General features: G+C 36.8%; 2 protein-coding genes across 3 annotated transcripts in view; both read left to right on the forward strand.

Moving 5' to 3' along the window:
* Positions 1–11,997: 11,997 nt before the first annotated feature.
* Positions 11,998–90,898, forward strand: MRC1 (mannose receptor C-type 1). The gene is made up of 30 exons (XM_033100789.1): positions 11,998–12,277; positions 25,566–25,967; positions 29,495–29,668; positions 33,543–33,707; positions 38,230–38,343; positions 41,161–41,307; positions 45,199–45,381; positions 48,472–48,629; positions 50,220–50,330; positions 53,929–54,044; positions 56,176–56,324; positions 58,545–58,744; positions 61,166–61,293; positions 61,783–61,870; positions 63,030–63,174; positions 64,710–64,751; positions 66,028–66,191; positions 67,212–67,279; positions 68,609–68,709; positions 69,410–69,552; positions 69,957–70,071; positions 73,069–73,235; positions 75,700–75,802; positions 78,933–79,165; positions 82,110–82,275; positions 83,159–83,308; positions 87,120–87,233; positions 87,762–87,926; positions 89,036–89,077; positions 89,944–90,898. The coding sequence occupies exons 1-30, from the start codon at positions 12,214–12,216 to the stop codon at positions 90,192–90,194; spliced, it is 4,368 nt and encodes a 1,455-aa protein (XP_032956680.1). The 5' UTR covers positions 11,998–12,213; the 3' UTR covers positions 90,195–90,898.
* Positions 90,899–100,811: 9,913 nt separating this feature from the next.
* Positions 100,812–144,179, forward strand: part of SLC39A12 (solute carrier family 39 member 12) — a 69,638-nt gene continuing 26,270 nt past the window's right edge. Inside the window, exons 1-11 of one of the 2 annotated variants that reach the window (XM_033100687.1) lie at positions 100,812–100,997; positions 101,858–102,203; positions 110,327–110,608; positions 116,561–116,768; positions 122,202–122,374; positions 126,366–126,537; positions 131,870–132,042; positions 134,761–134,913; positions 137,252–137,359; positions 139,949–140,015; positions 143,808–143,966. In XM_033100687.1, coding sequence (XP_032956578.1) covers positions 101,943–102,203; positions 110,327–110,608; positions 116,561–116,768; positions 122,202–122,374; positions 126,366–126,537; positions 131,870–132,042; positions 134,761–134,913; positions 137,252–137,359; positions 139,949–140,015; positions 143,808–143,966 — 1,756 coding nt within the window. In that variant the 5' untranslated portion in view covers positions 100,812–100,997; positions 101,858–101,942. Of the gene's footprint in view, positions 100,998–101,857; positions 102,204–110,326; positions 110,609–116,560; positions 116,769–122,201; positions 122,375–126,365; positions 126,538–131,869; positions 132,043–134,760; positions 134,914–137,248; positions 137,360–139,948; positions 140,016–143,807; positions 143,967–144,179 lie in introns of both variants that reach the window. The other variant, XM_033100686.1, reaches the window with a different exon arrangement.

The following is a 144,179-nucleotide window of genomic DNA, read 5'->3' on the forward strand; positions in this document are numbered from 1 at the left end:
TTTCAGCATAAAAAGCCATTCAGTTTAACAGATATGTGTCCAGTTTAAGGCTTAGCTATGACTGAAGTAGTAACATAAAGATTGTCTAATATAATGAAGTCAAGGAACATCAGTAATCCCTAGATAAAATTTTATAATAGGGAGCCATAAATCGAAAATGTAGATTTCAAGTAAAAAGAATGTTTTGTGGAATTTGATACCATCATAAAAATAATCACATACAAACCTCTGTTTAAAATTAGAAGTTCAGCTTAGACATATAACAGCAAATGCATTAATGTCTTATGTGATCAGATGTAATGAATATCTTGATGTTAAATAATTAGATACATAATTACGTAATTTGCCTTTACTATGTTGGGACACTCTCGGATATTCATAGCAGGGCTTCTTCATTTTATATGAATTTCCGATGCTAGAAAGATTTGTGAGAGACTTATATGTGCAGAGTCATGTTTTACAGTGCCAGCCTCTTCACTGATCTGTGGGAACAAATAGCTTCAGAGTAGATACCTGAACTTGCCTGCCACCCTACTCTCCACCAACAACCACCCCCCCCGCCCCCGTCTTACTTGCTCCCTGGGCTTTTTGGTTTTTCCCTCACACTGTCGGAGAGGGTCTGTTATGAAAAGCTTAGCTTCTGGCTTTATGACTATGGGCAAGTTCTTTGACCAGTGTAAGCCGATTTCCACATCTAAAAGACAAGCATAATAATAGTACATTAATAGGCTTAAATAGTCCTTTAATAGGGTTGAGAGGATTAAATAAGGGAGGGAATATTCTTATCACATTGTCTGGCAAACAATAATGACTCGATAAATGCTAAGTTATTTCAATTGTACCTTATCAAAGAAACAAGTAGCTAAATGCATTGTTTTAATTTTCCCATTTTATTCTCTTCTGTGTCCCTGTTTACCCTCTAGAAATAAAATAATATCTAAAATCTTAACTTTACCTCAAACTATAATACTTCATCAAGTAGTATTATGTTCAGAAGTGAGAAATCTACTGAATATACAGATTAAAGTTGATGTGAATATTCTTTCGTCAGGCATTTGAGTGTCCCATTTATAAGTTCTCACAGAACCCTAATTATAGCACTTTATTAAGACTTTCATTATGTCTTTACTTTTCTGAGTTCCTCATTAATCTTTAAATTCTTTAAAGGAAGGACTGAGGGTATCTTGTTTAACAACGTATCTTTATCTTCATCCAAACAGTAATTTATAACACTTATAACTCTGAAAAATTTTAATGCACTTAATTTATTTTAAATTGTGACATGATAATCTTTTTATTAATATCCTAAAACCAAGTCATTTATTTGTAATATTCCTAAATGTGAAAATATATTACATAAATTTATATTTATCTTAATATTGAAATATATAGAGTGAACAGTACTCAGATAAACTGAAAAGTATTACTTATTGTGAGGTTAGAATGCATTTGTATCTAATATTTGAATATGGATGTGCCTGATATTTTGGGAAGTTGCAACACTTTATAGAAATAATGAAGGCATGTGCAATAGATTACATGTAGGAAAAAAATTATTCTGTACCTAATTTAATTTAATATTTTATTTTAAGAGCATATACATGTTTATAAAGTTCAAGTGTATGGTATATACTAGAAATTGAAGCTAATTATGCTAATGAAACATTGATAATTCTATACTGTGTGATGAAAAGTTATGTTACTAACATTATATTATAATTCTCATAGCTTTAATGGTTGTTGGTACTAAGGCCCATATAGCTTTTGTGTGCTTATAAAAAGTTTTCTGCTGTATGAAAGGATACATGCAACAGTAGCAGGCTATGTAGCAGGCTTATGGTATTTTATTCCAAGTGAAATTTGGAGCCCAGCTGATAATTATGTCTTATTTAATGTCAGGCTCAAATAAAGTTAATTGTAGGAAAGATGCATTTCCAAAAGTTCATTTATGATCAGACTATTATTGCAAAGTAATATTTTTTTTATCAAATTCTAATACGTTTAATAGACTAGTGCCTTTTTCTCCTAAAGGTTAATATTTGAAATTAAAATGTGTGAATGTTAACAGTCTTGTTTTTCTTATTACGGCCCCATTTCACTGAATGACAATTGTAAATAGTCATAAGGAAAGAAAGAAAAAGGAAAGTTTGTCAAATGCTATGTGCTAGGCAGTATGTGTTTCCCTAACGAATGATTATCTTGTACAGTGGAACTTTCAGCAGGACTTTACTTCATGAACGTATCGATAGTGTTTGCTCTTTATAAACATTAAAAATATATTGAATTAAATTGATTAAAAGAACAATACACTACTTAGACGCTATAGTACTTCCAACAGCTACTTGAACTCCACAGAGAAAGTTGTAATAAATAACAATGAAAAAAAATATTAAGTATCTATACGGCTGAAGCCATTTTATTTTACAAACTGGTTATTTTTACTTGTTAAAAAAATTCTGTGTTTAACTGTATCTTTTGTTGTGATGGCTTTATCATTACGGGAAGATGATGTGTTTACTCACTTTTCAGCTCCTGGCTGTAAGTCTCTCAACCACCGTCCTGGATCTTTAGTAATCTGGTTGAAACACACAAACTGCAGAATCAAGAGGTGAACAAACAGAGAAACACAAAGACACGCACACTTGCACACACAGAAATATCCAAAACCAAATCCACCTGCATTAGAAAGGTGTTTCAGTGCCTCACGAAGAGATCAATGCATGAGTTCTACATCATGCTGCTCCCTATATTTATCACGACTGCCATCTGTGATCGTGGTAGCCTAAGGGAAGGGCACCCCTTCAGGGTGAGCAGTGTGCGACCTGCACATCTTTATGCAGTGGCCCTGAGAAAACGAAACCAAAGTACCTGTGGTTAATAGTTTTACTAACACCTAAGATTTGTAAAGAATGGTTTACGAGAGCTTTTATATATACTCGCATATTTATTCTGAAGGTTTTTTTAAACATTGCATCCATTCATTCATTCAACAAATTTGAGAACCTATTATATGGTTTTTATGATTCAGTAACCCACACAAAAAAGGTTTGGTAAAACTCAAAATTACTTTAGTGACTAGTTTAGGCTACTTCTGGTGTTCAGTTTTGCATACAAGTAGCTTGGCAGTCGCCACTCTGTCCTAACAACAAATAAAAAGCGAAACAGACTGAAAAATCAACTTTTCTGGGATTCATAAGAAAGGCGAGGACACAGGGAAAGCTGCTGCCCCAAAGATTGGAGAGACAGGTGAATACAGAAAGTCACAGCTTCCAGGAGCAGAGACTCACCAGCTGGAACCAGCACACAGGTAGGAAAACCTCAACTGTAGCTAATGAATTGCCAGAGGCTCTGTTAAAAACTCCAGAGGGAGCCAGTCACAGGGATCCCCCACAATATTATGAGATCTACATAAAGAAAGGAAGAGTATCAGAAAATGAATAAGTGAAGGTAAAATAAACCCTTTTTCTTATTCTTAATTGATCTAACAGATAACAGTTTGTTCAAAATAATGGCAAAATATATTTGATTATGTGTGCTTATGTATATAGCTTATATATGTATATGTATACATATACATGTGTGTGTACACTTATTTACAAGTGAAATGAATGACACAAGAGATGGGAGGAAGAAATTAGCATAATTTCATTATTAGATACTCGTACTACCCATAAAGTGTTATAGTGTATTTTGAGTATACTTGGAATAGTTGTAACTGTGTGTTGCAAAGTCTAGGACAACCACTAAAAGAAAGTGAAAAAAAAAAAGTATAACAGATATGTTGAGGAAGAAGAGAAAATGGAATCCTATAAAATGCTTAATTAAAATCATAAAAGACAGAAAAAGAGTGAAAGACAAAAAATAACAACAAAGAACAAGGGAAAAGCAGAAAACTAATACATATGATAAATATTAATCCAACTTTATCAATAATCACTTTGAATGTCAATGGTCTAAATGCACCAATTTAAAGACAGAGATTGTCAGAGTGGATCATATAACCTAACTATACATTGTCTACAAGAAACCCACTTTAAATACAAAGACACATATAGATGTTTAATGGATGGATGTAAATGGATGGAGAAAAATATACTATGCTAACACTAATAATAAGAAAGCAAGAGTAGTTGTATTAATTTTAGAAAGAGCCGACTTCAAATTAAGAAAAATTATCAGGGATTAAGAAAGGCATTACATAATGATAAAGGAGTCAATGCTCTAAGATGAAATAACAATCCTTAACATGTATGTACCTAACAACAAAACATGCAACTAGATGAGGTGAAAACTGATAGAACTGAAAATAGAAATAGATGAATTCACTATTATAGTTGGAGACTTCAACACTCTTCTCTCAGAAGTGGACAGTGTTAGAGGGCAGAAAATCAGTAAGGACATAGTTGAACTCAACAACACCATCAGTCAGTTGGATATAATCGGCATCTATAGACATCTTCAACAACAGCAGACTACATATTCTTCTTAAGCTTATATGGAACATTCACTAAGATCAACCACATACTGGTTGTAAAACACACTTTAAAAGAACAGAAATTATACAATGTCTGACCTCATAATATGATGTAATTAAACTAGAAATCAATAACAGAAAGATAACAGAAAAATCCCAAAATACATGGAGATTAAACAACACACTTCTAAATAACACACGGGTTGGAGAAGAAATCTCAAGAGCCATATAAAAATATATTTTGTAGTGAATGAAAAAACAAGGTTTACCAAATTTGCGAGAAGCAGGAAAAGCAGTGTTTACAGGGAAATTTATAGCATTGATTGCATATATTAGGAAAGAATAAAGATCTAAAATCAGTAACCTAAGTTGCTACCTTAGGAAACTAGAAAAAGAAGAGCAAATCAAATACCAAGTAAGGAGAAGAAAAGAAATAATGAAAATTAGAGCAGAAATCTGTAAAGCAGGAAATCAATAGGGAAAATCAATGGAACCAAAGGTATTTATTTGAAAAAAATAAAATTGATATGCCTCTAACCAGGCTAACTAAGAAAAAAAGAGGGAAGACACAAATTAATAATATAAGAAATGAAAGCGGGAACATCACTACAGAGCCCATTTATATTAAAAAAGATAATGAAGAAATTCTATGAACATCTCCATAACCACAAATCTGATAACCTAGATGAAGTGGACCAATTCCTTGAAAGACACAGGGTGTCAAAACTCACACGAGAAGTAAATGTTCTGAATAGGTCTATATCTATTAAAGAAATTGAACCAATAATTAATAATTTTCCAAAACAGAAAGCACCAAGCCCGGATGTTTTCAGGAATGAATTCTACCAAGTTAAGGAAAAATTATTCCAATTCTCTGCAATTTCTTTAGGAGGCTAGAAGAAGAGGGAACTTATTCCATGAGACGAGCATTACCCTAATACTAAAACTAAACACATTACAAAAAGAAAAAAAAAAAGCCTAAAGACGAATATCTCTCATGAACACTAATACAAAATCCTCAACCAAATATTAGCAAATAAAATCCAAAAAAAGTATAGAAAGAATTATACACCATAATTAAGTGGAATTTATCTCAGTTATGCAAAGCGAGTTTCAACATACTAAAATCAGTTGGTGTAATCTATCACATTAACAGGCTAAACATGGAAAATCACATGATCATATCAATTGATACAGAAAAAGCATTTGAAAAAAATCCAACACTCATTCATTATAAAAAATAAAAAATAAAAAATCTCAGGAAACTATAGGGAAATTTTCTCAACTGGACGAAAACTATCTACAAAAACTATCTACAGCTAATATCATACTTAATGGTGATAAATTTAAAGCTGTCCCATTAAGATCGAGTACAAGGCAAGCATGTCCCCTATCACCACTACTTTTCAACATCATACGAGTATTGGAAGTCCTTGGTAATTCAATAAAAAGCAAGTAAAGAAAATAAAAGGTAAATAGATTAGGAAGGAAGACAAACAACTATCTTTGTTCACAGATGACACAATTGCCTTTGTAGAAAAGCCATAAGAATGGACAAAAACAAAACCAAAAAACCTCCTGAAACTAATAAGTGATTACAGCAAAGTTGTAAGATATAATATTAATATGTATATAACTGTCAATTGCTTTTATATGTATCAGGAATAAACAAGTGGAATTTGAAATTAAAACATGTCAACATTTATATTAGAACCCCCCCCCCCCCGAAATGAAATACTTAGGTATAAATTTAACAATATATAAAAGATCTATATGAGAATAATTACAAAACTCTGATTAAACATATCACAGAATAAGTCAATAAATGGAAAGATATTCCACGTTCATGAATAGGACGACTAAATATTGTCAAGATGTCAGGTCTTCACAACTTGATCTATAGATTCAGTGCAATCCCAATCAAAATCCCAACAAGTCATTTTGTGGATATTGACAAACTGATTCTAATGGAGAGGCAAAAGATCCAGAGAGTTAACACGGTACTGAAGGAGAAGGACAAAGTTGAAGAATTGACATTACCTAACTTCAAGACTTAAGATAAAGCCACAGTAATTAAAACAATATGGTATTGGCAAAAGAAGAGACAAAAAGATCAATGGGACAGAATACAGAAAGCAGACAAAACCCACATGAATATAGTCTACTTGTCTTTGACATAGGAGCAAAACTAATAAAATGGAGAAAAGATAGTCTTTCAACAAGTGGTGTTGGAACTACTGAACGTCCATATGCAAAACACGTGACTCTATAGATAGACCTTAAGTCCTTCACAAAAATTAAGTCAAGATAGATCTAAATGGAAAACACAAAACTATAAAACCTTAGGAGATAACATAGGAGAACACCTGAATGACCTTGGGTTTGTTGATGCCTTTTTAGATACAACACCAAAGACATGAAAGATCCATGATCCAAAGACAAAGAAACACCATGATCCATGAAAGAATAATGATAAGCTGGACATCATTAAAATTAAAAACTTTCTGCTTTGTGAAAGACCATATCAAAGGCATTAAAAGACAAATCAAAGACTGGGAGAAAATACTTGCAAAAAATATCTGATGCTGTTATCCAAAATATATAAAGAATTCTCAATACTCAATAATAAGAAAAATGAGCAACCCAATTAAACAATGGACAAAAGACCTGAATAGGTACTTCACAAAGAAAATACACATGGCAAACTAGCATGCAAAAAGATGTGCTACATCACACGTCATCAGGGACATGCAGATTGAAACAATGAGATAACCACTACACACCTATCAGAATGGCCAAAATCTAAATACTGACACCATCACATGCTGGGGAGGATGTGAAGCAACAGGAACTCTCATTGATTGCTGGTGAGAATGCAAATGGTACAGCCACTTTGAAGAAAGTTTGATGATTTTGTACCCAACTAAACATACTCTTACCATACCGTCCAGTAATCGTGCTCCTTAGTACTTACCCAACGTAGTTGTAAATGTATGTCCACACAAAAACTCGAACATGGGTGTTTTTAAAAAGCTCTGTTCATAATTGCCAAAACTTGGGAGCAACCTAGATGTCCTTCATAGGTGAAAGGATAAACTGCGATAATTCCAACAATGGAATATTAGTCAGTGCTAAAATGAAATGAGCTATCAAGCCATGAGTAGACATGGAGGGACCTTAACTACATATTACTAAATGAAAGAAGCCAATCTGAGAAGGCTGCATACTGTACGACACTCTGGAAAAGGCAAAACTATACAGACAGTAAAACAATCAGTGGTTGTGTGGAGGGAAGGGAAGAAAAATGAACAGGCAGAGTGCAGAGGATTCTGATAATGGGGGAGGCTACGCATGTTTGGGGACAGAGGAGTATATGGGAAATCTCTGTACCTTCCCCGCAGTTTTACTGTAAATGCAAACTGTTCTAAAAAGAAAGACTTTTTAAAAAGTAGTGTTGTCTTAAATATATCACAAAGTAATTTTTATATGTTTTGGGGGATAATATTTAGCAATATTTGCTGTGAAACTTTATATTTATACATACACAAATCTAACTTTCCAGGATGTGCCTATTTAAAAACTCACAATTTTTCTATCATTGAAATTGAAATATTAATAGATTTTTAAGAAATGCCTTTTTTCTCTACAATGTATTTCTTGTTTAAAAAAAATTTAGATACCTTAGAGAATAGGTTTTCAAGTATTTGAGTGAATAAATATAAAATTTACACTCTAAATTACTAAAACTTGTAAGTAACATTCCATATTTTGGGGTAGTTCTGAAGAAGAAGCCTGATTTGTGTGTGTGTGTGTGTGTGTATGTCCTGATTTCTATCTATGAAGTTTAGGTCATTTTCAGATCATAAAATATGTATTTTCATCTTATTCTGAAATTTTTTCAAATATTAAATGGGTCAAATACATTCTAATTAAATTATTTTGTAAAGTTAAATATGTATATTATAAAGATGTGTGCCGTGCTAACTAAAACATAGCATTGATTACAGAACTACAAAATCACAGGCTTTTCAAATAGTCTGCATACATATCATATATATACTGTAGACTACAATAAATCTAAATATATGATCTGAAGAGAATTATGATTAAAGCCAAATTTAGATAAATAATCCAATACAAAGATTTTTGATTGCTATAAGGTAATTATTTTCTATTAAACTGCAAATGAATCTTAGGTGTTTTGATATATTTTGGTAAGGGACTTGGAAAATGAGAGGAGTAAGAACATAAAAAGTATTCCATTATTTATGTTTTAAAGTTTTACTCACCTTTGTTATTGTATCTTCTTTCTTCTGAGTCAAAATTATCTTGATACTATTTGTGTAAATTTGCCCATTAAAAAAATAGGCTTGTTTAAATAAAACAAATTTCTGAATCCGTTACCAATTTGAACTCCAAGAAATGATAGGTTACCAAAGAAATTGTTGAGCAAATGTGCTTGGAACTATTTCAAAATAAAGTGTTCACGAAGTTCATCTTACATGGAATTGCGTGGGTGTGAGGTGCATGATGTTTGAGAAAGTCTAGGAGGAAATGAAATATGTTCAGCAATTGTCCTGCAAATTTAGAAAAATAAGAATTTTCTTTATCTTATAGAAATACCTCTTTAGCTTGAAGAAAATACTAGTCAAAAACAACCACCAACATCAACAGCAAAGCAAAAGCCAGAACTAAAACTTAGTAGAAGGGTATAAGAAGAGCATGGTAAGAGTTGGATTTTATTTTTATTGTGGTAAAATATACATAACATAAAATTTCCCAAGTTAACCGTTTTTATGTGTACAGTTAATGGCTTTAAGTATTTCACAATATTGTGTAACAGGCACCACTATCCCTTTTCGGAACTTTTTATCATTCAAAGCAAGAACTCTGTACCCATTAAGCAATAATGCTCATTCTTGCATTTTGTTTATCTATTCATCTGCTGATAGACACTTGGGTTGCCTCTCTCTCCTTTGGCTACTATGGATAATGCTGCTATGAACATGGTATCTGTTTGAGTTTCTGTTTCAATTCTTTTGAGTATACACAGTAGGAGGGGTATTGCTGAATCATGTGGCAATTTAGATTTAACTTTTTGTGGAACCACCAAGCTGTTTCTCACAGTGGCGGTACCATTTTACATTCCCACCAGCAATGCACAAAGATTGTTTTGTTGCAATGTATTGTTTTATTATTGTTGCCATTAAGTTGTACTTCTTTCTATATTTCTGGATAAGGAAGTTAGTCCCTTATCAGGTATATGATTTACAAATATTTTCTCCCATTCTGTGGGTTGTCTTTTCACTCCTTTGATAGTGGCTTTTGATGCACCAAGTTTTTACTTTTGAGGAAGCCCAATTTATCTATTTTGTTGTTGTTGTTGTTGTTGTCTGTGCTTTTGGTGTCATGTCAAAAACAAACAAATAAACAACCCCCCCAAAAAAACCTAACAACAAAAAGAAACATTGCCAAATGCAATGTCGTGAAGACCTTTCCTGATTTGTTTTCTAAACGTTTTATAGGTTTAGTTCTTCCAGAACACACAACTCTGATGTTTGGAGGATAAGGTCCTTATTGTCCACCCTGTCTCTGGAAAACTGCCCCAGAAACTCAATCTGTCACCCTTACTTTTGCCTGCCACAAAGATGGGGGTTGGAGGATGGTAGCCATTACCCCAGGGAAAAGGTGAAATTCACTGACATTTATCAGCCTCTCCATCAAGCTCTCCACTGGACGCTCCAAGTTTTATGCTAGAGCCCGAAGTCCACAGTAGTTACTTCACCCAGTGCCTGTCAGTTCAGTAGTTGTTTAGGTAGAATGAACTGGTCACCCTCTTCTAGCCTGATAAATCTTTGAGTAAGGTCAAGGTCATGGGGTAAATTCTTTGTGAGATGGTTGGCTTCCTTTTGTGGTAATCTGATTTTTGCCACTCATCCTGGTTGGCCATATGACACATCTGTGTAGAAAAAAAAAAAAAAACTCGCATGTGAGAGTAGGGAGAATTCAGTTAAATTTTATTTGCTTCTGAAATTGATATAAACCCAAGTTAGGCCACTCTTTTGAATTTAAATAATTTATTTACATTTAAATCATGAATAACTCATTTAAATTTTTTTCATGATAAATCAGTGAAGCAATGTTTTAGAAAGAAACATTTTTGTTTCATCTGTTCTATTTTGTAACCAACTTCTTTTTGTCAGGCAAGCATAGTCTCAGTGAAAAAGAAACATTTGTCCTGTGTCCTTTCATTTTCACCATCTTTTTCCTCCTGTCAGAATAATCTTAAATTTAGGATGTTAAAAACAAACAAACAAGAAAACAAAAACAAAACAAACAGTAAGAGAATGTTGTTTCTTATTGGGAAAGAAAGTTTATAAATTTATCATAAAGAGAGTGAATCTTGGAGCTTTCCACTAGAAGATAAACGATTCATTTAAAATTTTAAAAAATACGGTGTTTCCAGCAGCTTATTTCTGAATAGCTAACATTTCCCGTATTCCAATTGTGGGTCGGCTATCTAATTACTAATATCTGCTTCAAAATGTTCTTTTTTTTTTTAATTTATTGGGGTGACAATTGTTAGTAAAATTACATAGATTTCAGGTGTACAATTCTGTATCACATCATCTATAAATTACATTATGTGTTCACCACCCAGAGTCAGTTCTCCTTCCATCACCATATATTTGATCCCCCTTACCCTCATCTTCAAAATATTCTTAAGTCATGTTTTACTTCTGAAAAGTAATAAAATGGATATTCAGGGGTTAATATCTTGCTTCATGAAAGATCTTTTACTCTATTTTTCGAAAAGAAAAAATTCCACCTGTCGTGTAATGAATGTACATCTTTTCAACCAGAGTCAGGTGTTCTCCTAGCAAGAGGACCCATCCACACGTGAAGGTGATCAGTGTGGCTGAGGAGGGATAGCAAGGCTTGATTACAAAGTCTTTTTCTGACTATCTAGAGAAATTTCAACACAAAGACTTCCAGAACTTTTTCCCTCCTGGCTTGACCTGCTATTCCCTTAGGTTTGCCCTCTCTTTCACTATGCTTCTCGCTAAAGGATCAAAACTCTATGTGAACAGTTTTTTTTTTTTTTAAAGTTTCCTGAGAAAAAAGAGATACTCTAAGCCTTTCCTATGGAGAAGGAGAGGGATCAGAGTCAGCCCTCAAGAACATGTTGCCACCATAAAACTGTCCCTTTTAACGCCTGCCACTTCTGTCCCTTTGGAATGGGGGTTGTCTGCTGAGGGACCCTGGATTCCACTGCTTCCTCAGTTTTCCTGCGCAGGTAATGGCCTCCAGCTCGCTCTCCACACAGCCCCATTTGAGAAGGCTGTGAGGTCCAGAGCTGTTTCACTTCTCTCCTTCCAGCAGGCCAGGCCTTGCCCCTCCTTTCCAGCCCTGTCACCCCCCCCCCTTACCCTTCTCTCACATGTGTCCTTTTCTCCCCTTCCTCTGTGTCTGCTCTTCTCAGAAGTTAGCTTACGAAGCAAAGTTGTAACTTTGAATTCCTGTTTTTCCAACCACCCTCATGTGACAGGATATCTCCTTATTGGAGGTTTTCCCTAATTTCAGAAGCCCTTTAAAAGCAAGTGCTTCCCCCACCCTACTTTTTAGTAGGGCCACTCTGAGAATCGGGTAGGGGAAGGGGTGGCCCAGTGCCCTCACTGTTTTGGTTCTTTTTTACCCCCTCCTTTCCATCACTGGAAGAAAAGGATAAACTCTGAGCCATGAGGCTCGGTTTCCCGCTCCTGATTTTCCTGTCTCTCATTCCAGTTGCTGTGCAGCTGTTGGGTAAGTCGGCTGTGAGTGGAGGCTTTCTGACTGGGGCCTGGGGTCTATGGCCACACCTTCCCTGGTGGGTCTGTGTGAAGGGATTACTTTCCAAACCCGTGGTGAGGAGGAAAGCAACCACTCCCATGCACCAACCATTTCTGCAGGAAACCTGTTGCCTCTGCCTGGATGCCAGGCCTGGAAGCTGGGCAGGGAGGGGGTCGGTGGGGATGGGGACACTGCTTCTCAGGTGGGAGGTGTCCCTGTCCCTGAGCTCCACAGAAGCCCTGTCTTCCTTCTGACATCTCTCATCTCCCGTTGTTCCTGCTCTGCTTTATTCTTAGAGGGAGTACTTCTACGGTTTGTGCCTTCTAGTTTTTATTTCACAATATTTCGCACCCCTAAGGAATATCTTCGAGTGTTTGTGGGGCTGAAAGGAGGGCAGCTGTAGGTCTAACTACAGACAGGATCACAGATCCCTCCCCAAAAGTCATTCCATGTGTTTTCCACAATTTGTCTTTTTTTCCCCATGAACCATTTTAATCATTCATAGTTTTTATTGCTGGAAAGATCATCTTTATCTGTAGTTTAAGCTCTTCAGACTGATTTATTTCTGTTTTCATTTCCTTTTTTGTTTGTTTGTTTCTTTTTTTCTGGAGATTGGTACTCACGAGGAACAGATTCAGAGCTTTTCAAATTCTTAAAGACACCCTCGAGTCCTTCTGTGTCTCTAGACTTAACCTGCCTAAGCTTCAGAGTGAGGGTGCCTAAGAATTTTCATTCCCAGTTCTCTTTTGAGATGAGATAGAAGGGATTTCAACTTTGCATTTTTGGTTTCAGATCCCTCTGTATTTTTCTCAAATCAGCGAACACTGCCAGCGCACAGTCTGTGCCAGTGGCACTGTAAGCACAGCTGAGATGGTAGGGGCCGGACTGGGCGAGCATAGGTAAGGCAGAGAAGCTGCGGACCCCCAGGAAGTTTTTCATTCAGCATTAAGCGGTAGCGATTATAAAACCACAAGCGAAGGCAGCACGGTTTGCTCCCTTAATGTGCTACTTACTTTCTTTGTGGTTTGGTTTCCCTGTCTGCCACACGGGGAGCCTAATGTCACCTGCCCCATTCCTCAGTCATTCCTCGCTGCAATGATTCAAGGAGTTCCAATATATAAACAGTTTAGGACATAGTATGATCTGTGGTCATTGTTTCGTACGTGTTAGCTATTAAAAGGAGTGACTTTCTTTCCCATCGTGGTAATTATTTGTTTAATAAAAGCAGCATAGTAAGTGTTTCAAGGAAAGGTTTCCAAAGAAACAATGCTGAGGAAAAATTCCTGGAGCCTGAGGAGATATTTCACCTTCGTCTTGGCTGCAAAACGTACCTCTCACAGAGTACAGGGTTTGACAGGGGGAGCAGTTAACCGGGTGTGAGAAGACTACAGTGTGTGGTTAGACATCTCACCGTGTTCATCTTGACAGTTTATCTTGTGCAGGAGGATGAATATATTCCAAATCTGGGGTGTATTGTATACTTCCAGCACATCTCAATTCAGACTGGCCTCAATTCAAGGGTGCTGTAGACCCATCGGGCAGGACACACACAGCCCCCTAATTTTCTTTAAACAGACTCTTAATGTTTCAGGGCACAAGCGTTTCTCAATTTGTTTAGGAATTTTTCCCTCCTGGAGACAGCAGGATACCTTACTCTGATGATATAGAAGAAGCAGGGAGATGCTGCCGAGCTGTTTTCTTAGAGAATAAAAGAAAAATAAAAACACAGGTCAAGGAACCCCTTCCAGAATTGTTTTTTACACTTGAGAACCTGTAATTCTTATTTTTCCTTTTCTTTGCTGAAGTAGCATACGAACAGAGGTGTCTGGATAAAAGCAGACCGTGTAGAAAAGGATATATGAATTCTCTGTACCCTTCCCCTGACCACTTACCCACTAAGAAAACCCACAGAGAGGCCTGTCTTCTTCTGGAGGTTTATTTCTTTTCAGCCCAGAGCCCTTTCTCTTCCCTCCCCGAGAGCATCCCACGCCATCAGCACCATGAGCAACAGTGTTGTACCTTCAAGGACCCAGGAGGCCAAGCCTCACAGTGAAAGCCACTCTCCCGTTTCACTCTTTTTGTTGCCCTGCTACCTTTTCAGCAGGAAGAACTTTATTCAGTGTTTTCATTTAGACAACAGTGGGGAGATCATCACAGTAGAGAAGCAGCGAGAGTTGCTCAGACACAGAGGTTGGACCTCAGCCGAAAAGTGTAAATTGAAACAAAATGGTTTGGCTCACTAAATTTAACAATTGGTTCTCAGAAGAAGAAAGCACTGATTTGTGGCATTTACCAGTTTCTGTGGTGTAACACTCCCACCATAGTGGATTTCAAATGACCAGTGTGATGCCACTGAGGGCAGAGTTGGGAAGGGAGTGAAAAAAAAAGAATACAGTGAATTTGCTAACACAGGCCCCTGCTGCATCCAGTCTCCATGATTTATAGATAAGAAAATTAGGGTCCCGACAGGTTAAGTGATCTTTCCAGGGTCTCACAACTTGTTAGTGGCACAACTAACTAGTGTAGTGCTCAGAATTGACTACCAGGGGAGAGTTCTTTCTATTAAACAGAAGCAATGCATGTTTGCTGAATGAATGAATGACTGGTTTGATACCAATCCAGGATTTCTTCAAAGAGCAACTCCCCACTGCCATTTCCTTACTAGTTTTAATTTTCATAAAATTTTTCTCATAATATTTCTATGTTGCTTTAAAGTTTCTCATGTCTTCATATAGATATATATGTATGTAAATGTGTATATACATATATATATATGACATTTTTAGATACCAGACTGAAAATGTATGTACTTTCTGCAGTTATTGAGCAAAACCAAGTTCTTAACATCTTTCTTTTTCCTGATTGCTCTTATATTTGTGAATTTTTCTTGTTGTTGTTGCAAACTACATCTGATTTTTCTATAATTCAGAGATGGAGATCTGTGTATGTAGGATGTGGCTGATAGAGGTAAGAAGACAACTGCTTTTTTGCATGACAATTTCAGTATCTTCTGAGGGTGTTGGACCTAATTTCTAAGTAGGAAGAGTCATCGTTGGTTAAACATGAACTTTAAAGAATAAAAATGCTCAATTCAGTTAAAGACAAAGATCCTTATCTTTAAAAGGGAGCTGGAGGTCATAGGTATCCTTTGACACTCACAACCTGTCACCTGGCCTTTAACACTGAATCTTGAGGGGCTAAGGGAACACTAGGTGACAGAGGCCACAAGAGGAGTTGAACAAAGGAAAATAGCTTCAGAAGTAGTGTGTATGTGGTAGCAGGGAAGGAGTGAAACTGATGTCAAAATGAGAGCAGAAGTGGCATCTTGCCTCTTGGCCAGCATTATTAAATAGGAAAATCATCTTCTGGTTAGTTCTGTCCACAGAGGAAACTAGTGGAAATTAGGTGGAACAAAAGTGAGAGTGGAGGAGATAAGAAGTCAAAGGCTCTTTCAAAATGAATTGAAACTGACATCAAAAGAAGGAGGGATTCGAAGACAAAGTCTTCCAATTACAAACCAAGTTAAGGTCACAGAGGGCTTTCAAATCCTTAATCCCATTAAGTCATCATTTTCAGATCCTTAATCGGATCTGTACAACAGCACATGCATGTTACCAACCACATTTTATTTTTACTACATGAAAAAACTGAGGTGTTACCAACCACATTTTATTTTCACTACATGAGAAGTCAGCTAGCCAGTAACGACCAGAGCTAATTCTTGGCCGTGGCCTTCCAGCTCTGAGGCTAAGAAGTAGACATAATTTGCCAGCTGGGGTGTATTGATCAGGAAAAGACATAAACGTGCTTCAAAACAACAGTGTCTGGAAGAAGGACTTAGTCCCTCTATTTGTATCCTTTGTTTAGACATTTTACTTCTAGAGGGGAAGGGAGGCCATGAACATTTCAGTGTTTCCTGTATGTAAAATGACAGGCTGGGTGCTTTATATAAATGATCCCATTTAGAAGTTCACAGCAACTTGGTCAGAGATCATGATGCTCCCCATTTAACAGACGAGGAAATCGAGGCTAGAAGGATTAACTTACCTAAGGCAACACAGCTAGTGAGAGGTGAAACCAGACTTTGATTCCAAGTTTGGAGACCCCAAAGAACATGGTTCTCTCCACCAGATCACCTGTCACCTGAGGACGGAAGCTCTGTCCTTCTTTCTTTCTCTCTGGGCTGCTGCAACAGCTCTGTTTTCTCTCGTCTCATCCTGTTCTGAACCATTTCACACTGGTTTTTCAAGGCTGATTTTCCCCAAGTTACTGACAATAATGAACTAACATGTATCCAGCCATGTCTATGTGTCAGAACTGTGCCAAGCGCTTTACTTGGATGATGTCCTTTCATTCTCAAAAGGACCAGCAGGCCCTGTGACTTCCCCTTCGTTTTTCAGATGGGGAAAAGGAAGCACAGAGGAGTTGGGAAACCTGATCAAGTTCACACAGCCTGTGAGCAGGGAAGCTCTGATTGTATCATGATCAGGTTGCAAGGATACCCAGACTCATTAATTAGTTAGTATGGCTATGAGTGGAAGAAGAAAGAGAGCTGTGGTGGCAACTTCTTACCTACGGGCTTCGTTTGTTTGTCTTAAAATTGGGGGAGAGGCTGGCATTCTGAGGTTGAAGTTACAGGAGACAAAGGAAAAGATAAAGAGTAGAGAGGCGGGAGGGGGCGGAATCCAGGGCACAGGTAAAGGGATCAGCAGGGGAGGGAAATCTACTGAGATGGGAGTGAATGCACCCTAGGGAGGATGTAGATATTCATATCATTAGGGAGGGAGGCAGGAAGTTGGCAGAGTTTCTTACACTTGACCTCTATCTTTTTTCTTGAGGTCAAAACCCATATTGGATTCATGTTAGTACCTCCTTTGATGGCCAAGTGCAGTGTCTTACAGTGGTAGATTCTCTGAATAGGCGAGGAATGAATGGATTGAAGTGAAAAATCAAATAATCCTCAAGTTTTCCTTTATTCTTTTGTTTAGTATTGCAAAACCTAACCCTGTGAGCCCAGCCCTCCTCCTGCCCCCAGCACTTGGCGTAGTTTTTAATTTTTCTTTTTTTTTTTTTTGCGTATACTAAGTACATGATAAATATTTGTTTTTCACTTAATTTCAATTCTTGGGGGAAACACATGTAGGCTTTATGCTCATTGACTGAGGCTCATGGATGAGTTTCTTAGTTTGGGTTGCTGAAGACGCTGTCCTCTGACACGCATTTGAGTGAAGTAGTCTATTTTGGAGTCGTCCCCAGGAGACACTGGCAGAGGGCAGGGTGGGTAAGACCAGATGGGAAGGCACCGATAAAGGGTGTGTTCAGGAGCCAGTGACCACTGGGGACAACCGGAGCTCAGCCCTGCTGGGGGACAATGTAGAACTGTGTCTCAGAGTCATCCCAGTGGTGTGGTGCAGTGGGGCTGGCATGCACTGAAGAGCAAACAGCAAGAAGCAATGAGTGGAGTTCTGAAAGTATCAGCTACAAAATACCCACTTACTTTCTTCGCATCCAGTGTCTTTATCTTCCAGAAGGGCTTTTCTTTTTTATGTCTGCATTTTATGGGAAGTCTAGGAACGTGTACGGGAATCTAGCATAGATTAAGTATAGCTCTAAAGAGTTACCTTTAATAACCTGGTTTTCTCTGCTAGTAAGTTTGAAATTTTAATTACTTGCTCAATGTTATGGAACAATTGAAAACCCACTTAAAGGAAAATCCACGCACATGTTACTGGATATCAGTTATTTTTAACCTGAGAAATTGAGTTGAAACTTATTGCTTCTGTCCTCAATGTATTTTGGCCTTTGGTATTTCTGCCCTTGAATTAACCACAACAGAGTGTGAGCTCAGTGTGCTAGGAAACTCGTCTCTCGTTTGTGTTTGCACTGTCACTAGCATCAAGCCTGGTATATATTTATTGAAAAGTAAATGTGAGATTGGTAAGAGAGAGTTAAGATGGAAGGAGGGTCTCTTCAATTCTGTAAATAAAAATTTCTGATGTGTGTTAAACACACACACACACACACACACACACACACTCACACACGTTGGAGCCCTTAAATGAGATCGCAGAGAAATTAATATAGCTATCCAAGTGTCCTCATTTGTTCAGCCTCTTTGCAATATTTTTTGTATCACAACAATTTAATAAACAAAAAATTGGAATATGTATACATAGAAAACATTGGTGTGGATAATAGTGGCAAAAATGCCACTAGTTGCCTTTTGGTCAAGGCCTCGAATCACTTTACGAGGAAGGAGTGTGACATTTTAAATCAGAGACATTGCACAGAAACAATGATAAAAGCAAAATTACATGTTGACTGGTTGGGTAGAAGAATAATGTAGCAATGTAGGCCCATAAAACGATAGTCTTACATTTCCTCGTATTGTCTGGCAAAGGCAATATCAAACTTGCTCTGCTTCCTAATGTCAAAGATAAATAAAGGAAACAAGAATAGATAAGTTTGTATTGAAATAGAAGCTTTTCATTTCCAAGTACTCCTTTCATAAGTATAAACATTTAGAAATTGCTCTTTGGTAAAAATAAACTTTCAGGTGGAAGAGTAATATTAAAATAGACCCATCATCATTAATCAATTATTAAATAAAGTGATGTATCTGGGTTACTAGGGAACATGCCTCAGGGTTAATAAGTATTCTTTATTTTTCTCATTAAGTAAAGTTGAATAATATGCATTCATTCAACTATTGTTATTTGAGATTATTATTATGCTCCCAAAAGAGAGAACACAGTACTGAACCAGAAAGATAGTCTTTCTAATTATGGAATAACCATTCCAGTAGAGGGTCACAAACAAAACATAAGTAAACAAAATTTAAAAAAAAACAACATATTTTAAGATGGCTATGAAAATAAAAGTAAAATTAGGATAGTAAGCTTGCTAAGGAGTTGACACTTGAGCGGGGACCTTAACAAGCATCCCAAGAAGAGGGAACTTGAAACATGAAGCTTCTAAAGTGGAAATGACCTTGAGGTGTTTGAGGAACAAACAGGCCCGTGACTGGATGTGGTGAGGGAGAGTGACAGGGAGGACATGAGGGCAGAGGGGTAGCCCGGCTGGATCAAGCCCTCTCTAGTGAGCTGTGACGTGCAGGCTGGCTGGTTTTTTCCTGTGTGCGCTGGTAACATTTTTGAAGGGTTTACATTGTTGGGAGAATTATAGCTAAAAACAAAATCTCCTCCCTACCTAGAAAACCTCTCCACAAAGCTGGAAGAAAAAGAAAATAATTTTATTATTAAGTAAGCATTCACATCACAGGCAATCTGCTAAAGAGTTTGCATAAACAGAAAGAAATCTGACTCTTACATAGCTAACGGAAACTACCCATTACATTAGTGTGTTTTGCAATTTGGAGTCAGCTGAGTCCATCTCATCCAGGAAACGGAGAGATCAGTTGTTATGTTCTCTGGTGATTCCATTTCAAGGAGAAGAAGACCAGAGCCAGATCATGGTGGCTTGGTCTATGGTGGTAGAAGTGGAGACGGAGAGAAAAGAATGCATAAGGGTGTATGTAGTAGTCAGGGTTCTCCAGAGGAATAGAACCTATGGGAGTGCGTGTGTGTTTGTGTATCTTTATATCTATCTATCTATCTATCTATCTATCTATCTATCTATCTATCTATCATCTATCTAATCTTTCAAGAGAGATTTATTTTAAGGAACTGGCTCATGCAGTCGTGGAGGTGGCATGCTGGAATCTCAGGAAAGAGTTGATATTACAGTTTAAGCCCAAAGGCAGTCTGAGGTCCCTCTTCTTCAGGGACCTCAGTGTGTTTTCTCTGAAGGCCTTCGACTGATTGGATGAGATCCACCCACAGTATGGGGCATAATCTGCTTTTCTCAAAGTATACTGATTTAAATGTTAATCATATATATATATATATATATATATATATATGTGTGTGTGTGTGATTATGTATATATATATATATATATATACATATGTATGTGTATATATGTGTGTGTGTGTGTGTGTGTGTGTATATATATATCTCCTTTCATCTCAACATCTATGCTGGTGTTTGACCAAATATCTGGGTACTGTGACCTAGCCAAGTTGACACATAAAATTAACCAGCACAGTATATATTTGGGTAGAGTCAATAGAACCTACTTTTGTTCTAGAAAGTGAAGGAAAGCTGGGAGTCCAGGATGACTCCTAGACTTTTTGGCTTTTGGATCTGGGTGACTGATGGTACCATTTATGAGAAGAAAGAAAAGACTGTATGTTTGTACATTAAATACCATCATATTTAGAGTACAATTAAGATGGACCTACAGATTAAGTACATGAAATAAAAATCAAATAAGTTTTAAAACCTCTGAAAGAGGAATACTTTTTTGCATAAAGACTCATGCATCTTACTTTATTTTTTAAATAATTTCTTTTGTTTTCAATTACAGTTGACCTACAATATTATACTGGCTTCAGGTGTACAACATAGTGATTAGACATTTATATACCTTATGAAGTGATCATCCCGATAAATCCAGTACTATCGCACACCATACATAGTTATTACAATATTATTGACTATATTCCCTATGCTGTACTTTACATCCCCATGACTATTTTGTAACTACCAATTTGTACTTCTTAGTCCCTTCACCTTTTTTCCCCACCACCCTCAACCTCCCTCACATCTGGCAATCATCAAAATGTTCTCTGTATCTTTGGCTCTATTTCTGTTTTGTTTGTCAATTTATTTTGTTCTTTAAATTCCACATAAAAGTTAAATCATATGGCATTTGTCTTTCCATGTCTGACTTACTCTACTCAGCACAATACCTGCTAGATCCATCTATGTTGTTGCAGATGGCAAGAGTTTATTTTTTTAATGGCTGAGTAATATTCCTCTGTACCTTCTTGATCCATTCATCCATTGATGAACACCCAGATTGCCTCCTTATCTTGGCTATAGTAAATAATGCTGCAGTGAACATATGGATACACATATCTGTTCTAAGTAGTATTTTGTGTTTCTTCCGATAAATACCCAGAAGTGGGACTACTAGGTATTTGTCTCTTTGTCTCTTCTTTGCCTTTTTTTGAAAGTATATTTTGTCTGGTATAAATATAGCTACTTCAGCTTTTTTTTTTTTCATTTCTATTTTCATGAAATGTCTTTTTCCATCTCTTTACATTCAGTCAGCGTGTGTCGTTTTGATCTGAAGTGAGTTTCTCTCAGGCAGCATATGTAAGGGTTTTGTTTTCTTATTCGTTCAGCCACTCTCTGTCTTTTGATTGGAGCATTTAATCCATTTACATTGAAAGTAATTATTAATAGATATGTAATTATTGCCATTTTATTGTTCATATTTTTCATCTTTTTTTATTCTTTTTCTTAAAGAAGTCTCTTTAATATTTCCTGTAATACTGGTTTTGTGGTTATGAACTCCTTTACTTTTTCTTGTCTGGGAAGCTCTTCATCTCTCCTTCAATTTTAATAGTAGCTTTTCTGGATAGAGTAATCTTGGTTATAGATCCCTGCTTTTCATCACTTTGAGTATTTCTTGTCAATCCCTTCTGTCCTGCAAAGTTTCTGTTGAGAAATCAGTTGATGGTCTTAGGGGAGCTCCCTTGTAGGTAAAGACCTTTCTTTTGCTGGTTTTATGATTCTCTCTTTGTCTTTAACCTTTGGCATTTTAATTATGATGTCTTGGTGTGGGCCTCTTTGGGTTCTCCTTGTTTGGGACTCTGCCCTTTCTGGGCTTGTATGTCTATTTCCTTTGCCAGGAAGTTTTCCATCATGATTTCTTCAAACAGGTTTTCAATTTCCTGCTCTCCTTCTTCTCCTTCTGGTGCACTTCAGATGCAAATGTTGGTACGCTTGATGTTGTCTCAGAGGCCACTTAAACTATCTTAATTTTTTTGGATTCTTTTTTTCTTTTCTGATTGTGTGTTTTATGCTACCTGATCTTCCAAATTGCTGATTTGATCCTCTGCTTCATCTAATCTGTTGATTCCCTCTAATGTATTCTTCATGTGAGTTATTGTATTCTTCATTTCTGACTGGTTCTTTTTTTATGCTTTCTATCTCCATTTTTATGTTTCCTATCTCTTTGTTGAATTTCTCCCTGAGATCATTAAGCATCCTTATAACCAGAATTTTGAACTCTGCATCTGGTAGATTGCTTGTCTTCATTTTGTTTAGATTTTTGGGGGGATCTTTGTTCTGTTCTTTAATTTGGGACATGTTTCTTTGTCTCCCTATTTTGGCTGCCTCCCTGTGTTTGTTTCTATGTATTAGGTAGGGCTGCTATGTCTCCCAGTCTTAGCAAAGTGGCCTTATGTAGTAGGTATCCTGTGGGGCTGAGAGGTGCAGTCTCCCTCGTCACCTGAGCTGGGTGTTCCAGGAGTGTCCCTTGTGTGGTTGTGTTTGCCCTTCTGTTGTAGTTGAGCCTTGGTTGCTGTTTGCATGTCCATGGGAGAGATTGACCCTCATGCTGATTGGTTGTGAGGCCTGGTCATGACTATAGTGGAAGAGCTGTTTTGTAGAGGCTGACCCTACAGTTCAGGATTCACTTTGGTGGGGCTCTGGAGCCTGCCCTGTCTGCACTTTGGCTGTGTCGTCTGTGAAGATGGCCTAATGGCACTCTGGCTAGGTCCAAATCCAGCCACCTGGTGTGCCAGGGCCTCGTTGGAGGTGCCCCTCTGCAGGCCAAGATTGTTCTCCACCTGTGGCCTGCCCAGGACCACCTGGCAAGCACCACAGAGTGATCTGCAGATGGCTGCTACTCAGTGGGCTTGGAGGTGCCTGTGAGAAACTAAGCTGTGAACTAAGGCTGGCTGTTCCTAGTGCCGGGCTTGGGGCTGCTTTGTAGGTATGGGGCATGCCAAGGCCAGCTGTCAAGCACCTTAATTTAAATGGCTAGTTACCAGCTGGTTGGTTGACTAGATTTGGGCATTAATCAGTGTTGGCTGCTTGACAATACAATGAAATGACTGAAGTATGAAATGGAAGATATATTTATTATTGTTGCTGAGATGTTACTGAGCAAAACCTTCTGGAAGGGGGAGATAAGTCTAGGTAGGAAAACAATAGGTGGAATAGCAAAGACAAATTAAACAAAAAGGGCAGTATAGTTGAGTTACAGATATATATGATAAAATTTTCATAGTTCATTACCGTTTTAGATTAGAGGAGCTTAGATTTACATTTGAGTGTGGTAAATGATCATAGTAACTCTTTTTTTTTTAAAAAAAAAAACAAACACCAAACTTTATTTTCTGATTTCCTGTAAACCAAACAGCATATTAGTAAATTCTTAATTTTATTGCCAATACAGAAGGGTACTCATCTTACCACGCTAAGACAAGCTAGAAGGGAGGAGATTCAGTCCAGCATTGCATGTTGGGTTGACAGATGTCCGCTCCAAGGAAGTCAACAGAAGCCGGTGTTCTGAAATCAGTCTCTACTGAGTCCCGATTACAAGAAATCAAACCAGCAGAAATGAGGAACCCAACCCAGGAATCCAGGCAGAGATTTGAAGCAGAAACCCAGACAAGACAGGGACAGAAGACCTCTAACGAGTGTGGGATAAGAGCAGTTATAGGAGTGTGGCAGAAGAAAATAATTTTTTGAGGCAAAGATCCATTGTAAGGTCTGAGTTGATGGTCTAAGAACTGACCTCAGAGAGTTAAATGTTGCTAACCTCACAGGGGTGTTGAGGAAAATATTAATAAATAGAATTTGGCTTGTAAAAGGGCTTTGTAAAACAGTGAGGGACTTTGCTAGTAGTAAAATTATTATTTTGTTCTGTTTCACTGGCGTGTTTTGATTAAAAGTAATGAGCACATTTAGTCAGACCCTCAAACTTCTGCAATACTGCCAGCTCATTTTGAAAGAATCACTTACGTAGAAGGAATTCAGTAAAACTTCACAAGAAATGTGTAACTTATAGTTATGTCACAAAATTAAAATAATTCATTTGTCTATTCTTAAAAAAGTAAACAACAGCAACAGAAAAGACAAACCTTTACATGAATTCAATTTTGACTTAAGGAAAAAAAAATATGCTTACCATATCCTTTTTCTCTTTTTCTTTCTTTCTTTTTTTTTTTGCCAAGAGGAAGTTGATTTTTGCCAGCTAGCAGCTATGTACTCTAAACATAAGTCATCCACATATATTTATTTAAATCACCAACCCCAAATTACAAGTATAAAAAATAGTTATTTGTAAAGTTATTCTCATAAATATATCTTAAATGATATAAAACTTACATTTACTTAAGGTCTACCGCAAACTTCACAAATTATTACACTTTTAAATACATTTTTGTCTCTTTTTTGATACGAAGGCTAGACTGAGTATGCCAATGAATCCAAAGTTAAAATATATAACAAATACTAATTTATCTCTAGACAGTAGGTCTCTGAGTTACCTATTGTTGGACAAAACCAACCAAAAACTTCTCTAGTTGCCCAGATCTGGACTAGCCAGAGAACACTTAATTCAAAAATTTATTCTGGACCTAAAGGGAAGGTAAAATTTTCTAAAATAAAATTATTTTCTGGGGCGACTGGTTAGCTCAGTTGGTTAGAGCGCAGTGCTCTTAACAAGGTTGCCAGTTCAATTCCCACACGGGCCTCTGTGAGCTGCACCCTCCACAAGTAGCCTGAAACCATTACTTGACTTGAAGCTGATGGGTCCTGGAAAAACACACTTAAAATAAATAAAAGTTAAAAAAAATTTTTTTTTAATTATTTTCTAAGTTACAAAAAAACCTCTCTCATGTTATCCTTTGAATAATCATGTATACATTTCATGTATCTCAAAGAGGGTAGGGATGAGTCAGACATCAAAACTCTATCCCAAATGTATTTAATTTTATAGGGTATTATATTCATATCCGGATTTTATTTTCTCTGATGGGTATTATTTCTTTTCCTATTATCTGCTGTTTATATTTACTCCATAACAATTAGTGTACATGTAAGACAGGCCTTTCAGTAGTGCTCCTCATAATGAATGAGGATAGCTTGAAGATTTCCAGTGTATTTTCCATAGTCACATGCTTCCAAGAGAGGCCCCTCAACCCAGTCTGTCTCTCCAACCTCAGGGAGTCCCCCCTAGAGGGAGCTGAGCTGGCTCAGGCAGAGCCCACTTCACCCCTTTTCCTGTGATTCTAAGTCTTTAGGGAAATGGGAATCTTAACAATTTTTGACCAAAACTATTGTCTTTGTCACATATATCCCCTTAAACATCCTTTCTCCCTTCTTTTTCTCTTTGACAGACACGAGGCAGTTTTTAATATATAATGAAGATCACAAGCGCTGTGTGGAAGCATTAAGCCCCAGTGCCGTCCAAACAGCAGTTTGCAACCCGGACAATGAAGCACAGAAATTCCGATGGGTGTCTGATTCACAGATTATGAGTATTGCATTTAAATTATGCTTGGGGGTGCCATCAAAAACGGATTGGGTCGCTATCACTCTCTATGCCTGTGACTCGAAAAGCGAATTGCAGAAATGGGAGTGCAAAAATGACACACTTTTGGGGATCAAGGATGAAGAGTTATATTTTAACTACGGCAATAGACAAGAAAAGAATATTATGCTTTACAAGGGATCGGGCTTGTGGAGCAGATGGAAGATCTATGGAACTACAGATGATTTATGCTCTAGAGGTTATGAAGGTAAGAAGCAGGACATTTCTTTACCTTTCTGTCAACTTTTCCTCATCTTCTTAGTTGGAAACTAATTTAAGAAAATAAGCCTATTTGAGTCTGTACTAGAAATATTAATTGATTATCTTTGAGTTTTGAACTTTTCTGTCTTCTATGAGAACAAGACAGTGATTAATGTGGTGTTTAGTCTGTACTAGAAATAATTAATTGATTATCTTTGTGTTTTGAACTTTTCTGTGTTCTAGGAGAACAAGACAGTGAATAAATATGGTAGCAAGTCCTCAGTGATACTTTAGCTATTTGTAATTAATGGGAAGACATGTTTGGTTTGTTTGTATTTTTTAACTTTGGCTAGATTTTTTTTTAAAACTATGGGTTATAGTTTTAGAAATTTCACTGTAAAATTTTAGTATTTTCACTGTAGTCTTTGATTGAAACCCTCCTGTTTGACATTATACAGTTGTAGTGATAAATGAATCTAGCACTGTTTCTTTTCCTTTGGTTTAAGTTATCCCTGCAGAAATGATCCACAGAACAATATTCTTTGCCAAGTCAGATTGCCTAAAATGAAATCTTGGCATTCCTTGCCCGTTTGTGTTTCAAACTGTCTCTGATTTTTTAACTTATGCATATTTAAAGACTGTAATAAGCAGAAGATTTGAAAAGCGGTGGAATTAATTTGCAAATTAACATGCAGCATATATAGTCAGTTCTTTTAGAAAGTGGTAGCGCCAGTGGGGCAGGAAATAGTTTTCTATGTAGTGGGTTCCTTAAGCTCTTGAAGGTTAAATAGAATCAGAGTGTTTAGTCTTCTCTTCTCTTGGCCAAATGTCATTCTCTGGATGCTGCATGGGGACAAAACAGAAAACAAAAAGAAAAAAAGAACTTGAAGCCCTTTAAAAAGGCTTCTTTAGTCAGATGATGTTATCACCACATTCCAGGTTTGGACACTTGGTTATTGTGAACTGTTATCTAGAACAACCTCAAGGACAGAGAAAGAGCTTGTCTTTTGGGACAAGAGATTACCTGTTCCCAAAATTACTGTGTTATTTAGGCTGCAGAGTTGAACCCAGGTATCACAGCTAAGCAGAACAGAGGAGTTAAGATCTTTGCAAGGCAGTAATTTGTCAGCTTCCCATTTTCATTCTGTATAAAGAAGACAGAGAGTAGGAATTGAAGAATGAGAAGTTCAGGGCGGCCAGATGGCTCAGTTGGTTAGAGCGTGAGCTCTCAACAACAAGCAATTCCCGCATGGGATGGTGGGCTGCGCCCCCTGCAACTAAAGATTGAAAATGGTACCTGGACTTGGAGCTGAGCTGCGCCCTCCACAACTAGATCGAAAGGACAATGACTTGGATCTGATGGGTCAATATTGTTCCCCAATAAAAATTTAAAAAATAAATTTAAAAAAAGAGAAAGAACGAGAAGTTCAGAAATAAGTTATCTGGAGGCGTTTATTGAACACAACGTAGGTTTAGAAATTACATGAGAGACAACTTATGTAGTATGACCTTCAGGAGATAGAAAATTACAGGGTAGGATAAGGGTGAACCAGACTTGACTGAGTCAAATTCCACAAACAGAACAATAGTCTTCATTGAGGGATTCAGTGCAAGGAATATTGGTGCTAAGACATTGGACTTCTTATTCTATTTAAAATATATCACTGAAATTTTGTAGTCCCCCTCCCTTTTCTGTTCTTCTGTTTGCTTTGAGAAAAATATGCATAGGGTTCTTGAACTTTAATTTGCTTAAGAATCACTTGGGGAGCTGTTAAAAATGCAGATCACAAGGTCCCCCTGCCACCCAAATTCTAAATTAGCATATTGAGAGTAGAACCTAGGAATCTGTTGAATTATTCTTATGAACAACCTGGGTGGTTGGATGCAGGTGGTCCATTGACCACATTTTGTATATTCTCCAACTTTCTCCCAATACTTAAGACATTTTTATAGAAGACGTAGCCCTTCAGAATGATCTTGGACTCCATTCATTGGGACATACATGAGGACTGAAGACCTTGCAGAGAGAATATATGTTGAGTTTCTAAAAAAAAAACTGGCTGAGACCACGATTGTATTAGAATAATAGAATCAGAATTGTAGTCTTAGAAGGATCTAAGCGTTGTCTGGAAGTTTGGCCTACAAGAGGAGGAGTGAATTGACAGCAGTTACATGATTTGTCAGTGAAGTAGCTGGAGTGGAATGCCTGCTTGTTTTGGCCTCATCAGTGCTTTGTTCAGTAAATCGAGCTAGCCCTCAAAAGGCCATTTCTGACTGATGTCTATAAATCCAGCACTGAAAATTCCTCAGCTAATTTAATAAACAGTACAACTAGTCCTGAGGTGTTCTTAACAGGTTTTCTTTATATGAAGGACCAGAAAACTTAGGGCTTAAGAGTGGCATAATTATTTCTGAATCCAGCATTTTTCTTATACGATATATGATTAGGAACACTAGTCCTGTAACTTAGTGGGGGAAAAAAAGTAGAATTAAACTAGCTAATTGACAAAAAAAGTAATTTTGAGGTATTTGAAAATAAAGCTAGCTTTTAAGGAGGATTGAAAAAGTACAAGTAAAGGGAAAGGAAAGGAGGTAAAAAAGTTGCATGTATTGTGCTCTTAATATATGTTAGGTGCTATGCTACATGTTTTACAAACTTTATATTATCTAAATGACTTTTAAGATATCCTTTAAGAACTTTCTAAAGTCATAGAATCTACAAAACTTAATTAAGAAAAGAGTATTCCTACTTAGGACAAATTCAGAATATCAGCTGGTGGCAAGAGGCTGAATACTTCACTAGAGAGGGTCATTATCTTCATTATCTCCCAAAGGGAGCAACCCTACAAAGTCCTTTTGGCTTGAACCAAATCATAATCAACAATGATTCTATATATTTTTTCAATCATCCTTTCTAGGTGAACCCAGAGTTTCCTATTTTGATGTGTTAGAATTTAGTTTTTTAAAAGCACAATATTGATAGTAGATGGTATCTAACGGTTTTGAGTGATTTCCTTCCATCACGTGAATTAGAGTTATGCTCAAATTCCTACCTGGTTGAGGGACTCAAGTGGAGACTGGATTGACAGGAAGTGATTGGAGGGGATTTAAGCATTGATTGTGAATTCGGGTTATATAGCTATAAGGTTATTTTCAATCTAGAGATTCTGTAATTCTATGCTTCCAACCATGAGGAAGGATGGTCTGTCTCTTCTCTGTTTTGGAGGAAATTCAAAGGTCAAGGCTGGTATCGTTGGAGCTGACTACTTTTGCCTCACAAGAAGAAAGGAAAATCTGTGCTAAAAGATGGCAGAAATGAAGTGGTGGTAGACTTATTTCTCAGTACAGACAATTGTATGTATGCAGCAAGGAGTGGGGTAGAGAGGGAAGGGAAATATAAAGGAATCCCCTGCATGGGGACACCAAGTGTGATCAGAAGAGTAAGACCAATGCTTTCGGGATGCTTCTTATTGGGAAGTCAATGTTCAGAAGCATCACGTACATTCTAAGGGTGAGTCAATATGTTTCTTTTAGCCATGTACACACTGCTGGGCAACGCAAATGGAGCCACCTGTGCATTTCCATTCAAGTTTGAAAACAAGTGGTATGCGGATTGCACAAATGCTGGGCGATCGGATGGCTGGCTCTGGTGTGGAACTACTGCAGATTATGACACGGATAAGCTGTTTGGATATTGCCCACTGAAATGTAAGTGACTTTGTCATCTAGAAAAGTTTGGCATATTTAGTATGGCAACGTATTGATAACACCTTGCGTTTATCTAGAACATTTCCCCCCCGGCTATTTTACATTTATTATTGCATCACGTCCCACCGTAACCCATCATAGCTGTCATTGTCCCTGTGTTATAATGGAGAAAGTCTCCCATCTTGGCTGAAAACTAGCACACAGATCTTCTGACTGTCGGACGTGGGCTACATCAAATGATCCCTTCATTTTCACCAACTACTTTTTTCTTCAAGTTCCTCTTTTACTGTCAGTTATTTTCTAAATCTTTAAGGCAAGTTATACTGTTTATGATTCAAGGTATGCTTAATACTAGATGTAGGCTCGCCATTCCCCAACCTTCCAATGATATTACCTTATTAAGCTATAAATCAAAAACAGAATTTAAACAATGCTGCAAGCACATGGTTTGGTGGAGAGAGAGAGAGATGAGGAGCTCCTGAAATTTGTGTCAATGTAACGAAAAGGCTCCTCACTGTGAAAAAGATAGTAAGGATGTTCTTCTGAAATTTAATTATGAAGAACATCATTTAATTTAACGCAGCCCTGAATCAAGTGGAAGTGGGTTATTTCTATGCTTGAAGGGTTTTAAAAATGACAATGTAAGTAGTATTGCAGAAATGCAACATAAATAATATTGCATTATGTTGACGGGAAGGGGCCAGAACATAAGAATTCTTGGTGTTCTTTCCATGTTCAAGAATTTATAAACAATGGGTACAGCGGGTTTGGGGTGAAGAGGAGGTGGGCACTGCAGTAAGAGGCAGGGATGGGGCTGAAAAAGGAGGAAAAGCAAGAGTTTTTTGCTTCACTTTCACTATCACCCCACATCCTCCTCCTGATGCCAGCTACCCACTGCCAGTTCTTCCCCCTGAACTTCTTACCCCTGACCTCTTGCCACTTCAGTTTTTATGGATCAGAGCAGCTCCTGTTTTCTATTATTACTCAGAATTCTCTCTACTGCTGTTCTGAAAAGAGGTGGTTCCAGAGGGAGGTCATCAGGTGGAGTCTGGTATGGTTGTGAGACAACCCGGATTGCAATTGCGGCACTTACAACTTTACTTTCGGGACTATTCATCCACACACAACCACGTTATTCCAAGTATTATTGTAAAACAGTCCAATTTACAAAAATATGTTAGCTTGTCAAGGGAAAGCCAGAATTCCAAGAATCGTGCTTATTTATGTCATTTGATGTGTAATCCTTAAACGTCTCACTAAAAACAAATTGGATTTGTCATCCCCATATACCGCAGTTCTCTTCTGTATGCAGTCCCTCTGTTCTGGGTGAAGACCCACCCACACTCACGGGTTTCCTATTCAGAGTGGCGCTGCTCTCCTATTCTTTGGTGAAGTAAATGTATTCACCTCGCTTATTAGCAACTTTTCAACATTTGGGTACCAGGAAAGATTTATAGATGTCTGATCTTTGTATCAGAAATCTTTTTGTCTGAAGTCAAAAGTGAGCTATATTTTCCTTAAGATAAAGCAACTCTTATTTTTCAGTGATCAAAAAGTGTCATGCTCCTTTACTTAGTTAGTAGGAATGGTATTTTCCAAATTTGTCATCATAGATTTCATGGGTCCACCTATGGAGTCCTGCACTTAAGTGGTGTTGACAAAGGAGTCGTTAGATGCACGTAGGGCCTCATAAATCATTAAATGGAAGACAAATGGCCAGGTGCTACTCACAAAGGTAACTCATCATCTGGGATTGATGATAAGTGTTGAAGGCGTATACTATGTTCTAGAATAATCTCTTAGTCTTGTTACTTCTAATTTATGTCTTCCAGACCAAATTCTATATATTTTCCTGTTACACGTGAAAGTAAAAGAACTGTAGAAAATTTTATAAAAATGTTTCATTTCAATATGCATTAAAAATCTAAAGCACATTTTATACAGTTCATGCCTTTTGTAAAGGGCTTTGCGATTTCCCAATCTATTTCATTTTCCTTGCTTTGCGTTCCTTTCAAAACAACATTTTATTTTATATTAGCCTTAAATAAGAAGATTCAATACAGGAAGATGAGGTACCAGTTATTGACCTAGTGACACTTAATATCTTCATTGTCTTCTTGCATTGTTTATTGTAATGTTTTCCTTCTATTTAGACATTTATTTTCAAATATCATGAGAACAGGAAAAGGAAAAGACCCCTTTCAATTCTCCATAGCTTGCAACTTTAGCTTTCAACATCAGTTGTGCTGGTTTACTGTGGGAATTTGGACAATTTGGGGAGAAGTATAGTCAGCAAACCTAAACATTCATTGAGAAATAGGTCTTAATTCCTTGATTTAAAATGCAGAGTGTACTTTCTTTAAATGAAAAGAAGAGTCAAATTGCATATCCTTTCTTTTTTCTTTTTTCTTTTTTTTCTTCAGTCTTTTATATCTCTTTCCTCTATTCCTGGACAAGAAAATAGCCCTCTCTTTCTCTCTTTTTTTTTTTTTTGTATCTCACATTGTTTGTTTTTAGTATCTTTAAGCAAAATATTTCCATCTTCAAATAAACCTCCAACAGTCTCAATTGAATGATCTTACTTAGGTGGAGAAGAATCCATTTGGACATTAAACTGGTACAGGCTCAGATCATGATAATCTAAGTTTAACATCACTAATTCAAATGTATTTGTATATAAATATATATATTGATTTTATACTTAAAACATCTTAGGAATTTCTATGCTGTTGCATGGATGAAATGTTGATTTATTTTTCATCTTCTTTGGTGTGCCATAAGCCCACAGGTTTTATATCATTGTGTGTAATATTTTTATGAAAAACGTTGCCCCCTTGTCAGATGAAAAGAATCCTGGCAGCATAGGCTCTGTGCTTATGGAAAACTACCCAATTTCTTAGCAAGTTGAATACTTCTCATAGTCCTTTCTCTTTTCCTTGAAAGTAAATGAAAAGATTATTACTTCATACGACTTGTAAGTAGAATTTTACATTATTAAAAAGACAAGAGATAAATTTTCATAACATGAAGCACACAAACACATTTCGTTTTCTAACTTCCCAAGCATCTTATATGTACAAGGCTGCAAATAAAATGTTTCTCTCTCTCTTTTTCTCTCTCTCATTGGTCTTTCATGGAGCAAAGCCAAGTTTATAGAGTATATTGCGAATCATAAAATAATAAAAGGAAAATAAGCTACAATATTTATTTTTTACTCTGAGGGAAGACAACCTAACAGTCAGCATCTATACTATGGCCAGGAGCTACCTATATTGAATATATTCTAGAGATGAAAAAGTGAGACTCCCAACATTCATTTAACTAAGATCAAACCACTAGTGGATGACAGCACTGAATGCGAGTCCAGGTCAGTCTGTCTGTGGAGTCCATTACCTCCCCCACCAATACCTGAGTCTTTGGTCTAAAAAGACCAACTAGAATCTGCAGACAAAATATTCACTTGCTGAGAGAAGACGTATATTTATTTTCTTGTCTCCCTTTATTTTTTATTTTTTCTAGATTAAGGAAGTGGGGCTGGTATCTCTATTCTTAGTTTTTGTGCTTGCCTCACTTCTCAACTCATCTGGTCCTAAACATCCCAAATTAAAAATAGGGAGATGATGCCCCCTTTCTTTCATTAGGTACACGGAAGAGATTCAACGGGGTTGATCGTTTGAAAACTTCCCCTCTTCATTTCAGGTGTGAAGCAGATCTTATGGGCTTTAAAAATAAGGAAAAGGGGGGGGAAAGGAAAAGTAAGGATAGGAAGTCCAAGGCTTTAGGCAATGATTCTACTAGGATTGTTTAATCAATATTGTTCGCTGAAAGTCTTTTTCTAGGCATAACAGCCGATTCTACTTGACTTCTTTTACAGTTGAGGGCAGTGAAAGCCTGTGGAATAAAGATCCATTGACTGGCATTTCCTACCAGATAAACTCCAAATCTGCTTTAACGTGGCACCAGGCACGGAGGAGCTGCCAACAACAGAATGCCGAACTCCTGAGCATCACAGAAATACATGAGCAAACCTACCTGACAGGTAATGACATGAAAAGAAAAAGCTGTAAGTAAGACTGGGATTATTTTGTCTCTACACACTTTAACATCAATGCAAACATCACAAGTGATTCCAGCCATCGTGATAAAGTCAGTCCCCAAGCAGGTGGTACCCAGAGTGTGACAAATTGGCACCCTGAAAAAGACATCCGGGATGGCAGATAGGTGTAGTCTCATGCGACAGTTTTGTTCTGTGACAGTCCTAGGACCTGTGCTGAGAAGGATTGTGAGGACTAACCTGGGCTCATAATAGAAGATGGCACGATTCGTGACTGATGGTGTTTTGGACACAAGACAGGGTATCGTGGTGGTCAAGTATCCAGGTCTAACCCAAAGCCAGAGAGTTTCCATTAGCATCACAGAGTTCCAAGTGATAAAATGCAATGCTGCCACTACAAGCAGCGACAAGTCAAGAACTGCTCTGAAACTCTGAGTCCTTTCTGTCTCCTGTCCCTTGAAGTCTTAGACTTTCAGGTCTTACTGACACTCTTTCCACAACATGCTGTTTGTTTTTAAAGCTTCTGTTCTCAGAGCATTGTGAAGATTAAAAGAGCTAATGTTTGCCTGAAATGAGAATATTTGTTTTAGCTTCTAAAATCCACATTGGTGGAACAGAGAGATTCGGGCCAGAAATGAGTGTGGGAGAAAAAGCATCTCCAGCTCCCTGTTTCTGATTCCCCAGTTGACCCTGACACAGCTACTAGATGAATGCATCTCTGATCCTGAGACTACCCCATGTTTGAAGAACCCTTACTGGCTTTTTGTTTCCTATCAAACTATTCACAAAACACCTTAGCTTGACATTTGAAGGCTGTCATCTGTCACTGACTACTGTTCCCCTTCATGAGTTCCACCAGTTTTGACACAAGAGAAGTTTTGGGTTCCTCATCTATGGCTCATCTTTTCTCACTTCTACATCTTTCCCCATGCCATTTCTTGTACCTGAAGTTCCCCAAATTTTACACAGTTAAAATGGATTTCTTCTCCATTTTCATCTGCATTTCTCTTATTTGTTTACTGCTTTTATAATATGTCCTACTTCCCCTACAAGGCTATAAATACCTTCATTTGTTATTTTTCATTCATTCATTCATTCATTCATTCATTCATTCATTCAATAAGATGACTGGTATCTGTGTTCGAGACATTATGCCAACTCCCAGAGACACAGTGGCGACCAGAGCCATCCATGTCCTGTCCACATGTAGCTTACAGTTCAATGTGGAAAACAAATACAAATAAGAAAATAAACCAAGAAGTAAATACAAAGTATAAGTGCTGCGAAGAAAGGAAACTGAAGGCAGCGTGGAGAATGGATTAGAGGGACAAATGGCTAAAAATGAGGAATGTCGTGACTATTTTTGCCCCCCGTTCCGAAAGAGATTCGTACAGAACCTTCCGAGGATGACAGTCTCAGGGAATGTTCGCTGGCTGACAAATGATTGTGCAGCACAGTAAAAATAATGATTTAGCAATCAGACTCATGTTTGGACACGTGGTCCATGTATGGCAGGAGGGCAGTGAGTGTGGTAGTTCTTAAATGAGAAAATGCTTATTAATCACCAGGGAACTTTGTTAAAGTAAAGATTCTCAACCATTAGGTGTGACGTGGGGTCCAGGAATCCGCATACTGCCAACCTTCTGGGTGATTCTGGAGCAAGTGGTTTGGGGGACCACACTTGGCAATACACGATGTTAGTACCTGCTGTGTCAGCAATGCATACCAATTCCGTCTGACTATATGCTAGGCAGCAGAGTGCAAGAGTAAAGAGCATAAACTCTGGAGCCAGGGTGCCTGCGTCCCAACACTGTGAATCTGGGGAATCTTGGGGGGAATCACCTGTGACTTCTATGCCTCAGTGACTTCATCTATTAAAGCGGAGAGTGTGTGTCATCTAACAGAGCATGTCCCCAGGCTTGCCTCATTTTCTAGGACTTCACTCTCTCCAACTCTTTTCAGATGATACTTTGCATCAACTGGAATCCATTTCTCCCATCAGTTATTAGGTTTGGTGTTTGTTTGTTTTTAATTGAATTTGAAGATGTTTATTGCATTCTATTTTCGGTAGGAAAATGCCACATACATTTATGTACTACAACCTTGTGAAAGACACAAACTGTAACTGGGTAAGAAGTGCTTTTCTACTCCTAGTCCATTTCGGAGGAGTAAATCGTGACCTGCTCAACTGTAATGCAATATTTCTTACACGAGTTCAACAACACCAAGCTTAACATTTATTCATCTTCTCCTTTCAGGATAGGCAGCCACTCACCATTTTCTTTCAGTTATTATTGAGGAGATTGATGATAGTAAAGCAACCTGACTTCACTGTGAGCACTCAGAAGCTCAAAGATGAGAGTATACCTCCCTCTGCTCAGTTGTTCTGTTTTGGGTTGGTTTTTTGGGTCTTTCTAATAGTGGGACAAAGTATCAGTGATTAATATTTACAACCGTGTATAAAAATAAGAAAGAGAAGAAAGCACAGAAAGAGACAAAACTAAATTCATGTAGGTGATGAAGGAAAAGATGATATAAGCCCATCCGGGTGTTACCTGTGCACACTTACATGGCTGAGAGAAAAATCTATCAAGAGTTGAAATGGTTTCAATTGGATTTAAAAGATTTTTTTTTTAAGGACTCTGTTTTGGGGTTGTGTTTTCCTGACTCTTACAAGTTTTACTTGTTTTCTGGTTTCTCAAAGCCAAGGGACAGAACACAGGTTACTTTTTAATTCTCTTCCCCAGCTACATAGAGGAAGGGGATGACGTGGCAGGACAGCAGCTCTGCCTGGCTCTAGACTCCTTTCTTGGTTCCTGACTCTGCTATCAGGCTCCAGCTGCAGGAAATGCTTCCCCAATCAGCGGGTGCTATTGTTGTTTCCCTCAGGAGAGCAAACAAGCCCTAAGATTCAGAGGCTTTGTTCACCTCAGATTCTTATTTAAATCTTATCCAGGCCTCCAGAATTTTAGTCAGCACATTTTTAACTGAAACCTGGGTAAGAATGATTTCTCAAATGAGATTTATAATGTTTCCTGCTTTTCTTTAAGTCAAAAATATTATGCATTTAGGGATGGGGGAGGGGAAAGTCTGAGGAAGAACTTAGACACTGAAACAGAATTTTGCTTTGTTGGAGGGAAGATATTCATGACATTTGAGATTTATTGGGCTATATTGGGGAAGAATCTAGAAAATAATGGTGTTGATGAGGATGATGAGCTACTCCGTTTTGGAAACTATGTCACTAAAATGATAATAAAAAAAGCACCCACATATAGTTATATTTTTAAGATAAGATTTTTTATATGTGAAAATTTTAAGATGTAAATATCATTTTTTAAAAAATATGTGAGCCTGTTTTATGGCTCAGAGATCAAATTCCCTGTCATTTATTGAACACCTCCTATGTGCCAGACACTCGGCTTTATTTCTAAAGCTCACACCCACCTCCTAAATGAACACTGTTGTCGATGAGATAACAGACTGGGAGGTAAAAGTTAAAAACGTTTCGAAAGTCTCATGTTCGGAAAAACAGCCGAATTAGAATTCAGTGCTGTCATTCCATTTCAGTTTGCCTGAGTCTCACTCACAAAATAAACAAGGATCTGGTGGTCCTCAAAGCACTCTAGAGAAAGAACCCTTAATTAAAAAGCGAACAGCTCCTTTGCTCCAGTGACTTGATGCTAAACTGGCAATCTGATTTCACATTCTCTGCAGGGTTACTGCTTCTGCCCAGCAGCCCATACAGACATCACTGCCATCATTTCATCACCCTTACTTCTGTTTCTAACCACAAAAATTTTGGGACACCCTATTTAATCCTCAATTCCTGAATCAGATTTATAACTACATATGTGCAGGATTAGCATTACAGAACTGAAATAAAGAAGTGAAACTTGGCTCGTTACTCTGATTGTTTTTGCCGGTTTCCTTTGGTGCTGGCTGGAAAACAAATTGGACCTTAATATAGAAAAAAAAAACGACCAGCGTAATATTGGACATAAGTGCATTTTCTATTATAACCAAGTTAAAAAGTAGGTATATAACCAGTCCAGACAGCACATGCCGAAAAGTTAAGAATTAAAATGTTTAGCATGTGAAATTGATGCTTTCTATAGGAATACTAAAACAAAATTGGTCTCTCAAGCACATTAGAGAAAAAAATTGTGGCTGGTGCTCATTTGCTTTAAGTCATATATTTAACATTAAGTTTGAATTTTGTTTTGAAATCACACTTTTGCCAACCCTACTTCAACATATAATAATAATAATAATAATAATAATAATAATAATAATAATAATGTCAATAGCTTACATTTATTGGGCACGTACTATGTGTCAGACCATTTTAATAATTCATTTGATTCTTTGAAACAAGCCTAGAAGTGCCTAAAGCAGATGAGGAATGTTAAAGGATCCGTATTTCCCTTAAAGCACTTAATTCTGAATTCGATTTCAGTGTCTTTTCCAGATGTGACTGGTTTCTGTTTTCCCTTTGTTTGTACAGGATTAACCAATTCCTTAACTTCAGGACTATGGATTGGCCTTAACAGTCTGAGTCTCAACAGTGGATGGCAGTGGAGTGGTGGCAGTCCATTCCGATATTTGAACTGGTTACCAGGTAGGGTGAAGCTTGTCAGTGGTTGAATTCATCTAAGTTTAATTTATCTGGATACCATGGGGACCGTCACCATCTCACGTGTAGATCTCAAAGAGAAGAGTTTGGGAAACTTCATCAAACACAATTCATTTCCCACCTTGATTTGAAATCTTCCCATTAGATTTGAATATACTAAAACTGTAAGGTTATGCCGGCTTCCTGGGACAAGGACTTGTGGTAGGATTATCAAACAAATCAAAACAGGTCTCTGTTTCAGTATCAATTCTTAGAGGATCCTATATTTGCTAGGTATAAAATAGTTGGTGGGATGGGTGATCAAGCCTTCCACAGCTTTCAAATTTTTCTGGAGGACAGAAAATCGTCTGAACTAATTATTTCTACGTTGTCATAACATACAAGTAGCAGAACATAAAAGGAGACAAAATAATAATTTTGCTTCACATATACAGCAGTTATTCAAAGGAAACAAAATCAATGATAACAAAAAAAATCTCATCTTATTCACCAACACCAACCAGGCACTCAGTTGAGTATGATTCTGAACCTCCATGCCCACCCCACTCCTACCCCATCCCCACCCCCAAACCAATCTTAGTTTATTACCAAAGAGTACAACGAACAATTAGTGATGTCTGACATGTATGGGGGAAAGAAAAGGAATAGAATATGGGTCACATCTTCATTTCCAAGTTCTGCTATGGAACATACTGATGGGGTGGTTGGTTTTTTTTTTCCATACACTTAGACTTCTTTGTTAAAGGCTTTGAATGGATTTTGCATTTGTTTTCCAGAATTAAACTCTCAATTTTCTATATTATTGACTTACGCTATTAAAAAAAGGAAAACTTCAGTAAAATAATATTCAGAATAGATGCTGAAACATGAGAGGGAGTTTTTAGAGGATATATTTTGGTTTAAACTGCTTACATTTTTCTATGAAATATCACTCTCAATGCATGATGGTTACAGGGTTGTCACTAAAGTGTTACGATTAGTATCAGTTCTATTTTCCCCTGGACGTGGGAGGTAAAAACTGCTGCAAGGGAATGTAAGATCCCCTTTTTCATGGATGAGGATTTGAGTTGTCTGCCTACTCACTCAGTCAAATTAAACTGGAGGATACAATTGGGCTCAGTCAGATGACTAGACAATTAATAATCATTTATGAGGGGAGGAGAGTTTATTCTTCTTTGTTGCTTAATCATTGGGCAGGTCATTTTACTTATTACTCATTTGGGTGGTGATGATTGTAATATTTAACCACCTGCATTATAAGAGTTCAATGAGAAAATTTGGAGGTTGGTTTCAGTGCAGGTGAGAAATGAAATTGGAATAGTAATAAGAAAAAAAGAAATGACCTTCCTTACTAAACTAAGTTCCTGAGAAGTAGATGCAAAATTAAATCACCTTCTGAAATAGTATGAGGGTTTCTTCAACATAAAATTAGAAAGCTTGTGGGATATTCGAAATTGTTATTGTATAAATTGTTCAACAAGCATTCAATTGAGTGCTTATTACTAAGTAATATGTCTATTAAAATACATTCACACTTGAAATGAGGGTATTTTGTACAAATGATATAGAACTATGAATTTAAATATATAACTATGGTAACCATTTAAAGACAACTAATACATTAAAGTTGGTAATGGTATAGTGATAAATAAATGTCTAACATGATTTTCTAGTTTATATATTAATAACCAATAGCTATAAAATATATAATTGTTTCTTGAAAATTTCTTTCTTCTACTGACACTGACATCGTATCTGTTAGTTCAGTCATACTGTGAATTTGGTCACAATATCAACATCTTTATCCTTAAAAACATCTTTATCCTTATCACTAACAAGTTTTTCTTTGTGTGCTATTCAAGCGACTTTCAACATTTTTTGACAAAGGCTTAGGGAGCAGGTAATATGATTTTCGTATTACCTGGGGGGAGTGAGATTCAGGTCGAGGTCATACATAGGCCAAATCTCACAAAGCAGAGTCATTAAGAAAATGTGGCTTATTCACCTGTCTTCAGGTGTGAGAGGGAGCTAGTTTTTAGAACACTGGTTTTGAAATCAGAATGTAATGAAAAAGCATGAGAGATGTGGATACCCATGCATGTATTTGTTTACATGAGCAAAGTTGACTTTATCTGGTTCCTTAATCAGTCTCCAGTAAAACATGGGATGAGGGGTTAGTTGTTAAAAATATTCTTCGCAGGCTGCGTTGAAAATCTTGAGAAAGAATTTTAGTTCTCGGCATACTCGATCAGCATTTACTCGGGCATGTTGCTGCTTCCAGCAGCTGTTCCCTTGCCTTTCTCCTGTCTATTGTCTTCCTTTCCTGTCTCCTCTTTCTAATCGGAGAAAGTTTCTTCCCCATGTCCAGAAACTCTCTAATCTGGTGCTCACAGTTTGGTAGACTTAGTTTTGTTGGTAGGTATTGACAGTGTTTCATAGGGCTGGTTTGGAACACCAAGTATTCACTGGTTACCTACCTCTCTGTCACACGTCACATAACCCTGTGTGCAAATCACTCAGGCTTTGAGGTCTCGCTTTATCATTTGATATTGTGGGGAAAAGTTATTTCAAAGAAGCAAACTTGCATATTCAACACTTTAGGCATTGGAGAGATCCAACAACAAGAAAACAGACACTCAGCATAGCTTTTGCTCTACAGTCAGTAAATATTTATTTGTGAATCTATAACAAAAGACAGAACGGGAATCCATTCAATGCCAAGGATGAAGAAGTGAGACTGAAGAGGTTACCTACTTGTAATACCTATAAGAGTCCCACTTCAATTTTTTCTTTTCCCCACAGGAAGTCCATCAACAGAACCTGGAAAAAGCTGTGTGTCACTAAATCCCGGGAAAAATGCTAAATGGGAAAATCTGGCGTGTGTTCAGAGACTAGGCTATATTTGTAAAAAGGGCAACACAACTTTGAATCCTTTTGTTATTCCCTCAGGTAAGTGATTTATGTGATCTGAAGTGTATAAAATATTATAATTAAAAGATAAAATTACAACCTAGTCATAACTGTATGAAATGACATGTTTTGTGGATAATTTATGGAACAAGGTTAATGATATTCCTACAAAATTTCTTTTTATTGGTTCCTACTTACTGGTCACATTTCCTGAGTGTGGTGTGGTGCTTAGGTGTGTGCAAAGCATATGACAGAACATAAATAAAAATTTTATTTTCGCTGCAGCCTTTTGAGGGAGTTATTATTATTCACACATCCTAGATGAGAAAAAAAGATATTCAGAGGGTTTATAAAACTTGCACATGTGACAAAATTGGAATCCAACCTAGGAAATAAATATCCGAAAGAAAAATTTTTTAATGGCCTCACTGTTTAAGGGTCTATCTGGGCTCCGATCCTATTCAAATTAACATTGTACACTGAAGTCTTCATTGAAAGGGAATAAAAATCCCAAAAGTGGTAACTGAATTTTATATATAGTCTAGACCTGAGGGAAAAAATTCAATTATGCTCTCTACTATAATTTTGTAGAAGAATTAAACTACTAAGGCAAGACTGCATCCTTTCTACAAATCGGTAAAAAGCAAACAAAGTCCATTTTATTTCACAATTAAGCTATTTTTAAAGGGACACTTAGTACTTTAAAGAAATGTATGTATGTATGTATGTATGTATTCTGCTTGGGAAATCTGATGGTGTGGCATTGTAGACTTTTTTCTCCTTGACTTTTAAAAACAATTTATTTGATTTTAAAATATGATTGACGTGGCTGGAAAATCAGAAAGCACCAAATGATAAATAATAATATTTCCTTCCAATCTCTTACTTCTACCACCCAGTTCTCCTTTCTGGTGAATAAGTGTTTCTGGGTGTATATCCTTTCCTAGTTATTCTATGAAACAAGTATGTTTATAAGTATTTTTGTCGGTTTTATTCAGGGGCAGCATACTATACATATATTCTTTAGTTTTTCACCTAATAACTAATTTTGGACCTCATTCCATGTAGTACACAAATAGCTCCTGTGTTCATGTTTATGGTTGCACAATGGCCATTACAGACAGAAAGACTCTCTCTATTTTTTGACGAGTTCTCTATTCAAGAACCTTTAGTTTACTTCCAATTTTTTAATTATCATAAACAATTCTACCATGAATAATTTTACACACATGTCATTTCACATGTGTGTTAATTCCTAGAAGTGGAGTTGCCGGATCAAAGAGTAGGTGTGTTTGCACTTTTAATAGCTACAGATATGGCCGGATCTCCAATGGGAATAGGTGAGAGTCCTGGCTATTGGGTCTGGTCACACTTTTCAGTATCACCATTATGACTGTGAACGTGCCTCAGGCAGACCTCAACCATTCTTGTATTTCATCTCTTCTAGCCCTCCAGTAGGAGAAATAGTATAATTCTCCCTCCTTGGATGAGCTTATCCAATTCTCCTTCAGAAGACTTGGAATTGCCTCTTTGGGGAAGAGAAGAATGGTTATTTTATAGTTTTCTTGGTCCAGGAGGTGGAATTCTGTTGACTTGGCCTTGTTACTTAGCCCCCCTAGTTTTAGGTTCCTTCTCTGTGAAATGGAAATATTGACAATCGTTCTTCCTGTGAACATTTGTTCACATTGTCAAGCACTCAGTAAACTATTCTTATTTCTTTCCTATGCCTCACCTTGCTTCACTTGTTATTGGTTCTTACATTTCTCTATACTTCCTGGATTAACCATTCTCTCTCATGTATGAAGTCAAATAAACCAGAGCTTGACAAAGAATATCAAAGGTCAAATTATGCAGCACATGTGACTGGGGACCCCTTGGGTGAGAATTCCACCTTGGGCCTTCATGGCCCTTGTAGTGATATCCTGTTTGTCCATAATTCCTGGGTCCCTAGAGCTGCACCGTTCAGTTCAGGAGCCATTTATCCACAGGTGGCCACTGAGCACATGAAATGTGGCTCGTTCCAACTGAGATGTGCTGTCAGTGTGAATTACATACTGGACAAAGACTTATGAAAAAAAATCATTTTATTGATTACGTGTTAAAATGGTATTTTGGATATATTGAGTTAAATAAAACATATTACTAAAATTAAATTTACCTCTTTCTTTTTATTTTTAGTTAACATGACAACTAGGAAATTTAAGAGTTTACAAGTATGTGGCTCACATTGCATTTCTGTCGGAGAGCGCTGCTCCCGAGCAATAAGTGACCTTTTGTAGCTTGTCCAGGGAACTTCCCTTCACTGGTGGTTTTTATATTTGAAAATATCCTTAAAGTTCATCTGCTCAATGTTTGAAGCCCTGAGCATTTGCTGACATTATTTGTAGCTTCCTAGGCAGCAAAATTAAAATATCCCACCAGAGGGCTCCAGAGGTATACAAACTTTTTTTTCTTTTCATTTTTCTGTTTTGTAACCGTTGGAAGTTTACAGAATCTAAATTGTAGGGAGGGAATACAATTTTTTAAAATATGCTTATTTCTATTACAAAAATATAGTGTTTGGTCATCATGACTGTCTATTTAGTTGAGTGACTACTGTACCCAGAATCCTGGGCTTTGACAAAGATATTGCCGATAATCTCAGCCTTAAAGGGAAAATGGGACTGACACATTAAACTCATAACAAATATTGTTATGTGCCCTACATTGAATATTTACTAAGGCAGCACATTTGAGAACGTTAATATCAAATTTCAATATGTACATTGACATTCATTTGGTAATATAGTCCTTTTTACGCAAGGTATGTTGCTAAATCGCTGTTTAAAATAGCATGCATAAAATGGTAATCATAAGTGCAGTATAGCAAATGTAACTTTAATTCTTTTTCTGGACCAACATGCATATTACCCTTAGCATGTGCCATGCCCTAAGTCAGTTCTAGGGCACACGGGATGAATACGGTGAGTCTCTGCCCGTGCCATCCCCAGCTCGGTCCCGTGATAGTATATTTTCGTAATGGATAATTAAGGTTCTGAAATTTGACCATAACAATTAGTAGAATGTTGGCCACTATTAAATAATAATCGTGTGGCGTTTTTAACTTACAAGTCACGTTATCGCAAATGCTTTCCAGTCCAGAACACAGTGAGGATGGGTAGTTTAGTATGAGTATTAATGTTATTTAAAATGTTTTAAATACATGGATACTTCGGTTCATAGGATGTGACTGGCCCAAGACTACACAACTTGTGGCAAATTCAGATTTTACCTGAAAGACTTCTGAATCGAATCCCTGTGATTTCGACAATATCATACATCATCTTTTGGGAGCAAGTCAGTGGCAGTGGGTCTGTTCAGAGCTTCCTGCTGCTAAGGTTTCAGAGGCTCCTTGGCACCCCGCCTTCCCGTTTTATTCCATTTTAACACCTCTTTCTCATGCCTGTTTAATGAGTCTTGCCTCTCTTCTGAGGAATGATTGGCCCTCTAATATCCATAGACTAGATGTACACTGAAATCTTTAAGGAATGTATGATATGTCAAACCTCGCACCTCCAGCATTTACACAACATGCTTAGTACAGGTTTGCTGATGACAAAGTGCAGATAAAATGATACAGTCTATTATATCTTCATGTGGCGAGGTAGATAAATTTTTTTAAAAAACACAGAGATTTCCCTAGCATTATTTTTAAAATGAAAGATGGATTCATATACGTTTCAGTGTAAAAGCAGACACAGTCTCGTTTATCTTTTGTGAATATGCCAAAAAATGAAAACTAAAGATGGCCTTTATTTGCCCGTAACTCTGAACTGTTTTTTATATAGCATGATAGAAAATGTTGTTACAATAAAAAGAAAAAAGAAGAAAAAGAAAAAAAACCTTCCCTTTTAAATGTTTCCCAAACTCTTTTTTTTTTTTTCTTTCTAGAAAGTGACGTGCCTGTTAAATGTCCGAGTCAGTGGTGGCCGTACACAGGTCACTGTTACAAGATTCACAGAGAGAAGAAAATCCAAAGAGATGCTTTGATTGCATGTCGGAAGGAAGGTGGCGATCTAGCAAGTATCCACACCATTGAGGAATTTGACTTCATCCTCTCTCAGCTGGGATATGGTACGAACTTCCATCAATAACCGGCTTGCCTCCAATCTTTGAGCATCTCTGGAACATTTCATCATAAATGCTAAATTTTATAAATTCAAATTAATGATTCAATTACCAATTTCATATATTTAGTCATAAATACCAACCATGCCTAAAATGTTAAAATTGTTTAGCATTTTAAAGAATTTTTCATCCCTAAGAGCTAATTTGATTTATTTTTCTTTTAATATGTAATCAATTCATGGATAATTTAAAAAATATTTTTCTATATGTAATCTGGACTCAGAAAAGTCTACCTTAAACTTGTCGATAGTATTTCAGTTTTTGTAATTATTTGTGTATGTATGTATGTTTTCTTTTCTGAGGCCTATATTTTATCTCACAAGAAAGGTCTCAAAATGAATCATCTCATGCTTTGGATTTTATTTTCTTTATTAACCTAGCTAATGCCGCTAGAATGCTGAGCAGGGAAAGAAATAAGATATTTTGTTGGAGTAGTTAGATATTGGCCTCAGCCTATTAAAGAAATTTATGTCTTCATTTTAGGGACATAATATAAGACATGAATAGAAAATGTACCAACCAAAATATTGTAAAGTTTTCAAAAATTGAAAAACGCTTATTAAAAAAAAAAAAACAAACGTGGGTAAAATGAGTTGGGCATGCTTATCTTGAAGAGGAGAAGAATGTGGAAGAGCCCAATGATAATGGATCCTCTTGCAGTACTTGCTGATTAAATGATTATCATTTTCTGCTTCCACTGATGAGACTTTTGAAGCGCTGCAGCTGTTCATTTCTAGCACGCAAAACAAGAGGAAATGGATGGAGGCGATGGTGGGGACTGCTTCCTGCCACTTCCTGCCCACAATTGATAGGAGAGGGGGTAGGGAAGAGGAAAGGACCATTGACAAATAGAAGAGAAAAATGGAGTCGTTTCAGAGAAAGATTTGAAAGATTCCCCAAATGCTACTCCTCCTCGCTCCTGTGCCAAATGGAATCCTTTCTTCTCTGCTTACCTCACTTGAGTTTACTAGGCCATGATAATAGACTGCGGCAGCCTATGAACGATTTCTTGATTTTTTACTATTTACTCTCCTGGAGAATTCAAATCAGACGATAATAATGTAATCAAAACGGATCTATCTGGATAATATCATGACATGTAAGTCATGATACTTATAGTAGGTACTAAAATTTGCAAATAAATCAGTGAAAAACAGATTAGTTATAATGTTCTAGGGCTAATGTGCAAATTTTGTTCTATTTTTTGTAATATGATGTAGTAACCAGAGAACCTTACATGTTTATTGCTATAATTATTGGGGGAAGTTGGATAACATTTTAAATTCAGCTTGAAAATGAGTGAATTTTCACTAGGAAAACATTTCTTTTTTATTATTGATAAGGACTTACTTATTTACAACAATAAAAATAATATCGATAACAGTAAAGAAAGACATAAAATTAAAATTACTGTTTCCAAATCCCAAGCTTAGCTTTTGTAGCTAGTTGAGATGATATCTTTTAGGTTAGTCATGGGAATACAGTGCATAAATTGGGACCTGCACACATGCATTACGATTACATCAAATGAGAGAGCTTCCATAGCCAATTTATAAAAATCAGCCTTACAACTTTATACTCACGTCTTACACATTTTGGTAGGTCAAAACTGTGCTTAGGAATTAGAAAGATAGAAGGGGAGAACAGTTTAGTCAGAAAGATGTCTGTCAGAAGCTCTTAATACTTTATTATAATTGTAGAACTTGGGAGTTAGGTCTTCATCAGTTTTGAACCTAAATCCTTGAGGTGTCTGTGAGATCATTTTGAAGTCTGTATTGGCTGCTCAAAAAGACCATCATCTGCCAAATTAAGTGAAAGGAAAAAGGATTATCCAGGCAATGTCATTCACTCTTTATAGTGCTGGAAACATCTGCTGGGACTGGCGCCAGGCCAGTCAGGGACTTCTCCAAAAGCAAAGCTGAGTGACAACTGTAAGAGGAAACGGGTTAGGGAAATTCCTGTATAGTGGCATTTTTCCTCTACACAACATCATCTTTAAAATCCTTTGGCAAGTAATTTTATGTTACCATTTAAAGACCATCAGTCAAGCATTCATGATGGAATTCCCAGTAGTGCAAATTAAACGGATATTGAATTGTGTGTTCTTTCATTTGTTTAAAATTTGGAATTGTAAGTTTTTAGCCATGAAATCCTAGCCTTCAATTTTGTCCCAATTTATTCATGATATTTAGAATTTTTAGAATTATAACTATTGATAAAATCAATAATGCTCTTCATAGGATTTTAAAATGAAAGGATCACATTTTATATCTAGACCTGGTTATTTTTGTTTTAACCTTTATTTGTTATTTGGGTTTTTCTTGTATTTCATGGTGAAAATAATTCCACATCAATTTATATTTCTAGGCTAATAAATAAATGCCAAATGTCAGGACACAGCCCAACTCCTTGGTTTATGCATCTTCTCACTGTATAGGTCATTTTCACTCCTAGTACAGTGATTGAGCTTTAACAGAAATACCTAGAATGTTCTTGTTAACAACAGTTAGTAAAATAAAAGTGGTTTTTAATATTTATTATTTTGAAACATAACTTAAGACTTTTAATATTTATTATTTTGAAACATAACTTTTAATATTTATTATTTTGAAACAAAGAGATTTTTATATACATAAGCTGCCATATTTCCAACACAATGAGTGAAGCTGGCATGGTAGTAATTTATGACAAAAAAGAAGCTCCACAAGATAGAGGGTGATGATAGACCCACCTCAATTTCAGTTTTGCACCTCTCAGGTGATGTACTTCGCAGTAGCACAACAAAACAATTGTCAGGTTCACAATGTGAAGAATACATTACACAATCCAACGATAATAAAATTGACAGCATGAAGTATAGTTCACATCGCAATCTACAGCAGGTAGGTCAGTTAATAGGATGGTCCTTTATGATAGTTATCATATTAACAGAGGTGAACTGTTGTTAAAACAGAGGGACTTCCTTTCCTGATAACATCCTGATCTCTGAAAAGAAAACTTGGTGTAAATTGCTGTTGTGTTTTTCTTCTTGTTTAGAGTCAGACGATGTGTTATGGATTGGCTTAAATGACCTCAAGATTCAAATGTACTTTGAATGGAGTGATGGGACCCCTGTGACATTTACCAAATGGCTTCGTGGAGAACCCAGCCATGAAAACAACAGGCAGGAAGATTGCGTGGTCATGAAAGGCAAGGTGAGGTAACTTTAATGACTGACTTCGAGCAGAGGCCACAGAGGATTTCCCCACTTATTACATGTGGTTGTTTAGATTACGTCTAGTCTAGGTTAACCTGACATAGATCAAGCTTGAACCAAAATTCAGATTCAATTTCTTGAATCTCTCTCAATTGTTTAGCAACGTCAAATTTTCAAGAGGCCCAGAAAAGCAACAGACAGAAACTTTTGGGTCAAGGATAAAGTTAACCAATAACTAATACTCATATATTGATCCTGTGCTAGGTTCTAAATGATACCATGTATGTATGGGTTGAGTAATCAATTCAGAGCTTTGGTTCTACTTTCAACTGGTTGCTCTGAATAGATGTAGACCTAGTTAGATCTATTCTGGGTCCCACAGCCGGAATTCAGGGCTTTTGCTTTTTTTTAGATTACATGGAAGTGCCAAATATGAAAAGATTGCTTCCATATCCTAAGTATGACTTTGGCAACTGAAGAATATCATCAAATTCAGTTTTGTTAATAGACGATGAATGTGGTGGTTAAGAAGCAAGGTTTTGATGTGAGAAGTATTTCCTCCTTTGTGAAATGGGCATAATAATTGTACCCAGCTCGTATGGTGGGTATAAGGATTAAATGAGTTAATACATATCATGTGCATAGTACTTGACCCAAACTTATTGTCCAAATAAATATTAGCTACTGTTTTGTCATTGTGGTTGTTTTTGTTGCGATTAATTGAAAGCTTAAGAAGAGAGTAGGTGGAAACTACCAAAAGAATAGGCAGAAGTATGTCCTGGAAGGAGAAAATAGAAAGCATCCTACTGATGCATAGAGTCAGAGAAAGAAAGGTGGGTTAGGAACACCCATTGAGATTGAGAAAACATGTATTCACCAGGGAGTGGGAAGACCAAACCGACCATTTATAAACATCTCTCTGGTGGAAGGATTGAATACTAGAGGACACTGTGTAGAGACGGAGTGAGAGATGAGGAATTAGAGGCACACATTTGTGCAGAAAACATTTTTCAAGGTGTTTGGAAGTTAAGTGAAGGACAAGAGAGGTCATTTTACCATGAAATTTCTAAGGAAAGGGGAGAGGATGGAACTGGAAGCAAAGCTAAAGTTGAAGCCTTAGATCCAAGAGGACAGTCATTAAAAAAACTTGGAAAGGGAGGAAAGATGCCTGGTTTCAGGTGTGTTTTCAAGTTTGTTGTGTTGGGCGAGGCAGTGTATTCTGGATGGCTTTACATGTACTTGCTTAACTTGGTAACAGCTGACTGTAGAGGCTGCATGCAAAACTTTCTTTGGCACCATCGCTTACAAAAATTTTAGTTTCTCTGTAGACCCCTCTAAATAGTGACTTGGACAGCTAAGATATAAAAACATATGGGGGCTACAATCTCCTTTTACATCTTTGTAGCTAGATTCAGATTTGCTGATTACTTGTGAAACGTCAGTTTACCATGGCTTTTTTCATAGGTGCCATTTTTCTGTTAATAGCCTTAAATCTTTGTTTTTCTTTTCCTGAGGCACAATTACAAGAAAATAGCATCAAAGTCAAACAATTGATAATCATTACGTTTTTCCTCTTTGCTTTCCGCAGGATGGGTACTGGGCAGATTGGGCCTGCGAACGTTCTCTTGGTTACATCTGTAAGATGAAATCACAAACCCAGGGGCCAGAAATAGTGGAAGATGAAGCAGGCTGCCGGAAAGTGAGTATAGAATGTGCGTGATGATTCCAGATCAGGAAACAGTCTATGATACACTTGGCTTTATTTCTGCCCATGAAAGTGCTTTATTACTGTCATAGCGAGCCAAAGTTTTCAATGGTTTAAATATTCAGTGGTTTATTGTTAGTTTTTGTATCATTGTTTTCGCTGTGATTCAATTCTAAATATTTTCAATTTCCATTATGATTTCTTTGACCCATGAATTGTGTGTGTGTGTGTGTGTATGTGTGTGTGTAGGTGTGTGTGTTGGCAGTGTTGAGTGTTTTGTTTCTTAGTTGCTAAATAATGGGGAGATACTATTGATTTTAATTTCACTGCATTGTGATCATATAAAGATATAAAGTCCTTGTTGTTTTATGTTGATATTTTCTTTATGGTCTAGTTTATAGTCAGGTTTTGCGAATATTCCAGGTGTGCTTGAAGAGATGGTCTTTGGTAATTGGGTTCAGGGGCGTATATTATATATGCTGACTAGGTAAAATTTAGCAATTATATTATCCAGATATTCTATATTCCTAATGTTTTGTCTACTTGACAAAATAGTCTTCTTGCATTTCTGTCAATTTTTGCTTTATATACTTTGATATGTGTTATATCTTCCTAATGAATCAGTCCTTTCATTATGTAATTACTTTCTTTCTTTATAATAATGCTATTTTTGCCATAAAGTCAATTTTAAATAATATCAGTATTGTCACAGAAGCTATCTTTTGCTTGGTATTTTCCTAGAACCTCTTTTTCTAATGATGTCATTACATTTTAGGAATAATCTTGTGAATATATATTTACACTTTTATTTTTAATCTAATTTGATTAATCTAATCTGGCTTTTACCTGGCAAACATGAATTTAGATTTGTTTTGTATACTTACATGTTTGGATCAGTTTCTACCATCTTATTTTGTGCTTTATTTTGTTTATATTCTGTTTTCTTTTTTCTCCTTTCCTGCATTGCATTGGTTCTACTGAATATCTTTATGCCATTTTCCTCCTCCACATGTTTGGGAATTATATATTCTACTTCTATTTTTTAAGTGGTTAACCTTAGGTTTCTAACATGCATTCCTGACTTGAATTTAAAGTTAATCACTGTCTCTTTCTGCTTCCTGAACAAAATGAAGATTATAATTCCACTTAGACTTCTAAAAGATGAAAAAGAAATGGGGGCATTCAATATTATTTTATATTAATTTCAGGTACACAGCATAGTGACTAGACATTTATATGATTTAAGAAATGATCCCCTGGCATTTGATTTACAATAAATGATTGTAAATTAGTGACTAGTGTAGTACTTACCTGGCACTATAATGTTAGACTCACAAGAAGCTGAAAAAAAGAGTACAGAGAATTCCCAATTATCATCCACTCCACTTCTCCCACTGATAGCATCTCACTAGAGAACATTATCACAACCAGGTAATTGACAATATTATTAACTAAACTACTGGTCTTACTTATATTCCATTCTTTAACTCCCCACTCCCAGTTAGTTATCTTTGCCATTTTTACAGGCAATTAGACCTGGATTCGCTAAGACATTTATTGATTTCTTTGTTCAGTGTACACTTTTAGCCCACTCATTCCTCCTGACTTAAAATTCCTTCTTGCCAAAGTAAATAGATCTTTTAGTAGTTCTTTCTCTTGGGATCTGAGAGAGGAAACCTTTGTCTGAAAATGTCTTGAATGTATCCTCATCCTGCATATTAGTTTATGTAAGTCATTTTGGAATCCTAGATTGACAGCTGTTTTCTGACTGTGCTTTGTATATTATTTCATTTTCTCCTGGCTTTTACTTTTGCCGTTGCAATTCCTGTGATTAGAGTAATCCTTCTTTTTTTAAAGTGTGTCCTCTATATTTTCTCTGATTGATTTTCAGATCTTCTCATTATGTTTGTCATTCTTCTCATTATGTTTGTCATTCTGCAGGCTTAGTCCAATGTATCGAAATTTGGATTGATTTTATTGGTTGCGTTTGGAACTCGATTTGCCTCTTTAGTTTGAGGACTAGTATCTTTCAATTCTTGCAAATTGTCAGTCTTTAATTTTATTCTGTGCTTCTGACTTTTATCTTAGATTGATGTTCTCATTCTATTTTCAATCAATATGTTTTTTTAATCTCCTTTCATATTTTAATTCCTCTGCTCCATTCATCCAATTTGCCAATCTTTCTGCAACCCTATTTTCTACATTTAACCTGGCCATTAAGTTTTTAACTTTGTATTTTTCTTTTCATGAAATCCTATATTTTGTGTGTTCAGATCTTCTTGTTCTTTGTTCATAGAATTTGATCTTTCATTATTGATTTATTTTCTTCTTTTGTGACTTAATCTCAAACATGCTGATTTTTATAATATTTTCCCAGATTGTGTTATTATGTTAGATTGTTATTATGTTAGATTGTTGTTCCCTTAAAATGAGACATTTTCTCACATGGTTTGTAATTTTTTATTGTTAATTAGTTCCCACCCCAACCCTCAAATATCATAGTCTTACATGACTTGTGTTGTAGAAATATTTATGTTGTGTGGTTTTGCATTTTACTTCTCTAAATACCCGAGATTCTCCTTTTGTAGACTAAATTTTGCAATTTTATTTATTTATTTTTTTTGGCTGTGAATGCTCATACAATGTGGATAGTGTAAAATGAAAACCAGCACCCATCTGTGGCATGGGTTTGGTATTTTCCCCACAGAAGAATTTTTTTCCCGCACCCAGAACCCCAGGCAGATGACAAGAATCTCTGTCATTTCCTAGTTCTGTAGCTAGAATGTTCTTGTTCTCTTTGCTCAGAGGGGCTATCTGTAATGGGTATCATCTTTATGCAAAGATTTCAGTTCTAGCTCCCTGCCTCAGCTGGGCTGATGGCCAGTTATCCTTGTCTGCATGGACAGTAGAACCCCAACCGCTAGTCCCTAAGACCTAATCTAGGTTTGATACACCCTGGGCAACTTCAATCTCAGCTGATACACTTTCCGTTCCAGTTTTTAGTTTCTTACTTATTTTTTGTACTTGGAATGTCCCCTTCTTTCATTCAAGCTGTGGTATGGATTTTTTTGTTTATCGTTATATTTTCATTTAGTATTTCTCTGTGTTGGAAGTATGGGAGGGGAACCACGCCAAATTGTGTTGCCATAAATTTGATGAGTACTCTCCCAGCTGACATACCTTGGGCTCACCACCTGTTATTGGCCTCAGTAGGCAACAAGGCTTGCCATTCTGCAAGTTATTTCCTGTGGTTACCTATTCTAAAACCGAAGTCTTAGTTATTCTGTTCAGTTTCCTCAGGAAACATTTCCCAAATCATTTTGTTGGAGGATGCCCCCGAATTGGAGAGAATGAGTGCCCTCCCCCCATTTTGTACCATGATTTGTTCTATGAGGAACAATCCACTTATTTGTATTCATGGAATGGTTTTCAAATGACTTGCAAATAATTTGAAAATGCAAAAATGCATTTCAAATTATTCAGATTTGAGTTCTTTAGACACTTCTCTTGTTTATCAATTTGTGTTTCATAATATATTATTAAAATAATATCTAATAAACATGCATGGAAATCTGCTTGATAACATTAACAGGGCTGGAAAAGACATGGCTTCTACTGCTACATGATTGGACATACACTTTCAACATTTACAGAAGCTAACCAAACCTGTGTGAATGAGAAGGCTTACTTAACAACTGTTGAAGACAGGTATGCAACAATTTATTTTAAAATGTCAAATGATGAAAACTTTTCAGAAAAGCCTAAGTATCAATGTGTTCTAAATTTCTGAGTAAATTACATTGTGATCATGAGGTATAGTTTGTAAAAGTAGAAGAATTGAAAATCATATTCTCATTTGAATTCTTCATTACAAACATTATAAAATAGTTTGCTACTTTTAGTACTATAAAGCAATATTCAGAACTATTTACTCATGCACTAGTAAATGTAGTTTATGGATTTAACTTTTTTCTATGTCTATTTTTGGAAGCTGGGAAAGTAAGTTTTTCCGGTCAAAAATCTCACTTTCTATCTTTACCATTTTTTCCACCAAAAAGTAGGGCAGAGAGATTTACTAAATATTTTATTCATTTTTCCCATTCTTCCATTCCCTTCTTTGCTTTGCTAGGTTTACTAGATTAATAGATCAAGAAAATCACATGGACTTAGAGGATTTCATGTAACTTTTGACCTTAAGAGTCCCATCTATTTTTAAGATTTTAGTATTCATTTATTTCCCTCTTTTCAAAGCATTAGAATAGGTCCAGGAGAAACTTAAAAGAAATTTTTAAATGTCCATTCTATTTGCAGTAAGAAGGTAAAATATTGTGTTTTAGTACAATAAGTATTTCTTGATAATTTTCTTTTCTGTTTCTGAGCTGACATACAACAATGAAATTGAGGGTAAAGTCCACACAGATTTGTATTATCCTCGATAATGTAATGACCTTTGAAGTTATTTAGCCAAAAATTGTGTAGAGCATTTGAAATATTTGAAAAGTGGACTGATTTTTAAACAATGTATTTTAAAACGCTATAGTTTTCTCCTTTGTATTTTCAGGAATCTCTTACATTTTGAGGAGGGGTAGAGAGAAATGATTTGAATATATTTGAATGATTTTATTCACTCACCTATATAGTATTTTTCCTTTATAAGATCACGGTTCCTTAGTGAAATTTGCATATCAATGACACATAAATGTAACACAATATATTTGAGTTACCAACTACATAATAGCTCAAATATAGAAATGAGATACTCTTTATGTTGATAATTAGAAAAATTTACATTAATATTTCTAAAATTGCTTGTAGTTAATTATTTTATTTATTTTATTTTTATTTTTTAAATTAGTTTATTGGGGTGACATTTGTTAGCAAAGTTACAATAGATTTAAGGTATACAATTCTGTAATACATCATCTATATATCACATTGTGTGTTTACCACCCAGAGTCAGTTCTCTTTCCATCACCATATATTGGATCCCCTTTACCCTCATCTGTTATGTTGATGCAAAAGTAATTGTGGTTTTTGCAATTGTTTTTAACCTGTTAAACCGCAATTACTTTTGTATGAACTTAATACCGCCCCCTTCCCCCCTTCCCCTCTGGTGACCACTGAACTATTGTCTATGTCTATGAGTTTTCGTTTCTTCATTTGTTTTTCTTGTTCTTTTGTTGTTTTCAATTTTATATACCACATATCAGTGAAATCATATTTCTCTACTTTTTCTGTCTGACTTGACCTGAATAGACATACATCAATTTCTCCAGAAGACATACAAATGGCCAATAGACATATGAAAAAATGCTCATCACTAATCATTGGAGAAATACAAATAAAAACCACAATGAGATATCACCTCACACCAGTTAGAATGGCTATCATCAACAAGACAAATAAGTGTTGGAGAGGCTGTGGAGAAAAACGAAGACTCATATACTGTTGGTGGGAAGGCAGATTGGTGCAGCCACTGGGGAAGGCAGTGTGGAGATTCCTTAAAAAATTAAAAATAGAATTACAATATGATCCAGCAATCCCTCTCCTGGGTATCTACCCAAAAAATCTGAAAACATTTATCTGTAAAGACATATGTGCTTTGATGTTCATTGCAGCTTTATTTACAGTGGCCAAGACATGGAAACAACCAAAGTGTCCTTCGATAGATGAATAGATAAAGAAGTTGTGGTATATATACACAATGGATACTATTCTGCCATAAGATAAGATGAAATAGTGCCATTTGTGACAACATGGATGGATTTTGAGATTATAATGCTAAGCGAAATAAGTTAATTATTTTATTTTAAATTATTTTATTACTATTGTTTTTTAGATATGAGCAAGCCTTTCTAACTAGTTTCGTTGGATTGAGGCCTGAAAGATATTTTTGGACAGGACTTTCAGATGTACAAAACAAAGGCACCTTTCAGTGGACCATTGAGGAAGACGTTCAGTTTACTCACTGGAACTCTGACATGCCAGGTATGAGCAACAATTTAGCCTGTGGATTTCATTCACCTTGGACATCCACTGGGAAAGCATGTTACTCCTCCATGTACCTTTCCAAATAGACAGTATAAATGAATTGTGTTTTCAGTATTTTATATTCTATTCTCTTTTTGTTTTTCTATTTTTTTTTACATTTCCAGTTAGTTTGCCGTGGTAAAAGAAAACAAAGAGGACACAATCTCTAGGTTATCGGGTACTGTTCTATTTGAAAAGTATTTATGAAATCCTGCATGGTCACAAATGTTCCAAATGGTTTACTTAATTCTAAAAACTTAAAACTATACTAAAGGGATATAAAACTTTCAATGAATAGAAATATTAGTGTGCTTGAGTTGGTGGAGCAAAGATAGTGCTTACATAGAACTCTTTCTATATCATGTATGTGTTGCCCGGTTTAGTCCTTTATATAAGTTAGATTGTATTTTATCCTTATAAGAAACCTGCAAAGCAAGTTTGCATATTTTAATTTTAAAGATGTAGAAACTGGGACTCAGAAAATTTATATCACTACAAAGACTCAGACCATGGATTTAGACTAATCTGTGTATTTCTGAAATCTGTGCTATTTGCACTAACACCACCCTTTCTCCCTATAAATTTTGATTTGCTTCCTTAGTAGGTAGCTTCTGAAATAGCCTCTGAAAGATTCTTTACCTTCTTTTTACACTGGTGCCATAACATATGACAACTGCCAGGAAATTCAACATCCTTTTTGCAAATGTTTCATTGTGCCTGGACAAAAAGCTAAAGACGGAATAGCTCAAGAGTATGAATTTACTGCTTAGCCTAACAAGTCCTAATCTTCAGTTCTTTTCATTTGTATTCTCAGTTCTCTATAGGAAAATAGATCAGTAAACTGGATAGTGGGATTCTTGTTTAATTATTGAGTGTTCTGAAAAAATAGTAAGATTTCAGTTTACTTCTAAATAACTGGGCAATATTAAGAGCTGAGTGCACACTTTAAAGAAAAAAATATTAGGAGTTGTTAGGAGTGATCATTCTTACTCTCTAGGATGCACTCCTTAATTTTGCTTGTATTGTTCACTCATTAGTAGGATTATGAGAGATTGATCTGGGAATGTCGTTATGGAATAAAAATGAATGAAACAGGAGCCATAGGGAATCAGGGACCTTAATGACAACACTTTAGAAAACATGTATTTCCCCAGAACTTGAGTTGCTCTAAACACTTTTAATGTCCTTTAAAAGAATAATAATAAAAGATGACCTCATCTTCGCAGCAAGGAATCGTAATGTTTGCCAAGCTCTACCTTAATTAATTACTATTTGGTAATAACCATGACTGTAAAACAGAATTATAAACCATCAAGCTTAATATAGTCCTCATTTTGTTCTATGTACTTTTTTATCCATGAAAACATTCATTACAACTCTGTAAGGTAGGAGGTGCTACCATGTTTCCCCAAAAATAAGACCAAGCCAATCAGTTCTAATGCATCTTTTGGAGCAAAAATCAATATAAGACCTGGTCTTATTTTACTATAATATAAGACCCGGTCTTATATAAATAATATAGTATAATATAATATGATATGATATGATATGATAAATATAATACCGGGTCTTGTATTAATTTTTGCTTCAAAAGATGCATTAGAGCTAATTGTCTGGCTAGGTCTTATTTTTGGGGAAACATGGTTTTTGCATTTTAAGATGAGCCAACAGGTTCCGAGTGACTGAGTAATGATGAAAATTCCCAGCGCAGGTGTACCTCATTTTGAAGTCTGTGAAGAACTTCTGTTCTAGAGGATGTACACAGACCCGAGGGAACAAAAATATCTAGAAGAATTTGTTTTAAAAAAAGAAATGTTAAACCATTCTTTTTGTTATTATGGTCAATTTTATTATACTATAATTATTGTATCATTAAATGTCCATATGGGGGGACACCCTGCCAGTAGTTAGAAATACAAAATGTTATCAAAACCTTTGAGATCATAAATTCAGTTGCTATGTGACCTTTGGAATCATAATTCAGTTGGGGACATAGGCCACACAAATAAAAGGTAAATAATGGTTCACATAGCACAAATGAATTGCCAAATGCTGCAGGCTTTTCTCATCACATGTAGTTTTGGCCACAGAATCAGACCCTCAGGTTTGAGCGGTCTCCTGTAAGCATGGCCAACCTTCAGCAGCACCGTTTGAGTGAACTGTATGTATTTCATGCAGGGCGAAAACCAGGCTGTGTTGCCATGAGAACTGGGAGAGCAGGGGGCTTATGGGATGTTTTGAGATGTGAAGAAAAGGCAAAATTCGTGTGCAAACACTGGGCAGAAGGAGTAACTCGCCCGCCAGAGCCCACAACAACACCCGAACCCAAATGTCCAGAGGATTGGGGCACCTCCAGTAAAACAAGCTTGTGTTTCAAGGTAAGTCACAATTACTAAGCTAATACAGAATTGGGAATATACTTCAGCTTTAGGGATCACCTAAAGAATTAAAACACAACAAAACCCAAAACCACCATGCCTAGGCTTCACCTGTAGAAATTCTGGTTTTATTGATCTGGGAGGAATATAGGACATCACTTGTTTTTAAAGAGCTCTCCTTGGTTCGATGCTAGTGACCAGTTGCATTTAACACCAGGGAACATAAGGCACAACACAGACACAGGTCACAGCAGGCTTTCTTCCAGTGCTTTCCGTTCATCACCCCTCTCTCTGCATCCCGCCTCTCTCCCAGGCTTTCTGACACTAGTCTGAGCTCGCATTTCTTTTCACCTTAATGAAAATTTCTTCTCCTCCTCATTGTCTCCCATTGCATCTCATTTTCGCTCTGTTCTTCAAACCCTAGCCTTAGTTAACTGAATTGATAAAGGAATCTATACTAATGCCACAGGGGTGTCCTGAAGATAACGCTCCATTGTTCTGATTTAACCCCTGATGATTAGGGCTAATGGGAGTGAAGGCACTGCTAAGCAAGGGCACATGGCCATTCAGCGCCCTTTAAATGACAGTGTGATCGATCCGCTGCTGTTATTTTATGCAGTACTAAGCAGCACCGTCCATTTTCTCTTAATGCAATCGAGTTCACCCAAACAAATAAACAAAACCCCCAGCGAATTCAGCATTGGGTCTTTTTCTCTCTCTCATAAGTCATATCCATTCTAGAGAAGGTGGTATTTAGCCAAATACAGAAATATACTTATCTACTCCTTAATGATATTATTCTCTAAAAGTCCTGCTCTCAGGGACCTCTGTTATTCAATCCTTTCAATGGCAGATGGCCATGGCATGCCTTGTAAAACAGTTAGGCAAGGTTGATGAAGAACTTGAATTACTATAGTGTGTGCCAGAAGGTTGTTTAATGTCTAACTGGAGGGGTATGGCTTGTTGAGTAGGAAACTCCCATTAGTAGCAATACAGACTGATGAACTGTTCAATCCAGATTAGCTGGCGTGGGCTAAAAGCATAATTTATATAGAAGGGGATGTATTGAGCCAAGACAAGAGAGGATTTTGTAAATGGACTGAGGACCAACACAAAGCCAATCAGGTATTTCTTGCTGCCTCTGGACACTTTTGAGTCACTCCAGGGAGGCCAGGCTTATCCTATACACAGCCTGAGGGTGGTAGGCTACTGAGATTTATCGCAGCATTTTGAGAGAAGCAGCAGCGTCCTGCAGAACTGGGAAGCGAAGCAAGTTTCTATCAGACGTTATCCAGGTGGATGTTCAATAAACCCTTGTATGTGCTTCATTAGAAAGTTTGGAGTAGGGTTTGTTTGGAAATACGCAGACCATCTTTGTACAGATTAAGATGTGGGAACTATTAATAAAATTCAGCTGATAGTTGATTGAATTAAGAAAATAAAATCTTATATCACAGTCTAACAAGTCAAGGTACTCACAGGACTTGGGGTTACTGACATGGAAACTTACTCAAGACACCTGTGTCCAGATAACTCAAATTAGGGTCAAGGTGAGGGTCACCTTGGGTTGTTTGATGACAGCTGGGCAGCCATACTCTGTTGGAACGTTGAAAGCAAATCCCTTTCTCCACAAGCCTTGGGTGATGGAGACATGACTCAGAAAAGATGAATAAAAATTATAAAAGCTGGTAGAGACAATGAACTATATCATTTGCATACTGATAGGTGTTTCCCAGACTGTCACTGTGAATTCCATGTCACTGCAGTCCTCTGGATAATATGACATATTCCCTAAATTATTAACCTATTAAATTGAGTTTAGCTTATAACCCATCTTGTTAGATACTCTGCCAGATGAGTGTCTGTTTTGGCATGTGCTCCAAGAGTTGTGAAAATATACGTCCATAGGAAAAAAGACAAGGCAGTTTTGAAAGACACTACCAACGAAATATTGAAAGACTGCCAGGTTATTCATTATTTAAGCTAAACAAGATAACAATCTGTGGCACAACCTTAGGGAGGTTATTATCCTTAAAATGTGCTTTATTCATGTTTACTTTGTTCAAAAGTTGCATTTTTTCTCCCATCTCAATGCCACTTTTCACATTTAACCAAATCAATCCTGTCTTCGATAATGAGCTTAACCCATATGCCTAAGGCTTCTAAGATCATAATCTAATTTCTCCTGTGCTATCAAATAATTTTATTTTCTAAGGTTTTCTCAACAAAATGATCCCCCAAATTTTATTCCCCAAATATTCAGTCATAAATTCATTTTTAACCAAGAGAATTATATTGTTTTGGGCCACGGCAATGTCTTGCTTTTCTATAAATGAAATCTCATCAAAAGTGAATAATTCTTTTTCTTGATTTGATAAGCTATGACATGTAAAATAACATCTGAAACCATATCATTTTTAGCTGTTTACAAAAGGAAAATATGAGAAGAAAACGTGGTTTGAATCTCGAGATTTCTGTAGAGCTTTGGGTGGAGATCTAGCGAGTATCAATAATAAGGAGGAACAGCAAACAATATGGCGATTAATTACGTACGTATGTTTTCTATGTAATACTCCTTTCTTTTAACTATTTGGTGCTAATGATGTTGAAAAAATTTTTACATTTCTGAAATTGTTGGCTCATGATACTACTTTGAGTCCATGTAGCATATCCCAAGTCCAGGGGCCCTTTTAAATCTAGTTTCACTTCCAAATGCTTTAATTTTGTATAAATCCTATGAGGATTGGCTCTATAAAAGTACAAGACATTCAATACATATTGTTAAATGAATAAGTGAATGGCTATCTTTCAATGCTTTACATTGATATATTCTCAAATTTGGGATTCTTTTTGGGATATTTGTGGGTTGTACCAAAATGTGTATCTATTTCATAATACTTACATTTAGTCATTGAATTTACCTGTGTACTAACTAATTTATATTTTGGAGGTAACTTTCAAATTTGATGAGTCCTCATAGGTGACCAAATTTGTTTCATGCTATTGCATAAGCTTTCTTTATATCTTGAATATTGCAGGGTTAGTGGAAGCTACCATGAACTGTTTTGGTTGGGGTTGACGTACGGAAGTCCTTCAGAGGGCTTTACTTGGAGTGACGGTTCTCCTGTGAGTAATTTGATTTAATATATCATTTGTTTACTTCATCACATAGTATTTATTATCCTTGGCTTAATCCACACTTTTGGTAAGAAAGGTTATCATCATAGCTAGAGACCTTTTTCTATGGAAAATAAATTCTATTTGAGGATCATTATTTTGCCTCTGCCCTAGTAGAGTTCTCCTAGTCATGCAAGGTGTAACCATGTTGACTAGATTAAAAAAAAAAAAAAATGGGGAACTCATTCCACTAGTTTTTATATATTAAATCTTTATTCTGTCATGTAAAATTGATATGCAAGTAGTTAAACTTTTAAAAAATTGAGTATTTTATAATCAGAAGATCTGGAAACAAATTTTGATATTTCATGAATAACCATTAGGCTTTGTCAGACTTCTCCATTCTCAGAAATGGAGAAGTGAGAGACTAAGCACTTGCCGTCAATGTTTAGTACACTAGTTACCACAGGAAGTGATTTCAGTTCTATCTCCTCTTATAACACAGCAGCAACTTTTCAAGGAACTTGGGTAAGGTGATATATTTGATGGCTCTATTGACATTTACATTTTATATATTATATTTCTGGAAAATAAATCATAATGCTTAGTCTAAAACCCTATGGGCTATGATTCCATGCTGAAAATTCCATAGGGGACCTAAACCCAGGCTTTCGTCTATTTCTACTGTTCATTTTAGTAAAATTTGGTAGTTTTTGTTAACAACATGTTATAGGCCTGTTTCTTTTGTAAAAAGAACTAATGAATTTCTTTGTGCTAACCATCTAATAAAGAGAAAGTTTCCAACATCACACATATTATCCCTTAAGAACAAGTTATAAATGTACGAACTCCTAATACTGAGAAGTGGAGCTCTTTGTCTGATTTTTCCTATATATAAATAACACTTTTGTGGCCCATTCTATTTAATGAGAGTAAAGGAAATTTTATAATAACCAGTAGCATACTCTATTCAACTTCAAAAGTTTCCATGTAATGAAACCTATGTCTTCCCCACTCGTGTTTCTAAATCTTTCTTTCAAAGCCAAGCTTTGAAAAATAAAAGTAAATAGATTACAAAATGTAAATATATCTTTTCTGTTTGGATAGATGATTGACATTGGCTTGATATAAATTGTTAAGTGATCGCAATGTAATGTTTCTAACACAGGTTTCATATGAAAATTGGGCTTATGGAGAACCTAATAATTATGGAAATACTGAATTCTGTGGAGATTTGAAAGGTGATCCTGGTATGTCCTGGAATGATATTAACTGTGAACATCTTAAGAACTGGATTTGCCAGATAAAAAAAGGTATGATAACCTGTTTTCTCTTTTATCTCAGCTTAAAGAACTGACCTCCTGACATCCCAATATCTTCTCTTCATGAGAGGAACCAAACAAACAAAAATAACAAAACAAGGGAACTGGCAGGGACCATCATTTCACAGGATAACAATGAAGTCACTGAGCACAGATAAATGTTCCAAAGGAACGGAGGATCAAAAGGCCACCGAGAATCCTAGACCAAAATCACGTCCTCCGAAATAGTTCCCATAGGCTGTGATTTCTGACTCGGTCCTACAGGGATGGGAGTGGGTGTTCTACTCTGTGAGCAGAGTATTGAATATGCTATTTCTTTTTTGGAATTTTCACGTTCTGACCTCCGTTAGGTGACACCTTCCCTAAGTCTGAATTTCTTATATATTGATTTGTCAAAGAAATGTTCAACACAAAGAACAACCACCGTCTTGAGGTCCCTGATAGTATTTGGACCCACCACGTTATGATGGTCAAAATGTATCAGTGTATGCTATCAGTCATGATCTTGACTCAGAAAGTTCCACATTTCCAAGTCGGAGAGTGAGGTCAGAAGATTCAGGATCTTATGTTAAAATAAACAAACCAACAGACCCACCCTTGAACCAAAATATACATCAGCTTTCTCATTTGTAAACAGATAGATGGAACTACATTGCCCTCTGCTGTCAGGAAGCCTTGGCTACTGTCCCAACTTGACTTGCTAGAGACACTGTTGCTGACTGCTTATTTTCCTTACTCCTGCTTAGATTAGTGCTTTCAAATTTTCAGAATGGAGGAATAAATAGTGGCCAGTTTTTCTTTAAAAATTCTAGCTACCAATGATTAGTTTCCTTATATATTATTAGTAGCTCTGTCCTTACGGCTGTTGAATACACTAAACCAAAAGCTCGGTAATCCGAGTCCTTTTATCAGATTCCAACAAAGTTCAGAAAGATCAATAACTACTTGGAAAGAAAAATATTTCATTTAACTTTTAGTGAAACATACATTTAATAAAAATATCCTTTGAAGAAAAATATATTTTATAAATAAAAAGTTGATATTTAATGGTTTCAAATAATGATATTGTAAGTAATTTCACAGCTAATTATAAGATGTGTTAACATCCATTGAGCACCTTCTAAATGTAATAACTCACATATTTTACCCCACCTATTTACACGTATTACTAACTTCTTTTTGCAGTTGACAAGATTAAGGGTAAGCATTTTAAACCCAGGTCTGTCTCCAAAACTCGTGTTCTATTTTTTTTTCCCTTTAGATGACACTACTTGAACCTGAAAACTCTCTTGCGATTTCTGGTGGCTATTATTATAACTACTTTGTTTATCTCTTAACTCTTAATTTTGTTTTCCTTCATTCTTCTCTACAGCATGATAGGAGAATTGGAGAGTGGAAGAGAGGGAGGAGGAAAAAAAGAGCAATTAAATTTTTAACTATATCAACTCATGAAAATAGTGAAACCAGAAGGATATGTAATAGCAGAAGTACAGCACACTTTATAATAATTTTCTTTTGTTTTTCAGGACAAACACCAAATCCTGAGCCCACACCAGCTCCTGAAGACAGTAGGTGTTTTCTTATTTTCTGATATCCATATTGATATTTTCCCCCTCTTTCCTCTCACAATGAAAAACATATTTACCCTACGAAGGTGAAGAGGAGAGGTTCTTAATATCTTTGGGAATCTCATGCAAATTTGGATCTTTCTCTCTAGACAGGTACTCATGCACACAAACATAAGGCATTGTTAGTACAATTTCTCAAGGACTCATGAATCAAATCCAAAGACACATGTTTCTTCTTTAGCACATGTATTAGTTTCCTATGCTGCTGTAACAGATTACCACAAACTTGGTGGCTTAAAGCCACATTCATCGGTTTCCTTGCCTTTTCCAGCTTGTAGAGTTGTATTCCTTGCCTTTATTGTTTCATGGCCCCTTCATCCATCTTCAGAACCAGAAATGTGTCATCTTGCTTCATTTGTCACATGGCTTTCTTCTTCTATAGTCAAATATCCCTCAGCCTCTCTCTATCAGGATACTTGTGATTACATCTAGGTCCCATCTAGATAATCTAAAATATTCTTTCCATCTCAGGATCTTTAACTTAATCACATCTACCAAGTCCCTTTTTCTGTGTGAGGCAATATTCACAGATTCCAGGTATTAGGGTCTGGACATCTTTGGGGTCTCTTATTCAAGCCACTAATAGCACAGATGGTTTGGCAAGAGCCTTCGGTGCCCTCCTGGTACCATGTTTCCCTGAAAATAAGACCTAACCAGAAAATAAGTCCTAGCATCTTTTTCAGGATGACATCCCCTGGACATAAGCCCTAATGAGTCGTTTGGAGCAAACCTTAATATAAGACCCAGTCTTATTTCCGGGAAAACACGGTATATGAATTCCTTGGTTCTCCAGTTATATACTGAAACACCCAAGTCCATCTTTACAAGTTCTTTGTTATATTGAGATGAAAACTGCTTTCTCAAGCTTCTACCTCTTGAACCTAGATCATCATGAGTGCATGGATGTAAATCCTTCCATTTATGTGATCCTTCTGATGAAACTATTGTTGGGAGTTTGTTTACCCAATAATGATGCATAGAACTTAGATGAGAAGAGAGAGTAGCTAGTTTTTACAGAGTTGAAGGAAAGTAGATATTTGGCTTTAGGTAATGAGCCTGTATCTGTCAGAAACATCCTGCTTATTCTGGGATCTCAAAGTTGCAGATACCTCTGTTATAGCTACTCTTCTGCCCTTTTCACTTTTGTGTGCCATGCATACCAGATGCTTGACTTCACCAAAATAAAACTCATTGCCTTTGTTCATGAATTTTTCAGATCCACCAGTCACTGAAGATGGTTGGGTTATTTACAAAGACTACCAGTATTATTTTAGCAAAGAAAAGGAAACCATGGACAATGCACGAGAATTTTGCAAGAAGAATTTTGGTGATCTTGTTTCTATTAAAAGTGAAAGTGAAAAGAAGTTTCTATGGAAATATGTAAGAAAATGATTAATTTAAGAATGGAATAATGACATGGGATAAGCAAAGATAATGCCTACAATTGGTGCCCCAGGGTGAAATTTTAAAGTATGTGCTGAATTTGAACCTGTTAAGGTCAGGGGACAGAAGTGAATACCAGAGGAGGGGGTGTGGCATTGGCCATAATAGAAGTGAATGACCTGATTGTTTGACTATTCAGTGTAGAATCGCAGAACCCAGAGACACTTTTTTAGCTTGGCCTTTGTGGGATCCATATTTCATGGCTTTGAATTCACTAATTTGATTTTCAAAGGTTACAATTCCTAATCAGTTGTTTATATCAATGGTTTGTGTACATTGCAGGTTGATTATTCATTTAAAAATCTGTCTTAGTTGGACCAACTTGTTGGTTGATAGATAGTACAGCTTGATTTTTCATATAAAAATCTTTCTTGGTTGTACCCAAATTGTCAGCTAACAGTAAAGGTATAATTAACTTTTTCCAAGAGTGCTTGCTTGGCTCAATCTTTCTCTTTAAAAATCCTCATCAAAAAGGAGGCAAGAGGGAGAGCAGAAGAAACAAGCTGAACAGTAATGAAAAGAATAGAAATCCATTTGATTACAAAAGTATTAGAGTGTAGTCTGACTTTCTTAATCTTTGTGCATATATCTTGGTTTGAAATTCCCAGGATATTTCCTAATATTGCACAAAAATATACATGGATGAAGAAGTGTTTCCTCAGATGGATAATCTCAAATAGCTACTTTGTTTTAAAGAGTGACTTCAACAAACTACTGTGCAGGCATTTGATAGTATAGAGAAGGCCTTAAGGTATTTGCTTTATAAATGCAGTTTGTTTTATAGTGTGCAGATTTTTCTTTTTATTTCTATGAAAAACATAACTTTGAATATATACAACACAATTTCTGCATGAATTTCTCCTTAGAAAAAGTCCCACAGGCTGCCTCATTAATATGTAGTTTTTATTTAAGAATTTGCTTATTATATAAAGTAAAACTCAAATCTCCATGTTTTAGGTAAACAAGAATGACGCACAACCAGCCTATTTTATTGGCTTATTGATCAGCTTGGATAAAAAGTTTATGTAAGTAAATCAAATTAAAACAACTTTGCTTAGGATAGTGATCTGATGATAAACACCGAAGTTACTTCGAGGCTTTTCTTTGGCTGAATGCAGTTTCAAAAATCTTCCGGGATTCTCAATCTAAAAGTCTTCCTTAAAAATACCAAAAACAAATTTAAAATAATCCTATTAAATCTTTTCAGCATTCTAAATCTCCAATAACTCAAAATCTGATTTAATCTTGCAAAATTTCACCTGTCTTTGTTTTGGCATATTATCACCTATTACTAAATCATTGTCTATGAAGATGTATTATATAGATAGGAATACTGAATTGATTTCAAAAATTATGATTTCTACTTGGACTCCTTGGTGCCCAGAACCAAAGATTCCTTGTACGTCACCCCACTCACTGCTTTAATAGCACAATTTTGAAAAACTCTTTTGACTGCATGAAATGCTATCCCTTCAAAGGAATGACTGTACTGTTTTCCATTAGATACAGGAGCCAGGAAAAGCTATGGGAGAGAGGACGTTAGTACATTTGGGGGGTTTCTTTCCTTGTTCATTAATACACACGTTCCCCTAAGTTGAAAGAGAAGATATGTCTTCCAGCCTCATCCACAGATGTTTTTTGGGCACATGTGTTCTCTGGGACTGTGGCTGCCATTTCTGAGCAATAGAGACCTAAACTCACACTCGTTATTTTTCAAGATCAGAAATATTTCAGGCTCCTTTGAACGAGTACCTGTTTTAATCCTCTCTAAAATGAGAGATCTCTTAGTCCTTTTCCAGTTGTCTCTGAATTTCTGTAATTTGTGAAAATAAGCGTTGGTCCACATCAGTTGGGAAAAACCAGAGTAAACCTGAAATTTGGAGAATGGGCCTCACGAGAAACTCCGTATTTCAGCCTCTCTATGGGTGGTTGTAGTTTGTGGGAATCATGCCTAAGACGTACTATGGAAGACTTTTGCTCTGGCCCACTTCCGGAGTAACTGGGGTCTCTCTGTTTCTTCACCCACCTGAAGACTACAGGCAGCTTCTTGCAAGGATGAAAAAGAAGGCAGACTAGCCAAGGAATCAGGTTGCTACAGAGAAGCACAATGCACGGGAAATACCAACCATCTTTGGGTTTTCCTGCTAGTCTCTCTAGAATCCCTCCTCTCTAGAGCCTCACTCTAGAACCTCCTCTCTAGAAACTTTCTAGAACCCTCTCTCTAGGATCTTCTCTTCTGTTAGCTTAGGATCTGGGCTCCCTTCCTCTTAACTGACTTGCCTGTTCCTGCCACTTGGCTGTAGCCATCAGCTAATAATTGCAATGTTGCTAAATGTCTGGGTTTTCTTTTCCAGTTGGATGGATGAAAGCAAGGTGGATTATGTGGCTTGGGCCCCAGGTGAACCCAATTTTGCAAATGACGATGAAAACTGTGTAGTCATGTATTCAAATTCAGGTAAACAATATACAAATATTCTTTTACTTGGCTTGTGGTATAATATGTCATTTGCTACCTCCCTAGGCTAAGAGTAACAAATTATGTCCTTAAATCAGGCAAGACAAGGAGAGAGAATAAAGGAGAAAATAATTTTAGTAGCATAACCATTCGAATTGTAAAGAGAATGGATGCTTAACATTTACCCTAATAAATGGCAAAACCAATCTTCTTACTTCTTCTCATTTTATGAAATATTTTTTCATGTTCTGATTTAAGGAAAATATCTAGAATGTTTATCTATCTCCTTTATCTCTCTCTCCATGTCTTTATCTACAAAATGAGAATAACGACAAATTATTTGTTCAGGAAATTAAACAAGATCGTACATCTAAAACACTAAGCAAATGCTTGGTATATATAAAGTTTAGGTATTATACGATTATTATCATTAGCAATTACTGGCTATTTAGATAATATATCTGCAACACCAGGAATGTGTGTGGCTCATAGGGAGCGCTCTGTAAAGTTGAACTGTTATGAGTTCAAGTGAAAGAGTGAAAGAATATTGCATAGATTTTTTGAGTCACTTGTGTAAATTCAAGTTTGATTGTAGTCTAAACCAATTTTGAGAACCCTTATAATACATAAATGCATTTTTTTAAAAAAGTGTTTTTAAACAAGCGTGCTAATCTAATTGAACTATTTTGTTCTTTGCCAGGGTTTTGGAATGACATTAACTGTGGTTATCCTAATACCTTCATTTGCCAGCGCCATAACAGCAGCATTAATGCCACAGCTATTCCTACCCCGGCCTCGGTCCCAGGGGGTTGTCAAGATGGTTGGCATTTTTACAATAACAAGGTAAGAAGAAAGTTAGTGGCTGTCTTGACATTGATCAACTGTCAAGGTATCTTGACAGTGACAATGCAAATCTCTCAGCTTAAAGTTTGCATTTGCTTACTTCATCACGGTAGAAAATTTTTGGCGAGAATAGGTGGAGATTCCCACGTCAAATTCTCTATGGAAATTGGGAGTATATATATAAAGATATTATCCAAATAGTTGTCTCAAGAGAGAGGAAAAATAAAAATGTTGCTAAGAAAGTTAGTGGATAATAAAACAGACTTAATTTTTTAGATCTTTATTTGGTAGTGAGGAAATTTATGTTTAGCTATAGTCTTCATAAATAATTTTGATGTCTTTCAGTAGTCTTTTTACTGTTATCTTTAGTTAATCCCTATGGTTTTTTCTTTCTTCCATCCCAGTGTTTCAAAATCTTTGGATTTGCTGAAGAAGGAAAAAGAAATTGGCAGGACGCACGACAAGCTTGCATAAAATGGAAAGGAAATCTGGTATCCATACGCAATGAAAAAGAGCAAGGTATGCAGATCGTTGTACAATCAACGATACATTTACACACATAATTTTCCTCATAAAATGGTAGGACATTGCTGACTGTAAAGGCTTTTTGGCTTTCCAGAGTAAAAAGTAGAAAGGGAAAAAAATCATACCGAGAACTATTTTACTCAGTTGTAGGTACCCTGTGGGACATTTTACCTATAAAGTGCCTTTCCATTGTCAGAACAACTCTGTGAAGCAGGTGTCATCACGCCATTTTGTGAATGGGAAAATGGTGTTTGGAGAGCCTTGAGTCAAGGAACTTCTGGTTAAATGTAGGGTTGGGAATCAAGTTGCATCTCCCAGCTTACACCCCATTGAGTTTCCACCAAACCAGTTTGCTCCCCAAGGAAGCAAAGGAATAGAGTAGTGCTAGCAATACACTGAAAAGGTGATGGTTTCCCCATTACTGCTCTTCTAATTATGTGACCACATACATTATAATGCGATAAAACTGATTTTTAAATATCAACTTTGAACAAATGGATAAAAACAGTTTGATAAAGCATAAGGGTAAGCCAGAGCTTTGAAGAAGAAAACTCGCCATAACTATGTAGCGGATTGTAAAAACTCAGTATCTTGCTGTCCAAAGAAATGTGCTTGACCACTTCTGCATGGTCTTTTTGGGCCACCTTATCTGAAATAGATATTAGGTTAAATTTGTGACTTGTCACTCTAAGGAGAATGTTGACCAGCTGTAGGCGACTCAGACAAAAGTGACTAAACTGATGAAGGGTTTAGAAATGACAGCAAGCAGCAAGTGAGGACTGTTTGAAAGGCCCTCAGGTTTCATAGCCTGGAAAAGAGAGGATGTAGACTTAGAAGGATCAACCTCTATGGCTTCTGAAGAAAGATCTAGAACCCACGAGTGGCACTTACAGGGAAATAGATTTAAGCTGAAACTGATGAGGTCATTCTAGCAATTGTAATCGATTGGATGGGCTGCTTCATGAGTTTTCTAAGGGGCTGTGAAAATGCTTAAATTGGATGGAAGGTACTCAAACGGATGCTATAGAGTCCCATATATTGACTAGTACCTAGTGTGGAAGATGCTCAGTGCTTGCTGTGCATGAATTGATGCAAATGTTGAAGGGGAGTGATGTGGTCTGGGTAATTTCTAAATTCCTTTTTGGTTCCAAGACTCTTTGACGTCTAAAATCATTTACCGGAAAAAAATGGTTATGGCTCAAAAATATATAAAGGAGAAAAAAAAAAGACACTAGAACCATGTATGGCGCTCTCCCAAATGTTTATTTTACTCCATCAGCACCACCGTTGCTCTCTTGGAACATATTGTACAATAAATCAACCAGGCTTTCACTGAAAACCGTCGACAAGTTCAGCAATTTGCCAGACACAGAAAGAAGAGGGTCAAACCATAGCATATCATAAAAACATTTTAAGAATCTAATATCCACATTTCTCTAACTAGTCTACCACATTTTGGGCTTAGCTACCCACAGAGAAACAGAAGAATTGAATTCCTCTCGTAACCACAAAGTACTGATTCCTGGCATAACAAAATTAGAACCTAGGTAATAGAGATGTGCAGAAGGAAACAATTTTCACATAAAATAACATTATTCCTGGCAAAACAGGTACATGCTGTTGAATTCTTTTTGTGGTTGTTTGCAGAAAAAAGTCAGTGTTGAAATATTGTTAGGTAGAGCCTTTCCACATTTAATTTGGAGTTGGGGATAGGGTAAAAGTTATGATCTTTAGGAAATAAAATAAGGCCAAAATATACATCCACCCATGTTCTCCTCTCTCTCTGAAAAATATTGGCAGACAAAAAAAAAAATTTTTTTAACCTTTAGTTAATTGAAAAATAAACAAATCTCTGAACAAGGTGGTCTTTGCATCCACCACTCTGTAGAAAAGTAAGCGTGGAGCAGCAGCCCTTCCATGAAATTGTTCACGAATAAATAGATAATTGTGCCTCTGGGGGTTTCCTCTCTATTTTGTATTTTCCATTAGTAACCCAAGTGCTTAGTCATTCGGTTTCCTGTTTACATTCAGAAGTCGTGTTCAACTATGTATGTTTAGAAATTGTTCTGTGGCGTTGTGCTTATCCTCCTCGGCATCCATAGCTGCTGGCAGGTACAGTTGCTCACACGCAAGGCCACTGCTGTGGGAGCCATGGGGATGGGTTAGCGGAGGGGGCAGGAGGCATGTGTACATTCAAGCCTTTTTTTGCTTCTGGATATTTTCCACCATCCTGTCTGCCATGGAATTGATAAGGAAGCAAGAGGCCATATTTGTTCTACAGTCTCTGAATTTCTCTAGAACTTCTAGTGATGTGACCACATAGCATCAGGGTGCCCACTGGGTCCCAGCACACTCTGTGGACAGCAGCTGACCCCTAGGAGTTGGCCGCACAGGGGAAGTCCCAGTTGGGCAGCTCTTTTGATGTGGCACTCCAAGGTGGTGATCATTTGACAGCCTAAAGCTTCTTGTTTTGACAGATAGTGTTCATTTTTCAAAACCTTTCTGGATGAAGAGCTGTATTTGCCCCCTAGTTATTCTAATCAGATGATCTTATCTATAAAATCAGGACACCTGCTAACTCATAGGATGACTGTGTGTGAATTAGAAAAATGTACCTCTTACTGCAGGGTGGTCAGTAGCCATGACGCAGATCGGGGTGTGTGAAATGGACAGTGGGCCATGAGATGGACTTTAGCGTCCCTTTTCCTAGTAAGTCCAGTGCCCTTGGGCAGGGCACGACCTGTAAAACTATCAGTCATAGCGCAGAAAAAACCTAGACTTTCATTGTGTGAAACTTTTCCAAGTCCAAAGCTGAAGCAATCATACAATATTAAGGTTAGCATGTGCTTGTGTTCAAAGTAAGTGCTTTTAAATACTGATAAAGACATTAATCGCATGCTTGGTATTTTAAGATGAACATATTTGAATATTTTCCATATTTTCAGTACTTTTCCCCAACATTAACAATTATCTTGTGAAACTTTCTTACAGCATTTCTTACCTATCAGATGAAGGACTCCACTTTTAATGCCTGGATTGGGTTGAATGATATCAATTCAGAGCACACGTTCCTTTGGACGGATGGGCGTGGGGTTCATTATACCAACTGGGGGAAAGGTTACCCTGGCGGAAGAAGGAGCAGTCTTTCTTATGAAGATGTAAATATCACTTTCAGGTCACCTCTCTGTACACTATGAGTTTGCTTCAAATCATGATCTTAGCGATTCATCTTCTGTGAAAAATCAACCAGAGTACTCTTTGATCTGATTCATTCTTACAGATTTTAACTGTTGCAGAGTGAGCCAGCCTTGACAAGGGGTACAAATTCAGTTAAGAATTCTTCAGCTTGGGGGCAGGTGGTGATGGCAGTGAGGGATAGGGAAAACCAGCTCTAGTGCGGACCTATCTTGTAGTCAAAGGTACACTGCAACCCAGAGTTATCAACTTTTTTGTGTGTCAGCTGCCCCTAAATTATTTTTTAAAATTTATTTATTTATGTATGTTTTTTTCAATTACAATTGACATTCAGTATCACTGTGTATTAGTTTCAGGTGTACAGCATAGTAGTTAGACATTTATATAATTGAAGCAATAATCCCCCTGACTAGTCTAGTACCCACCTGGTACTATAGTTATTACCATATCATTGACTATATTCCCTATGGTTTACTTTACATCCCAGTGACTATTTTGTAACTACCAATTTGCACTTCTTAATCCCTTCACCTTTATCACCCTTCCCCCCAAACCCCTTCCACCTATCACACCAATAAATCTAGTACCCATCTCACCACACATAATTATTATAATATTGTTGACTATATTCCCTATGCTGTACTTTATATCCCTGTGACTATTTTAGCTGCCCATAAGCTCTTGAAGCTGTTGTAGTATTGGGGGTATAGGTCTGGAAGCTATTACTACTTCTAAGATATCGTCATCATCATTATTAAGCTCACATTTACAGAGTGCTTACTACGTGTCAAAAACTGTGCTAAGTGCTTTAACCCGAGACAGATGATTGCTTCTTTATTTAACTACTTTTAATCTTATATCATCGAATAGTGAACTAATCAATGTTAAACCCTGTACTGAGCATTGTGAAAACACGAAGAAACATAAGATTTTGTTCTTACCTTAAAGCAGTCTTATATAAGAAAGAAGACAGTAAAGAAATCAAAGTGCTTAATTATCATCAGCTATAAAGCACTGTAGTAGTTAGGAGGAAAGAAATTTACTATGGGATGGAACAATCTCATCAGTCAACACATATCTGTGGAGCCCTTTCTGAATGGAGGGAAGGAATATGAATCAGCTAGGGGTCTTTTACTCAAGAAGTTTAAAACATAATGATCAGGGGAATTTGGTAAGAGGCGGGGGAAGGCCCTCTTAAGTGAGCAACGTGAATAAAATCTTCAAGAAAAAGGCACTAGGTAGGTTTGGTCAGGGATAGATGGCTTTGGATGTAGCAGGGGTTTTATGCAGAAAAGAAGAAGGAATAAGTTTTGAAGGTGGGAAGCAGAAAATAGATAAATTTAGATGCCTTATGAAAGAGTTTGGACTTTGTCAGATGGACAATGAAAAAAGGTTTGAGCAGGAAAATGATCTGATCAAAATGTCGTCTTTACAAGAATTAATTTGGTCGCTGTGGGCAGAGTGGATCTATTTTGGTGGTGGGTAAGTGATTTTCTGTGGAGAAATTCTTTGAATCCTTATTACATCACTGAGGGCTGAAAACTTACTGAAGAAGTTAAAGTAGAACGGAGTGAGATAGAGTTTGCTTAGATTTCAGGAGCAAGAGGTCAATTTTATGTAAAGCAAAAAAAATCTTTATAACCCAATTGTTTAGTTTTTAGAACATGAAGAAATTCAGAAACAACAGAAACAAAATCTGCAATATCACCCCTCAGAGGTAAAAAACAAACAAACAAACAAAAACCTTAATTGTTTGTTGCTTTTATCTCTAGACTTTTGTTTAGTGTGCATAAAAATATAAAGTTTATATTTCACGAAAATGGGACCAAAATACATATTGTGTTATTACAATTTTAGGACTTGAAAATGGGAAAGATTAAATAGTTTGATAAAGGGAGTGGAGAGAACTTTTCAAATGCATTTGGTAGTGGAAACATGCTTGTTGCATACATGTTTTTGGAACTAGAGCAGAGACTCTGAGCCAGGACAATGGAAGATAAAAACAGCCAGTAAGGGACATGGGGATGAGAGAATCTCTGAAACGTAGGATTGGGGGGGTTCCTAACAGTTGAGGCCCAAAGGATAATGAGGCTGGAGGCAGGGAGGCTGAGAAGAAATTAACTGTAGTGCACACTGTGTTCGCAGGTGGACTGGAGAATTAATGAAATTTCTGATAGCAAAGTTTCTCAGACAAGTCTCCGAAATGTACCCAACTCTATTTGGTTTTCAATTAAATAGCCAAAGTTCAGTGTGAGTAATGTGTTTGTAAAGTAGGGATGAATAGAACATACTGTAGGTGAGTGAGGACAATCTTAAAATTTGGAGGTTAGGGATGAGGGATGCTTTTGGCTTATTAATGAGATGATTTAAATAATTGTTGATTCACAGTTTCTCTCCCTCTCTCCATTTTGCTCCCTAAATGTACAGGCTGACTGTGTTGTTATTATTGGAGGGAAATCCAAAGAGGCAGGAAAATGGATGGATGACACCTGTGACAGTAAACGAGGCTATATATGCCAGACATCTCCTGGTAAGTTCTATCAAACCTCTCATGTCTACAAGAGCTGAGGTTTAAATTTTTTTTCTTTTTAAATGAACTCCTCAGTTTTGCTGTGAACAGGGAAGTGCTTAAAAAAATGAAGCCTGATTTTTAAAAAATGACCATTCCCTTGCATATCAACAGATTTCATTCTCCCTTGAATCCGTGTATGCTTGTGACAGACAATACGGGTGATGTTTTCTCTAATTTATTAGGAGGATGTCCTTTCATTCATTATCAGAAAGTTTTGTGCAGACTAAACTTAAAGTTGAAATTCTTTCTAATTTTGTTAGAAATTAGGGATGTTTGCTTACCTGTATCTTTTAAAAAAATGTCAGAGCAAGAATACCTCAGTTTAACTTGCATAATTCGATAAACATCTATGAGAAACATGAGCCTAAAACATCATATATGCCTCATTATTTTTTCTGTATTCTGTGTCTTAAAAAAATAGAGATTTCTGATTTGTGTTCCCTTTTTCATCTTAGGAAGCCTGAGCATAATTAAATGAAAATAAAACAGAGTATGTGGATAGTTACTGAGAGTCCAGATTATGGTTGTACACATTTTAGTTTCTAGTGAAACTGGAAAAAAAAAATCTAGCTACCACAAGAAATCAGAAATTAAGAAAATAGGTTCGAGATGAGGGTTGAAAAGGGGCTGGGTGCTTCATCCTGAGTACAGCTCTTAGAGGGTGAATGTGAGTTCAAATGTACTTGTTCTCCCAGATCCAACAGGTCTTTCTATACTTTCTGGGGACTAATGCCATCTCATGACTAATACTAGTGATGACTGAAAATCTCTTAAGATATTTGTAGATGATTGTAAAGTACTGCAGACATTCTCACTTTCTATTAATCCAAAAGCCGGTAGAGGCCATTGTCACTTTTCTCTCTACACGAGGCCCCCCAGCACCGGGATCGTAGGCCCGGTAACGCCATAGAAATGCCATCCAAGCCTTTGTTCTTGGGGCGAAGTGGGGAGGTTCCTTCTCGGAGTGCATGATGATGCACACACTTCTTTAAAATCTTTTTCTTTTTATTATAAATATAAGTGATAGAATATTTGCCACCAATAAGAAGATCTGGAAGATTTTTAATGACTTTAGGCTTAAGGAAAGGAAGGTGCACAGCATTAAAGAGAAAAAGGCAGAATATAAAATTTTATAGAATATCAATTATGCAAAAAAACCCCACTATGAACTCCCTTTAAAAGGTAAGAACAAAAAAGGACAATGGAAACGCATCAAAATAGAAAAAGTGATTATATTTGGATAGTGGGATTCAGGGTGATTTTTAGTTCCTTCATTTATTGTATTTTTCTGCATTTTCGCTCTCTACACAGTATATACCTATAGACACCATATACATTGTATTATATTATACTATATTATATTATCACAAATATGTGTGAATAAATGTGAATAAAAAACACTATTTAAAAAATACATATGTTCTTTGTTGAAATTTAGCTAATACGGAAAAACATAAAGAAGAGCAATATTACCCATAATCTAACCACTTGAAAATAACTTCTCAATGTTAGGTTATTACTTAATAATTTTTCTAAGAATGTTTTAATAAACAAGCAAATTGGATAGATAAGCTAAGTTGTCTAGTTGTATAAAACCTTGCAGCCTTCGATGAAACTTTTTTTTTTAGCTTGACCTCATTTGCCACTTTTAGTGGTCCAAAAAATTCCCAGTGATGTTTGTAAATACAAACGCAGATCTCCCCAAGCCAGGAAACGATAAGACCTGTCAACTTTCCTTTTTGAGGCTGTACCATGTTGAGGATGCTGGCCTGGGTCTCTTGGTTTTAATGATATTCTACCAACACGAGGTGGCAGCAATAGCAGAAGAAAGGGGAAACTGCCCTCACTTGCTGAATTCAAGTTGTATGCCTTACCAGCATAATCGAAAGAAAGTTTGGCATTTGTGTAGTGACAGAACAAGGCAGGGTGGATTGGGTTGGTCCGTAGAGGAATAGGCAGAGAAATGGCCAAGACAAAATCGGAAGGCAAAGATATCTAGAACCCTATGTAGATCAAGGGTCGGCAAGCGTTTTCCTGTAAAGAGACAGATCGCAAATATTTTAGGCTTTGAAGGACATACAGTCTCACTTGCAACTACTCAACTTTGCTGTGATCATGGACAATCATATCATACATAAAAACATAAGCATGGCTGTGCTCCAGGAACACTTTATTTACAGACACACATTTGAATTTCATAGAATGTTTATATGTCATGAAATATTATTGTTTGATTATTTTCCCCCAACCATTTAAAGCCATTTTTAGTTCATGGGCTACAGTAACAGACCACAGGTCAGATTTTAGCCTCTAGCTGGATTTTGCTGACATCTGTCCTGGAGCATTAGCTAAAGCATGTTAAGCTCTTTTGGGGGTGTCTTGACAGGAAGTGGCTCAGAGTATTGGTGAACCTAAAACAGTAATTAGAAACCCATGATAGTAGATGGAAGAGACAAGATTAGAAAGCCAAAATGACTCTGGCTTACAAAGGGCTCCAGCCCCTGAATCAGTATGGCTAAAATATGGGTGGCCTGGGTGAAGGGCACAGGAAATCATGAAGAAGAGTACAGCTTGATCCTGAGATCAAGGTTAAAGGAACCAGGGACTCACAGATAGAGTCAAATAGATACAAATAAGATGTAACTTAATGGACAGAGTGGAACACATAGGAGGAGGGAGAGGAAACGGTTCTTGACCTTGAAATTTGACCCAGATGGAAAAAATAAAGATTTGTAACAACAGGATGATAGATGTTCTTTAATTGATGGAGTTAAACTGTGCCCTTCCTTTCATCTAGATACTAGATCTCATTGAATTTGCAAGATTTTTTGTTTCTTTAGTTGGGAAACTTGATCATATAATTACCTTAATATTCTAAATACAGTTTGGAAATTGTTTAATTCAATCAGGCATACTGATTCAAAAGTAGAGCTTTGCTTTCAGGTGTGAAATGGCTCATGAAAATATTTTTAACACCTGATGGTTTGGATTCTGATTATTTTTATGATGTATGAAATACAGTAGTCGTGTACTAATGGCACTCAAGTAATGTTTATTGATAACGCTAATGAAAATCTTTTTATTCCAGACGCTTCCTTGCCTCATTCTCCAGCAACAGTTCCAACAGATGGTTTTAGTAAATATGGTGAAAGCAGCTATTCACTCATGAAATTAAAGTTACAATGGTATGAGGCAGAGAAACATTGCAAGATGCAGAAATCCCTTGTTGCTAGCATTCTAGATCCCTATAGTAATGCATTTGCGTGGATGCAAATGCAAACATTTAATGAACCTGTGTGGATCGGCCTGAACAGTAACTTGGTAAGATGTGGAAACATACGCAACTTGACATGATTGATACACTGTGATTGAATATGATTTTCTTCCTGTTCATTCTGTTGAACACTTGTTTTGTGTAAGAAACTGTGCCAAGGTATGTGAATGATACAAACATGAAAAAGGCCCAATATTTCAAGGATCCAATGCCTTCCAGGATCTAATAAGTTGGTGATGTATGTTAGAAATCAAATGAAGATTTTTCTGACTTGTGTTAACTCTCATATTGCTTTTTCAAAAATTTATTTTTACTTATAGTTGACATACAATATTGCGTTGTCAACTTACAGTTGACATACAATATTACGTTAGTGATTCAACTTTTATATATACCCGTAGAGTGATCACTAAAACAAGTCTAGTAGCCTCTGTCACCATACAAAGTTATTATGATATTGTTGACTCTATTTCCTATGCTGTACATTACATCCCCGTGACTTATTTTATAACTGGAAGTTTGTATTTCTTAATCCCCTTCACCTTTTCCATCCATCCCCCATCCACTGTCTCCCCTTTGGTAGCCATCAATTTATTCTCTGTATCTATACATTTGTTTCCGTTTTGTTTTGTTTGTTTGTTTTATTTGTTAGATTCCCATATAAATGAAATCATACGGTATTTGTCTTTCTCTGTCTGACTTATTTCACTTAACAAAATACTCTTTAAATCCATCCATGTTGTTGCAAATAGCAAGATTTCATTCTTTTTTTATGGCCAAGTAATATTCTGTTGTATGTATGTGCTACATCTTCTTTATCTATTCATTTATTGATAGACAACTCTCATATTGCTTTTGAATATTAAAATTAAATTCTACATCTAAACATTTATTTATTTATTAACTTATTTCTTTCTAGTGTCATGCTTACAACTATGCCATTGGAATTAAGAAAGTAGGTCAGGGGTAGATAGAGTTCCTGGGTGACGATGATATTTTTTATTTTTTTGTGACAAATCATTTTAGAGTTGCTATCAGTCCTGAAGTTGTGGAGCTTCCATGTATGTGTAAGAAATTTCATTGCAGTCATTCATTCCACGACAGAGAAAGAAAGCCTGGCAGAGAATGGGGTGGAGTCAGAGATGAGTCACAGAATTAAGAATGGTGATGGAGTTGCCCAAATATTTTTAAAGTGAGCATTCTCTGATGCCTTGTGATCCATCTATCCTCCATCCATACATCCATCCATCTAGCTAGTCAACCAGCCAACTTCATATCCTGTTTTCCCGAAAATAAGACGTAGCCATACAATCAGCTCTAATGCATCTTTTGGAGCAAAAGTTAATATAAGACCCGTTATTATATTATATTATATTACATTATATTAATTATATTATATTATATTATACCCGGTCTTATAGTAAAGTAAAAATTAATGTTTGCTCCAAAAGGCACATTAGAACTGATTGTCCGGCTATGTCTTATTTTCGGGGAAACATGGTAGTAGAAGAAACAGAGGTGTCCACAAGTAATCAAGGGATGACGCAAGAAGTGTCAATGAGAGGTATATGCAAAGTGCTACGAGAGGAGAGAAAAGGGATCATTTGTACCAGGGAAGAGAACCAAGAGGGCTTTTCAGAGAAAGTCAAACTTTATAGATAAGTCTGGGATGGTGAAACATAAGGAAGGAGTACCAAGAAGAGAAAAAGGATAGAATGGGATAACTCTGGAAGGTAGATTGGTGTCAGATTTTATAGAGCTTCTAATGTCATGATGCAGAAATAGAAATTTATGCTGCATGCAATTCACTTCCTAAGCAAGGAAGCGAATATTTAAAAGTAAGTAGCTCCTTAGTGATTTCTGTGATTAAACTTGGGCATTTTTATGTCTGTGTTGGACTGTATTTTTAGTAATTAATACTCTTGATAATTCATTCGTTTTCTTTTCATAGACATGGTTACAATTCTCTTGTGAGTTTAAAATAGGCTTTTATTTATTTTTAGAAAGATTAAATAGCTTTTCACTATACCAACATTTATAACTAAAACAGTACTATTATCTTTCTTACATCTATGGAGTTACTGATTATGTAAGAATTATTTGATTAAACGTGGTAGAATATTACAAAATTCTAACGAGATATATGCTTTTGATTTTGTCATTAAAGCTATGGTAATTGGCTTGATCAATTAAATAATGCAGTTAAAAATGGAACAATTGTTTAAAAAATCAACTTCCTCTGGTTAATGGTATATGTCATGTTTTCTTAGGCATTACCTATAAAATCTCTTTTAGGTTGTTAAAAGGATATTATTGATAAATAATATTTTCATGTTGTCTATTAATTTGTATGCAGTCATAAATTTGTTTGACTAAATTTTATAAGAAACTAAGTGTGCAAAGTGAATAAAACAGTCAGCTTTTTAAAAAATGCCATCATAATTAGTTATAGTTGAAAGACCACCTAACTGGAAGGCAAGAGACCTAAGCTCCTTTTTTTTTAACCCATGGGATCTTACCTAAGTCATTTGTCCCTGGCCTGTTTCAATACCTGAACAGTAAGATTAGAAGAGATGTGTTTCTCTCCAGGGCCCATGTGTTCAACGAAAATTACTTACTTTTGACTATTATTTCAATGATGATGAATATTTTATTCGTTTGGAAGCTAAAACCTCTGTTTTGCACTGAAAGCTTACAAATAAGAAGAGTCTCAAAAATATGATATAGGTTTTTAAGTCAGTTTTCAAATTATCTTCTACAGGCTTATGAGGATCTCCAAAAGGTAGTCCTTTTTTGGTTTTCTTTTTTGAAAGCCTGCATTTACTAAATTTGAATTGGTAGAAATTATTTATGATTTTTTTAAAGAATTCCTAAATGTTGAAGATTCTTTGTCAAATCATATGCTTAACTATATTTTTCACTCCTCACTCGGTTCTCCTGGTATTTTCTAAATGAAGCAAGGCCCCATGTTAATTGTTTTTGTTCTTGCAGACCAATGGTGAATATGTTTGGATTGATAAATGGAGGGTGAGGTACACCAACTGGGCTGCTGATGAACCCAAACTGAAATCAGCATGTGTTTATCTGGATCTTGATGGCTACTGGAAGACAGCAGATTGCAATGAAAGTTTTTATGTTCTCTGCAAAAGATCAGATGGTAAATGAATACACAAAAACGATCAAGGGACTTGATATTTCCTCGATAAGGAAATTTCTGTTGATACTATTAAACAGTCGATATTATTTCTGTCGATATTATTAGACTGTCGATATTATTAAATAACCACATGTCCTGGGGAGCTTAAGACTAAGATAAAACATATTATTTCACCTAACAAAAGACTGACTTGGTAATAAATAAATATACATAGATCAAAACAGAAGATTTTCTTCATTGCTAGAGTTTATTTGCTCTTTAGAATTTCTGAATGTTTAGTACTGAGATTATCCTCTGAATCTGTATCAGATTCTCCAGGAAATTATGATTACTTTTGATGTTGACAGCACAGCTATATCAATATAATTTTACCAGAATACATGTACATTTATCAGAGTCAGTGATATTACAGTGATACAGTTCTAGAAAGCGGTCGAAGAATTGGACAGTGGTAAAAAGTCCCATAGTTCTAACTACAGCATTTAGTTGTATCCCAGATGTCAGTCATAACTAAGATGGCTCTACAGAGATTAGGATCCCCAAAATGGAAAAGAGGGTCTTTAAGGCAGACTCTTTGCAAATTTTGGGGGGGTGACTCTTTTTTTTTCCTTTTGGTAACTTACCATCTTTGAAAATATCTATAGATCTACATTCATAATTATGAGTGTGATTGATTGCAACCATAATACATTCTACTGAAATATATTTAAAATGAAAAAGAAAGATAAAACCTAATAAGAAAAATAGTGGATCCAAATGATTAGCATTAGAAGTTTTTAAAATAATGATAGGTGATGAAATTTTCCGTAGCTGCTAATATATTATTCTAAGTACTACAGAAACTTCAGGTTTTACTTTATTTTAAATGTCTTTTTATTAACAGAGATCCCTGCCACTGAACCTCCACAACTGCCTGGCAGGTGCCCAGAGTCAGAACACACAGCGTGGATTCCTTTCCATGGTCACTGTTACTATATTGAGTCTTCATATACAAGGAACTGGGGCCAAGCATCTCTGGAGTGCCTTCGAATGGGTAAGTACCACATTTACTGTAAGAAAATCTCACAATTATCTATTCTGGATTACCATGATACTGATAACACTATGCATTAAAACATAAGGAATATAAAAATATCTATTTGTTTTTCTTAATAATTTATATTGTAACAGAATGGTCAATATCATGTCCCCAACTATAATTTCTAACACGATAACCTCAAAATCTTAAAGAATTCCTGTAGAAAACAATCATTTGCTGAACAATTCTTTCTTACTTTCCACCCTAATATTCTAAAGTGTTAGGATTCTCATTCTCAGTTATTCAGAATTTTGTGTTTACTTCTTAAAAGGTTTTACAAGTGCCCAGGTTTTACAAGTGCTCAGGTTTTACAAGTGCCCAGGAATCATTTTGCTTTACCATTAATAGGAAAATATTTATATCTGGTTATCTTATTCATGAAGAAAAACAAAAGAAAACTCAAATAGACATGATATGGATCGATAGCTTTTCCCATGAAATAAAAATGTCAAATAAAGTTAATTTTTCAGGATACGTTTAAAAATTCACTTATTTAAGTCTTAATAAGTATTTTACTGATTTTTTTTTTTTTTTTTTTTTTTTTTACTAAATTTTGATTATGACCTAAATCAGGGTTCTTTATTCAGCAGTGGTGTGCAAGAGTTATATCCTTATTTCCTTCAGGTCCATTCAAAAGTCAACCTTGAGGTTTGACTTTTTATATATTTTTCAACTTTATTGAGGTCAAATTGACAAATATTTGGCAAATAGAATTATAACACTTTTAAAGTGTACAACATGATGATTTGTTATACATTGTGAGAGGATTTCCCTGTCATCCATCACCTACCTCACATATTTACCTTTTTTTTTTTTCCAGTGAGAGCACTTAAGTTCTACTCTCTTAGAAAATGTCAATTATACAACACAGTGTTATCAACTATAGTCACTATACATTAGATCCTCATACCTTATTCATCTTACACCTGCCAGTTTGTATGCTTTTTACCAGCCTTTCCCTGTTTCCCTCATTTTACTTTCTGTTTCTGTGAATTTGACTTTTTTTTAATATTCCACCCATATATGATACCATGCAGTATTTGTGTATCTCTGTCTAGCTTATTTCATTTAGCATAATGTCTTCCAGGTTAATCAGTGTTGTTGCAAATGGCAAGTTTTCCTTCTGTTTAAAGGCTAAGTAATATTTCATTGTATACATACAGAGGGTGCCAAGAAAATGTTTACACATTCTAAGAAAGGAAAAAACTGTATTAAAATTGTAATACTCAATATATACTGATAACAAAAAATGAATACCAGTCACGTTTGACTTCTGCAATTACAAGAGGTGCTCAAAGTGGTTGCCAACAGCGTAATTTTAATACAGTTTTTTCAGTTCTTAAAATGTGTATACATTTTTTTGGCACCCTCTGTATACACAACCCATTGATTGTTCAACCCATTGATTGTTCAGTAGCATATTGTTTAATCTCCATATATATATATATATATATATATATATATATATATAATCAATTTAATATCCATATAATCAATTATAAGAAGAAAACAAAAATTTATATATATGTGTATATATATATATACACACATATATATAAACAAAGATTTATGTATATATATAAATTTTGGTTTTCTTCTTGTAATTGATTTCTAGTTTCATACCATTGTGCTCAGAAAAGATGTTTGATATAATTTCAATCTTAAATTTTATTGAGACTTGTTTTGTGGCCTAACATGGTCTGTCTTGGAGAATGTTCCATGTGTGTTTGAAAAGAATATGAATTCTTCAGTGTTGTATAGAATGTTTTGTATATATCTGTGAGGTCCATCTGGTATAATGTGTAGTTTAAGTCTACTCTTTCCTTATTGATTTTCCTGTCTGAGTGACCTATCCATTGTTGAAAGTGGAGTATTGAAGTCTTCTATTATTGTTTTGATGTCTGTTTATCCCTTCATATCTGTTAACATTTGCTTTATATGTTAAGATGCTTTAATGTTGGGTGCATATATATTTACAATTGTTATATACTTTGATAAATTGACCAGTTTATCATTATATATTGACCTTCTTTGTCTCTGATTGTAGTTTTTGGTAAAGTCTATTTTGTCTTATATAAGTATCAAACACCTGCTTTCTTTTGTTTTCCATTTGCATGAAATAATTTTTCTATCCCTTCACTTTGACCCTATGGGCATCCATAAAGCTGAAATGAGTCTCTTGTAAACAGCATTTATCTAAATCTTATTTCTTTTAATTCATTCACCCAGTCTATGTCTTTTGGTGCATTTAGTCTGTTTTCATTTACAGTAATTTTTGATTGATATGAAGCTACTATTGCCATTTTGTTGTTTTCTGGAGTTTCTGTTGTTTTGTAGTTTCTTTGTTCTTTCCTTACTCTATTTACTTCCTTTGTGTTTTGATGATTTTCTCTAGTCGTATGCTTAGATTCCTTTCTCTTTATCTTTTGTTATTTACTCTAGGCTTTTGCTTTGTGGTTACCATAAGGCTTACATGAAATATCTTATAATTATAACAATCTATTTAAAGCTGATAATAACTTAATTCTGAGTGCAGACAAAAGCTCTACATTTTCACACTCTCCCTTACATTTTATGTTTTTGATGTCACTATTTACATCTTTTTATGTTGTGCATCCATTAACAAATTATTGTATTGTTAGTTATTTTTAGTACTTTTGTCTTTTAACCTTTATACTAGAGTTAAAAGTGATTTAGTTACCACTATTGCAATATCAGAATATTCTGATGTTTACCTTTACCAGTGAGTTTTATACTTTCAAATGTTTTCACATTGCTAATTAATGTCCTTTTGTTTCAGCTTAATGAACTAACTTTAACATTTCTTATAAGGCTGGTTTATTGTGATGAACTCTTTCATCTTTTGTTTGTCTGGAAAATGCTCTCATTTAATTTTGAGGGACAACTTTGCTAGGTAGAGTATTTTGGGTCGGCAGTTTTTTCTTCAAGCGTTTTGAATATATCATCCCACTCTCTTCTGGCCTGCAAAATTTCTGCTGAAAAATATGGCTACAGTCTTATAGGGCTTCTCTTATATGTAACAAATAGCTTCTCTCTTGCTGTTTTTGAGAATGTTTCTTTGTCTTTTAACTTTTGACAATTTAATTATAATATGTTTTGATATGGGTCTGTTTAGATTCATTGTAATTAGAACTCTATAGGCTTTCTGGATCTGGATGTCTGTTTCTTTCTCCAGGTTAGGGAAGTTTTCAGCCATAATTCCTTTGAATGAGCTTTCTGTCCCTTTCTCTTTCACTTCTCCTTTTGGGATTCCTATAATGCATATATTGATTGGTTCACTTGTTGTTGTCTCATAAGTCCCTTCAGCTAGCGTCACTCTTTTTCATTTTTCTTCTTTTTTTCTTTTTGCTCCCCTGGATGTATTTGACTTCCCTTTCTTTGCATTCAGTGTTCTTTCCTTCCAATTTATCTAGTCAACTGTTGAATTCTTCTATTGAATTTTCTAATGTATTTGTTATATTCTTCAGCTCTGTGATTTTTCTTTACTACTCTTCAATATTTTCTGTCTCTTTGTTGAAATTCTCACTTTGTTCATGCATGGTTTTCCTGACCTCATTGAGCACCTTTATAACTGTTAGCTTGAACTCTCTATTGGATAAATCACTTATCTCTGTTTCATTAACATCAGTTTCATTAACTTCTGTTTCATTAAATCTTTTTCTTTTGTTTGGAATATATTCTCATATTTCTTCATTTTAGCTACGTAAATGTACCTCCATCATATTTGTTCTTTTATATTCCGTAGGTTCCTCTTTGGTTTCCATTGAAAGTACTGCTGAATCGAGTTTTCTATCATATCGAGTTGAACCACTTCAAGGCAAAACCAATTTTTGGATAGGATTGTACAGAAATGTTGAAGGTAATTTTTGCAGGATGAGTATTTACTCACAGATATTTTAAAATGTTGTATTAGAACAAAGTTTCAGTTTCAAAAAGTCTTGCCTTAAATTATGGTGAATTTGTGGAGTTTGAAAATTCAAACCTATATTTTTATTTGAGATGAGACCTGAATTTTAAAATGATCTACATATTATGCTATCCTGAAAGTTGCTAAAATATCTTCTGTAGCTAAGTTAGTTTAAGAAGCTTTAAAAAATATTTTCTATTTTTTGCCAGCAAAAGAATGTTAGGGAAGGATAAATGTATATATTTGTATTATTTAGGAATAAATTTTCAACTAAAGCTAAATCAGAAACATTCTTCTCAGTTTCCTTCCCTATAATAATTAGTCATTATAATCTTGCCTACTAAAAGTCTGGTTGTAAACAACTATTGATTGTAGTAGTATAAAACACAATGCTTGGAAATTTTACACAGATAAGTTGAACTTATTTTAAGATGGGTTCTTTTTTAACTTCTATTTTTATTGGCTTTATTTATTACTCAGGAAAGTGGCTGTGGATAAACAATAATCCAATCTCCTTTGTGAACTGGAACACAGGAGACCCCTCTGGTGAACGAAATGATTGTGTAGCTTTAATTGCATCTTCTGGATTTTGGAATAATATTCACTGTTCTTCCTATAAAGGCTATATTTGTAAAAGACCAAAAAGTAAGTAAGAGCTTGTCCCACAGTACATATGTTCACATGCCACTATTACTTTCAAATATTAAGATGTCAGGTGTGGGATTATAATGTGACAGCAGGTTCCTTGCAAGTGAAAGGAACCTCTACCCTGGCATAAGTGAAAAGTCCAATCTGCCATAGTGATCAATTGCTGTCTGCAGCTCTGAGTGAGCACAAAACAGTCTCTGTCTGCTTAGTTGACATGATGGTTTTGATTTATCAATCCATTTATAATGGGATATTCGTGCATATGGATTTGTGAAGTTGCAAGCAGTTTGGAGAGCCAGACTACAAAGCCTTATGGCACGAGAAGAAAAGGGATGAAGCAGTCACCTGGCCAGACCAGAAGGAGCCAGGGTTCTGGAGAAGAGTCAGAATTTATTACGGAATGAATCATGTAAGACCACTTAAGTCTCCTTCTGAGACTGAGTGCAGACTATGGAAGGGCAGGATTGGGGGAATTAATAGTGTCATATTCCCATCATGTGATGCTCTCTGGACTTTAATACTACTTTCATGGCAGTCCACTACACATAATATCCTTCCCAAGATAAAATTATTCATTAGATAATAGATTTAAAGAAATTAATTGGATAAATTAACACTCCATCCCCAGTAGATTTCATTATTTTAGAATTCTGTAGTTCTTCAGTCTTTTAAAACTCTGCTCTAAGATATCACACCGTTTGGTGCTGTTTTGGGAATCTTATTTCACTTTTCATTCACATGCCTTGTAATACGTTAGGCTTCTGAGGACCAGTTTAAAACTACTAGCCTAGAATACATTATTTATGGGTAGATTGGGTAGATTTTGAGGGTGACTATCAGTGGTTCAAATGCAAATCAGAGGACTGTATTTTTAGATTTTCAAATATATTCAAACTCCCCATACAGCTGTATAATGCTGTTATAGAATATCTATCTATCTATCTATCTATCTATCTATCTATCTATCTATCTATCTATCTATCTAATCATATCACCATAATCCAAACATGGAGGATTTGATGCATTTGTGAACCAAACAATACTATCTATATGCAATTATTATGGGATGTTATACACATTTAATTATTTTCTTATTTTACAAACAGTTATTGATGCTGAACCAACTCATACATTAATGACAACAAAAGGTAAGATCATTATGAAAGTTCAAGTTCCATATTATTAATGCATCAATATAGTCTGTCTTGAAAACCATAATAATCCCCGCCTATATCCCCTGCACTCCCAGTAGAATTGCTTGAGCTACACTGGCCTTTGTCCTTGTGTCATCAGCCTCCCTTGAATGATGTTCTAGAAAAGCAGGCCTTGGAGTTGGGTTGGTGCTTCTACCATTGATCTTTTTGAAAACATTGATTGTTCTGTTACAAAGAGTTGCCTTATGAGAACCCATAGAAACAATTTCTCTCAGGAATCCCTGTGGTATTTTTTTTAAGCAATGTTTTTAACTTGAATTTAATACTAACTTGAATTAGAGAACTGATCCTATTTCACTCATTTGGTTGGCTGCTAAAATAACTCAAAAAGTGACATTTATGACTTGTCGGCAACCCCCTTATTAACCTCATGGGTGCTATTTGTCAACTAATTACACTCATGAGCCCCAATTTCCACTACTCTTATTTTTCTCTTTCCCCTAATTTTTTCACTTGCTTTTTATTGCCATCATCATCATTATTACTAGTCTATTTATCTTCATATAATGTATTTGCCAGCAGCCTTATATTATTTTGAAACAGGTATAAATATTTTAAAACACTGATAACTAGCTCCATGCTACATAGGTAGATGAAATATTCTTGCAATTGAACAATAATCTTAACATCTAAAATAATCCTTTATCTTGTTTTCATGTCCTGCATTTCTTTTTGTCAAATACCACGGGAAAGAATATTTATGTATTTTAGTTTTTCAAAAAGAAAGTTATAATGTTCTCTATAGTGTTCTACCGTCTGCCTCCCTCTACCTTTTTCCTAATGATTTTATTTATTTATAGCTGACTCAAGGAAGATGGACCCTGAGAAAAAGTCTTCCAGCACTGCCGGAGTCGTAGTTATTGTGGTCCTCCTGATTGTAATGGGTGCTGGCCTCGCTGTGTATTTGTTTTATAAGAAGAGACGTGTGCATTTACCTCAAGAGAACACTTTCGAAAACACCCTCTATTTTAACAGTAGATCAGGTCCAGGAACGAGTGACACAAAAGATCTCGTGGGCAGCATTGAGCAGAATGAACATGCAGTCATCTAGCATCATAATGTCATTTAAGTATATTTGAACTTCATAAGATTATAACTAAAATGTTAAGGTCTTTAATTCAATCTGATTATTTCCTTTAAAATTAGTACTGTGTTGCACTGGTCTGTCCTTTTTCTTTGCCTAATTGAAGAAATAATTGCTCATTTCCTAGCCTGGCAAGGTATTTTCACAAAAGAGGGTTAATAATAATGACTACCACTTTAAAAAATATCTTAGGTGAATACACAGCACAATAATGACAATATTTAAGCATCATTGGTATGTAGCTATTGTCAACTGCATGCAGATTATAAGAACCCCAGAAACAACCAATTAAGCTTCCTGAAATAGCTTAAGGAGTTCCCAGAGAAATGCGACCTACTGAATTGTAATTCACCAATGAGAAGACCATTTAAAAAATCAAGTACAAATAACCTCAGGTGGCATAAAAATTTAGTCACTTTTTTTCCCCACCCATTTTGATATTCACTCCAATTATTTAGAATTGTCCTTGTATATGTGCAGAAAGAAGAAGACAGCTGAGAATCTTGTTTTCTCCAAGCAGGGTTTTTGAGGCTGAATATTGCAAATTAGTTCTTTGTCCTGTTATATGTATATCAGGAATACAAAGGTGTGAAATAAAAATGTAAATTTGCATAACTGGATGTACTTAGATAATGTGAAATAAACATCAAAGACAAGGTCTATTTTTAATAGATTTGTATTTTGGTGATTTTGATAAGTGTACAGTTTCTTTTAAATGAGATTTACTTATCCATTTACTTTACATTTAACTTTGCTCTTAAACAAACGATCTTATTGGTAAAGGAATTCTTTAAATTAAGTTCTTCATCTCTTTGGAACAGGTTGCTAAAACACCGTGTATAAAATGAGTTTTACCGTAATGACTTGCATAGGTCCCCCAGATCTTTCCCTATACCACTGACCCAGCTCAGAATTCAACAAGCAAAGGCACTGCTATTGGGAATTAGATTTCTAAATCTCTTATTCTCACTTTAACCAATTCTTCTTGCTTAAGAATTTTGCCTTAAAGTTTCATGTACATTGCAAAATATGTTGGAGGTTTCACATCTCACATATGTACCATACTGTCAGCTCATCCTTGGTTTCCCCAAGGGTTGTTCTATCTATTATCCATCTGCCATCTATCATCTCTCTCTCTCTCTCTCTCTCTCTCTCTCTCTCTCTCTTTCTCTCTCTGTCTAATCTTTCTATCTTCTATATCATCTATCTATCTATCTATCTATCTATCTATCTATCTATCTATCTTCCATACCATCTATCTATCATCATCTACCTATCGATTTATTTTAAGGAATTGGCTTATGCAGCTGTGGAGGCTTTGTAAGTCCAAAATGTGCAGAATAGACCAGCAGGATGAAGACTCAGGAAGAGCTGCAGTTTGAGTCCAAAGGCAGTCTGCTGGTGGAATGCTCCGGGCTATTTGTTCTATTAAGGCCTTCAACTGATTAGATGAGGCTCATCCACACTATGAGGGTAATCTGCTTTATTCAAAGTCCTCTGATTTAAATATGAATCTCATCCAAAAAAAAAACACCTCCACAGAAATGTCCAGAATGATGTTTGACCAAATACCTGGGCACCATGGCTCAGTCAATTTGACACATAAAATTAAGCATTATACCCTTTTATATGGCAATGGGTTTGTAATTATTTTTTTATGGAGGGAATAGAAAGATAATACAGTTTTTAGCAGGATCAATAAGAATTTTTAAAAATCTTTGATAGTTTAGAAAAGGTCCTTCAACTATATAATTTGTTATTGCTAATATGGCATAAACTTTTAGGATTATGGTGAAATATGGGACAATATTGAATTTCACTCATATATAAGAACTAATATTTCAGGGCACTCATTTTGAGGTTTTTGTTTTTTTTTTCTGTATGTGCAATGAGCGATCTTAAATACCTCTGAATTATTGACACTTATAAGTTTGTTGACAATTGTTTATATAATGGCATATTCCGATTTTTTTGGTGACGTTGGTATTTTGTGTCAAATCAGCTAAAAATTTCAGTCTTTTCCAGTATATTCATATGTTTTCACTTTTCTTCATGCTCTTCATTAACTAAATTGCCATATAACTTAAGAGTCTCTTCACGACTTCAGTTGACACTGACATTGCAATAGCTCTCTGAATTGGCCCGAGATCCTGGCTGCACTGTGGGGCTTTAAAATATTAGTTATTCATGGCAGCTCAGCACGATTAGGTTTTGGCAAAGATTATTGATCTTACTCCACTAGCTCTGTGGGTAGAATGAAAACCTTTCCTATCACAGCTTTCTCTTTATGGGTCTGATTACAGCTCATGTACACAGAGTTCTCTAGGAGATTTGAGGAACCCTACAAAGTCACCATGCACTCTTTTCTGTTGATTTAATAGTTTTCTTTAAGGGCAAGAAAGTTCAAGACTTTGGGCTTGCTCCTGATTTGGGGTTTTGGCAGGGATGCTCGAACTTTGATGAGGATACGAGCCACATGGAGAGCTGACTCAAAAATGCAGAGGTCTTTGGTCCCGTGCTTACGATTCTGATTAGAGTAGAACTGGGTCAGAGTCCTGGAATCCGCATTTCAACAAGCGGCCCTGGAAAGTCTGATGCTGTCAGGCTGTGGCCATGAGAGGTACTCTTATTATGGAATCATTTTCCATTGAGATAGCATTTCCCCAAAGCTGTTAGAAATCTCACGTGATCCATGAGGTAAAAGCAGTATAGCCAAATAGCATTAACTAACGCCCCAGTTTTCCCATTCTGCCTGTTAATTAACCAGAAACTGTAGATGCTAAAATCCACTCCTGAACTTTTTGTCTTGAACTCCGTTATGTTTTTCTATGGACTGAATGTTCGTGATCCCCTAAATGTATACGTTGAGACCTAACCCCCAATGGGATGATGTTAGAAGGTGGGACCTTTGGGACAGGATTAGGTCATGATAGTGAAGCCCTCATGAATGGGATTAGAGTCCTTATAAAAGAGACCCACAGAGCTCCCTCATCCCTTCCACCATGTGAGGACACAGGGAGAAGACAGCTGTCGATGAACCAGGAAACAGGTCCTCACCAGAACTGAATCTCCTGGCTCCTTGATCTGGGACTTCCCAGCCTCCAGCACTGTGACAAATAAAGTTCTGTGGTTTCTCAGGTCTCTGGTATTTTGTGATAGCTGTCTGAATGGACTGAGACATTCTCCCAATGCCCTGTGGTTCCTACATTGCCTTTACAATCACCATTAATGAATACGTGTAAGTTGAGAATTTGTTTTTAGTGTGTGTATAATCTTAGAATATAAATTTGCTCTAGGAGGGAAAAGGTCAGAAATGATGTGGTCCTGGGCAGAACCCTAGATCTTCATGAAAAAAACCACTTCTCCATGCTGTGGGTGATAACAGAAAGTCATTTGTCCCCATAGAGACTCCCATCTCGTAAAAATGTCAGTTTCCTTGGGTCAGAGTTGATTCATGTTATAAAAGGAAGAAAATGGAAACCTTCGAATGCTCATGACCATCATAACTCTGTAAGTCAGTTTCATTCTCTTAAGAAGCGAAAGAGCAGACGAAATCTCATCAGCGTTTTTGAGAACAATTGTAATAAATATTTCAAAGAAAATTCCGTCTCTTATTTTTTCCTCAATTTTCTGGAAATCAGAGTCAAACTTGCCTCTCAAGGTAATAGGAAAAGTAATTAAGTGCCTATCATATGCCAGGCACAGTGGCTCATATTTACATGACTTCCAGATGGTTCAGAAGTGTGTTCTGCTACTGTCATGTGCCATCCTGGGGGTTACTTCCGAAACTCAGCGGCCCTGGCTTTTGAGCTGGGACAGAGAGAGGGGACTTGAAGTTTCCAGTGGAGAAGAAGGGAAGGAACGGGATCTGTAGTCTCTAGGAACCTACTTCTCTGAATATGACAGTTTATGTATCTGGCAAGGTTTGACTCCTTCAGGAGATCCTAGGCTAAGAGATGGATGGACTGAATCTCTACGGTCTCTATGTGTTTTGTGTTACTGATTTGGGTCTCATAACTAAAAGTCCTGGTTTCCTCTGGACATGTCTAGGCTTCTCTTGGGGACTTTGCTGCCGTGGGTCAGTAGGCTGTAATTAGAGATGAATTACATATGAATTGCTTTTGTCAGAAGAGTCTGTTCCCATATCCTATGTACCCTGCCAGCCCCCTAACCCTGCGGTGAGCCTCCTCTATACATGGACTGCAGCCTGGCTGATAAGCCTGTGTTGGTCTCAAGTACCTGTGGTGTATGTGTCACAGAGCAGGTACTGGGGCTCCTACTTTTACCATCCTTTTATACTCTTCACCCGGTGTGGACCACCAAGCCAAACCCACGGAGCAGGAAGAGGAAAGCTCTCAGTTTGGGACCTTGGCCTGAGCAGCTGACACAGACTCCCTTGCCAAGCAGCAGAGAGTGTGGCATGATCTGCAAAAGTGTGGCATGATCTGCAAGCAACTCTCCTCCGAGCTCCCCCTCAAGATGTGTCTAGTCATTGTGCTTCTTTTGCTTCTTTTTTGTTCTTGTGTAGAAGCCAGATTTCTTCCTTGAAAGTCAGCAAAATCTCAATACTCTGTAGGTTTTGTGCAGGCAGAGAGGAGCAGGGAGAATGAGTTTGAGGAAGCCAGGTAACCTTTCGTAAAGTTCATCTTCAGAAAATCCAAGCCACTGTGTTCTTTTGGCCTATCTTCAACCAAGTGTGTTCCCCAGTGCCAAGCCTCAGGATATCAAAGAACCACTTACAAAATCCTCCCTTCCTCGTGAGAAACAATGATTTCGCCAAGAGGGCATCTCTGCCAACACATATCACACAGGCTGAGACAAAACTGAAAAAAAAAAAAAGCCTAAAGACAATGAGAGTATGTTCTCATTGGTGGAAAGAGCCACACTCACCTCTCCTCTGACAATTCCCATTATCAGTCAAACAAAAGGAAATCTGATAGCTGCCATCAACCTAAGGAACTCACAGAAAGGACTAACAAAGTGAAAAATGTGTTTCAATGCCTCTATCATAGATACAACACCTGGGTAGCCATCATGTATAATTCATGCATTTTTCAGCTCTGAACTTGTTCTCTTCAACTAATGGAATTTTTATTTCCACCTCATCTGATACTGAAGTGTCAAGTAGTAAAATGCTGTGAAGAACCAAAGCAGAAAATTGACAACAGTGTAAGCTACAAGCTGAAAAGCTGTTGCTGGGACCTAGCCAAGGGCAAGTGGTTGCATCCACATACTCTGTGCTTCTGAACATATCAATCGTAAGGTCACAGCTCCCCAGACTTTTGACGCATCTGCAAAGGGTATCACCCTGGACATACCAGCAGGCCATTTCGTAGTTAGCACTGAGAGCCAGACCTATGTTCGTTTGGTTGAACTTAGAAGCCAACACTCCTGTCACAGAGATGCTCAGCACCCTCCCCCTCAGGATCCATGTCTAACACATCAGTGACCACCACGAGGCATGAAGAGTTGAGTCAACAGCAAATGTACCAGCCACCTGTCACGGAGCTGCAGGCCACACCCACCACCCCATAGACACCACCCAACCTTCCAACTTTCAACAAGAAAGTTGAGAGATTATGCAGATTATTGGTGACAAAAAAAATAAATCGAGGGTTGAAGCCACTCTCAGTACTGTCTTGGCAGAGCTTATAAAGATGCTGAAGACGCCAGCAGCCGCCCGTGGTTTCAACATATGGTTAGGGGTTCCCATAGCATGTGCTGAGCTTCTCCTTGTCACCTACCCGCCTGCTTCCTGCGGGATGGTTTTCCAGGCTTTCTTCCTCTGACGAACTGCGATTGTGGGCAGTGATCTTGTCCCGTTCATCACTGTATCACTAATATGCAGTGACCAAGGCAGATGCTAAAGAAATATCTGAGTAAGATACCACGTAAATATGTCAGTCATGCCTGACCTTCATCAAGCACTTCCTATGTTCTGTGTGCAAGGCATTGACTATATTACTGTTTAATTGTATTGGCATAAACCCTCACAGCAGCTCGAGTGAGGTACGTGCCTACTGTTATCCTCACTTCATAGTTGAGGAAGATTAGGTGGTTGGTCACTGGAGGGTTGGGGAGTGGTCGGGGGAGAGCATGTGGGGAGAAGACGCAAAGGCCAAAAGGCACAAAGTGAACGTGATGGAGGCTGACTACCCAAGGTGGGGCTGCCCCATTTCTTGGCTCCCAGTCTTGACAAACCCCGAGTTGAAACGATCTTTTTATTGTCCTTCCAGTTTTCCAAAGGTTAATTCAAAGGGAAATCCCTGGATTGAGTTTTTCTCATTGGATGTTGTTCACTGAAAGTAAAGTACTTCCGTTTCTCCTTCATCAGAGCGAGTATTTCCTCCTCCCACACAGAACACACCCTTCACCACTCTGTATTAGGATTGTTTGGGGATGGGTCAAGGTCTCCCACTTAGACCAAGGGCGTGGGAGAGCAGGGCAGTGATCGCATCGATCTTTGTACTTCACACAAACTATCACAATAACTTGTGCATAGCAGGTTTTAAACACATGCTCACTGAATTAAGTTGTTATTTGTTGAATTAAAGGTTTTCTGGAAATTATTTCAGGAACTATACTGGTAAGGAAACTTTCTTTTTTTTAAAATAAATGGTAAGGATGACTTTCATTAACTATTCTGGGATTAGTTGTTTTTTAAAAATCTCTCTATTTCCTGCCTTATTCTGAACCAGAAGTTAAGATTTTAGCACTCCTCTGCATCTGGGGTTTTGCACAGAGAAGGCACATCTATGTGACACTGAAGACTTCTCCTGTCTTTTATGAGAGCCAACTTTCATCAAAGAGATTATGCCAGGGGTCCCTGAGGATGAAGGGAGAGAAGGATGCATCTGGTTTCACGCAACCAAAACACCAAGCACAGTCTGCCAGGACTCCTTCCTGTGGAGCATTTAATACAATACTATTGTATTAGATAAGATCCAGTCTTATACTGTATTATATAAGACCTGGTCTTATATTACATTAAAATAAGACCGGGTCTTATATTAATTTTGCTCCAAAAGACACATTAGAGCTGATGGTCTGACTAGGTCTTATTTTGGGGGAAACACGGTATTGCCAGAGGTGGCCACATAGGGGTAGGCTGGACACTGGGGAAGAGAAGCGCATGCAGCCTTTCTACCAGATCAATGCTTCTTCTCAAGACATTTGCTGGCAAGTGTAATAAATATATAAATCTGTGATGATTACAGAAGTGAATGATGATCCCCAGAGTTGTGCAATGCCCGACCTGCAAAACTGTACACAGTAGGTGGCCCAGAGCTATATCCACAAGATGGTGCTACGCTTGTTTCCCTCTGTTCTTCAGTTGCTGCCGTCTTGTTTTCTTCCTTTCTGGTGGGCCCCTTTAAATTCTTTTTAGGTCAAGGTAGGGTACCTATGTAAATACATTACCTATTGACTTGAGGAAGAAGTTTGAAACTCAGGCCACACCAAAAGGTAAAGAGTCAAAACTGAAGGAAGGACAGAGTGGTCAGCAGCCCCCTCCTCCCTTCCGTCCCATCTCCCGGCCACTGCATGTGATTGCACAAGTAAGTGTGTGTATCAGAAGATATTGCATTGTTTGAGGCCGCTCCCACCTGGGGGCTAACGGCCTGGCAAGTATCCCTCAGGACTAATTTACCTCCTTTACACAGTGGGTTAGTTAACATGTGAAACTCATTACCCCAGAAGTTGGTTTGGATTGCAAACACAGCCGTGTTTAGGAAAGGCTGATTTCAGGCTTGCTGGGGAAGCAGGCAGATTGGGCACCCGCAGTTCAAGCTGCAACCCAGGGTCAAGCCAAGAAGATGATGCCACCATGTTCAGCTGACTATTTTGTTTCCTTCTTACTCCTGGGTTTAAAGGGTTTCTAGGGAAAAGAACCCCACCGGGTGATCTGATTATAAATTCCTAACTGGCCAGGTCATAGTGGGTAGTAAAAGGTGTATCTTTGCCTTTAAGCAAGCCCTGTCTATTGTTTCTGTGCATCTAGGTTAACTCACCTTTGAAATCAACCATAACCACCCCCAAGAAAGCACATAATCTTGTTAACTATCCTGTAATCCAGTCCCCACCTTGCTTTCTCCCACCTCCATGTAAACTTCCTCAGGTTCCCTCCTTAATTTCAAATGCATAAAAGAAGCTGCAAAACTGTTATTTTCTGGAGCATTTAAGATCTTGCTCTCCGGCCCATGTGGTCAGCTTGGCTCAAATAAACTCTTATAAAAACTCTTATAAAAATCCAAATATAAAAGTGGACGTTTCTTATGTCACCGCTTTTTGTCATTTGCTTGACAGCCCTCCACTGCTCTACCTGCCTTAGAGCCGACATCCGGGGCTTCTCCCCGCCTTTTCATGTTGCTGGCTCACCTTGGGACAGAACTACTAGGAACCTGGGGGGTGGCTGAGTTGTAGGTATGACTGGGAGGGTGGAACAAGCCTTGGGGCCAATGGAGCAGACTGGAGCGGTGACGGATGACGGGAGGAAGTTCACTTTGAGAGGCTTCGGGTTTGTGGCTAGGATGGTGGTGGTGTTGGGGGCAGCTGAGACAAGTGAATGGTGTTCAAGAATTCCTGCAGGACCTAACTTGCTGAGGTCCTGTTACCAGGGAATCTGTAGCCGCTGGAAATAAGAGACCAGGAAATGTAGGGCTTCCAGACCGGACACCAGCACAGGGGAATCAGGAAAAAGGTCCCAAAGTCCCAGCAGGAGCACTGTCCTGGGAGTACTGGTCAGAGCAAATTCGGCTGCAGTTCTGCGGCAACCAGGCAGGTTATATGCTGGGACTTGGGCTGGACGGTCAGGATGGCAGGTTTTTTGGACCTGTTCATTGGAGTTGGGTCAGGAGGTGAGGGCTTAATTCCAGATATAAGGCAAAGCTGAGGTACTTAAAGGGAGCAGATGATGTAGAACCAAGTAATTTGCTCAAAAGGTTTTGGACTAGAGGCATTCCTCATTTTATCGAGCTTCACAGATGTTGACTGTTTTTTGTTTTTTTTTGGTTTTTTTTTACGTACAGAAGGCAAGACCCTCCATTTGTAATCAGCAGTGATTACAAATTTGCTTTATTGTGGTGGTCTGGAACCAAACCCACACTATCTCCAAGGTATGCCTTTACTTTCCCTTAGCAACCACCTAACCTCGTCTCTGAGACTGAGATGAGGCTGAGCCTGCAAATGATGCTCAGGTGGTCCCCACTGAGGGGATGGCAACAGGAGATGAGCAGGAGCTGGCAGGATGCTTTGTGCAGTGAGTGCCCTTCTGGTCCTGAGCCCATTGCCTCTCACTTCTCTACCTTTACTCCATCTGCAGCTGGAAGCTCTCGAGCAGCTCCTTGCCCCTCTGTTGGACGGACCATTCTTGACTCTAACTCCAATTAATCTCACCACAGAGCTCCAGAGAAACAGGCCAAGTCCCTGCCCTTGAGAGTTTAGACAAATCCAAGTGCTCGTGATACGTCATTAAAGAGAGGCCAAGGCATTTTCTGGGAGCTTTTATGCCTTCCATATTTCTATTAGTGTTACCAACATTCTCTTAGGATTATGTCACCTTCTTGTTCCCAATTTTCATATCCAGTTAGCAATTGAGGAGACTAATCATCCCAGCTTCTTGCCCTTTTTGTTTCCTCTGTCTCCTTAACAGTAGGTCCCTTCCTCCCCTTATAGAATTGAACTCACAAGTCTACCCACCGCCTCAATTCTTCTGAATCACTTTATGTTTTCACATACTATGTGCCATTTATGTGTACTCTGTTCACTTTGAAATCTTGGGTTTTATCTTCTTACCTCCTATAAAACTTACCACTTTGTTCTGTCAGTCACTTATTCAGTAATGTATCGAGAGCTTGTTTCACAAAGCCTGAAGGGCCCTATGTAATCACTTGTGCTGCAGACTCCGGGATCAGAACATATACAGCTAATTAAAGTTTCCCACTTGCATCCACTTCCCAGATAAGAACTTTATTCCACCAACAAATACTTTCCCTCTTGTTTGAAAATATCTTATTTACAAATTTACCACTGCCTTCAATCTTTTCAACCTCTGCACCTGGTGAAATAAATAGGGTTCTAAAGAGCCTAGCTTTTCAACAAATTCTTGGAAGCGACTGTTTCAATCCCTTCCAGTTCATCCTCCATGTTGCTGTATGACAGATGTATTTAAAACACACATATGAGCATGGTACCATGTTTAAAAGTCTTCAAAAGCTCTGCTCTGCATGTAAGGTGGTCCACACTTTTATGTAGGGTGCACAAGTTTCCTTGTCCTCACCTTTCCTAAACTCAACTTTTGATACTGCCTCTCTCTAGTCTCTTTGAACTATTTCCTAAACCTAGGGGTGCAAAAAGGTTATATCCTAAACATAGAAAAAAAAAAATCTTGGTCTAACTCTAAAATCTTTCTATTTTGCAAGGTGAAATCATTTGACCTTGATCTGTCCCTTACAAGACAAGTGACTGTAGATGAATCTAAGAAAAAAATAATAAATATTGATATAAAAAGTTGGGTTCATTAGTCACATTTATCTGATTTTCCTGAAAACCCGCCAGACAGAAAGTTCTCACTTTTATCCACCTTCATTGTTACCTTCGGAGCAGCTCTCTCCATAGCAACTGAAAACTTGCTGGGCTGAAATAATCCTCTCCAGCTCCCAGCGCACGGTCAAGGAATTTTAAAAACAGAGGAGTTTGTAACCACACAGTACTCTCCGAGATTTGAAAAGCCGCAGACCTCCAGATAAATAATCACTTATCTTTCTTCTGAAGGTAAGCACTGGATTTAGAATTGTTTGTATCAACCTCTGTCATTTTTTAAATGCTAACCTAAGAATCTTAAACTTCTTATTCTTTTTTTTTAAACCATAAAAGTAATCCCAGTATCTTTGTCACTCACTACCCACAGTCATTATTAGCTCATCTCTGGGCCAAGATCTGACATGGGATGCTGTTGACATTTTGCATTTCTTAAGTGATTGGTTGAAGAGATTAATTTTTTGCCAGAAAGCTGATTGGTTCTAAAGTTGCCCCGTCACCCCTTTAGAGACAACTGAGTACGTGGATTTATCAGAGTTCATGAGGTCTTAAAATTCTTTTGTTTTTTAAAGATAATTTGTACTTTTAATGGACTAAAATCTAGAAAATGACCAGTGTTTTCTGGATGTTACCATTTTCTTCTAGTACCCCTCTTTGTCTAAAACCTTCTCACTCAACATTCTATCGTAACGTACTAAAACTTATTTTCTCTTTTATTAATTACCTCAGTGATGAGGACCACAAACAAATGGGAGTTCTACTTAACAATGAAGTAAAATGAGGGTGTTTTCCTGTCCCTGGTCCCATGACTTGTACCACCTACAGCATAAACAGAGAAACTTATTCTTCCTAATCTTTGACTCTAGGTTTAGTTCAGAGAGAGGCAATATAGCAAACTTCTTGGCTGTTCTACAGTTTGAAAGTCTACAACCATGATAGTTTCCTGCTGTTTGGGGTTATAAATGACCTACAGAACCCCCGTTGTTCAGAAACAGCTTGTCATTGCAAATCAGCTTAGCCACCCAATTAATGAATCCTTTCAAACATGTTGCAGGCACAATAATTAAAGCCTTTATTTCCCCCCTTTACCACAGAAATTCCTCTAGTTACAAGTTCACACTGGGAACACCAACCACCCATCTCCATCAAAGACAGACTCGAGATAAAGGAAGAGTGGAAATGTGCTTCTGGACAAAGCTTTCAGTATTTTGGGTGCCATTGTTCCTTCTACTCAGCCTTGTGCCCTCGACTGAGACCGAAAAACCCTCCACCCAGGACAGCAGCGGCACCTGGAGTCCTGGCCAACTGACAGAAGTACTCCGAGTTCTCTCTGCTGACAAACACCCACCCCTGAACCACTCAAGAACCTTCATCAAAACACTGTTGGAGAAAACTGGCTGCCCACGGAAGACAAACAGGATGCAAGGAGACTGCAATCTGGTTAGTGCCATACAATGAGAGTCAGGTTCTAGGGCATGTTCAGAAGAGAGCGATGGAATCTCTAGCCATTTACTTCGGTAAAGCAAAATCAAAGATGAACCTCCCAATGCCCAAATGTGCAGTGCATTGTGGTATCATAACTCCCATACTTGGGCGACAACAGGTATTAAGTACCCTACATGTCACATTTAAAGAAGGGGAGACTTTTTCCTTTTTTATGAAAGTGGGAATGTCTGTGTAAGCCTTTCTACAACCTTTCTGCAGGTTGAGAGGTATTGATTTGTGAGTGTGAACTTAGTTCTCTCTTTCTGATTTACTAATCTTTTCTGTGAGCTTGCAATGAATGTGCACGTGACTGCTGTTTGTTTTCTGGGCATAATAATAGCCATCTGTATTTGTCTAATGTTGGAGTTTTAAGTACTTTCTCCGGGATATTGGTTGGTTTTTTTCTAATATTTTGCATGGTGGGTAGTAGTTAATGAATTGGATAATCATCTTAAAAAAATGAGGAATCTGAGCTGGGGAAGGGAAGTGCCACAGGAAGAGCTGAAATGAGACCCAACTCAAATCCTAGGTAAACATTGCTTTCACCAGGGCAGGTTTCACAAAATACCCAGGTGGGGGCTTCCTCTTCCAGAGATTGAAATTGAACATGCCTGGGATGGAATTTTTAAAAAATCTCTGCAAGCCACTTTAATATAAAATTAGCATTGATGTTAAACCAGCTTTTAATGTAAAATCAGAATGTCCCCATTAGGATGGGTGAATGGCATGGTGGGGGGATTGCCAAGAGCAGCCCAAGAGGGAAGAGCCCATGTCTTTTTTAAAATTTTATTCGGAATATTGGGGAACAGTGTGTTTCTCCAGAGCCCATCAGCTCGAAGTACAGTCCCTGTTTTCAATCTTTAGTTGCAGGCATTGAAGTCCACAATCCCATGCTCACAATCCCAGGCAGGAATTGAACAGGCAGCCTTGTTGAGAGCTCGCACTCTAACCAACTGAGCCATCCAGCTGCCCCAAGAACCCATGTCTTAAAATCACCAGAAACAAAAAAACCCCAAAAATACACTTTACCATTTCTCTCCTCACCAATGAGATTTTTCAGAATGAACCCACAAGTAAATAAATAAATAAATGAAGATGCTAAAAAATTAACAAAAGAAGCAACTAACTGCCCCGACCCCCCCACCCCCAGTAAATTTTGGCAGACTGTCTCAGTCTTGCTTAATTCTAGGGGATACATTTCTTGGCCAATTGTTTTTGTTTGTTTGTTTGTTTTTTGACAGAAGGGTCTTATAGAGAAAAACGTTCTGTTCTGTGCAAACAATAAATAATTCAACAATTAGTACAGTTCCCAAGGGTTCCCAGAGAAAACATGTGTCCCAATAGGCAACGCTTCTGTGATGACATTAATTTATATATATATATATAGCAACATAAGACTTCCCAATGGAAATAACTAGGAGTCATATCTTATTAATGTCCTCTGAGAATTTGCTTCAGGGAAATGTTCTTCTCTAATGACATGAAGAGCCTTATTAAAGCCGGTGGAATATTAGTTTAAGTAGGGGGATTGTAAACATGCTAAATTGTCTTCCAGTTGGGGAGGAGGAGGAGTTGTTTTGCATTTTTTGGGTTCTGTGATATTATCGAGAGTTTGGCCAAGTTAACTTCTGTTTGAATTAGTTCCATTCCTAGGAAGTAAAACACTGTCTTTAATTGTTTCACCCTCTTACTGCTGCTATTTCTCTTTCTATGTGAAACAGACTGAGGTCAAAAAAGGAAAATCTCAGAATAACCTATTTAGAGGGCTACAGTTCACCCAAATCACCCATGAGCAAGGAGCCACAAAATCTCCCCAAGTTATTCCTAAAAAGCCAGGGAGAAACAGTGTCCTATGGATTTCACGAACACCTGCCTTTTGGAGCAAACCACAGGACTTCAGGTTGTTGTTGAATCTTTTTTGTCTTTTTAGAGACTTTGCTCACTGAGAAGCAGCATTCACGTTAGAAATTCTGTGGTAAAAAGGGAGTGAAAGGGTGAGTTCATATCCCCACATGTCTGAAAAAAGTAGAAAGTGGGGATCTTGAATTTGTGTGGGGGGAAGAGTCTCCAATTTTATTTTACGTCCAGGTACAAACTGAATTTTAAAAAAAAATCAATCTGAAGTATTTGAGAGCACTGTGCATTTAAAAATGAATCCATTCAAGATTGCAGCCTTTGACAATGGAGAGTCTTGCCGGATCATGGTTGCTTCTCTTTTTCATGAGAAGAGTCAGAATGAAGTTGTAATGAATTTAATGAAAGATGAAGTAACCCCAAAAGAATAAATTCCACTTCAGTAATGAGAATGCTGACCTTGCATGCATCTGGGCATGGCAAAGGGAACAGAACCTGGTGTCTGGAGTCAGCCAACGAAGGGCCGAATCCTTGCTCTGGCACCTTAGAACTCTTAGGGCACGCTAAACCTCAGCTTCCTCTGCTGTGAGACCGAGGTGGTGATTCCCTCCTCAGGGAGCAGACCGTGAGGGCACATGGCCGTGTAGGTATAAGCTTAAACACAGGCGTTCTACTCTCTGTGTCCCTTACATTTCCTGGGCCTCAAGGAAATGTCCAATCCCTCCTTTTCCAGGGACACTGGAGCAGTGTTGGAAAGCACCTGCAGTGCTGTGAGGAACCAGACATTCCTCAGCACCCCTTCCTGCCTGTCCCCCAACCCCCCTCAACTGTCCTGGCACCTTGGGGTTTTTAACCAAGACCTCCAGGCAATTCTGACACATTCAAGGAAGAGGACCACTGCTTTAATTCACCCCCGTCACCCCATTTGTCATAACAACTGTCATGGGATAAAGTGTGAAAAGCATCGAGATTTTTCTTAACCGGTTTAACTAACAAGTTTGTCTTAACTCTTCTCAGTTAAAACTTTTCTTTTTCTTCAGTCAGAAATGCCCCTATATCTAGTACAGACGCACAGAAAGCTAGTGCCTGCCATCAGCTGACATCCTTCCAGAGCTTTGTTTGGGAGGAATAGAAATACAACTTCCCTTTTATATTTTACAGTGAATAGTTAGACCCCGCCACCAAAAAAAAGGAAGAAAGAAAGAGAAAGAAAGAAAGAAAGAAAGAAAGAAAGAAAGAAGAAAGAAAAACACATCTTATAAAAATCTAAGAACTTAAAAGAGGTCAGTGGATCTCCTCATAACCCAAAATCAAATTCTAAACATGCTTTGGTCTAAAACCCTTAATGTTTATCCTGCAGTTCTGACAACTGCCTTATTCATGTTAGAAGAAGAAAGATTTCATATCGCTCTTTGTCACTGAGGCCCTCACCTGGCAGGCAAACAAAAAACAGCTAAATTAAGCAGCTGGGGGAGGCAATCTGAATGGGCTACCAGGTACCACAGAAAATATCTACCAAATATCCGAGTAGTCCGTTTAGCTTAATAACGAGGGATTCTTGAGTTTTCACCAGTCTTTCCCCAAAGTTTATGAAGTCTTTAAAACTAATTCCCAGAATCCTTGTTTCTCTTTTCCCCCTTAAACCTTATGCTTCCACCTGACAAGATTAAAGGGAAAATCAATGGATTATTCCTAAATGAGCCCATTCTTCTTGAACAAAGAATCATTTCATTAGAGACAGCGCTTTAGACAGGTCTTGATGCTTTGGGGGTGCCAGTGTTTGTAAATTTATTAAACATCTTCTCCCAAATGGAACTGAGTCACTGCAAAAACTTTAACAGCTAGAACTAGCGGTGATGAACTGAAAATTCCAGTCCCCCCTTGATTTCACGCTCTCCCCTCCGTCCCCCCATAATGCTTTCTGTCATGTCTATACTCAGAAAATTCACATTTCTTAGGCTGGCTTTCCCTACAGCAATCTTTCCTGGAGCCACCACATTCTGCATTAAGGGAACTTGTCTAAGATTTGAATACCATAAAAGAGCACACAGTTTTTAGCCCTAGTCATTTCATTCACAGTTAAGCTTTCTTTCAGCAGGCCTCAAAAAAATTAAAGCAAGGGGTAGGCAACATCTGGTCATTCAAGATGACCGAGATCTCTAGTCTGTCAAAACGAAGTGCTTCTCCAACTATTTAAAACTTTTCAAAGTCAGGAACCAATTTACCTTTCGAGTTGTCTGCTTTTTACTGGAGCAAGCCTGGAGTGAACACCTGCAGGGTTACAGATCTTACCCTATGTTCTGTTGCTTCATGCCACACCCCTCCTATTCCAACCCTAGAAAGAGACCTAGCAAGAACATTGAGGCGGAGCCACGAGTGGGCAGGGGTCTCAGGCACCTCAGATGGGATGAAGGGTGGCCACATCACTGCTGTGTGCTGCCAACCGAGCCTTGGCTACACGTGCGTGGTCTGGTGGCCTCGCGGAGATCATATTCCTCATGTCCTTGATGCTCTTCTTTCCACCTACCCAGCCTCATGGAACACCCTGAACAGCACTTGAAAGTCTATGAACATGAACTCGTTCCACCCTCTGGTTGTACCATGTTCTCATCGATTGATATTCGTGTCTTACCAAACCCCTCGCCTCCTCATTGGCCAAATGCCTCCCTACCAAATAGGAGCAAGAGAAAAGGACTGGGTGAGGGGCTGCGGAGCAAGTATGTAGGTGGGTCCACAGCTTATCTTCTCTATGGCACCAGACAATGGGATGAGAGAATAAAGTCTATCCGTGGCAGAGCAGGAACTAAGGTTGGGCAACCACTACTAGCTGTGTGGCCTCAGGTATGTTATTTGCCCTCTTTTAACTTAATTTCTACATATACTGTGGGTTTACCTCCCTCATAAGGAAAACACAGTTTACACTTGATTCTGTTCGGTATCCTTACATACTACATGTAAATGTAACTGTTAATTCGTTGTGCATTAAATAATCGGGTAATTAGTATTCTACATGCTTTATATTATGCAGAAATATTTGGCAGATTATTATATAGGCTGGGGATTTTTTTTTTCATTTAAAATAATGCAGTAATGTTCCCACCATTGAAGAATTCATTATCCGACACCTTTTCCAGAATCAATTAGATTTGTCCACCGAGGAATACCTGGATACATAAGGTGCTTAGCACTGTTTTCGGGCACATGGCGTCCAAAAAAATGGTAGCTAATACTACCAATAGTCTGGTTTCAGGACGTCATTTGGTACAAGGAATGGTTTTGTTACACTTGTTTCAACCGACTCCCTCCTTGGGTCTTTCTGTCCGTCCTGCCAACAACCTCCAACCGATGGATTTTTCCTGTGGGCTAATTAGGGAACAGTAGAGGGCTGCTGTGGTTTCAGTGGTGGAGCTTAATACACATCTTGGTCTTGTTGGGAAGCCCTCTGTTGCTAATTCTCGTTCCCGTGCAGTGGAATTGGGGCAAGATTGGAGTCTGTGTGGCTTGTGAAGAATGTGATTAATGCTTTGCTTCAGAAATGGCGGACAGACATGTTTCTTCCTGACTCAGACAGTTTGTATCAGATGTTATCCAGTGGGGGTGCACAGCAGACATGGAATTAGAACCCCTGAAACTTCTACTTCATGGAATAGATTGAGAGGTATAAATACTATAATTATGGTGAGGGGGTAGGCAAATAGGTAAAGGGAGTGAAAACATACAAGCGTCCAATAATAATTAAGTCCTGGGGATGTCATGTACAGCATGGTGCCTATAGTTAACAATACTGTTTTGTACATTTGAAAGTTGCTAAGACTTCCAAATCTTAAAAGTTCTCATCACAAGAAAAAAATTTTTTTACTAAGTCTGGTGATGGATGTTAACTAGCTGTATTATGATCATTTTGCAATGTTTATAAATATCGAATCATGATGTTGTATACCTGAAGCTAATTGATCTTATATGTCAATTATATCTCAATTAAAAAAAACATTATAGTAAATTGTCCCACAGTGGGACAAATCCTTCTGGGACTCAGCACTTGCTTCCTTAGATGACTTCGTTCTGAGGCTGGTGCCCTGCAGTGAGTTTCTTCTGGGATCCTGGGAGAATTCTCCCCAACTGTCTCTAAAGAAAGGTGGCTCCTGTCTTGCTGGGAAAGGGTCTCCTCTAGAGCCCCTTGGGTCTTTTTCTCGCTGTCTGTCCCACCATATTACCCCAAACACCTCCTTCTGCCACGTACCATGTTTCCCCAAAAATAAGACCTAGATGGACCATCAGCTCTAATGCGTCTTTTGGAGCAAAGTAATATAAGACCCAGTATTATATTATACTATATTATGTTATATTATATTATTATATTATATTATTATATTATATTAAGACCGGGTCTTATATTATAGTAAAATAAGACCGAGTCTTATATTAATTTTTGCTCCAAAAGACGCATTATCCGGCTAGCTGATTGTCCAGCTAGCTCTTATTTTGGGGGAAACACGGTAAACTTCCAAGACTGGATGAGCCAGGTGTCTGTCTGTGGGTTGTGAAACAAATAAAGCATCATGGAACCATTTTTAGCAATTCTATTAGGTAGGATAAAGAAAGACAGATGTTCATGCATTCCATTTTCCCACCTCATAAGTGCTAGGCGTACTAGGTGCTGAGGTGAACTGTGCACAAAGCAGATGAAATTGGGCCTTAATGGACCAATTGTCCTCAAGGGGAGAGAAAAAAGTCACAAGTAGGCAGGGTAATTTTAGAATGCTAGTGCTCTGAAGAAACCAAAAAATGGTGTGTGCCATGAGATGCCACTAGCTGTACGTGACTCTTGGGTATTTGGTAGGTGGCGCGTCTGAATATGCTGGTCGATGTAGGGCACACGGTGTAGGTTTCAAAGGCTTAGCAGGACAGAAAAAATGTCAAATGGCTCATTAATAATTAATTGTGTTTAACTATAAGATATAAACTGCCCAACTTTTCCAGGGTGTCTGTACCACTTTGTACTTGTGCTAGCAATGGATAAGTGTTGCAGTATCTCTGGATCTTGCCAACACTTGGTATTGTCAGTTTTTTCTTTTTCTTTATTTCTTTTAAAAAGCTGTTCTGATAGATATGTAGTGGTTCTCACCCTGGCTTTATTTTGCATTTCCCTAACGTCTAATGCTGTTGAGTATCTTTTTATGTACTTATTTGCCACAATCTATCCTCTTCAGTGAAGTGTCTGGTCAAGTCTTTGGTCCATTTCTTAATTGAGTTGTTTGCTTTTTTACTGTTGAATTTTGAGAGTTTTTCCTCCCTCTTTCACCCTCCCCTTTGACAACCATCAGCTTATTCTTTATATCTGTGGGTCTGTTTCTGTTTTTGTTTTGTGTATTCATTTGTTTTATTTGTTTAGATTCGACATGTAAATGAAATCATATGGCATTTGTCTTCTGACAAATTTTGATTCCATGTTGAAATGATAGTATCTTGCATATAGAACTTTCAATACAATATGTTATTAAAATTAACTTCACCAGTTCCTTTTTACTTTTAAAAATATGGCTACTAGAAACGACATGTGTGGCTCACATGTGTGGCTTGCATTGTAGTTCTGTTGAACAGCACCGTGCTGGAGAACATGAGACAGGGCCTGGGGTCTTTCAACTTTGACAGGGAGTTCAGGAAACATCCATGAGGGGGTGGCACTTGAAGCTGAGATCAGAGAAGTGAGGGGAACAAGAAGACTGGAAAGATGGTGGGAAGGAGCTTGGTGGAACTGACAGAAAAATCACAGGGGCAGAAGTTTGGTGAGAGAGGTGGAGAGAAGCTAAGATAAGGTCGAGGAGGGAGGGTAGACAAGAGCCAGGCCAAGAAGAAAATTGTAAGGAGCTTGGAACGCATTCTAAATGCATTGGGGCATTGCTTTAAAAGCCAAAGAGTCATCTGGTTTTACTCAAGGTAGCAAATGGACAACTTGTGGCACTGTAGTTGGAGATGGGGGGGACCACTCTTAGGGAATAAGGATTCCCTGGGAGGACATCATTGTTACATAAAAGTCCAGCCTTGACTGTCTTATCTGAATCTGGCTGGTGAGCCTTCCGACTTTCCCTGGCTATTGATACATTTATAAGTGGCAGAGACTCTTGAGGCATTTGAGTTCTAGGACTACTTGCTAAGCCTTGTTTCTGTTTTTGTGCTTTTTCCTTTTTCTTTTTTCTTTTTTTTTCTTTCCCCCCCCCCCTCAGTGCTTTGAACCAGATGCCCTGTTGCTAATAGCTGGAGGAGATTTCCAAGATCAGCTCAGAGAGGAAGTGGTCCAGAGAGTTTCTCTTCTCCTGCTCTATTACATTATTCATCAGGAGGAGATCTGTTCTTCAAAGCTCAACATGAGCCATAAGGAGTATAAATTTTACCTACACAGCCTCCTCAGCCTCAGGCAGGAAGAAGACTCCTATTTCCTTTCCCAGAACGAGACAGAAGATATCTTGGCCTTTACCAGGCAGTATTTTGACACTTCTGGAAGCCAGGTAAGAAAGGCAAAATTGCCAACGGACTCTGCCACTGAGACACAGTCTTGGAGCCTTATTTTTCATCAATTACTTCTTCCTAAGACATTCAAGGACTTCTAAGAGAGGTGTTTGTGGTCGTTACTTATGGGATGTTAAGTGATGTAATTTAATATTTTAAGTCTGAGAGGGGAAATGTAGTGCTTAATTATTGTAGGATGAGTTTGAACTGGAAGTTGGGTGCGTGGGCAGGCCGGCCAGGTGACAGGGCAGCTCTCTTCTCATGAGGCCTCCTGAGCATGAAATTAAGTGTGACTCACAGCTTTGGATCAATCTCCAAGGACTAACCCATAGTGGTGAAGGCATTGTGTCTATTTGTCTTGCCTTCTGGCCAGGGAAGGAGAAGGCAGAGCCAGTTTGAGAGAGATGGATTTATTATTTATTTCACGGAAGAAACAGCTTGCAAAAAGCATGATTCATGACAGCACAGATAATAGCTCTTTTGTAGCTTTTGATGCATGTTTTCAGGGGCCCCTTCAAGTGCTTTTTCTCTCTCACAGCTGTTAGGAAATGGGTCCCTGATCTCCTGTTGCTTTCATTACTATCCCAGCAAAAGCTGGCCTTCCAATTACCTTTTGGCTTTCTGCTTTGCACTGGCAAGTTTAAGCAGATACATTCCTCTGACCATACGAAAAATTTTTAAAACCGTATTTCGGAAAGCATTAATTGAGGAGCCACCAGCACATCCTGAAGAGTGTGGGAAACATGTTTTTTTCTCTTGAAACATTCATTCATGGTTAAGTCCACTGAAGCTGCCATAACAGAAGTGTCATAAACTGGGTTTCTCGTAAACAACAGAAATTTATTTCTCACAATTTTTGTGGGAAATCTAAAATCAAGATAGTGGGCAGATTTGGTGTCTGGTGAGAATCCCTTCCTGGTTTATAGATGCTGTGATGAAAGGGGCACGGAATTATCTGGAGTCCCTATTATAAGGGCACTAATCCTATTCATGAGGGGTCCCCCCTCATGACCTAATCACCTTCCAAAGACCCCATCTCCTACTACCATCACATTAGGGGTTAGGAATTCAACATATGGATTTAGGGTGGGGGCAGCACAAATATTCAGACTATAGCAACATATATTGATGAATTTAATTTTTGGCCTCAATACTAGCTTCTAGAAGCTCAAAGTACCTGCACAATTATGCTGTGGTTGATCGGCCAGCAAACATATCCTCCAATTTGCTCCACATATATTTAATTTTTTTCTTTTTATTGGCAGAACAAGTGGAAAACTATTTACTAAGGACTTTGCAAACATCACCTTAGTAACTAATCTCACGAATCTCAAAATTTGGCCATCATTTTGTTTATATTTCCAATTAAGAAAATGACATTCCTTTGTAAAATTTGGTTTTCTGCTTAAATAAGGAGGTGTGCCTACATATAATTTCTTCATTACAACAGCTATATAATATGAGATTGGTTCAAATTAGCCACTAGGATTTTAGTCATCTTATCTGTTACTGCCTTTTGATGCAGATTAAATGGAAATGGAAACCCAGCACCTAAAAAGCAGAAGATGTGTGTATATACAACACAGATTTCTGGTTATCCAACACACACTGCACATAGCTGGGCTTCCAAATGTTTGTGAGATTAACCATCCTAGAACAGAATAAAATAATTCAATATCATGTGTAGACCATCTATTCAGTCAAAAAGAATCGAGCTCTTGTTGATTCATAATTCTTTATTAGGCTTATTATCTCTTGGAGGAAACCATTGTCTCCAGTTCCTGAGAAGACTTTGCACCATTGTACCCTAATCTAGCCAATCTCTCCGGTAGCCCAGAAAGTAAAGATGCCTCCATTCCTTCATGCTCTTTTGTCCAAACTATTCTGTTTCATCTTTCTGAGTCAATCTCTTAATGCTCATACCTCTCTGTTCTTTCCATTGTTTGCCGTTTCCATGGTGGACGAACAGGGATCTGTACAATGTTCTCCACTAGCCCTGCCTCTTAAATGGAGGATGGGCATCGTGACCCCACCCTAAGGACTCTGGGGATGGAAATGGCGGTTGGAATGCTCCTTTCTCCTCAGTGGTACTTTGCGACTTACTCCTTCAAAACATCCATGGAAAAATTCACACCTCTCTGAGGTTCATACTATCTGTTATTTCAACTTGTTGTCTTCATTTATGGAACTTCTGACTACTTCTCCAAATTTATAAAAAATGTGGTTTCTGACACTCAGCCTTTCAGTCTGCTCTACACCACAACTATGAATATGCTCTCCACCAATTACAAACTTAAAAACAAAGTCCAATCGGCACTTTTCACTCCTGTTCTATGTCACAAGAATGCAACATTGACACAGTAATCTTCTCTGGATTTCTTGTTTGATGGGCCCGCTTTCTCCTTATGATAGCTAAGCTTCATAGGAGAGCTATCTGTCTTTATTCTCTCTCATCCTTTATTCCCATACATTTTATTTCTTCAAAATCTATGTCCTACTTTTTGCTCCCTCACTTTTGTCAAGTCCTGCCTTCATGAAGCTTTCTTTCGCCCATTGATTTCTATCATCACATATTTCATGTTTTTCTTTCTTTCCATCAACCCATATCTTCTGGTTTTCTTCTCACTTGTCCAGCTATTCTGTATCAAGTTCATTTGCAGGATCCACTTGATCTGCCATTCTTAAATCTTGGCGTCCTCACAGCCCCACCTTCAGTTATTCCTTTACTCTCTCTCCATACTCTTGCTGAGTGATACACTCTCACAACTTCATGCACAACTAAATACGTACTGATTACGTTCAATTCTGCTGCCGGCTCAGATTTTTCTTTTGAGCTGTGAACACATATATACACCAACCTGGCAGAAATCTCCATTTGGATATCGCCCTAGCACTTGAAACTCAATATTAAAAATCTAAAGCCTTATTGTTTCCTGAACATGTCCTTTATTTGGTGTTGCTTTTGGAGCTCTGGAAACATTCTCTACTTTGGCTTATATAACACCACACATTCCTGGTTTTCTTTTGATCTCTCTGGCCTCCATTTTCACCTATGCAGCCTCTTCTTTCTTCATGCTGCTTTTAAGCATTATTGCTCCTTAAAGCTTGGTCTTAGTGTGTCATCCCATGTTTAATCCAGACTTGGGCATCTATACATACAGATGACGCATAAGGGTGTACCTCCATTCCAGACCTCTACTCTGGACTCCAGACCCACGTATCCTACACAGTGTTTCTTTTAATGATATTGTAAAGGCACCTCACACTTAACATATCCAAAATTAAGGTCATAAATTAACCTGGCCAGACCTGATCCTCTTGTATTTCTCCATATGTCAGTAAATGGCATCAACATCTAGTCAGTTGCCCAACTAGAAATTTAGTTTTCTAAGTTTCTTCCCCCTTCACGTCTAATCCATCTCCCAAGTCCTACTGATGTCACCTCCTGAGGATCTCTATAACCTGCTGACTTTTCTCCATTGCCATCATCATCATCTTCTACCTGGATCACTGCAATAGCCTTCTAACTGTACTACTAGTAATCACTCTGAGTCTCTGTCCAATTTGTTTATTCTCCACCATGTAGACAGCGTGAACATATCAAAATACAAACCCAGTTATATAGCCACCATTCTCTTGCTTTAAATCCCTTTTTGGCTTCCTGTTGATTTTTAGGGTAAGGGGCTCCATTACCTGCCAGGGGACTTTAACTTTCACCATGCTCCCCTCACTCTACCTGCTCTCACTACTGCCCTAGTTCTTCATATTTGCCATCCTCTCTCCTGCTACAAAAGCTTTGTTCATGCTGTTCCTTCTGCCTGGAATGTTCCTTCCTCCGACTCCTTCAGATCTGTCTGTGTCACAATCTCAAAGAAACCTTCCTGATCTGCCTGAATGGGTAGAATAGTTGTCTGTTTTCCCCCTCATTGTACCATGTGCCTCTCCTTCAAAGCCATTGCCACGGTTGTTATCTTATATTTGATCACATTGTTATTTTATTAAGAACACTAAACTTTAAGATCCACAGCAGGGATGCTTTTGGTCTTGTCCATCATTGCAGTTCCAGTACTTACGAAAGCACCAGGTACTGGATCTTGGATATTTGGGAAAAATTGGGGGTTGGGGGTGTGGGATGGCATTACCATTGTACAGTTGTCAAACCTAGAAACCGGAGTCATTTTTGACTCTCTGCTCTCCTTCGCATTACCCTCCAAGTCCTTTAGTCTACCTTTTCATATTCCTCAAGTGTGTCTACTTCTTTCCATCTCTAGTGCTATCATCTTAGGTCAAGAAATGTCTTGGATTCATTGATAACGTCGTAACTAGACTTCCTGCCCTTCAATTCTACCTCTGTCAATCCATTCACCACTTTGCCACCAGAGTAATATTTTTATAACATACCTTATTGCATTATTCTCTAGTTTATATCATTCAGTGGTTCCCCTGGAGTCTTCAGGGGAAATTTTTTCATGACACTGAATATAATGCTTTCCTTGATTTGGATCTTGCCATCTTCTCCAGCCTGTTATCTATGAAATGTACTCCTAGACACTAGGAGCAACAATAATAGTAGCTGAGATTAGCTGACTGTATCCTGTGTGCCAACTACTGTATTGTTTTACCGTGTTTTCCAAAAAATAAGACCTAGCCAGATAATCAGCTCTAATGCATCTTTTTGAGCAAAAATTAATATAAGACCTGGTATTATACTAATATTATATTATATTATATTATATTATATTATATTATATTATATTATACCCTGTCTTATATTATAGTAAAATAAGACCGGGTCTTATACTAATTTTTGCTCCAAAAGATGCATTAGCGCTGATTGTCTGGCTAGGTCTTATTTTCGGGAAGCACAGTACATGCATTATCTGTTAATAACTTTGAACATTGGTTAAAGTGGTGGGTGGCATTGTCATATTCATTATTTTTACAGATAGTGAATGTGAAGGTTAGCAAGGATAATCATTTTTTTGGCCAAGGTCACCCAGTTAGAAATAGCAGAGATGGTGTTGAAGCCTTACCTATCTGTCCCCAGCACTATGCTGTGGCACTTGCTTTGATGATATGAAAGTCCCATGACCCACCTGGGTTTCAATTTATTTCTATATATGGGGAGCATAGGTTGTGGAGTAGGTCTGAGTGCAAATCAGGACTCTGCCATTTATTGGTCAGTTGGTCTGTGAAAAAGAGTATCCACCGCACAGAGCTTTGGGAGAATGAAACGAGAGTATATATGTAACAGACTTAGCATAGTGTCCAGCACATTGTAGACACTCAATAAATATTTAAATTAAAAAAATGGTAATAGTACTGGGCTGTAAGGCAAGATTCTAGCCTTTTTGATGCTGGTAATTTAATCGAGGAAAATTAATGTACACATGAAAAAGGTCCGATGTCGTATGTTCTATATGCTGTGGGATTTCAAAGAACACAGACACTATGCTAGCTTAGAATTACAAACAGCACACATTGAACTTGACACTAAAGGCAGGTGTGAAAGGGGACATGCTCTATGACGATACAAGGCAGCAGAGCCAGTGTAAAGTCAAGGTCAGGAATATAGATTTGAAAGTCATTCCACTGCAGGCTGTACGTGAAGCTAGAAGGAAACAATTCACCAAAGGAAAGGACGTAAATGGTAAGAACGAGAGATCTCCTTGGAGAAAACACATCTTTAAGGGAGCAATGAGAAAGGTTAGATAAACAAAGACCAGTAGGATGGGAGTTAGAAAATTCAGTGCTGTGGCAGACAAAAGAAACAAGCATTTTCCTAATAAAGTTATATCTCAGACTAGAGAATGATGATAACCATATTCCCACAATTTCATCTTCTTTTATATGAAAAACTAGTCCTTGTTTTTGGGGAAAATCCTAGAGATGGTTTAATCAAAATAACTTCAGAGGTTACAATTTTCTTCTTACTCTGTGTCTGCTTTCAGTGTATGGAGACCAAAATGCTGCAGAAAAAGTCTGGGATCCTAACCAGTGATGGGGCTGATGAAAATACACTTCCTCAGTTGGCAGCAACAATCATTGCTTTGTCCCTCCAAGGTGTTTGTCTGGGGCAAAGAAACTTGCCTTCCCCAGACTATTTTACAGAATACATTTTCAGTTCTTTGAATAGTACAAATACTCTACGTCTGTCAGGTAAGGATGTTTTTCATGAATTTAACCTCCAAGTCACACCTACCAAATAAATTGTGCTGAAAAGAAAGACTGACGCTTTTCGAGGACTAACTTTGTTCGGGTATGTTTTAAACACCACTTTATCTTCGCATGTAGCAAGACAGCTTGGGTGGGCTTTTCAAGGCAAACATACTACATGGTATTTATATGGTGCTGAAGCAAAAATATAGACTCAGCCCATTTCAGCAGTGATGCTGCAATTATGGGTGTCGAGCTAAAAGAAGAGTTTCTTACGACCTGCCGTGAGTACTAACTGAACACTTTCATATTTGGTACATAGTGCTGAGCCACGGGTGGCAAAATATTGTGTAGATTGATGAAATAGTATGCCAAATGGTGCAAGAGCCTTGATAGCAGTTTGCTTGGAACTGTCAAAGTTAAGTCATTTAATTTTGAATAAAAGTAATAGAAAATATCTATTTTGTCTATATTCATGACTGCCAGCTTTTGGAGAGTGAAATGACATGAATGGAATCAGAATGTTTGTTTAGCACATTTCTTTGTTCTTGACAAGACATTAAAAGTGAAATGACTTATTTTTTAAATCTGCATCAAAATGCCGAACTTTGTATACCAAGGGGTCCTGGTTTGTTACGGCATAGCTGATGCTGTTGCCAACACACTTCCTTTTGGGAAGTAACAACATAACGGGGCATATGAATTTACCAAAGGATCAAGAACACCCTTATGATCTGGGTAAATCTCCCAACTCTGAAAGAAGGGATTGAGAGCTGCACGTCATACAACTCACTGTCGAACTTACTCTGACTCGTTTGCATAGCAAATTGAAAGACATGTGGTTTTCTATAATTCATTTGTAGTTTCTGTTAAGAGGAAAGTTGAAATACGATTAAACCATGCTACCTGCTTGTCACGGGTAGGAAATAAACCAGGAAAAGGCATGTTATGCTGAGAACAATTTTGATGTAGGGAAAAGGAGTTGGGGAATTTCAGCAGTAGAGTTTTCATTCCAGTGGAAGGCATGCAATGATTCTACTTTTCCAATAATGTAAAAGTGTACGCCACTTGAGGGCTTGATCACTCTAAAAAAAAAAATAGAAAGAGACATCAGTGAGAGGCAAGAGGTAAGGTCAAGACAAGTTTTTTTTAGATATTGATCATTGTGGACCCTGGTTAAAAAACCCAAATAATTGCTCGTGAAAGATGTGCAGTATCGCACGTTTGGGCAAAAATCAGCCACTTTTGCATTGGAGAATTCAAAGTTCCATTTTGGAGTACCATTCAATCTCAGTGCAATTAGATGCTCATTCCAGAAGCCACGAGGTATTTTCTCTAACACCTGCCTCTAAGCCAGAGCTGTACTGCTACTAATTGTATTTTGGGATAGGGGGAAAAAAGTATGCTAGTATTGTGATTTTTTAAAACATGTTTTATTTTAGAAATTCTCCAACATAAAAGTAGAAACAATAATGTAATGAACCCCTATGTGCGCAGTATCTAGCCTCAACAATTACCAGCAATCCTACGATCTTGTTTTATGTTATATTTGCCCTGTTCCTCTCCCAGCACTTCATTATTTTTAAGCAAATAATTATTATTTTTTCTGTGTGAATCTCTAAAAGAGAAGGATTTTTTTAAATAAAGCATCTTGTTACCAATATCACAGTTAAAAAAAATAATGATTCCTTAATACCGTAACAATTTTCATTAATGTTCACATTTTCCTGATTTTAAACAAATATTTTTATTTTTTTTATTGAATGAGGATCCAAATACGGTTCATAACATGCAAATTGTTGGTATGTCTCTTCAGTTTCTTTTATAGTTGTCATGCCTTCCCCCAACTTCACCTTCTCTACTTTGTTGCAAATTTTTTGTTGAAAACAAGTGGGGATTGTTTATCCCATCTGGATTTTGCTGATTGCCTTGCTAGTTATTTAACATGTATTTCTATGCACTGGGTTACATGTATATTGGTTGTTATATGTAGAGGCTTGATTAGTTTTAGGTTGTTTATTTATTTGGGGATACAATCTTATAGTTGGTACTTTCCATCAGGAGGCACATAACATCTAGTTGTCTCTCTGAGAAGTTATAATTGATGATCTATTGATGATCTTATCTGGTTTGATTAATTATTTAGTGCTTACCTAATGGTGATCTTCCAATTCTTTCATTTCTTCTTCATCTATTAGTATAATAATATAATAATTCCATAGTGGAAAAACTTCCCCTCATCATGATTTCATTTTATTGAGGTTCTCAAAGTAAAAATAATCTTGATTTTTAATTTACCACTTAAAAAAAATAGCATAGTTTCCTTGCATCCTTCAAAGGAGAACAATGAGCTTTTTATATCATTATGATTCATATCTCTCAGTCTATTGTCATTATTATCCTAATTAGTGCTCAGATTGTCCCCTCTTTGACCAGTGGAATCTTTTTCAAGTTGGCTCCTAAGTACTTCTGATAAAACGCTTAAAACATTTTATGTTTTCCTTGTTCCCCGGGATATGATATTCCAGGTTTATCTTGTACATTTCCTGCCTAGAGCTGGAATCAGTTGTTTTCCCAAATATTTTTTATCTTAATATAAACAAGTTAATCAAACTTTTCTCTTACTGCTCTTGGATTTTGAGTTACAGTTAAGAAAGTTTCCCACCTTTCCAGGTTATAGAGGAATTCACCCGTGCTTTCTCCTAGTACTATTATGTTTATATTTCTGATCCATTTTGGATTCTAGTGTATGTTGTGAGGAATAGATCCAGGTTATTTTTATTATGTGACTGTACAGTTTTCCTTATACCTCTTATTTTACATGCAGTGAAAATTATTTCTCCCACTGATTTCAGGTGCAAGTTTTTACATAATGCAATAATAATGTAGTCAGGCCTATTTCTGTTTTCTATTTTGTTCTATTTTCCCACTTTATTCATGCGTCAGTACCATAGTGTTTTACTTATAGTGGCTTTATAGTATATTTTAATATCTAGTAGAACTAGCCTTCTTCAATGTTCTTCTTTTCAAGATATTTCTGGCTTGTTTATTCTTCCTAATAAACATTATCACTCTGTCAAGCTGTGAGATAAAACCTTGTGATAGCAAAAAAGAAAAGAAAAATTATAAAGTAACTTAGGAAGAAATGACATGAATAAGATGTTGCATCTTTTTATCCAAGAACATAATATGTCTTTCCATTTGTTCATGTCTACATGTGTGTTTTGTGGAGTGTTTTATTACTTTATCACATAGGTTTTAGACATTTTCTGCTACATTTATACCTAGTCATTTAACTTTCTTTTTTGGCTTCATTAAGTGGGGTCCTCTCTTTCATTATATCTTGTAACTGGTTTTTGTTTGTATATATGAAAGTTACTGATTTTTGTAGATTAATTGATTAATTTTATAACCTGCTCCACGACGAAACTTTTTAATTTTTTCATTAATTTGTTTTAGATTTTTCAGATATATAGTATCATCTCCAAATATAGTTTTGCCTCTTACTTTCCAATTATTGTGTCTCTATTGCTTTCTCATCTAATTATATTGGTTAATAATCCCAATAATGATAAATCATATGTCAGAGTGTCTGCGTTCTCATCATGTTTCTGACTTTGAAAAAAAAATTTGTGTTTTCTCATTGAGTTTGGAGAACAAATGGGGAAAAACAAATTTAGAGTCTTATATTAATCTACATATTTACATTTCCAGTGCTCTTCATTTCTTCCTGTGGACAATTTATCATTTGGGTCATTTCTTTTCAGTCAAAAGAACTTCATGTAGCGCTTCTTGCAAGACAGGTCTGATTGTTTATTCGAGGATGATTTTATTTCACATTCATTTTTAAAGTGTTGTTTTGCTGGATATTTCAATTGACAGTTTTTTCTTTCAGCACTTTGAATGTAGCATTCCACTATTTTCTGGCCTCTGTTGTTCACGTGGGAAGTCAGCTATTAATGGTATTGATGTTCCCTTGTATGTGATGAATCATTTTTCTGTTGCCGATATTCAAGATTTTCCTTTGTCTTTGACTATCAACAGTTTGACTATAAAGTGTCTGGGTATGGGTCTTTTTGTATTTATCCTCCTTGATGTCTGATGCACTTCTTAAACATGTGGATTAAGGTTTTACATCAAATTTGAAAAAGATTTTAGTCATTTTTGTCTTCTAATATTTTCTTCTACTTCTTTCTTTTTCTCCTCTCCTGTGACTACCATTATATATATGTAGGTATACTTGCTGTTGTCCCACAAATCTCTGAGACTTGTTCTTTTTTAAAAAAAAAATCATGTTTTCTCTGTTCTATTGAATTATTTCTATTTATCTTCATGTTCAATGATTCTTTCTTCTACCATCTCAAATATGTTGTTGAGCTACTCCAGTGAAATTTTTATTTTTAGTACTGTATTCTTCCACTCCAGAATTTCCATTTAGACTTCTATATAATTTTTATGTCCTTATTAAAATTTTCTATTTGTTGACTTGTTGTCACAGTGTCATTTAATTCTTTAAATATGATTCTCTTTAGTTCGTTGAGCATACTTATAATAGCTGCTTTGAAGTCTTTGCTACATTCAACATCTGGGAACACTCAGAGACATATTGATTGACTGATTTTTTTCCCTGACTCTGGATCACATTTTTTTATTTCTTTGCAAGTCTCATAATTTTTTTTGGCTGAAAGCTGGTCAGTTAAAATAAAATGTTGTAGTAACTCTAGTTCGTAATTGTTCCTGCCACTTATGGTAACACTTAGGAAAATACCAGAGATATTTTATTCATCAATAAGAAGATGGATAACTTCAAAGAAATTCACCATTATATTTGATTATTCTTTGCATCAATCAATTTTTAAAAGCCTAGAGCTGTACCAAGGGAAGCTAAACTGCAATCTATGAACTGACAACCATACCACAGTAGCATTAGAAAACAAGGTCTGTTTTGTCTCTACAATCTCAACTTTCTTTTATTTCTTTTCCCTTTTCTGCATAAACACTTAAGAGGAAAATAATTTGATTGGCTTAACTACATTAAAGTTATAATCGATGTGTAGTGCCTCAGGGGAATAAAATTCTTAAGAATTAGACCACCTTTCATTTACATTTTTATAGGAAACACCTAGAAACTAATTAGTTGGCCCAATGGAAGGCACTCCATTGGTGGAATTGATTATTTCATTATCTCCAGGAGATAAAAATTATGGGAACATCTTTGTAAGATTGATTCAGCCCCAAAGCTTATCCAAGGTCTTATGAGGGAATCATGTGAAATATAAATGTTATTTATTATGGTTTAGAATAAAATGTTGGCTTTTCATTAGAACCAAATTTGCTTAAGAAAATATCTGTGCTGTGGCCATGTGAAATTGTGATTATTCTGAAATTGACCTGTCTTTATTCTATGTGACACCAGATTTTGTATGAAATTTCTAGAACTAGACCAACTCCTCAACACTCTCTGGACCAAAAGTACCTGCATCAGAAAAGATAAAATCCATCAACTTAAAAGGAAACAAAACAATATAACAATCCATGATTGGAGTTACCCTAATCTATCTGTATCCATGGACCAAGAGTCAGGTGATGATCCAATTTCCTGGGATCAGGTATTGTCATTATTCCTCTTAAACAATCATTTGCTAGTGTCAAAGAAAGTCTGGTGATGAAAGTTCTATAAGAGTTGTAGAAAACTTGAAAGATAATGTGTATTTCCTTAAATGTAAAAATATTATGTTTTTCACAGAGTGGTCATGTTTTGTTCTGTTTTGTCTTCTAGAAGAGGATCTCTGCAAACATAAACGCAAGGCCAAGATATTTAGATGAATAATATATATTACTCTTTCCTCCTTGGGTCTATATTGAATGCATGAATAATTAATTCAATATACATATATTAAGCTTTTACTATATGCCAGTCACCATTATGGGCATTAGGGATATGGCATTGAACAAAAATAGGCAAAGCTCCTATGGAGCTTAAAGGTAGTAGGAGGATATAGGCATTACATAAGTACTCACAATGATGAATGAATTTTTAAATTTAGATTAGATAGATTATAAAAAGATTAATTTGGACGGTGAGCAACAGAGAAATATTGGCATAGTATGATAGCTAGCTCTGAGATGGATTCTGAGAAAAGGTGATGTATGAACTTGTAAACATAGCCATATTCATATTTCCTAAAGTTGTAGTCCAAGTACATTTTACTAGTCTACCTTGGTGCTTATTGAAATGGGGTGCTATTGTCCAGTTGTTTGAGAAATGCCGGGGATATACGTTGCACTGTAGCATTCTAAGGTATCTAGGGAAGTCCTTTAATAAACACACTTTTTTAATCTTATTGAATCTAGCATTTCTCAAACTTTGATCATACAATTCTTCCTGGCCCTAATCATGTAAAATCATGACAGATTGATGTATAATGGCTTACATTTATTGAGTACTTACTATGTATTAGACACTGTGCTTTTTGACCTGCACTGACTCATTTAATTGTTACAACTATAACAGTTTAGGTTATATTCTATTAGTCTATCTTACAGATGATGAAATTGAGGCATAGAGCTAATAAGTAATTGCTTAAATTCACAGAAACTGAGGCTATACCGTGTTTCCTCGAAAATAAGATCTAGCCGGATAATCAGCTCTAATGCATCTTTTGGAGCAAAAATTAATATAAGACCGGGTTTTATATTATATTATATTATATTATATTATATTATATTATATTATATTATATTATATTATATTATATTATATTAAAGACCTGGTCTTATAGTAAAATAAGACCGGGTCTTATATTAATTTTTGCTCCAAAAGATGCACTAGAGCTGATTGTCTGGCTAGGTCTTATTTTCGGGGAAACAGTATACATAGGCTGTCTGAAAGCATGTTCAGTACCCTTATTATTTAAGAAATGTTGATTTTAAAAAACTGCTTTTATCATTTGTGTTTTAGATAAGTGGCAATCCTGTTGAGCAAAATCTTATCTTAAAAGAGCAAAACTCCTCACATAGTCTTATCAGTACTGAATGCTGTTTCCATAAGATATGAATATACAATTGGGCAGTATCACAAATTTTTGCTATTATATATTTTTAAAAGTGAATTTCTAATACTTCTTTACTTTTCTGTGAAAAGGCACCTATTTGAATCTTTCAAATTCATGCTTATTGTATTCAGTTGAAGGTGACAAGAGTTGCTGCCTATGTTAATCCTTGTTTGTGAAGCTCCTCTTCAGGGCTAGCTCTTAGGAGGGAACAAATTTGCCTGGTGGAGACCCTATTTACATAAAGAATGAAGGATACTTCTTAAAATTTAGGGATTACCATGCATCTTCTAAGAACAGTAGTAGTCATTTTTCTGTGCAGACTGTGCAAAATAAACAAAACAATGTCTTCTACGATTCTGTACCCCAATGTGTCACTTTCCTTGTAACTATTGATGGGACCCTAAGATAGGAGACTCTGAAGATCTTGCCTATATTTACGTAGACCGGTGGTGCTCAAAGTGTTGTCCCTGAACAAGAAGCAGCAGCATCACCTGGCAACTCATTAGAAATGCACATTCTCAGGTCCCACCCCAGAACATACTAAATCATAAACTCTGAGAATGGATCCCAGCACTGTGTCTTTTAACAAGCCCTCCAAGGAATTCTCAAAACTTAAGTTCAGGAACTATGCTTTAGAATATGTAAAGGTACCATGGAAGTCTGATAATATCAACACAAGTATACACATACATTGAAGTTTTATGTAAAAGAATAAAGATATTTTAAAGGTTATTACCTGGGTAATCTAAATATTCTATTCTTTATTAAAAATACTTCGTATTCAAAATTTTATAGAATATGACGTATTACCTTTAAGGATATCTGTGTTAGTGATTTCAGAAGAAATTTAAAACAATGACCTAAATAGTACAGGAACAGCAAATAAAGATTGAGGGCACAGAAGCTTATATTAGAGTAACCTTACTCTATGAAAAGATACTGCGAAAGTGGAACTATTCAATTTCTTGACAGTGAACTTGGGAAAGATGCATGTTCATATCTATTTCTCCACTGTTTCACTTCCCAGTCAAGTATTTTCCAATAAGAATATTTATTATGGAGGATTCATCATCAAAAGTTTGTTGCTAGTTTTTCTTTGTTGATGTCAGTACTTTTAATGATGAGGTAAGTATATTCCATTAGCAACAGATGGTGCAAAAGAGAATATTGTCTTTGACAAAAAATATTTTGATAAGGAAAAAACCCACAAGTTTATAGTTTTCTGTTGTTGCTTTTTGCAGTAGAAACCTTTTGGAGTTCTTGCCCAGTTCCTTTCTGAGAATTGCCTTCCTCACCCACAGGAGTGAGGCCAGCATCCATATTTAAGCAACATGACCTACGTTCTCTCTTGTGGGCAAAACGGATTACACCAGATGGTTGTCTGACCCAAGAAAGCCCATCTGTGGCTTTGCCGAAACAATTAGATCTCTGTCAGGACTTCCAGGATTGACCCAATCTTGGGTTTGTGGACTGAAAAGTCACTTCAGAGTTGGGCTTATATGGCCAGGTGTTTTTTAAAAGAGAGAAGGCCAGACGGAAAGAAATAGATTTATGCATATGGAAACAGAAAGGAAAAGATTCTTGGCCCTGAAGAAACAAGCCTTTTAATCACTGATTTAAAAATAATAATAATAACTTACCGTGTTTCCCCAAAAATAAGACCTAGCTGGACAATCAGCTGTAATGTGTCTTTTGGAGCAAAAATTAATATAAGACCTGGTATTATATTATGTTATGTTATGTTATGTTATGTTATGTTATGTTTTATTATACCCAGTCTTATAAGACTGGGTCTTATATTAATTTTTGCTCCAAAATATGCATTAGAGCTGATTGTCTGGCTAGGTCTTATTTTTGGGGAAACATGGTATTGATTGTAACTAAAGATCAGAAAAATATTGTATTGGGGTCTTATTTCAATACAAGACATCCATTTGTGCTGGTGGAACTATATACCATTCTTACTCACATACTAAAACTTTTAAATGTAATTTTCTTTTTTAATTTTATTGGGGACTATTGGGGAACAGTGTGTTTTTCCAGGACCCATCAGCTCCATGTCAAATCATTGTTTTCAATCTAGTTGTGGGGGGCGCTGCTCAGCTCTGGCGACCTTGGTTGGTGTTGTGACCAGCTGCGCTCCAACCACTGAGCCCACTGGCCACCCTTAAATGTAATTTTTAATACACAACATCAGCCTTTAACACTTCTGAGATGGACAAATGCCTTGTGGCAATTTTTATAGACCTGTTGCGTTTCCTGTTTATTTGTTATCCTCATCTCTTATAAATATGCCTATACAATATAAAAATTGCAAATATTTAGGTAAATATCAGTTGGCAAAAACAACGATTTCCATTGTTTTCATGGAGAAGGGATGTCAATTGGCAAATGCTGTGTGAACTAGCTGGTGTGTAAACGCTAAATGATATGCCTTCACATGTCCATTTTAGCCATTCTGTTTAGCTCTGACTCCCCAGGAATGGCAGTTGATGGCGACTTTGCAGTGCTGAACTTAGTAACAATATCTATTTTTCCCACACAGACTTGCTTCTCTGCTGGGCAGCTGGTACAGATCTTTCTACAAGACAGCCTTTCACCAATTTCTAAGGAGGGCTTTAAGCAAATGAGTCCAGGAATCATCCAGCAGTTGCTCAGCTGCTCTTGCCAGCTGCCCAAGGACCAACAAGCAAAATTGCCACCTACCATTCTGGAGAGTAAGTTCTGATTCTTCTCTCAGAGGGCTTATGCACAAAATATATGTAATAATAACAGTGAACACTGGATACTTACTATATACCAGGTGCTTTTCTAAGCATTTTATGTTTATCAACTCATTTAATCCTCATAACAATGCTATGAGCTAGATATTATCATCCCCATTTTACAGATTAGAAAACTGAGGCACATAGAGGTTAAGTGACATGCCCAAGGACACACAGCTGGTAAGTGATGGAATTGGGATTCAAACCCATGCAAGATGGCCCCAGAGTCCTTGTTTTTAACCACTATGCCATGCTAGCTTTCAACAAATATTTTATGTTTTGTATACAATTTATATAAATTGATTTTATCCCCTATGTAGGACTCAGTCATAGACCAACTTAAAAGTGCATAATTGAGAAGTGGCATGGTGTAAAAGAAAGAACGTAATGTTAGAATCTGAAATGTAGAGTTGAGTCATGGCTTCTATCCCCAGCCAACTCTGTGATCTTCGGAAATCTCTTTATTTCCCCGAGCCCATCTCTTTTTCTGCACGATGAAAAGCAGTGATGTCCTACATGGCTTTCCATCCTTTCACACAGCCTGGCACATATACAAAAAAATGAAGGCACTCTGGGGTAATCCAAAGAGGCTGCTTTGGGACAGAGGCAAGCGGTGTAGGCAGGTATCAGCCTCCCAGACCTGGCAGGTATCCCTTGGATAAGCACTCACCTGTGTCCTATTGGATCAGTGCAGTAGGTGAGCCCTACTGTTAGGCTTTTAGGGTACCTGCCAGGCTCAAATGGGATAATGTGCACAAATCTGTGTTCTGTAATTTAAAGCACTGTATATATATATATTTTAAACTATAGCCTAAGAACATCCATGACGGATAGTAAAAATGTGACTGTTAATCCATGCAACCATTAAATATTACCATTGATCTGAGGGCCTTATATATGTTATTTTTTTTCAGAGATGCCTTTCTTTCTCTTTGAGACAATCTTCAAAGTCCATCCTTGCTGAATTGTTCAGCTACTCACTTCTAAGTCACAGTGGATTCCAAGGCATCAAGAAGCTTGTTTGAAGATTTTAAGTGAACAAAAATATGCCAGGCTTAAATATCTAAAACTCCACGTTCACTTAGAGGCAGAAAGCTTCATTAAAAGTGAGCAGCTAAATAATTCAGCACCTGGTGGTCAGTGGTGGCTCAAAAATGGATGAAGTACATAGACCATGGCACCTAGGAGTTTCCATGAGCATGTTTCTATTCTCACCACATGGCCCAGTGTCTGGTACATACAGGCCACTTGGAAGTGCGTTTATGAACTGAAGATCTGTGAAAAAGTTTTTGTCTTTCTAATGACCTTCTAGACTCTTCTAAGGAGTAGTCTTCCTGAGGAAAATTCAAACATCACACTCACTGAAGAACCTAGAAAAACATTTCAGTCCTCAATTTAAAATATTGCCTTAAGTATCTCAAGGGATGTACTTGTGTTTGGCCTTTTGAAATCACAGAAACGTAAAATGGAGAGGGAAGGACACAGGAAGATGTTATTAAGACGATCATGTCCAATGTGCTGAAACTCAACCTCTAAGCACCACCTCCAGCTGAGTTTCCAGGAAAGATCATGATGGTCACGTATAAATCAAGTTTCAGACCCATGCAAGTAGCTGTTCATAAGCGGCTAAGAATTTATTAGGTCAAATTCTATTGTTGCGATGGGAAACATTTACATAGCACAAGTCTGCAAGTAGCCTGACTCCAATCAAGATGCCATGGCACCTCTGTAGGAGTTAGTTAGTGGGGTAAGTTAGTTAGCAGAGCCGGTGGCCGCAGAAGTCAGAGGATGTCCTTGCCACATGGGAACATGTGAAATCTGACTCACAGAGGACCTAAAAAGATCTCTAAGTTCTAATGTCAGGAAACATCCATTCTCCTCTAATTGGCACCACTATAGTTGCCCTCAGGACAATGGGGAGGGGGTAAACGAACGGAAGAACTTGAAACTTTGCCTGGGAAATGTCAGACCCTAATTTGTCCTTGTGAGTTCTTGATATTGTAGGATCTTCAGTAGCTACTACCATAAACATGTGGGAACTTTGAACTTTATTAGACACCCAAATGCTCACGTTCAACTTCAATCTTCATGTTTTAAATTTATGTATTAGAAGAAGGACAATCCCACACAATCTACCTGTAAAAGAATGGGATTTGAAACTTGGTTAAATATTTCTAGGGATGTTTTCATGACAAAGGTATTTTTTTTACTAAATTAGAACAGAATGAAACTTCTAGGCGGGTGTATGACCATTCCAAACCATTTTATTTTTACATTTTTAATTGTGGTTAAAAAAAAATACAGGAACTTTTTCGTAACTATTCTTAAGTGTACAGTTCAGTAGTATTAAGTATTTTCAAATTGTTGTGCAACAGATTTCTAGAACTTTTTCATCTTGCAAAACTGAAACTCTATATCCATTGAACAACTGTCATTTTATAGTGGTTCCCTCACAGCAAAAGAATGATGATGAGATTGGGAATATTGAAGTTTGAAAGTTTTTTGTCTCCTCTGAGTATATCACCAACTCTATTAATATTGGACCCTGTATAATTTATAACTTATAATTCAGTAAAGGTCCCCTTAAAATCCCAAGTCTATTACCATATGATCAGATAGTGTAGTTCATATGATCTAATGCAGAGAGGATGAACCTTCCAGAAAAGTACAAGCAAAATGAGAATGGAGTATTTTTTTATTATAACAAACTTTAAGATGAGGGCTTTAAGTAGCATGATAACTAAATTGTTTGATTTAACTAATTATTTATCTGTAGTCATTAAAGGAAGTGATAGTTTAATTTTGTAATTACCTCCCTTCATTATTTACAAACCAGTTTGCTATGACTTCTTAGTAATTTATAAATAAGTAGAAAACAGTATTTGTTCTAAATTATCTGCAACCGAAAGAAACCGGTGGTATGAATAATTCTTTATTCCCAAATCATTTATACTTGACTCTGGAAGCCATTTGTTCCCTCTCTTTTAATCTTTCTCTTTCCTTTCTCCTTTCTATCTCCTCCTCTCACACACATTTGTTTTTGTTTGAATAATTTTAAAACTTGTACTTTCTGAATATATATTTTTAAAAGCTAGAAGCCTAGAAACACGGAATACATTTGGAGGTTATAAAATATTATAGTAATAATCCCAAATGTAGGCAGTCCAAATTTATGTTATCAACTGTTACACATTCATTGATCAGTTTTTACTACCTCAATCACTCATTTTAGTCATTGAGAATGATAAACACTTTTGATATTACAAATAATTTTGAGAACTTTTGGAAGAAAGTACTCATTTTGTACACAAACATAAATCTACATGGGCCTAAACCATATGCTACCTCTGTAACACTGTTTCTTTGCCTTCAAAAGGTGTAAATGTGACTAGATGGAAATCATTACCAGAGTCTCTCAGCAGAAATTATAATTTAAAGTGAGAGAAATTAATTTCTTTGGAATTAGGAGGTTAGCTCAGTCTTTGCTTGCCACAGTGATTTTTTTTTTCCTTCAGTTTATGGAAGATGTTTTATTTTAAACAAAAAGACTTGGATTTTATCTTGTAGATAATAAAGCTCCACTGAAGCTTTTTTAAATTATTTTTTTCAGTTACAGTTGACATTCAATATTTTATATTAGTTTCAGGTGTATAGCATAGTGGTTAGACCTTTATATACTTTATTCAGTGATCCCTCTGATGAGTCTAGTACCCACCAGGCACTATATATAGTTGTTATAAAATTATTGACTATATTTCTTATGCTGTACTTTACATCCTGTGATAATTTTCTAATTACTAATTTGTATTTCCTAATCCCTTCTCCCCTAACACCCTTCCCTTCTGGCAACCATCAGTTTGTTCTCTGTATCTATGGTGAGGATGTGGAGAAAAGGGAACCCTCGTACACTGTTGGTGGGATTGCAAATTTGTGCAGCCACTAGGAAAAATGATCTGAAAGTTCTTCAAAAAATTAAAAATACAACTACCTTATGATCCAGCAATTCTACTTCTGGATAGTTACCCTAAGAAATCCAAAACACTACCGTGTTTCCCCGAAGATAAGACCTAGCTGGACCATCTGTTCTAATGCGTCTTTTGGAGCAAAAATTAATATCAGACCTGGTCTTATTTTATTATAATACTGGGTATAATATAATATAATATAATATAATATAATATAATATAATATAGTAATGTAATGTAATATAGTATAATATAATATAATATAATATAATACTGGGTCCTATATTAATTTTTGCTCCAAAAGACGCATTAGAGCTGATGGTCCGGCTGGGTCTTATTTTTGGGGAAACATGGTAATTCAAAAAGACATATGCACCCCTATGTTCACTGCAGTGCTATTTACAATAGCCAAGATATGGAAGCAACCCAAGTGCTCATCAATAGACTGGATAAAGAAGATATGGTAAATATGAGGTCAGACAATGAAGTTCGCGAACTCATCCTAAAAAAAGTGCCACAACCATCACTGCTGAATATCACTATGGTCACCTTCGAAGTACTCCCCTTGGGAAGCTATGCACCGATGCCAGCGCCTAGTCCACCTTCAAAGCAATTCTGGAACTCTTTTTCTGGAATGGTCATCAGAGCTATTGTCATATTACCCTTGATGTCCTTAATGTTATCAAAATATCTTCCTTTCAATATTTCCTTTATCTTCAGGTAAAGAAAGAAATCATTGGGGGCCAGATCAGGTGAGTAGGGAGGGTGTTCCAATACAGTTACTTGTTTACTGGCCAGCAACTCCCTCCTTCACAAACAGTGCCATGTGAGTTGGTGAGTTGTCGTGATGCAAGAGCCATGAATTGTTGGCGAAATGTTCAGGTCATCTAACTTTTTCTTGCAGCACTTCCAAATAGTAAACTTGGTTAACTGTTTGTCCAGTTGGTGCAAATTCATAATGAATACTCCCTCTGATATCAAAAAAAGGTTAGCAACATTGTTGCAACAAAGTTTGCAAACTTAATTGTCAGACTTCATACGTACAATAGAATATTACTCAGCCATAAAAAAGAATGAAATCTTGCCACAGCGATTTTTAACAAGAGATCATCTGGGTAACTTTAAACCAATGGGGTTATTTGGTGAAAAATCTTTATTTTCCTTAACAATGAAAACCTTTTGCCCAGTATAACTCTGATAAAACAATTTCATATCCCTGTCAGCTGTACTGTAAGATGGATTCTTTTGGCATTTTACTAGCTGAGGCACTACAGAGGGTGATGAGCACTGACTGCTTTCGCAATCTCCTTCTGACTTAGAATATGGCTACAGCACAGCGGCTGTGACTCTGCTCACGCTGGGCTCCATGCTCGGGACCACACTGATCCTTTTCCACAGATGTGAAGAGAACTACAGCCTTATTTTACAGCTGTTTGTGGGCCTGGCTGTTGGGACACTCTCTGGGGATGCTCTGCTCCACCTTATCCCTGAGGTAAGCTGCTGCTTTCTGTTTCCCACGGAGTGTTTCTAATTTCTCTTTACAGTAAGCCACTGGAGGTGTTTATGCAAAATTTCAGTGAGTTGGATGATATTAGTAGATACAGTGGCCAGTGTTTGCATGGCAGTGAATATTATTCCCCCAATGCACTTGGAGGAGAAAATAGATGACCGGTCATTACATTCACCCTATGGTATTCTTAGTTTTTTGAAATAAAGAAAGGTGACCAGATATAGATTCCTATTAAGAAAAATTCATGAAGCATCTACTAATTACCTGTAAAAGAAAATGAATGGGCTATAAGACGTTGCATTGGTTTTTCTCCAGTTACCCCCAAACACATCCGTCCCATTCTCTGCCCTCCTCTGCTGCTTTTTGTGCCCCAGAAGATTGCATCCCCTCAGCTCCCTTGCAGGATGCATTGTTGTTTGGGTTCAGCCAATGGGAGGCGCAACCGAAAAGTCAGGGTAGGAGGAGAGGGCGGCAGGGGTATTTCTCCCTAGTTCTCTCCTGGCTCTGGTACTTACTTGAGAAGCAGCTGATTACCTACCTGCAGTCCTGCAGCCCCCACGGAGGCCTTCTCCCCAGCTCCACCTCCCACTGAGCTCCAGTAACGTTACTTCCAACCTTTGCCCTTTCAGCCCTGAGTGGTAATGGTTTCCTGGGGCGGCTCGTTTCTCGGTGCCTCATTATTCCATGTTCATACTCTGACTTTGCCCGTACCTCTGTAATAGCACCATCATTAACCTTTCTGCATTTGAACCATCAAAATGAATTTCTCATTCTTGCCCAACTAAGAGCATCTAAATTTTTCTAAAGAAAAATGTGAGCACCAGGAAGCTGGTTCTGTTGAAGTCTTTGAGGTTCTTTATTTGTCAGAAATGAAAGGACTGCGACCTGAGATGCAAAAGAGTTCAGGCAGAAGGGTCTTCAGATGAGAGCATCTATTTCCTCTGAAATCTCTTATGACGGATAATGATGGACAAATGATCCCTCCCTCTCGCCAAGGCTGAGATATTAAAAATTTCCACAAGCCTCTGGCAATTTCCTACAGGGTCACTCTTGTTGCTTAGAGGCTCAATAGTTATTAGATGTTTTGAAAACTGAAAAGTGAACATTGGAGAAATGAAACAAACCATTATTCGTTTTAATTTCCCTTGTAATCTAATTTTCTGGAAATAGTTCAGAGCTTATTGGCTTGAGGCGGTAGCCAAGGCCTTTTTCTAGGTCACCACAGTGGCTACAGAGCTGTTTATTTCCAGGATCCTGGGAAACACAAAAAAGATCTTAAAGCTTACTGGGTGTCCCCTGATGGGGGAGCACACAGCTCAAGGCAGCTGGAGGATTTGGGGTGAGTGGAACTGACAAGTGGCTCTGCAGAGACTGTGTTACGGAGGGAAACTTAAAAGATTAGCTGGGTTTCATGAAATTTGGAAGGCAGTTGCTTTACTTGAAGAAAGAGACAAGGGCAAAAACTATTGGGAAGAGGACGAATGATCCAGTACAAATATGGTGGAAAGCTAGAAAAATCAGTGGTTCCTGGATATGATCTATGATAGGTGTTCAAAGGAGGGCACAGAAATGAGAAAAAGAAGTCACTGTCTTGATTTCCTTTTTTAACTAACTTTATTCAACTCATAAATCTACATTTTATTCTGAGATTGTGGATTTTTTCCTCCTGTTTTACGATATTACAATGTTCTTTATTTTCTGAAATAACGGTAATTATAAATATTAGGTGGGTATCGTTTAATGTCTTTACCAGAAGAAAAATTGACTAACATATGTTGGTTTTTAATTATGTGCATAAACTCAGTGTATATATTCACTCATGTACTCGTGTGTGCATATATATATATATATATATACACGTAAATATCTACATATATGTATGAGTATATACACATATGCTATATACACATATAATTTCTTCCTCTTTTTAATGTAATGGTCATTAATACCCAAATGTGGTGACCACTGAGCAATTTTCCAAACTGCCTCTCCTGGGGACGTAATGTGGTACATCACAATTTACTAGCACACAAGAAATCATGAAGTCAACTATTTGAATGAGTCAACCAATGGGATGAGTCACTGGAGGAAAATTCCTAATGCTTCTTATATCCTTTTTATGCTTCTTATATCTTTTGTGTCCCAGACTGCTGACAGTATTGGTGGGTGTACAGTATGCACGCGACGGAAAAATGTCTTTCAGGTGGATTTCTGACTTCTTGGAACATTTATTAAAAGTGTTCTTTAATTGCAATGGAGCAATGGGACAATAAACCCCAGATGAAATGTATCTTTATATTTGTTCTGGATATAAAATAGATTGATTGTTTTAAGACAGTGCTGTGAATAGATACACATTGAACTCCTGAAAAAAAAATTCAGCTAAATGACTGAGAATGTATGAAAATTTAGGCCACTTACTGAAATAAGTTTAGGCTTTGTTCTGTTCATTAGCAGAATCTACTCAAAGCTCTCCCTTCTTTTCTCTTGTACACATTTTCTTTCACTGTGATTAAATCCTACCTCAGAAGTATTCATACATTTAAATCAAACTGGGCTTTGAATGTTTTCAGTTGTCATGAGGTTCTCCGGAACGAAAGTCGAGTATAATCGACACGGAACCTATTAATTAATATTTAAGTCATCGAAAGTTATTTCTTTATGCCTCTCTCTCTCTCTCTTTTATTTTTATTTTTTTAGGTTCTTGGTTTACATAAGCAGGAAGCCTCAGAGTCTGGACATTTCCATGAAAGCAAAGGTCACATTTGGAAACTGTTGGGATTGATTGGAGGCATCCATGGATTTTTCGTGATAGAAAAATGTTTTATTCTTCTTGTATCACCAAGTCCCAAGGTATATTTTAAATTTTGTTTATCCTTTGCCGTAGGGCTTCATAATATTCATTTTTTATTGAGAAAGTACTTGTCCAAAATTGACATCTTCATGAAGTTGTCTGTGTAAGAGAGGGCGCTCTGATTTCCAAAATACACAGGTCGTTCTGACTGGCAGCTACTCTGTAAGTATGGTTATTAATTTTTCAAGCATCTGTTGCTGACCCATTGATGTCCGTGTTACAACCTGCTTTCTGACCTTCTAGCTAGTTTAGAAACAGGAGACTACTTCACGCTTGAGAGTGAAGGGGCCCAGAGCCTAGCTACTAATCATTGTTCCAAATGTCTTTCCTAACCAACAACAAATAAATAAGCAAACAAAAATTTTGTAAATTCACAAAATTACTCATTATTTTCTATTCTCAGGGCACTTAAAAGAAGTTCAGGGATGTTATTTGTGACAGATCTTTTTCTGTACCTTGAATCATTGCTTTCCTCGTGCCTGTATTTGATCGATTTCTACGTATATGATGCATACAATACAGTGTGGCTTATTTATTTATTTAATTTTGTTTTGTTTTTGCTCGTACACATTATCCTATAAGAAAGTAGATGAACTGTTTGGTGGAATGGTTAAAAAAGTAAACACTTATGAAAGACTCCAGGAGATTAAAATAAAGCAAGTTTTCTTTACAAAGTATTGAGGCTTTGTAGTACTTATGGTTTTTTACTTATCCCTGACTGTCTATGTTCACATAACATATAATGCTTATTCTCAGCTCAGACTTTAGTAGTCTTTTCAAACACCAGCCCCTGTTTATTATCATTTGTAAATTTATTCAAAAATTCTATTCTATGCATCAAAAAAAGATGGTTTATGGGTGGGTAGAGAGATGATAGATGGATAGACGTGGGACAAAAATAGATATAACCAAATGCCAATGGTAGGATCCAAGAAGTCAGTATCTGAGTGTTCAAGTTACAGTTCTTTCAGCTTTTCTGTATATTTGAAACTTTTCATAACAAACAGGTTTTAAACAAAATCCTGTAAAGTTTCTGATTTAATGAAGCATGGTTGTTCTTTGGTTGGGGGCCCAAGCCAGGATGCTATAGTAATTGAAAATTAGGACAGCGAGCTTGGATCATGGCTCTGCTTTAGAATTGTAGGTACTTCACTTCCACAAAAAGAGTTCTAATCTCAACAGCACAAAAAACAATAATAGATCAGCATTTCTACACAATAGATCAGCATTCCTGGACTGCACAAACTAAATTACAAAGTCAACATATCAACCCATAAGGAATAGTTAGACGTTTAACCAGGATGGAAATGAATGAAATCGATTCTGAACATCTAAAAATCTAGTTCGTTCAGATTGTCCTTGAACGTGTCAGGGAACTTAAAATTAGTTTTAAGAACATAATTTCAAGATTCATGCTACTGTATAAAATAAAAAGAACGTGCATATTTGAGAAGCTATAAATGCTTTAATTGATGAATACATTTCTAGAGATATTATTAGGTTGGATCAAAAGTAATTGTGGTTTTTAAAAGTAATTTGCCATTACTTTTAACCTTTTAAACCTCAATTACTTTTGCACCAACCTAATCATTTAGTTGTTACAGGATGCAGTACAGTTTCAATGATCATCCTTTTGATATCGCCATCAGAAAGAATTCAAAATTTAATTTTGTAGTAAATAAAAAAGACAATATAAATGTGAAATCTAAAAAACAAAATAAACAAAACAGAAACAAACTTGTAGAGACAGAGAATATTTTGATGGTTGTCAGATACGAGGGGGTTTAGGAGGTGGGTGAGAAAGGGAAAGGATTAAGATGCGCACATTGTCGGTTATAAAAACAGTCATGGGGATGTAAAGTACAGCATAGGGAATATAGTCAATAATATTGTGATACCTATGTATGGTGTCAGATGGGTACTAGATTTATTGGGGTGATCACTTCGTGAGTTCTGTGGATGTCTGTCTAATCACTATGTTGTACTCCTGAAACTAATATAATATTGTACGTCAACTGTAATTGAAAAATAAAAAATATTAAAGACAATATAAAAACACCAGTGTTTAAGCCTTTTCAAATCATAACTAGACATTTTTTAACTTGCATTCTTAAAGCTTTCTGAATATGCGTAATGGTTCAGAGCAGTCCTGTGCTTCTTTGAGGGGAGACATTTTAGCAAGTATTGTTTTAATGATGAAATCCTCCTATGACTCTTTTTGTGTCACCACCACTCCGGCCAATATGCAAACTGTTAACCAGAACCATGGAACTGACAAAGGCTGCATCTGTGTTTTTCTGGCTTCAGCACTAATTTTCAACCATCCTCATCCAGCAGGGCGTGTCATTGGTTAATGGGCCTCTGGGACATTCCCACCATCTTGCACTCAACTCCGAATTAAGTGACCAGTCAAGCAAAGGCAAATCTGCTTCAACTATCCAGTTGGTAAGTTACTGATCTGAAGTATTTTGCTGGTTTGATTACCTTCTTTCTTTCATTCCTGGATGAATAGATAAAAAACAGTAGGGTAGGTACAGATTCCACTCCTGATTTGTCTATTCTCAACTATAATAAATAGTTTGGAAAACTTTGCCAAGCACCTGTTTTAAAGAGTAAAAAGCATTTTCCACAGATTTAAATCATTGCTATCTGCACCACTTTGAAACACGTATGACTCAGATTGACAAAATATGCAGCAACTTGATCCTGCTGTTTATCAGTTTTTATAAACCACTTGACCTTTAGTTTTCCATTCTGAGTAATCCTTAGCCATGGCTAGGTGGGTGCAAATGAATGTTGAACAAGGATTTAGTTAGTACATCCAGGAGTGGGTGTTCACATCACAATGCAGGAGGGAACCGATTCTGTTCAGTGAGATGTCTCATAGCTTAAGGGCCTTTGTTACATTGAATTTTCCATGACAAAAATGCTCCACATGAATTCTCCGAACACAACCTCCAGTCAGGTTGAAAACAATATTCCCATTCTAATTCTCAAAGTAACAAATAAAGGGACAGAAAAACTACGAAAGGAATATATGATGTGAGAAGACTTGCCTCCTTATAACCATGGTTTTGGGGTAGGGGTTTACACAGTGGGTAGGTCCCTAACTAAATAGAGATAAGTAAGCTCCTCCTGAGACATTAACACAGTGCCAGTAAACTGCAGATCTAGAGATAACTCAGAGATAAGAACAAAAAAATTTCCTTTAAAAACACCGTTTTAAAAGCGGTGTAGTGTTTATTGTTTAGATTCTTCATATGTAGTTTGAAAGAAGTTAACTTCACACTGAGATTAGTTTTAAAATCACTCTAATGATGACCTTGTTCCTTCTGTTTGAATGACAGGTCTATAACACCAAGATGCACAGAAGCAAATCTCTGATCTAACTAAATGAGTTTGGTTGTATTTGAATATTCTAGCTCACTAATAATATAGTCACTCTTTCTTTGGTTATTTAAGCTGCAAGATCAACCTAAGCAAATAGAAATAATATGAACTTTAAGGACCATTTGGCTCAATTTCCGGTGTTTCAGGAAGGAGGGGAACTTACAGTCCCTTTCAATCAACAAGGAATCATGGATGTTTGCCTCTAAATGACTTTACATAGTGTGACAATATATAGCTTTTTGGGGAAAAAAAATTCTAAAATAAATATTTGAACTCCTGTGCTTTAATGGAATTCTGGAGTTTTTTGATTACAATCAGGCTTTTGATATAATGTAAAAAGACCATATTTTTGTTTATTTCTAGATCCCCCAATTTCAGGCAAGAAGGCTGTCTTCCTCCTCTAAACCTGTATCTGACAGGTCTTACCTTCTCAGCATCCATTTTTCAAAAATAGCCTGTCATTACATCTTTTGAATAGCTGCTATTATTCCAACATGTGCACTTTAAATTTACTTTCTCTGTTTTACATTAAAAAAAAAAGATGTTTACATTACACATTAAATTTGTGTCTCCACAATTTTGGATGATAGAATTATATGAATATGCTTTTAAAAGAACATATTCAAAAGGCAGATAAAAAGTATTCTTCTTGTGTAATAGAATAAGAATCTGAGGCATAGGGAGGGGAGGTGACTTTCCAGAAATTGAACAGTGAGTCAGTCTCTGAAATAAATCACGTAATCTTAACTCATATTATAGATGTCAACTTTAAAATCTCACTTTCCTGTCATATGAAAGGATGAGAAGACTTTTAAATTGTTAGTATATTTGTCTCTTGTAAGTCTGTTGATCTCCTTTCTTAATCAGCAAGCTTCTTTTACTGACTGTCTAGTTGGCAAAGCAACAAAAACAGTATTATACTACGATGCGTGAAATGAGGTGCTGGGTTGGCATGGGGGTACTTCTCCATCCACAATGCATGATCTGCTTAGAGATCAGGTCACAACCCACTCTATAGGAGAAGACCAAATTAGGTCAAGAATCAAGAATCTTTTTTTCTTCTTCAACTTTTGGGTTTCAGAAAGGCTTACATTATTTAGAAGTCTGAATTACAGACTGTCTCAATAACTTCTAGCACTCTATGAGAGACTCTGATCTACATAGGAGTGCTATTTTCATCTCAGTGCACATAGTACAAAAGCATGCTTGCAGACTCACTCTCAGCCCTACTTTCTATATTTGTTTATTTAGAAGTTCTACCCTGTTTCCTGGAAAATAAGACCTCGCCGGACAATCAGCTCTAATGTGTCTTTTGGAGCAAAAATTAATATAAGTCCCGGGCTTATTTTACTATAATATATGACCGGGTCTTATATAATATAATATAATATAATATAATATAATATAATATAATATAATATAATATAACATAATACCAGGTCTTATATTAATTTTTGCTCCAAAAGACACATTAGAGCTGATTGTTCGGCTAGGTCTTATTTTTGGGCAAACATGGTAATATTCTCTACAGTATTAAAATAACTTTTAAAAATCAGCATGATTTCAGATGTTTCATTTGCTAGTAAAATGATGGCTATTGCATATCTTCCATCATTTATTATTATTATTTTTAATTTAAAATAGAAAGGACCAGAAGATTTCCAGGCAGCTGAAATTCCTATAGGCACTATGACAGCCTCCAACAGAAAAGGTGAGTACCCACTAAAAAAAGCTAAACATTAAATATAGAGAGTGCCATAGAAAAAAGTGATGCCTGCTTTAAAATAAATGTGTCAAAACCATATAAATTTCATACTGGGTATGTATTTCATTATTACAACCTTTGCAGTAGAATTTTTAATAAAGACTCATTCCTATCAGTCTTTCAAACACACCATTCATGTCAACTTTACTCCATTCTTAAAAAATTTTGTTTTCTACAATTGCTTAAAACTGATCTAAAAACTTCAATTAGCGTAAATACATATGTGGCTATCAGAGCTCCTTTAAAATCATGTTTGCATGATGATTGAGCTTTTCACTTCCTATGAAGTCTGAAGACATGATTGGGTTTTTTTTGTTATTGTTGTTTTTTTTGTCTTCCATCATAGTCTTCTAAAAATTGATCACAAATGTCTATCTCATTTGTAATATTATCATTAAGATGACGGAGTTCAAATCTATAATACCTCATTATTCACATTTTATTCTATAATTAATTTGTATAATTCATTTTGTATAATTTGTATAATTAATTTGTATAATTTGTATAAATTTATTTCTCTGCCTTTCCCTATTTCTGAATTTAATTTACTGATTTTCAATAGGAATTTATTCCATTTTGCTTATGTTTCTGAATAATTCTTAGAATTTTTTCTTTGGTCTCTTTTGGCTTTCATCAGTTGCTCCTGAATCTTTGCCCCATTTTTCTCATTTATATTACTCTTTTGTGACACAATTTCCCAATGTTTTAATGTGAAACAGCTATGATTAGTTATTCCTATTCTACCATAATGAATACCCAATAATAAAAATGGCTTCCATTTATTTAACAGTTATGATATGCCAGCCACAGTGTTAAAAACTAGACATGGATTATCTCGTTTAATCCTTCTACATTTAGTGAAGTAAGAATATTATCCAAATTATACAAATGAAGAAACCAATTGTTAGGGTAAGTCATTGCCCAAGATTACACAGCTAGTAAGCTCCAAAATGGAGGAACTAAGGAAATGCAAATTCACCATCAGCTTCTTTGTGATCATTCATTTATGCACGCATCCATGTTTTCTCACCTTCTTTCATTCATTCAAGAAATGTTTGAAGATGTGCCATGTTTCTGGCACTGTGTATGCAATGGAGAATAAAAATAAGAATGGTCTTTATCTCTGGTTTGCAATGTGGTTGGTGATATAAATATTGATAAGAACACCCATGATTGTACCAATCACCATTCTAAAAGCGTTAGATATATTAACTCTTGTAATTTATTTGATTGAAAATATGTAATTATATAGTCTATACAATTCTGCTTTCAGGACATCGTTAGTACAATTTTTCCTGCCAAATCTTCAGTTTCATGAGAAATGTTAGAATGCCTGGCACCTAGTAGGCCTACAATAAACATTTGTTTGTTTCTTTGTTTTTTGAAAGAAAAAAGAGGAAAGGAGGATCTGCGCAGACAGATTAAGAGCAGGGAGTGGATGCCAGATCAGGGAGTAACATGGTCTTATTTAAATATTTTATAGGCCTCATATCTTTTGACTTCAGATATCAAGTTTGGCATATAGAAGGAAAAATGAACAAACCAAAATTCGATTACTCAATTGCCCTTTTGCCAGGGACATATTGAATTAGCTTCAAATATTTGATTACTTGTTTCATATTACCTCATTGGTGGAGCTCAGCTAGTGTTTCAAAAGACAGGATGCGAAAATCCTATCCACAGTCTGATTTAAATAAACAGAAAGCAAAATGATACAAGGTCCAGCCCATGTTTCATGGAAAAATCTCTAGTAAGTCAGAAATGTGGAACTCAATACGCCTGTCAGGTACATAAGGAAAGGTAAAATGTTATCGATAATTCTGTGATGAATAAATTACCAGTGAAAGCTTGTTGTTTCTTCTGATGAATAATGTTTGAATTATCTTAATATGCACAGTGTGTTCCTTGTGGCTTATATGCAAAAGTGTGTATTTGCCTTGTGGCTTGTCACATGTCCATGATTTGACATTTAGAAACCCATAATCAGTGATAATAAAATAACAGGCAACAAAAATAGGCCATACTGTTTCTTAGCAGAATATAAATTGGATAAAAAATTTCCATTTGAATATATGTTACTAATATCAATACTACATGTAGGCATGTGGAAATCCAATTTATTTGTATGCTGCAATGTTGTCAAATGTATTACTTTAAATTATTTCATTTTATTATATTTTCACAAAGAAGAGCTTTATTTCTGAAAATTGGCAGGAACAGCCAAGTGACCTGGTAGCATTATTCGATTCTGAGAGCTTCCAGGCAATGCCAATAAGAACTCCCTGAATTCAGAAATTTGATATGTAGTCTGTGTTTTTATGACTGTTGCCTGGAATCCTCTCATTTTTAGAAAGGAATAAAATGACTTAGTAAACCACAAAAAGGCTATAAGTCAGTCGCACTGTGATAATTCTAAATAAAGCATGCTTTTTGCAAGCAAAATTCATGGGGCATCTCTGCAACCCAGTCAAAACAGCTATCTCCTGGCTGATAGTCTGGGCTATATCTGCTGTTTGCTCGGCTGAAGTTACTTGTTTCATGGTATGGGATATGAAATGAGTCCAACTGTATTTCCCAAATAAAACAGCAAGTTATATTATAATACAGTCCCCCTGCAGTCTTATGCCATATAATGGAAATCAGGAGGCAACCTCTTCCTATTTTTGAGTGCGCTATTATTAGAATACTGTGTTCACTTCTAACAGTAACAATAGCTACTATTTACACCTGTCACACAGTATACAGCAACTGAGTAATTAATGAAGTTTTAGACTATGGTAACTGATTTTCTTATCAAGTGGTACACCGAGATTGTTTACTGTCAGAGTAAGTATTATCTCTGAAACACTTTTTATATTTCTTAGTCATACAACTCTATAATTGTGTTATTCTAATACACAATGTTAGGTTTTTGAAAACAGAAATTCTGTGCATTAAAAACTTGAACCCAGTTATGATCTAAATTATTCCATTAATTAAACTTGTTATGATCTAAATTAGTGCATTGACTCTCCACCAATCAGATAATGTTTATTATGTAAGAGAGTCCCACACAAACAGCTTCTCCTTGTTTTGTTCCGCATCAGGCTGGTCTAGTACTAAAAGTTATTTTCAGAAAGATAACAACATTAAGTAACTGTTCCAGAGCTAACTTTGGGATCAACAGAGTTGGTAGTGGTTCTGTCCTGGTAGTAGTTGAATGAAGCACTTCAGAAAGCTCATTAGCAACAACTAGACAGGGAAACACAATGACCACATACTGGCAGAACATGCACTCCCCAGGTTGAAACTGGGGACAGTCTGACTCAGGGGGACAGTTTTGGAAAACAGACTTCATTTTAATGACATTCTGCAGGTAAGTTCTTAAATTATCTTAGAATGCTTTATGAAAAACACTCCTGGAAAGGTCATGCTGGTATTTTGCGAGGTTATAACAAGATTTATTTTCTTCATTTGGCACTTCATCCAGCTGGACAAGGTGATAGAATAGTGAATGCCAGAACATAATTTATCTCATGCTTAGTTAGACAAGCAGTGATCATACATCCAAGCCGTGTTGGTTACCATATTTGCATCTCCAGTCTTGGCTGATTGTGAAAGCTGAAACGAAGTGAGGTTACTTAATCTGATGCAATTTAAGAAGGTCAAGGGTGGATGGGAAAGGTGGTCATATCTGAAGGATTCTTGAAATATGCAGTGCTCTGTTAATGCTTCTCACACCTTTATTTGGTTCTTTAGGCAAACCCATTAGCTTGTTAGCAATAATGATACTGGTTGGAGACAGCCTGCATAATTTTGCAGATGGCCTTGTGATCGGAACAGCCTTTTCATCTTCATCTGAGTCAGGAGTGACCACGACAATTGCTATCTTGTGTCACGAAATTCCACATGAAATGGGTAGGTCTGACAGTAGAATCATTGTTTCTTGCTTGTTGAGAAAATCATAATATATTTCTAGCTATGGTTTCCTAGGCTTCCTTTTCCAGCATATGATGAAAAGATGAATGCTTTCCTTTCACAATTTATTTAAACTTCAGCAGAAAAGAACTAGAAAAAAAAATCCTATTACTTGGGACAAAATTCACTTAGACCCTATGATATTTCCCAGGG

The sequence above is a fragment of the Rhinolophus ferrumequinum genome (genome assembly GCF_004115265.2).
Source record: "Rhinolophus ferrumequinum isolate MPI-CBG mRhiFer1 chromosome 5 unlocalized genomic scaffold, mRhiFer1_v1.p scaffold_110_arrow_ctg1, whole genome shotgun sequence".
NCBI classification, from domain to species: domain Eukaryota; kingdom Metazoa; phylum Chordata; class Mammalia; order Chiroptera; family Rhinolophidae; genus Rhinolophus; species Rhinolophus ferrumequinum.

Coding starts and splice junctions, on each gene's coding strand:
- MRC1 (XM_033100789.1), top strand. CDS start 12,214: ATGAGGCTCGGTTTCCCGCTCCTGATTTTCCTGTCTCTCATTCCAGTT. Junction 66,192..67,211: donor AGAAGTTTCTATGGAAATAT/GTAAGAAAATGA, acceptor TCCATGTTTTAG/GTAAACAAGAATGACGCACA. Junction 87,234..87,761: donor ATTGTACAGAAATGTTGAAG/GTAATTTTTGCA, acceptor TTTATTACTCAG/GAAAGTGGCTGTGGATAAAC.